The sequence below is a fragment of the Choloepus didactylus genome, chromosome 4 (genome assembly GCF_015220235.1).
Source record: "Choloepus didactylus isolate mChoDid1 chromosome 4, mChoDid1.pri, whole genome shotgun sequence".
Classification (NCBI taxonomy): Eukaryota; Metazoa; Chordata; class Mammalia; order Pilosa; family Megalonychidae; genus Choloepus; species Choloepus didactylus.
Window position 1 is genome coordinate 41,099,662 of NC_051310.1, and position 124,485 is coordinate 41,224,146.

Consider the following 124,485-nt stretch of genomic DNA (forward strand, 5'->3'; position numbering starts at 1 on the left):
ATTTTTCTGAAGAGGAAATACAAATGGCTCAAAAGCATATGAAAAAATGCTCAACTTCACTGGCTATTAAGGAAATGCAAATCAAAACCACAATGAGATATCATCTCACACCTACCAGAATGGCCATTATCCAAAAAACAGAAAATGACAAGTGCTGGAGAGGATGTGGAGAAAGAGGCACACTTATTCATTGTTGGTGGGAATGTAGAATGGTGCAACCACTCTGGAAGGCAGTATGGAGGTTCCTCAGGAAGCTAAATATAGATTTGCCATATGACCCAGCTATTCCATTGCTGGGTATATACTCAGAGGAGCTGAAACTTAAGACACAGACAGACATTTGTAAACCAATGTTTATTGCAGCATTATTCATAATTGCCAAGAGATGGAAACAGCCCAAATGTCCATAAAAGGACGAGTGGATAAACAAACTGTGGTATATACACATGATGGAATATTATGCAGCTGTAAGACAGAACAAAGACATGGATCATGTAATAATGTGGATGAACCTTGAGGACATTATGTTGAGTGAAGTTAGCCAGAAACAAAAGGACAGATTCTGTATGGTCGCACTAATATGAACAGACATTAATGAACAAACTTTCGGAGTTAAAAGCTGACAACACAGGCAACCATGAGATAGAAAGAGGGCAGAGATCAGCCATTTGATGCTGAAGGACTACAGAATGTTTAGGATTGATTGCATAGATCCAGAAATAGATAGCATAATACTGTGTGATGGTAGCACGGTATTGTAAGTACACTGAACAAAGATGTCTGTGAGTAAAGCTGAAAGAGGTGGGATAGGAGAATGTATGACACCAGAGGTAAAGATAAGATGATAAAGACTGGGACTGTATAATGTGGCAAAAACTGGAGTGGCCAATGACTGTTACTAAATATACAAATATAAAAATGTTTTTGCATGTGGGAAAGCAAATGAATGTTAACCATGTAGAAATTTGAAAAAGGGATGGTATTCAGGAAAAAACATAATCAGAGCAAACTGGAGTCTATGGTAAACAGTAACATTGTAATAAACCTCCATGAAATGTAACAAAGGCAATATGCCAATGCTAAATGTATATGAGAGGGGGATATAGGGGAGTAATACGGGATTCTTGGTAGTGGTGTTATTTGCTGTCCTTACTAGTATATTGTATTGTATGACATGTTATTTTTCTTTTTATCATTTTTTCTTATTGCTAAAAAAAAAAAAAAAAAACAATTTTTCTTGTAGTAATCAGTATGTTCAAGTGCTGATTGTGGTGATAAATGTACAACTTTATGATGATACCATGAACAACTGATTGTACACTGTGGATAAATGCATGGTATGTGAATATAACTCTATAAAATTGTAGGAAAATATATATATAGGAGTAAAAATGTTGGAGAAAGCATGGTGAGAGGGATGATGCCTCACCAATATGGACTAACTACAATGTGTAAACTCAGAATTGAATCTTAGAACATAGCCTAACGTGGACACAATAATTGTAATAGTCCCTAGATTGTAAGCTCTTACAGCAGTTAACTCTGTCCCTGAATTGTAAGGCCTATCTCTAAACTTTGAGATGCTGATCCCCTAGCGTTTAACCTGATTGGTCTCTGGAACAATGCATAGCTCTGAGACACCTGAAACTCAGAGCTAGAGCTCGGCAGATATGAATGTCAGTATTAGTGCATACAGCCACTTTCAAAAAAAAAAAAAAAAAGCTGAAAAAGAGCCCAGACTTCAATTAGTGATATGAATGAAGCAAGTCTGGTTAAGACCAGGGAAAGCCAGGCCAAGCCAGGCCAAGCCAGGCCAAAGGATAAAGGTTGAAACTGATTGTGTTTTAAAACTTCAACTTTCATATGAGACCAAGGGAATAGATATCTATTTGGTACAGGATCTAAATTTTCTAAACGGTACAACTCTACAGTCGATTTGTTCAGACACCACAATTGCATGGAACTTTGAATAGGAAGTGAGATACGGTAGGTTACTGTAGGCTGGAGTGAAATAGTGACACATCCTAGAGTAATTTGGGCAGATAATAAAAAATACATTTACAGCCTCCCCCTCCCCAGCCCTGAGGATCTGGGGGAAGGTGCGGATATGTTGGACATCCTCACCTGGACTGGTGTTGAGGTTGTCACAAACATTGGGACTGGCAGTTTGATGTGCTGAGCCCTCGAGCATGGGACTTGCCCTTATGAAGCTCATTACCACAAAGGAGAGTCTAAAGTTGTATGTAAGGGTGCCTAAGAGTCTCCCCCTGAGTACCTCTTTGTTGCTCAGATGTGGCCCTCTCTCTCTTTAACTGAGCCATCTCGACAGGTAAACTCGCTGCCCTGCCCCCTACGTGGGACCCAACTCCCAGGGGTGTAAATCTCCCTGGCAACGCAGAGTAGGACTCCCGGGGATGAACGTGGACCCGGCATCGTGGGACTGAGAGTATCTTCTTGACCAAAAAGGGGATGCAAAATGAGACGAAATAGTTTCAGTGGCTGAGAGATTCCAAATGGAGTCGAGAGGTCACTCTGGTGGACATTCTATGCACTATATAGATAACACCTCTTAGGCTTTAATGTATTGGAATAGCTAGAAGTAAATACCTGAAACTACCAAACTCCAACCCAGCAGTCTGGACTCCTGAAGACAATTATATAATAATGTAGATTACAAGGGGTGACAGTGTGATTGTGAAGACCTTGTGGATCACACCCCCTTTATCTAGTGTATGGATGAGTGGAGGAATGGGGATAAAAACTAAAGGACCAATGGGGTGGGATGGGGGGATGATTTGGGTGTTCTTTTCTCACTTTTATTTTTTATTCTTGTTGTGGTTCTTTCTGATGTAAGGAAAATGTTCAGAGATAGATTGTGGTGATGAACGCGTAACTGTTATCATACTGTGGACAGTGGATTGTATATCATGGATGATTGTATGGTGTGTGAATGTATTTCAATAAAACTGAATTTAATAAAAAAATGATGTAGAAGAATACTTTGAGATTTCAATAGATTGTAAAGTAAAAAAAAAAAGGCAGATAAAATACTATTATGAAGTGTTCATTTTTTAAAGGGGAAATATTTACAGGTATAGAAAAAGACTGGAAATATATATATAACATTATCAGTAGGTCGGGTGATTTTTTCTTTCTAAATCTTATGAAATGAACATGTATTACTTTTGTGTATTTAAAGATATGTTAAAGGAGTCCAAGAAAGGCCCTTCTGAGAGATTATTACTACATTCGTTGCCTTCTAGGACCTCAACTTTCCAGACTAGGAGTTTAATGGCAGGGCAGGAAATTCTTTTCTCTCCTCCCAACCCCATTTCACCACCTGAGGCAACCACTTCTAAGACCGCCCCTTTCCGGAGCAGCTTGGCAGGTTCTGTGGGCTTTGTTACCTCTGCCCTTCCTCAGCTGTCATCAGAGAATGGTGGACCCCCAGGGTGGCTTCTTGACAAGGGTCCCTTCCCCAGGCTCTCTCCACTCCCACCTCTACTGGGGCCCTGCATTCCTGACCTGATGGGACACGTTTCTGCACCTCTTTTCTAGGGATAGAAGATTTCTCTTTGACTGAAACAAGCAGTCTTTCCTTTTCATACGTTTCTCTTGTGGAGGGGCAATTCCTGCAGCTTTATAAATTTATTTCACACCATGTTCAGACAGCTTAATGCCTCCACCGGTACCCCATGTTAGATATGTCCCTTTCTTTAAGTTTCTTATTACCCCAGCAAAAATTGTGCAATTCCCCTGCCCAGAAATTAAGAGATTTTCCTCCACCTGAAGCTCACGGACTAAAACAGAGAATGTGAAAGGCAGAATGAGGGTGGAAATGTCTGCTGAGTGAGGGTCTTGTGGGGAGAGCCTGAAGAGGCAAGCAGCCAGGGCAGTGCTCTAGCCCAACTACCTGGATTTGAATTGAATCCTAGTGCCACCACACATTGGCTAGATGACCATAGGCAAGTAATTTTGCTTCTTTATGCCTTGGTTTCATTATTTGTGACATGGGCTTCTGGCAGTAATGGTACTTAGCTCACAGTTACTGTGTGGGTTCCCTGAGTTTGTACACACATAGTACTTAGAACCATACCAGGTACATTGTAAGCACTCAATAACTATTATTATTACCATTACATTTAGAAGTTGATAAGGTACTCAGTAAATGGTAGGCCTTTCCCCCTCACCCTCCTCACAACTAATCAGCAATGGTTGTGCAGGAACCCATTAAGGACTGAGATTAAGGTTGGGTGGTTGACATAAATGACCTTAACATACGTTCCCACCTGACACTGTATTAGAGAAGCACATCCTGATCATTACTTGCACAGCAAGGTTGAGAGCGGCCTGGTTTTTTTTATCCCAAAGTACCTTGTACATACCTCTACTCAAACCCTTAACAAACTGTTTTACCTGCTGGCTTACTGTGGGTCTCTGCTACTAGGCAATGACCTCTTCACCTCCAAGTACTCTTGTCTTTTCGTCTTTTTTATCTCCCCACTGAGCACAGTGCCTGTTTGTTATGAGAATTAAAGCACTAAGAACACGGCCCTGCACATAGTAAGCACTTTATAAGGTATTATTATCTCCATTTTAGATGAGGAAACTGAGGCCTAGAAGTCATGTAACTCACTCAACAGCTCACAGCTCATATACAGAGCTGGGCTTCAAACCTAGTAGTTTGGTTCAAGTCCTGTCTTTATAATCCTTGCATGGTATCTGGGACAGAATAGAATCCTACTGCCAACTTTCAACCTTCCCCTGCTCCAATCTTTAACCTCTCCTGTCTACATCGGCATTTAGGTAAAGTGCAAACTCCTCAACTTGGCTGGTGAGGGCTTCCATGATCTAGCTCCCTGATCTGGCTACTTGAACGGAATGTGCTTGCTGCTGCCTCTGCTCCTAACACTTGCGGTCTGTCCTGCCCCTTGGTCTAGCTGTATTGGTCCTTCATGTCTCAGCTTAAACACCATTTCATCCAAAAGGTATTTTCTGAGTGCTCCAGCAACCCTGACACTTCCCTGATCACAATAATCAGTGCATAGTATTGTAACTATCTGCCTTCCCAGAACATTAGAAATTCCATGAAGCCTAAACCACATTTGTCTTGAGTCTCAGCTCTAAGCAAAGTAGTTGAAGTACTGAGAGCACTTTAAAAATGTCTGTTTAATGAATGAATGAATGAAAAAACAGGGAACAGGCTAGGAGGAACAAAGAAAAGAGGTAATCTATTTCCACTTATGTGGTCTCCCTATCGAATCATAGACCACCTCCCCGTTCTGTCTCCTCCATCTCTTACCAGGCACCCCACCCCTCACAAAGAGTTAGTGCTTCATCCCTTCATGAGCTCCCTCTCACATGTGCTCTTTTCAATCTAGGATTTCTGAAAAACTTTCTGGAAGGATCACATCTCCAGTAACTCTGGTCATAAGACTTTTTTTATTATTATTATTTAGAAATGCAGTTATATACATAGAACAATTAAAATTAAATTAAACTTTGTACAAATATTAAAATACTATCTTCACACCCACTGCAATGTACAGGATACCAAAAAACATATACACATATATAAAATAAAATAAAGCAAACCCAAACTGAGTGACATCCTGCACAGTCCTTTATGCTTGCATGTTTTAAACCATTATGAGTACCATGCTACAGAGGATTCCATAGTGGTGCAATAACAGGAAGAAACCAGGGCAGGGGGTAGCGGGCTGCCACGTAGCCCCACCCTCATCTCTCTTCCCTGCTTGGCAATCTGAGTGCTTTACCCCTGTGTCCCCTCCAGCTCTCTCTTGCTTGGCAGAGGATTCAACCTTGGGGTTTTCTTTCAAAATTCTACTAGATTTTCAACTGGAAATTAAGAGGAGTTGCTTCCCAGTAAAACAGCCTGTTGCATTTCCCTCTCTGGGGAACCAGCTACAGGACCGCTCAGCCCAAACATCTGCCAATCAAAATATTCTCCAAGCCCTCCAGCGGGGCACAAATAATGAATGTCCTGATGCTGAGAGCCAGGAGAACTAGCAGGCCCATACAGAAGCAACCAGCCTCACTGTCCTCAGCAAGCACATCTGGAATCAAGCTGTAAAGCCTGTATGACAGTTCCCTTCTAGGCCCTTTTTCCTCTTTAAGAGAAAAAGGAAAAGACATTTAAAAAAAAAAAAAAGGGCAAGGACTTATGTTTGCAGCATATTCCATTTTCTATGCATGGATGTTCCCTGGAAATGGAGACGACATAGTTATGTAGGAAGCAAGTGGTTTTGAGAGCTCAGGTGGGAGCTGGGATTGGAAGAGGAAGAAAGGCTGAGTGCTATTTATCACTGTGCCACCAATAACGAAGCAGGAAAAGTATACCTTTGTCTGTCTTGCCATCTAGCTTCTCCACAGAACTTTAAGGCTGGGGGCAGGAGGAGAAGAGCAAGATGAATTGGGAAGACAATATTAGTTTGTTTGTTTACAAATGGAGTGTCTGTGGAATGTACATTGAAATGCCTCACAAAACCAAAGTGGCCAAGACTCAGCCCATTTCACAGTTCACATTCAGTGAAATGGGAACATGGTAAAGAAATACAGAAATGACAAAAGACAGAATCTACCTGTTAAACTAAGGCATTGAAAGGGACGGAAATTTTAAGTGATTTTCACCATATACTGGCCCTTCAAAGTCACTAGAATGTGACTGCAAGTCACCAAGATATAAAACCTGCACTGAGTGAGCTCAAGCGTGCACACATACACATACACACACACAGAATTAAAGTCCTTTGGTGCTGGCCATTTCCCCTGGGCAACGCCTTCTGCTGGACTCCCCTAAAGGCAAGCATAGGAAAGTAGGGTTGTGGCCATTTGTTTTTTTTCACACCTGCACAGGCTCTTTGGGTAGCCTCCTTCCTAACAGACCTGACACCTGTCACCTGCCCTTGTCTCTCAGCCAGACCCCACCTTGAAGCAGCTGTGGAGTCCCAATTCCCTCTACAAGGGGCAAAGTCCAGAAGCCCGAAAAACAGCAGCACACGGCTGATGGTTAAGAAATTGCTTTGGGCAGAGAACTACAGGAAGAAGCAGTCCTAGATGTCGGGAGCAATAAATTTCAGGTCCCGCACCTAGAAGTACAGGCACCTCCGTGAAGTAGGCCCCCTCAAAACAAGTGACCAAAGGGAGGAGGAAGGGAGCTAAAGCTTCAATTTGTTCTGACTTTTTTCTTTCCTACCAGGTAGGCAAGTCTGGACTTGTAATCTCCAGGGTGGTATTAACAGAAGATGAGAGAAGTGTAAGGAGGCTGACAAATTTTCTTTTTTTTTCCAAGGGTTAAGCTGGTGACTTATGTGGCTGAACTGAGGTGGAAGGAGACTTCATAAGGAAGGATTTTCTTTTTTTTCAAGGGCAAAGTTGGTCACTTATGTGGCTGAATAAACCCAAAAGAAAAAGTGCAATCTCTTGGGGAAAAAAACCCCAGAGTACCAAGATAAAAGGCAGTAAGATCTTCCATTTTTTAATATTCTAGAATAGAATTTAGGTTTTGGAAGGTTGCAAAACAAAAGCTAAAGGCTCAGCAGTGAAACTTACGATCCCCCCATTTGTCCCTGCTTTCATACTTTGGAGGAAGACAAGGGTACCTCTGTGGGTGAAAGAGAGCAGCTGGGCCCAATGGGCTGATGCAGCAGCTGACGGCAGGCACGTATCTGGAAATGGCCTCTCTGAGGCCAAGGACAGCCACCAGCTAAGCATGGTTCACCTCCCTCAGAAGGCTTCTGTGTTCCAGCCTTTTAGCCAACCTATTCGATCTTTAACCACTTTGGCCTGGGCTTTGCGCACAGCATGTGGGGGCTCCTGGGTGGGGAAGGAAAGAAACGTGTAGGGGTGGCTAATGAGGCTTAGCAGGCACTGCCCTTACCCTGAGAGGAAGGAAGACTGCATGTGGTTGCAAGAAGCCAGGGAATGTCCGGGCCGTAAAGTGCATTGTGTAAGAGCGGAGGCAGGAGCACAGCTGGCTGAGAGAAGGCATTCTCCCCTAATCTCAGAGGCCACCCATGCCTGGAGATAAACCTGGTAGGTCAGGTACTGAAAATATCCTGGGATTTTTATTATTTTTACCACCCCAAACGTAGAGGCTCAGGGAAGAAGTAGAGGTGAAACACGGTCAGCTTCGCTTTCCCAACCCCAGTGCTTTAAGGAAAAAAAAAAAAAAAAAAATCAAAGCCAAACCAAACATTCCTTAATGCCACATCTCTCGAAGATGATAGCAGCCTGGTTGAGCTCTTCCACTCCAGCCTGGTTAACCTTTATCACATGGGCAAGGGAAAGGTCTAAAGGGCTTGGCAGCAGCTTCACCACCAACGGGAGGGTCTGGAACATCAAGCCCACTCCCTCCAGCCCAGCAGCTCCTCCAAGGGCCCTGAGTCCCAGGCTTCAGTCTGACAGTGCCTCAGGAGCGAGCATGCCTTGCAAACCACTCGCCCACCTCAGACAGTAAGGTTCTAGGAATATATGCGAACTGTTTCTCAGCCCTTCCCCCAGGGAGCTAGGGAAAAAAGAAGGGAGTCATTTGTCAGCTGTGACTTGTGAAGGGGGTGGGCAGGGAAGGGCAGAAGTAGGAAAAGCAGCAGGGCAGCCAGCAGCAGGACACCTCCTGGGCACAGTTACTAAGGCACGTGACCATGGTGAGGCAGATCTTCGGGACCGGGGTTGGAGCTGCCTGCAGCCACCCAGGGTCTCAGCCTGTGCCTTCAGGCTCCCCTTCCTCACCACGAACCCAAAAAGGGGCAACTCGACCAAACTTCCAGTGACCAGATGGGCATTCCACAGCATCTCAGCAACTTTCCTGTCCCGGGGATGATTCACCTCAGGCCTCTGTGGGCAGCAAGGGAGCCAGAGCCGCTTAGAGGTGGCATGGAACTTTCCCTTATAATCCAGGGAAACTGAAAAAAGCCGAAGCCAGGAAGGCTAATGCTGGAAGTAGAAAGGGAGTACTTGCTTTCAGAAAGACAATCATCATCAACCGCCTTCCTTCCCTCCCTTGGGATCTTCTGGATGCTTCTTGGAAACTCTCAACTCAACAAGGCCAGGAGCCTGTACCTCTGAGTTGGACAGCCAGTGCTGGGATGGCTTTGGCATGGTTTTCCAAATCCTCCACCCTCAGCCAAGGAAATATGCCACCAGTGTCAACCCAGGACAAGCCCAAGGACCCACACTTCTTGCCCCAATAAACTAACCCAATAAGAGCCACTCTTTTGACATTAGAGCTCTCTCAGATCTGCTCAAAGAAACAGGCACGACCCAGCCTCCTGTATGGCAAGGGGCAGCAGTGCAGCTACTAAGGCTTGTAGGACAGCAACAAGCCCGTATGACAGGGTAATTGGACAGGGTGAGGGGAAGGCACAAGTAAACACAGCGGCACTCAGACCCACGTGAGCCAGTGGGGCTGCCACCAGACAGCTGGCTGGAGGGGACACGGAGGGCTCAAGGAAAAGAAGGGTTCAATCCAGCACATTCAAATATGTCCCCGACACAGATGAGAGGGCTGGGCCAGGCAAAAAGCCAGCTCTTCCAGCTGTCCAGCAGGCAGATGGCAAGACTCTTCCTTGGGTTTCCAGCTAGGAGGGCCTCCAGGCCCTCAGAGATATACAGATACACAGGTGGCAGCTCAGGTATCCGGACAGGATGGCTGGAGAGCCCAGGGTGTTCAAACCCACAGGGAGGAGGAGGAAGGGCAGAAAGGACCATCGCAGAGAGCAAAGCAGCAGCCCTCATGCTTCTTTCAACAGTGGAATATCTGTGGGAAGAAAAGGATGGCAAGCACAGTGGTTATCTCATTTGGGTCTCTGTGCAGCAAACCTGACCCCATTACAAAGGTCCCCATACAGCCCTTAGTTTAAAGAAATAAAATGTCTATCTCACATATACTTATAAATCTCCCACCTCTCTTCTACGCCTTACTTACCCACCTCTTCCATTGGCTGTGTGATAAAATCTGAATGTTCACCCTGATACAGAAATTTTTTTCAGCCCCACAAACTCACACCCTCTTCTCTGCTCTAGCTCTGCTGTTCTAGTCACTTCCCCTTCTCTCCTGATCCCACCCTATAAGGTTGCAAAGCCCTGCTCAAGTACCTACTCCTCCTTAAAGTCATCTGCCAGTGGAGTGACTCTGGATAAATCACTTTCCCTTTCTAGGTTTCACTCTCCCTATGTCAATGGGGGTTAGACTGATGCTTCAAGGTCCTCCATTCCTATGGTTCTGTTGGTCCTGGACAGCTCAAGCATGGCCTGCAACTAGCTTGCTATTCTCCAATACATGTCTTGTTTTCTGGCCTCCTCATTTTAACATAGTCCCTACAATTCCTGGTTTCATTATTTCTTGAGTGCAGGCCCCACTGTCTCAACTGAATGACACTCCATGCAGGCACAGAGCATGTTTCATATATCTCTGTTCACTCTTGAAACCTAACCCAGTACCAGGCACAAGATGGGCCTCAAAAATACTTGTTCAATACATGAAACAAAGCAAGGAGGGGAGGAAAAGGGAGAAGAGCAAGGAACCTTTTCAGCTCCTGAGGGAGGATAAGCTGAGATTTGTGATTAGGCATATCTCACAATATGTGTGGTTGACTGAGATGAGGGTCACTGACTTCCATAGTTAAACCTGGGTCAATTTTAAATGGCCCCTTCTTATCTCTATATCCAATCAGGAAAAAAGAAGGCATGCTGTTGATAATCATGAAACTCCATAAATATGATCCGCATTTGGAGAATTTCTAACTTCTTTACTTTCAGATATTCTAAATTTTAGACATTTACTGTGCCCAGGATTCCCAGGAAGCATAAAGTTTTCTCTGAGGCTCTTTTTGAATGGAGTGTGTCATGAAGGTAGGAGTCTTCCCTGGTGAAAAGGAAACATTTAGGTTTATTCTGCACCCTGAACTGCACTGGGATTACATTTAAAAAATATTTTAAAAGAGACAGAGCCAATCCCAAAGTTAAACTCTCCAGGCTCCAGCAAAGGCAGAGATGTTAGTAATTTCATTCTGTGGCTGATTTGCCACAAAGAAACTGAAGACACCTGGGAGGCAGCATGGCACCATGGATTAAAAATGCAGGCTTTGGAGCCATACCTATCTGCTTCAAACCCCAGCTTGGCTACTTACCAATGGACAAGTGACGTACCCTTTCTGAACCCCAGTTTCCTTATCTATAAAATGGAGATGATAATAATACCTACTTCGCAGGATCACTATGAGGTTTAACTGAAATAATGCAAGAAAACCAATTAGCATAGTACCTGGCACATATTCCTACTGAAAATAAAGTTAGCAGTCTCCTCTGGAAGAGAGAAGGGCTCCTATTGTCTCTGTATTATGACCCCAAACCTCATGGTCATTCCTGACCTTCTAGGAACATAAAAATAACAACTAGAGGACAGACTCTTCAGCCCCAAACAGTTGTCTACTCTTTGATTTAGCACAGCTCTGTGGCCATGAATAGTCTTGGAGACTCTGAACTATCAAAATTTACAGATAACTGTGAAAAGTCTCCCTATAAGGGACCCAAGATCCTACTTGGAGCTCTAAGGGTAAAATCTTATTTTGTAGGAATAAGAGAGAGACCATCTCTCCCAATCCAAGTGCTATCTTTCTTCACCCCCAAATACCCCAAACAATCCAACAGAAGGTCATTATTAGAGAGGCTAACAGTCCTTCCTCACTCCCACCAGGGACCCTGTGCAGCTAATACTGTGTAATTAGCACAGACCACCTACCATCTGTGTACTCCTCCGAAGTAAGTGATAAAAGGCTTTGTATGTCACTGTTTTCTGAATCTGCGGCTTCTTTGTGTGCTGGTCGGCTCCCTGAGCCGGCCACCCAGGAAGAGGTGGTTGCCTGATGTACCACCACAGTCTCTGAGCCCCGAGAGGCCCAGGCTTCAGATAGTCCAGAGTGGCCCGGGGCCTCATCCTCTCCACCTGCAGAGGAGCAAGCCCCCTGGTCCTGCAGCTGCTGCTCCATTAGCACACCTCTCCCACTTGGCCCAGACCCTTCGGACAGCACAATCTGCACTCTGGGGTCAGCAGGTGGCACACAGTGACCAGAACTGCCATACACAGCCTCTTCATATGAGGGTAGCGCAACCTGGACTCCATCCACCATGATGGACACCTGGTCCCCAGACACCCCCTGGTCACGCCTGGATCCAGAGGAGAAAAAGACAAACAAAGAATGAAAATAAACACAGATAAATAAGTAAATAACATAACACCAGCAATGACAACTAGTTCTGAGCACTTACTGTGTGCCAAATACAGCAATAAGGGTTTTACACACTTTTATTGCACTGATTCTGCACCTGAGCCCTGTGAGGTAGGGATTCACCAAGAACGCAGATGAGACTCAGAGAAGTTAAGTAACTTGGTCATAGTTTCACAGCTGGTAAGGGATGGAGCTGGCATTTGAATCTAGTTCCACCTGTCTCCAGAGACTATGTTCTTAATCTCTGGGTAATTACAGGCATCTAGCATTCTGGTTCTGTGCAAAAACTGGGTAACTAGAGACCTGGAAACAAAGCTACTCATTCTCAGCACAGCCAGGATAAGAAAATGAGGAAAGCACTATGATTTTGAAATGGGTCACTGGACTGGAAATTAGAAGAATTTTGTTCTTCTGACTCAGCCACTTTGTTTGCCTTTTAAAACTTAAAAAAAAAAAACTATATGAGAATTATAACACACATATAGAAAAGAACACATAAAAATGCCCAACTCACTGATTTATCCCAAAAGTAACACTGGTGTATAATCCCTACCTAGGTCAAGACAGGACACTACCAGTACCCCAGACACTCCTTGCACTTAACCTCATCACTTCCCATTTCCTCATCACCAAATAATCACTATCTTGTAGACGTTCAAGGACTGAAGTGTCCCACAATCTGCACTGTCTGATTGCACTGTATTTCCTCAGGATGAGATTCCAGTTAATTTTTGCCCAGGACATCACATGAGAGTGCATCATACTATTGCCCAACCATATTATTATTATTGCTAGATCATTGTTATTAGTTCTCAATTTCCTCATCTGAACTGGGCAGCAAAATCTGGGCTACCTAATTCAAATGGTGTACACACTACGAGGAAGAGAAAAGTGGCACCCATAACAGAGCTCAGAGATCTCAGGAAGGAAGGGAAACTGACGGCAAGGTGGCCTAGGAAGCAGTGTGTCTAATGGCATGAAGATAATTTTTTGTTATTCAAAACCATGAGTTTTTGTTTAAAAAGTAATATATATACTTTGCCCAAAGTGGATTGGTCAAAGACAAGAAAGGACATTGATCCCAAGAATCCACTGGCATTTGTACAAAATGTCAACAGGATATATAATGAAAACCAAATCTCCCACTCAAGTTAGTCAAAATCAGTCAGTAACTTTTACAGACTTACTAGAGTTAACCAAAAAAAGGGGGGGGGGGGCTCTCTGTTTTAGATGAAATGCAAAACAATCAGTTTGATGTTATGTGGAAATAGCTACTCCTTTCATGTACAGAGTCCCCTTCAAATCCTCTTTATTTTATTAATTTAACAATCTTTAAAAATAACTGCTACCCCCAAAACAAAAGTTAAATTAAAAAAAAAAAAAAAAAGATACAGCACACATAGCACACAAAGATTAATTTTAGCCTGGTCTTTGCCTGTAAATTCCAAGCCAGAAGAACCTTAATTAATGGGGTTTAGTTTGGTACTTCATGCCTGTGAGTTACAACAGTGACTGATAAGTGGGTCATGGCAGGGGTGTGAATGAATAGAAAACCTGTACTCAAGAGAGAATCTCCAAGTGCTAGGGTGGCCCAAGAAACTCCAGAAGCTGTGACAGGCTGGGAGGTAGGTCATCATAAGGGATCCTTTCAGGCCAGGTCCCATTATTTTTACCCTCTCCCTCCCAATCTTACCCACCCTAGTATCAGATGATGTGTAGCTTAATGCACTAAATCAGAAAAGAAAATGACAAAGGTGGGCAAGAAAACCCAATTTCTCTGTTTTTCCAGCATGGTGTAGTGCAATAGTTCTCAGTCCTGGCTGAACATAAAAACCACCTGGGAAACATTTTTAAAAAAATGCTAGTGCCAGGGATCCACTCCATATCAAATAAATCAGAATACCAGGGGTGGGACCCAAACTGTAGCTCCATAACAAAGCAGTCTATTTCCACTGAAGGAAAAATAAAATAAAAGAGACATTAGAGAAGGTGTTAGCATTGTACTCTTTGTGTTGGTATTTTTTTCCCCCACCCCACCCTGTGTCTCTATGTGCAGCCAAGATTACACAGGGCAGTGAAACTCAAACATAAGCATGCAACAGAATCACCCAGAGGGCTTGTTAAAACATAGTGCTGGGGTGATCGTAAAGTTTTAGTAACGGATAGTGGTGATGGTAGCACAACACTGTGAGCATAATTAACAGTGCCAGATTATGTATCTGAATGTGGTTAAAAGGGGAAATTTTAGGTTGTATACATGTTATTAGAATAAAAATTTTAAAAAAATACATAGGAATGTACAACACAGTGAAGCCTATTGTAAATGATGGACTATAAATTAATAGCACGATTATAAAATAGTTCTTTCATGAATTGTAACAAATATACCACATTAATGCAAGGCATTAAAAACAGTGAGATATGGGAACTCTGTATTTTACGCACGATTTTTCTGTAAACCTAAAACTTCTCTAATTAAAAAACATATTGCTGGGCCTCAGCCACAAAGTTTCTCATCCAATAGGTCAGGGATGAGGCCTGAGAATTGGCATTTCTAACAAGTTCCCAGGTGATCCCAGTTCTGCTGGTCTGGAAACCACGATACTTTGACAACTACTGAGAGGGGAGAAATGACATGACTTTGGAATTGGACAGATTTGGGTTCATATCTCAGTTCTGCCACTGCCTAGAGGTAAACTTCTGGTGAGTAACAACCTCTCTGAGCCTCAGTTACCTTATCTGCAATGTTCCTGTGAGGACTAATATAATTTATACAAATCAAAGAGCACAGTTACAGGCACATTCAGGAGTTCAAAACATGCCAGAGCCCTCCCCTTTCCCGGGGCACACACACAGCAGCAGAGGTCAGCAGGTCCCTGCCACCCACTGCCCGCTGGGCTCACCTGCTGTGATGGAATGACTTCAGTTTTGGCTGCAGCAACACAAACAGCACTACAAGGAGGAGAATGAGAGCAACAGAGCTGGCAGTGGAAGCCACTATGGACAGCGTGGGGACCCCAAGTGACGTGTGGGTATCTTTGTCTACGGAAACAAGGCATCAACAGAAACATTTTATATCCAGAAACATAAAACACGAGCCCCACAGCAGGTCTTGTCAAACACCGTCAATGGGCTGAGCTATCTCAGGGGTGATAGTGTAGAGTGGCCTACATATACATGGTACTCCTGGAAAGGGGCCACTTCCCAATCCCATTTTCTGAATATAAAATTCCCTTCACTTCTGGCCTTTGGGGTCCCTTGGACACTTAACTCAAACTCTAAAGATTTTACCTCAGTAAACCACTTTCAATCTTGTTAGTGGTTACCAACCATCTAAATGGGGACATCCTTCTACCATCTTCAGTACCACCTTCCCCACCCCCACTACCAATGTGACAGAAAAATCTATAAGAACTGGATGGTAACTAATTCCCTGTCCTAAGGTGCTGTAGCTTTAGTTGTATATCTAAGGCTGGTCTCCGCTCAGGACTTTCTCTAGGGTGCCACGGGTTAAACATGTTCTAGTCTCGAGTCCTAAGTGTGAAGCACAAAGATGGCTGCATGACACACACTTCCCTACAGGCAGCTGGATTTTTCTGTCATGTTAAGACGGGAGGAGGCAGGAGGGGGTTGAGGTCTTCTATCCAGCTGGACTGTGGCTCCATAACAAAACAGTTCATTTCCATGGAAGGAAAAATAAAATCAAAGAGACACTAGAGCCAGTGTTAGCACTGTGCTCACTGTGTTAGCAGAACACGGTCAAAGGTCACCAGCACTTGGCTAGGCAAACGAGAGATCCTGAGCATCAAAGGCACTTCACGTGGCTGGGTGGATGTCTGAGTAAGCTACTCAGCCCCTCAGTAGCTCAACTGAAATGCCAACGGGGCACACACCAGCAACCTCAAATGTCTTTCACAAAGACAGAGACTCCCAAAGGCAGGCATCAAAGCTATTCCACACCACAGCAAAGGGCGTTCTGGAGGAAGTGTGCACTACTTCCCATGGGTTAAAAGAAAGCAGAACCCCAGCAGCATCCCTTTCTCATCTGCAAGACTGACCCTCGTTGAGATGGCAGCTAATCTCCATGGCCGGCTTCCACTCGCCGTTCTTACACGTCAGGTATTTGTAATCACCCTTCAACACGTAGCCTTCAGCACACAGGTACTCGATGACACTGCCTGTTGTCAGGGGGTCTCTGCAGGGCCGGGGGTGGCAGATGTAGCCACCATTCTCTGGCTCCGGGGGCCGAGGGCACACTGCAAAGGCAAAGAGAGACCAGTGGTACATTGGTGAGATTTTACGATGGGATTCTCCTCTCAGTGATGAGAAGAGGAAGACAGCTCTGAAGGTCTCAAGGCCTCAACAGGAAACACATGATGAGCAAAGAGCCATTCCCATGGAAAGACTGTCGGCCAAACCCTGGAGATTCAGGTTGCCAAAGACGGAAGTGTGCTGGCAACAGGGGAAGTTCGGCTGCTTGCAACATTTCCTCTCTCCCTCCCCCCTGTGCCTTAAAGAATTGCATCCATAATGGAACAGAAGATACCAACAAAGTCTTCAACCCACAGAGATTCTGACATAACATGGTTTTAGTAAAACCACAATGAAAAACACAATGAACCAAAGTAAAAGGTAGTAAAATACTGTTAACTTGTAAAGGGGAATTGTCAGCATTGTTTCCAGCATCAATGCCAAAAAGGGACTCCATAATAGGATAATAAAAATGTGAAACCTCAGCCTCAGAGGGGATTTCTGATCTATCCTTGGGATGCTTCCTAAGCTCTCTGCACTTTCCACCTACTGACTAGAGTAGTCACTGGCATTGCTTGTCTCAATCCTCCATTTTTTCTCAGGTAGGACTGCACACTTTAAAAAGTACCTTCACCTTCTACCTCACTTATTTGTCCTGATAACTCTATGAGGTAGTTATCACTACTCCCCTTTGAAGATAAGGACACCAAGGTCCACAAAGGTTAAGTGACTTTTAGCCAAAATTAAAGCAAGGAAATTGGTTGACTTGCAATCACAGTCAAATTTCCTGATTCTAAAACCTGTGCTTTCACCACCAGACACTGCTGCTGTCCCACCAGCTGCATAGGCTTTCAAGGGAACAGAGTGGGGGTGGTGTGTGTGTGTGTGTGTGTGTGTGTGTGTGTACACGTACGTACGTACGTGTTTCAAGGTTATCTCCTCCTCAAACACGTCCATTATGGAGATGGGGGTGGGGAGTGTGACACATGAGAAGGGAGCCCTGGCCTAGATAACTGGCAGTAATGAGAAGTCAGAGGGACTGGAAAGACTGAGCAGCCCGGGGGAGGAGAAGTGTGGCCTCTCTTCCATGGCCTGTCCTTCTGACCTGGACAAACACTACGGAATGAAAGCCCCCAAGCAGTGGACTGAGGGCATGCCCAGCCAAAACTGGAGGGGCACAGTGGGGACACCAAGGGATCATTGTTTGGAAGGCTGGACAGGCACCATCTACTTCAACTTTCCAAAAGACTTGCTAATGCAACAAAGACCAAAAGTTTTCCAAAGGAAACTCAATTTTGCTGACAAATACCCTTAAGCCCTGCTCCAACTTCAATATCACAAGGACATCTGTATGAGAATAAGAACTGACATTTTCTTTTTTTTCCTTCCTCTAACAGTCCTGGAATGATGTGGGAGTCACACTACAGTGTCTGTGACTGTCCAAGATAAGGTGCATATGGTGTTCTCCCATTCACAAGGCCCAGGGTACTGTCATCTGAGTGTGCCCTTTAACATTTAGCCTCTCTCACCAATACCACTGTCCTTCAATCTGCAAAGAGCTCTTAAGCAAACTGACTGCCAGCCACACTGGGGCCTGGGGACAGGCAGAAGATATCAAGCCAGAAAAGAGATGATGGTCCCTAGCCCTCAAGCTGCTTATAATTGAGATGGGGAGAAAAGACTATTTTAAAATAATCTTCTCTGAGATCAGCAGAAGGACACAAATATGCCTCCCAGCCCCTTCGGGGACTTCTCCAGACCCTCCACACACACACTGCCCACCTGGCCTAATGTCTTGAGCAGGAGGGAGACGGATACAAATGCTCCTCCTGGTGCCTCTTTAAACTTTGGCCAAATAGTTCAAAGAGCTGGGTAGCTGGATTTTCAAAGAACCTCTGAAAACCGCTTTGCCTTTTGTACTTTCCTTCTTTTGTCCAGGGCAACAAGCCTACCTACCACAGATCCCCTTGATTTACTCCCAGATTCCTCTTGGACTGTGTCTAACTGGCTAATTTCCTCCACCCAATTAATGCTGAGCACTCCAGGGCAGCTCCTAAAAGCAGGGAGGACCTACACACAGTTCCCACAGGCTGGGAAAGATGGCCCCAGTAGACACTGCTATTTCTAAAGCCACTCTTTGCCTTGCTGAGAAGATTTTTTCTCAGGTTTTTCTGCCCATAAAACTCAAATCTCCACAGAATCTCTGAGCAGGACCTGGAGGTCATCTAGCATTCATTTTGTCGGTGAACAAAGAGAGGTCTAGGGAGAAGTGACTTGCAATGTAAATTAATTTCAATTCAACTAATATTTATGGGTTACTGTGTAGGGATCATTGTGCTAAGCTCTGAAAAAGGATAAAGAGATCCGCACTTCGGGTACTTGTAGCCAGAAAGGGAAATAATAAGTAAGTACATACATGTATTTTACAAATCATTTACCTTATGGCTTCTGGGTTTTGTTTCTTGTTTAAGGATACTTTCCCTACTGCAAGGTTATGAGTGAACTCCCCAATATTTTCTTCTAACATTTAGTAGATTGAGTTTTTGTTATTTAAATAATTTTCAATAGGAAATATATATACATGTATAAAATTCAAAAGGTAAGACAGTAAAAAGTAAGCCTCTCTCCTTACTTAGTTCCTCTCCCCAAAGGCACTGTGACAATTTCTTCTGTATTTTTCCAGAGATACGGTACACATAGATTTACTATAATACATGTCAAAGAGTGTGATTAGCACCACAAGAAAGGAAGGAGGAAAGATCACATCTTGTGTGGGGGAGATTAGAAAAGGCTCCATGGAGGAATCAGCATTTCATATGGGGATTTATTACATTTCATTAGGAAAGGAGGTGGTAGTTTGCAAAAGCACTGAAGCAGAAGCAAAAGCACTGAAGTGGGAAAGTGTAAGGAAAGCTCAGACAGCCTCAATTACCCAGTTTAGCTAGGTTTCAGATTATAATGAAGAAAATTTGCCCCTCCCCATACACAAAAAAAGGGGAAGAGCAATAAAACCATCTTGTAGAGAGCCGTGAATACAACAGGAGGTGTGAATACGATAGGAGGTGTGGATACTATACAAAGAAAAAGGGGAAAAAGGGGAGCCACTGAAGGTTCTTGAGAAGGGTAGCATTACAAGAGGAGCTGAATTTGTTTTAAGAGAGGTAAAGAGCTCCCTAAATTATGTTCATAGTATAGCAATCTTAGTACAGTTAAATAATCTCAACACAAAATATTCTTTTATGTTTATCTATGAAGCTCACACAAAGGAAAGAAGCTGGAGTATGTCAGATTCAGCATTCCAAAAAGGCTGCCCCAGGTTCAAGGATGGAAAGGAGGTCTTAAAAGACAAGATAATTTTATGTCCCTGAAACCACAAGAAAAAAATATGGCCCTCCTGCCCAAAGAGCAGGGTGGAAAGGTCCTGGCAGAGGGCAGGTATTTGAGAGAACCTTCTCAGTGCTATCTGGGGTTAACAGGAAAGAGAAAAACTCAAGAAAGTGCAAAATCCCATCTGGCAATAAACCACCCAGCAGCTTCTGGAAGCCACCATTCTGGGTAAGAGACTGACAATCTGTGTTATCAGGGTCTCTCTCTCTTTGACAACCCCAGGTCCACAGACTAAGTTTCCAGTTCTGTCCATTACCCCAGGAAGTCAATGAACTCATCTAGTCTGAAATGTTGCATGATTTCAGAAATGAAGAAAACCAGATGATAGACATTTTGTGGGGGAAAAAAAAAACAGTGAATTCTCCTCAGCTTCCTCTGCTTTCCATGATCTCCCACAGCCACTGAAGGTCTCCAGTGAGCACAGGAGGCAGTGACATCATTCTTCAGGGAACTCAGCAGAGTGCCTGGTACACAGTAGGCATTTAGGAAATGTCCATTTCCAACCAGCTGGCGAGGATGCAGAGAGAGGAGGAGTAGAGTGATCTGGCTGATGCTTCCACCTCAGAGTCACCTCAACAGAAACCAAACAAGAATGCCCAATCAGCCCTTCTAAATGTGTTTTGCTTTTGTTGTTTTGGGGACCAATCTTGCAGGAGGAAGGGGCAAATTAAGACAAAACAAACTTTAAAAGATTCTGTAAGAACAAATCAAACAAGCTCCAAGAAAGGCTCCAGGGTCAAAGCATTCATTTGTACAAACGGAAAAAGTGCCTGAGAACCTTTTAAAACAATGTGTGTGGGGAGTAGGGAGTACAAAGATCCGTAGACAAGCCCAGGAGCCTAATAAGGAATAGAATTGAATCAGGGAAGCAGACATTTAAATATCTTTTATCTTATATTAAATATCTTAACAATTTAGAAAGACTCAACCAAAGAGGTTTCTGGTCAATGGACAATTACCAAGAAAACACTACACTCCAGGAACACGGTGACTGAGGGCTTAAGAAACTAATATCAGTGTTCACACAGAGGTTTGAAAAAACATAGCTTTTTAAGAGTAAAATCAATGTGTTAACACCAATGACACAGCTGGACACAGATGAATAAGTACTTAATGAACACATAAGAAAGGATGGCTGGAGAACAGATTTCTGGACGAACCATGGGAAGTCAGAGGGAGAGAAAAGAAGTTCCTCCAAACCCAACACAGTGGTAGTAATCACCAGGAATGCAGCTAAGGCAATATTGTAAAGTTCCCTATTTGGTTTTAATTCCATCAAATAGAATGGGCCCTCTCCACGCAAGACTCTCTATGAGGGAGGGACAAAGAGTAAGTATGACAGGACCATGGCCTCAAAAAGATTATAATCTAGAGAGGGCACATACATGTGAACAGCCAATTCTGAAGTAAATCAAAGAAATAAGTGTTCACTATAACACAAGCTGTGTGCAAGATGTCATTCATCTGAGCATTGCTGCACCCAGAGGAGGGTGAGAGCTCTGAGAAAAGAGGACAAACAAGAGGAAAAATGAGGAGGCGATAAAGGAATGGATGGAAATCATGTGTCTAGCAGTGAACAGTGTCCAAGAGAAATCTAATGTGAGCCATATAAAGAATTTTAAATTCTTGTAGCCTCATTAAAAAAGTAACAGGAAACAGGTGAAATTAATTTTAATATATTTAACCCAACATACCCAAAAATATATTATTGACTGCATTTCAATATATAATTATAAAAATTTACTGGGATAGTTTATATCCTTTTTTTTTTTAATCATATAAATCCTCACATTTAAAGCACATCTCAAGTCAGATTAACCACATTTCAAGTTCTCCATAACCACATGAGAACAAGAGCTACTGTACTGGACAATGCAGATTCTCAGGTGAAAAGAAATCTCTAGCTAAGTGTCAGAGGATAAGTCTGGGGATCTGAAAACAATGGAAAGGGTTTAGAACCACAACATGGGACATGAAATAGAAGGTTAAACAGCAAATGTGGAAAGAAGATAGGCCTTTAGCACCAAGGTCCTACTTAAGGTTGTTTAGAAAAGTACTATATGTTTGCTCGCGAAACCTTTTCTTGAAATATGAAAGTTGTCCAATTTCTCCTGCTGGCCCCTCAATAGTTTGTTAGGAGCCAGAAGAAAACTCCAGGTGAATACGGTGTGTGTGTGTGTGTGTGTGTGTGTGTGTGTGTGTGTGTGTGTGTGTGTGTGTGTGTGTGTGTGTGTGTGTGTGTGTGTGTGTGTGTGTGTGTGTGTGTGTGTGTGTGTGTGTGTGTGTGTGTGTGTGTGTGTTTAAATATGCACACTACTCTTTTTTTTAATTTTTATTTTGAAATAATTTCAGACACATAGGACAGTTGCAAATACAATACAAACTCCATACAGAGAACTCCAACACCCCTCCCACCCCCAGATATCCGTATCTACCAATTTTACATTTTGCTACCTTTGCAGTACCTTTCTTTCTCTTTCCTTCCTCCCTCCCTTCCTCCCCCTTTCTTTCAACTATATCTATTATCTTTCTATCAATTATCTATCTACCCATTTATCATCTTCTGAACATTCGAGAGCAGGTTGCATATATCATACTCCTTGAACTCGTAACACTTCCATGTACATTTCCTATGAACAAGGATATTCACTTATGTCATTAACTTCACTGCAGTTAATTCAAGAAAATTAACATGGATATAAAGCTTAAACTTTATGTTCCAATTTTTCCTTATGCCCCCTTTGAGCTTTTCTCCTCCATTCTTAGATCCATTCCAGTATCATATATTGCCTTGACTGTCATTAACTCTTAATTAACTTTTTTTAAAATTAACTATATAAAAAAATTTTTTTAAAAAGATATATAATAAAAAAGCATTTCAAACAAACCATAAAAGGGAGTAAGAAAAAGACAACTAACCTAAAATAACTACTTTACTTCCAACATGTTCCTACTCTACCCCAAGAAAATAACCTAATATAGCAACATTTCTGTGAACTTGTTCCTACCATACCCATCAGCAATTAACAAACCATAGTCATTCCTGGGCATTCCCAGAACGTTAAATTTACCCATGATAGCTTATCTGTTCTTATTGGGTTATCATTTCCCCTTCATTAATTGCTCTCTATCGCTAGTTCCCCTACATTCTACATTATAAACCATTTATTTTAGGAGTGTGTTGTTTAACATCCAGGTGTTTGTGAATTTTCTAAGTCTCTGATGGTTATTGACTTCTAATTGTATTCCACTGTGGTCAGAGAATGTGCTTTGAATAACTTCAATTTTTTAAATTTACTGAGGCCTGTTTTATGTCCCAGCATATGGTCTATTCTGGAGAAAGTCCTGTGATTACTAGAGAAGAATGTGTATCCTGGTGATGTGGGATATGATGTTCTATAGACGTCTGTTAAATTAAATTCATTTATCAGGTTTTCAATTTCCTTACTGGTCTTCTGTCTGGTTGATCTATCTATAGGAGAGAGTGATATGTTGAAGTCTCCCACAATTATTGTGGAAACATCCATTGCATCCTTTAGTTTTGCCAGTGTTTGTCACATGTATTTTGTGGCACCATCAGTGGGTGCATAAACATTTATGATTGTTATTTCTTCTGGTTGAATTGCCCCTTTTATTAGTATGTAGTGGCCTTGTCTCTCCTAACATCCTTGCATTTAACGTCTATTTTATCTGAGATTAATACTGCTACTACTCCTGCTTTCTTTTGGCTGTAGCTTGCATGAAATATTTTTTCCATCCTTTCACTTTCAATTTCCTTGTGTCCCTGTGTCTAAGATGAGTCTCTTGCATGCAACATATTGATGGTTCATATTTTTTGATCCATTCTGCCAATCTATATCTTTTAATTGGGGAGTTTAATCCATTTACATTCAATGTTATTACTGTGAAGGCATTTCTTGAATCAGCCATCCTATTCTTTGGTTTATGTTTGTCAGATATATTTTTCCCCCTCTCTCTTAATGTCCTTTATTGAACCAATATTGATTCTCTTTAGTACCGAACCTCTCTCCATATCTCTCTCTCCTTTCTTTGTTTCTCGGTCTATAGGGCTCCCTTTAGTATCTGAAGTAGGGCAGGACCTTTATTAGAAAAATCTCTCAACATTTGTTTGTGAAAAATTTAAGCTCTCCCTCAAATTTGACGGAGAGCTTTGCTGGATAAAGTATTCTTGGTTGGAAATTTTTCTCTCTCAGAATTTTAAATACGTCATGCCACTGCCTTCTCGCCTCCATGGTGGCCGCTGAGTAGTCACTACTTAGTCTTATGCTGTTTCCTCTGTAAGTGGTGAACTGCTTTTCTCTTGCTGCTTTCAGAACTTGCTCCTTCTCTGCAGCATTTGAGAGTCTGATCAGAACATGTCTTGGAGTGGGTTTATCTGGATTTATTCTATTTGGAGTTTGCTGGGCATTTATGCTTTGTGTATTTATATTGTGTAGAAGGTTTGGGAAGTTTTCCCCAACAATTTCTTTGAATACACTTTATAGACCTTTACCTTTCTCTTCCCCTTCTGGGACACCTATGAGGCTTATCATATCCCTGAGGTCCATTTTGATTTTTTCAATTTTTTTCTCCATTCTTTCTTTTGTTCTTTCATTTTCCATTCTGTGGTCCTCGAGGTTGCTGATTCATTGTTCAGCTTCCACTGGTCTTGTATTATGAGTATCCAGAATCTTTTTAATTTGGTCAACAAATTCTTTTATTTCCATAAGATCATCTATTTTTTTATTTACTCTTGCAATTTCTTCTTTATGCTCTTCTAGGGTCTTCTTCATGTCCTTTATATCCTGTGCCATGCTCTTCTTCATGTCCTTTATATCCTGTGCCACGCTCTCGTTGTTTGTCTTTAGTTCTTTGATTAATTGCTCCAAGTACTGGGTCTCCTCTGATCTTCTGATTTGGGTGTTTGGGTTTAGGTTATCCATATCGTCTGATTTTATCATATACTTTAAAATTTTCTGTTGTTTTTGGCCTCTTGGCATTTGCGTTACTTGATAGGGTTCTTTCAGGATATGTAGGATTATTCAAAAACTAATCTCTAATTTGTCAGATCTACAGCTTGGTGGAGAATAGGTGATGGCATCCGCGAGTCACCTATTCCCCTCAAGTCAGTTTTCCCCAACTTTGTCTTTGTGGTGTGTGGGGGTCTGATTCCTGTGGGGTCCAACTGGTGCACCAAGTTTGGGTGTATTGTTGGTGCTGTCCGCCCTGAGTGTGGGGCGTGTGTCTGAGCGGTTAGGGAGACAGGGCAGTTTTAATAATCAAACCTCCCAGGTGTTCCTGGAGATTTAAGGCTCTTGCAAGAGTCTAAACTTTTATTTCAGTCTCTCCACAGATTGTCTCTGCCGCTGACCCACAAGTCCTTGCTAATTGGCATATGGTCCCTGGGATTTCCGAATGGGTCCCTCTTCCAAGCCACGCCACCTTCTAGGGCCTCTGCTGAGGGAAGGCTGTGCTACGTTACAAGTGCACGCCATCCCTCAGGGGAAGTTCTGGGCCACCAAGCCGTGTAGGTGCGTTTCCAGCCTGCTATAAGGATGGCTGAATGGGACGTGCCAATTTCCCTCTTTTCGCACAGCTCCACCTTCCCAGCTCTGGGACAATTAGCTGTGCGTGCGTGAAAGGCTATTGTCCACGCTCGACACTGTGGCGTGTGTGCGTGCCGCTGGAAACAACCCCCATCACACTGGGTTTCTTGGTGCAGCTCTGGGCTGTGGCCCCAGTGCCAGGCAGGAGGTTCCCAGCCCGCCGGGAAGACGGCTGCAAGAGGCATGGTTTTTTTCCCCTTTTGGCTCACCTCTGCCTTCCTCACTCTAAGACAATTAGCAGTGGGTGTGTGATCTTCCACAACAGCTACTGAGGCGTTTGCAGAGCCCATTCTGCCATGCTTCACTGTGCCGTTCTCGCTGCCATATCTGCAGCTGCTTTTGGGTTTTTTTAAAAAAAGAACTAGTCCGCCTCCAAATGTCAACCCTTGGTTTCCCCACACCGCAGCGCGGCTGCCAGATATTCAGTGGCTTACTCACTCATTTCAGAACGCAGACTCCCGGTTTCACCAAGTGCACAGTCCATGTGGATTTAGCAGAACTTGTCCAGCTGGTGCATTGCTGGAACTGGTGGTCTGGGTCACTTTCTGGCTTTTATCCAGTATTTTTCACAGAGGTGTTTTTTTGCCCTGTCTCTCCTAGCCGCCGTCTTAGGTTTTCCCACACTACCCTTTTTGAACAGAACACCAAGAAAATAATAATCACTGCAAACACATAGTTTATTACAGGTGCCAGGTTCCATTCTCATCGCCACTGAGCTAGGTTTGGAGCTTTTGGAACATCTAGCTATTTTGTGTGTAAAAGGAGAACCCACATACAACATGAACAGGCCAGCCTCAAAGAGAAGGGGATTCTCCTTAAGGGGCCTCCCAAGAAAGGTGAAATTAAGGCATTCCAGACAAATGCAAAGAGGGAAAATGTATCACATTTGACTCTGGTCAAAAGTTTCTTCTAAGGCCTCCTTTAGGAATCTCAATAGTAGCAGCGCATGTTTATTATCCATCTACTATAATGCCAGGCACTATTCTAAGAACTTTACATGTAACTCATTAAAAGTTTCACAAAAATTCTATAAGAAACATACTATTACAACTTTATTCAGATGAGCAAACTGAGTTAGAGAGGTTAAGAAATTTGCTGAAGATCACCCAGCAGGTAAATGGCAGTGTCAGAATCTGAACCCAGGCAAGTTGGCTTCCCAATCTACAGGCAGTAACAGATGGTCTCCAAGCCAGTCTTCTCCCACACCCATGTTCTGGAAAGGAAGAAAGAGTTCAGGACAAGGGCAATCTTGGTGTTGCCTGTGGACACCGGTTTCACTTTTGAAACACGAAAGCACTGAACCAAATGACCTCTGAGGTCTCTTCAAACATCTGCAAATTTGTCTAAAGTTGAGTTGGGTGGATGGCCTCACCACCTATTCAAGGTTCCTTTATAAAGTCCTTGCAGTTACTGTGGTTTGAATTAAGTACAAGGTGTGAGGACCTTGAGAAGCATCCTCTCTGTGCAGAAGCTCTCCTATCAGGTTGTGGCAGGAGCTGGGGAACAGCCAGGATTACTCAAGAACTACCCAGGGGCTACTTCTGCCTCAGGCTCTCCCAGGCATTCGACCTTCCTGACCCCCAACTCAAATAGTCAAAAGTCTGAATCAGGCTATAGCAAGAGAAAAGAGAGACCATTTCTCATGCCCTTTACGTTTCTCTCCTATGAGATAAACCTTCCCAGCAATGAGACAGGAAGCCCATTGTCCAGCCAGGATCCCTTTTCTCATGAGAACTTCCTCAATGCTGGGGGAGGGCCAGCATGTGGTAGTTCAAGCCTTTCCTAGGGTGTGGCAGTGGAGCTGAGTAGAAGAACAAAGGGAGAAACTACCCATGGCTTCAGCTGTTCCCTACAGTTCCTCTCAGCTTCCCACCACCATATTCCTAAGGGATACCCAGATCCAAGCCCTGCTCAGTGAGATCAACTACTCATAGGCAGGTCTCACCTCGGAACCTACTCCTCTTGTTTCAGGCCTGGCCCCTCACTCCCTACACCTCACAGGAGAGGGGAAATGCCAGGAGTAGTCTCAGAGGTAATGAAAGGGACAGCATTTTCTTTTAACCCACCCCACTCCAAACATGAAAACTCTTGTTACAAAGAGGCAGCCATTGAAGACCTTAGTCATTCGGAAAGAAGAAGTGCTGTTTCTCTCCTCCGGAAACCTTGACTTGAAAGCACATGCAGTCAGTCAGCTGAACGCCACCCCTCTTTCAAAGACTAGGTTCCAGGAAACCGTGGCATTGCTAGAGAAAAGTAAGCAGGACAGGGTAGTGCTAACTAGCATGGGTTTAGAATTAAGACTGCCCAGTTTGTGTACTGCTGGGTGGTCTTAGACAGATCCTACTATTCCTCTGTTTCCTCATTTGTAAAATGGGGATACTAAAGAGATCTACCCTCATGGGGTTGCTGAGCAGATAAATCACAGTTAGGCAGATAAAGTGCCTTGTACTAGGCCTGGCATGCACTAAGTGCTCTGTAAACAGTAGCCTTATTATTCCTCCTCTTTGCTCTTATAACATCTTCTTTACTCCTCTGTATCACTAGCACTGTATCACTGCATCACTGCAATTACTTTCTCACACATCAGGCCTTCCTCCTGCTAACCTTCCCCTTCTCCAACCCAACTTCAGGGCAGGACCTTGGTTCTGCTCATTTTTCTATCACCAGTGTCTGGCGTAGAATCTAGAAGACAGTAGATGCTTAGTTAAAACTGAGTTCATGTGCAAAAATTTGCCTACATTTCAAGGCACTGTCTTGTTTTTAACTGCAACAGGCCACAGTGGTTTCCAATTTGAGTTGATCCTTCTCTGTGGTATCTAACCATGAAAATATCCTCCCTACCTAACAGGACCAGGGCTGTGTAGCATCAGAGCATGGTATTGTGAGACAGATGAATGCTGCATTTGACTCAGTGGCCCACTCCGCAATGTTGTCAACTGCCTTAACACTCTTAAGACTTACTCCTTAACAGCCAATACCCAGCTTCATGGGGTCTTTGAGAGGACAAATAAAACTGTGTACCTGAAAAGTATCTTGCATAATACTTGCATGATAAATTTTTCCATTTATTTTCATGTAGCAAAACTAAACTCTTATCTCTAGTTTTTGGAGTGGGATGGGACAAAGGCTCTGGCAAAGAAAAGACAAAGCACTATTTCAGAACTTTCTGGATATTTGGATGAGGAGCAGACAGAGAACAGAACAGGATGAACACTTTGGGGGAAACTTTCTTTGCTCTCCCCTTCTCCAGCTCAGAAATAAGCCTGCCCCTTTCCCATTTCCCTTCTCAGCAGAACATCCCAGGCTGCTCTGGCTGACAAATGGCCTCCATATGGCATGTCACCCTTTCACCTCCTCACAGCACAGGGACCTGGGGGAACAAGCTGCCAGCTGGAACTGGGCCTCCCCACACCCACACCCTCTCCCACTGTTATGACTGCTAAGAGAAGTAGTGGGCAGGAGAACAAGACTTCCTCATCCTGTTGCTTCAGCCTGGGCAAATGAGTGCCCAAAGCCCCATCCCCACACCACCATACAATGACTCATAGAGCAGAGCTTACAGTCCCCCCTCTTCCCCCAACCCCTCAGGGTGGTAGGATAATAGCTAAAATAGGGAGCCAGGCTATCCCATGTGTATTAAAGGAGGTTACTATGCTCCCCTTAAAAGTGGTAGTTAAAAGGTTAAAGGGTTAAGGGAAGCAGATGATGTTTATTTTTTTTCCTCATCAGGAACTGCTCTTTTTGGCCTCATCTCCTTTATCCCATCACCTAACTAAGCTATATAGTGTATTCTCTCTCCTCCCTCTGAATTCACCACCTCTTGGAACATGCAGGCTGGTCCTTTCTAGGAAGGCCCCAGTAAGCTACTGTTCTAGTTTGCTAATGCTGCCGGAATGCAAAACACCAGAAACGGATTGGCTTTTATAAGGGGGTTTATTTGCTTAAACAGTTATAGTCTTAAGGCCATAAAGTGTCCAAGGTATCACATCAACAATCGGGAACCTTCACTGGAGGATGGCCAACAGTGTCTGGAAAACCTCTATTAGCTGGGAAGGCACGTTGCTGGAGTCTGCTCCAAAGTTCTGGTTTCAAAATGGCTTTCTCCCAGAATGTTCCTCTCTAGGCTGCAGTTCCTCAAAAATGTCACTCTTAGTTGCTCTTGGGGTGTTTGTCCTCTCTTAGCTTCTCCGGAGTAAGAGTCTGCTTTCAACAGCCATCTTCAAACTGTCTCTCACCTGCAGCTACTCTCTCAGCTTCTGTGCATTCTTCAAAGTGTCCCTCTTGGCTGTAGCAAGCCTGCTCCTTCTGTCTGAGCTTATATAGTGCTCCAGTAAACTAATCAAGGCCCGTGCCGAATGGGCGGGGCCACACATCCATGGAAATTATCCAACCAAAGTCATCACCCACAGTTGGGTGGGGTGCATCTCCATGGAAACAAAGAATTACAATCTAATCAACACTGATACGTCTGCCCACACAAGATTACATCAAAGATAATGGCATTTGGGGGGACATGATACATTCAAATCAGCCCAGCAACTTAAGGCACAGTCTAACCTCAGAATAGTAATTAATGAGTGGATGACAATTAACTTAGGATATTAGGATAATTAACTTAGGCTTAGAACAAGGTTGGACTCTTGGGTACAAAGGTCAGCACTGTGGTTCTATTTGCAATTCTACCACCTATGGTAACTCAATGCTAAGCCCAGTGTCAGGCACACACAGCAGACCATCAAGAAATACTTGGGAAATTTAAAGAACTGTGCTACCAACAGGGTAGAAGTGAGAGAGAAAGAATGAAACACTACAATGGGCACTTTAAAGCTGTTATACTATTTGATTCTCATCTCCTTTGAGGAAGATAGTATAATACCTAATTTGTTCAGATAACGAAACTGAGGCTCTGAAAAATTCAGTAACTGGCCTAAAGTCACACAGCAATTAAGTATTAAAGTCTGGATTCAAACTCCAGTTTGCCTTTCTCCCTAATATAGGAAAGTTCCTTGATTACAGAGGCACTGGAAAAATTAACCCCAAGACTTACAAAGAAGTATAGAATTGAGATGGGAAAAATACATCTGGACAAAAGTTGCTGTAATTTCTGTTTGGCAAAGAATGTGGACTGGTGAGTTTACTTATGCCCAGAGGACTCAGACTCAGCTCATATCTCAAGTGAGGCCACATTTTTCAGAGAAGTGAGAGCAAAAAGCAAGACAGTTTACTTTACTGATCTCTGAGCACAACAAACAACAGAGCTATTTAAGGACCACAGATACCAAAGCTGCAAGTGGGAAAAGGTATGGGGGGTGGGGGTGGGTGATTTCCAGCTGAGAACACACATCTTCTAAGAAGGATATGAGAAAGGAAGGTTGCTGCTTATAGAGGGCTGCCTTTCCGCCAGCTGCCCAGAATGCATAGGGCCACGGGGGCAGTTCTGCCAAAGCCCCAAATAAACAGCCTCTGCTATGAACCACCACACAGTGAGCCAGGCTGTGTTTTGCCTCGCCCAGGTGCTCAACAGGCCACTGCTACTCAGTCAGGCCTAGACAACTGCAACAAATGAAAGAAAACATTCAAACTGCAACTATGGACAGTGACAGAAATCAGCTGAGGCAATGGCCTAAAATCAGCAGAACACCAGAATTCTTCAGGAAACACCAGTAGTTGAGGAGTAAAGGTCTGAATGGTCTTTTCTGAAGAGAGACATGTGACTGGGTCCCCTTGCGACAGTCAAGGTCTAACTAGACCAGGCCATGAGTCTAAGGTATGTCATAAAGCAAGCTCTGTACCTTCTGTGGAGGCTTCTGTTGGGCCTGGCCCTACCATAAGACAGGAATAAGGGAATATAAAAGCGATAAGAAAAGAATTTGGGGGGGCAGGGGGAATAAAGCTGCTAGGGCCATAGGTGTTAACTTTATCACCTCTGAACCAACATATATAAGGCACTCCGTAATAAGTGTGCATAGGTAGATGGAGTCAGAAGTTACAATGCCCACTAATCTAGATAAGTCTTTCTCCGTGGTCTTATAAGGTATGAGGTTCACTTCTTTGAACACTGAACCACACAATCTTAAACCATCCTCTTTCAAATGGCCACCATGAAAAACAACTGGTTCCTTCACAACCCCTAGAAGGCAAACTTATCACCTTGTGCTATCACCAGCTAATCACGGACATTGAGGAGTCAAATCCTTCCAGGGGTTCAGAGTCCAGAGTACTAGCAATCACTTTTCTCTTCCCCAGCCAGTAGGGAAGACAGACGAGAACCCCTCACTTTCTATGAATTTCTCCCACATTTTTCTCTTTAGAACTCATACTAAAGCTTCTTTAAGAATTTTTAAAAATGACAGGAATCCATTCAAACTGGGTGCTTACCTGCTTACCCTTTGATTTTAGCCTGTGTATTTAGGATAAATATTATCAGGACTGTAGCATTTTATCAGGACTCCTTGATCATTAAATAGAACAACCTCAAAATACAGGTTAGTGAAGCTTGGGACTGAACCAGACATTTGTGGGGCAGTCAGAGTCAGGTTAGAGTCTCAACCATATGTAAGGCTGCCTCTTCTGGCCTCTCTTGGTCTTTGGACCCTTGATCCTAAGTCCACTTTAAACTGTCCAGCCCAAGATTCCTGGTGAAAAGCTGCCTGGTGAGGCCTTACCCACTCTGCAAGACGGTAAATAACTATGTTTAAATGTCATGCTGCTAAGGAGGAAATAGTTACTAATCTCTTGTCTTCCAAGTGGGTTTAAAAACTTTCACCCAGAAGAGAGTAAAGAAACATTTAAAAGTTTTGATACTTATTCTCTCTGGGTTTCAGTATTTTTAATAGGAATTCATTCATTAATTTAACAAATAAATATTGAGCACCTATTAAATGCCAGATTGGGGCTAGAAATTCAAAAGTCAATAACACATGGCTCTATCCTTGAGGAGACTTCAGTCTCTTTGGGGATATAGATAAGGAGTCTCAACCAGATTATAACAGTAAAATCTACTGTGTTTATCTCCCAAAATTCAATGTAAGCATTATATTTCTCCATCATTCTTTCAACAACTTTTTAGTAAGTATGAAAGCACTGTGGCAGGAGAGGGGGCTGGGAGATGAAAAAGAAATATGGGCCCTACTCTCTGGAAGCTTACTGTCTATTCAGTGACCACAATATGCATGTTAGAAATCAATATGGGTTACAGGAGGTTCTGAAAAAGGTTTAATCTAAAGGAGGAGAGATCAGCAAAGATGGAATAAACGGCCTTCGAGCTCAGACTTAAGGGAGAAGCAGGACTGGGATTGGGATTGGGATTGGGATAAGATTGTGATTGGGATAAAGGAGAGGGGGAAGAACATTATAGGGAAAGGGAAAGGCCCAAACAAAGGCAGGGAAGCAAGAAGAGCTGGCACCAGAATGCAAGATTAAGGAACGAGAAGTCTTAGGTTCTTTCATAAAATGAGATTTTAAGGGTCCTTTCAGTCCTAAAATGCAAAGCCATGTTATTCACAACAAAATGAAAGCCTGCTTGGGGTTCTATGCTACTAACCCAGCTGAAGAAGCCAGACATATAAATCTGCCTACCTACCCTGCAAACTATTTTTCCAATGCAGCTAGGTGTGCTGGTATGGTGGAGTAGGGGAATGGAAAGGATAGAGGGAAAAATCATGTGAGTTTTCCAGTGCAGATTCATTATGCTTCTCAAGTTTGCCTAGGTGAGAGGGGACAGGAAAGAAATGGAGGATTGCAGCAGAGAAAAGGAATATAAAGGTATCTTGTGGTCATTTCTTTCCCAGGATTCTCTTACTCCCAGGGTTCTCTCCCATGGCAGCAGATGGCCTATCCCTGGAGAGCAGGATCTCAGAAAGCAGCTGCAACGAAGTCCTGCTTCGAACAGCTGGGGTCACAGGGTCCCTTTGCATGAGCTGAATGCCAGGAATCAATGGGTTCCATTGTGCCTGCATACATGAGCTCTCATGTCCTGCTCGTGCCCACCCTGCCTGGAAGAGAGGCCTGGGAAAAACAGCACTACACATTTTGAAAGCCTGCCTTTACAAATTTATGGAAAGATATATTATAAAATCTGATTTTATTTAAATCACCTTGACTTTGCTAGGAAACTACTGAGATGCTAATTATGTGGGAGATAAAAGACTTGCCCATATGAGGGTTAAAGGGGATAGGAGGGGGTCTGGAGAGGAGGGGTGGGGTGGGGGAGAACAGAGGGGAGGATCAAAATCATTAAGCACCTCTGACCTTCATCTTTTTCCTGCCTAATGCATGGAGAACTCTGGCTCCACCACACCAACAAACAACAGGCTAGATGTTTCATGTACTAGAAAAGGGGATAAAAATCCATAAAATGATGTGTGTGTACACAGAGGAGCACAACTGTATGATTATTTAATTAGGCACATTAAAGTATTTCTACTGCTGAGCGTAAAAGCCCCTACTCAAAGGCATTCCACCAAAGTTGAAAGGGGAAAAAGAAAACAGAAAATAAAGCATCTAATTGCAATCTTCCACAAAGCCAGACATCCCCAGCTGGTGCCACAGCTGAAATCTCTTAATTAACATGTTGTAATGGCAAGTATGAAACACACTATATGCTTATCAACTCCATGCCATGGCCAGTCAGGCATGGGAGAAGCCTGTGATACTGCTATAATTGGAGGCATTTTTTCTCTCTTCTATTTATAATGGTACCTTGATACGGTATGCTTGTTAATTTTTCTTAAAAACTGTTGTTTAAAGCACATCATATAACTCATATCCACAAAGTTAGGGATTGAGAAGACTAGAGAATATGAAAAAGTTCACAGTCTAGGAGCTACTTTACTTTTTGGTGATTGTTTTCCCCTTAACTGCCCCCCAACTTGGGGTTTTACCAGCTAGAGGCAGCTAATTACACTTGAATAACTTAGCCTTTTAAATAGAAACCTTTCTGAGAGCTTAAAATCATAGGTTAAATGTATCTAAACAGAATAAAAAGGACATAAATTAGCATATAAATGAGAAGGAAGCAGGAGGGAAAAAATTAATACATCAGAGACTAGGTCAATATGTGATGTATTCCAGACTTTCACAGTTCTGGAAAACACTTTTATACTCACAAAGAAGGTTCTGTTTTTGCAAGACTCTTAGTCACACAAAAACTTGGTCTTAGGTAGTCCCTCCATTTCCCTGAAAAGCACTCCCAAATCAAACAACAGGTTTATATATTATAAGGAAGTCATGTTCTCAGAAAGCCAAAGAAGATCATAAAATGCCTAATTATACAGTGCCTTTGAGACATAATCTTGGACAATATAATTTGGACATTTTATACATTATTCTCTGAGTGTTTTTATCTCTTCACAACTGAGCAGGGCTATTGACTTACAGTCAATGAGTGTTCAACTGTCACTAAGGATTCCCTGCTTTTGGCATGCTCGTTGAATTTCAAAATCTTTTTCTCAATTACATGAACTTTAGAAGACCTACCCTTCTTGTAGGTACCAACGGCAATTTCATTTTTCCATTTTCAACAATTCCTCCTTAAAAAATAAAGGTCCACATTCAATAATTAAAGCCACTCAAGCCAGGCCAAAGGATAAAGGTTGAAACTGACTGTGTTTTAAAACTTCAACTTCCATGTGAGACCAAGGGAAGAGATGTTTATTTGGTACAGGATCTATATTTTCTAAACAATTTAACTTGTACAGTGTGTTCAAATACCATAATTACATAGAACTTTGACTAGGAAGTGGGACCTGGTAGGTTTGTATAGGTTAATGTGAAATAGTGACACATCCCAGAGTAATTTGGGCAGATATAAAAAATATATTTACAGCCTCCCCCTCCCCAGCCCCGAGGATCTGGGGGAAGGTGCGGATGTGTTGGACATCCTCACCTGCACTGGTCTTGATGTTGCCACAAACATTGGGACTGGCGGTTTGATGTGCTGAGCCCTCGAGCATGGGACTTGCCCTTATGAAGCTCACTACCACAAAGGAGAGTCTAAAGTTGTATGTAAGGGTGCCTAAGAGTCTCCCCCTGAGTACCTCTTTGTTGCTCAGATGTGGCCCTCTCTCTCTCTAACTGAGCCATCTCGACAGGTGAACTCGCTGCCCTCCCCCCTACGTGGGACCCAACTCCCAGGGGTGTAAATCTCCCTGGCAACGCAGAGTAGGACTCCCGGGGATGAATGTGGACCCGGCATCGTGGGACTGAGAGTATCTTTTTGACCAAAAGGGGGATGCAAAATGAGACGAAATGGTTTCAGTGGCTGAGAGATTCCAAATGGAGTCGAGAGGTCACTCTGGTGGACATTCTTATGCACTATATAGACAACACTTCTTAGGCTTTAATGTATTGGAATAGCTAGAAGTAAATACCTGAAACTACCAAACTCCAACCCAGCAGTCTGGACTCCTGAAGACGATTATATAATAATGTAGATTACAAGGGGTGACAGTGTGATTGTGAAGACCTTGTGGATCACACCCCCTTTATCTAGTGTATGGATGAGTGGAGGAATGGGGATAAAAACTAAAGGACAAATGGGGTGGGATGGGGGAATGATTTGGGTGTTTTTTTTCACTTTTATTTTTTATTCTTGTTCTGGTTCTTTCTGATGTAAGGAAAATGTTCAGAGATAGATTGTGATGATGAACGCATAACTATGTTATCATACTGTGGACAGTGGATTGTATATCATGGATGATTGTATGGTGTGTGAATGTATTTCAATAAAACTGAATTCAACAAAAAAAAAAAGAAAAAAAAAAAAATAATTAAAGCCACTGTTCCAGCATGCATGGCTGTTTGGATGGAGCCAGAGATACTACTCAAAGTGTGCTGCTGACTGGCAGGCAGCCATACCTCAGGACCACTCAAGAGGTTCTTTCTCAGCTGCAGCACAAAAGTCTAATAAATTCCTTATACAAACACAACTGGGGTATTGACTTACAGTGTACCAGAGTACAGGTTGTTCCTATGACAAATACTTAAAAGTTGACTACTCAGCATTTCTTCAGAACTATCTCATGAGATAACAAATTTGGATTCTTTACTCACTTTGTCCCATAGCCCCAAAAGCTCAGAATCATTTTGGTGAATCCAGAGAAAACATACTCTTAGGTAGGCCCAGAAACGAATGAGGAATGTGTTCAGGACTAAGGATTCTTTGGCACACAGCAACACATACACACCTGCATTTTACAAAGAAACCAGGACTGCATCCAGAGCTCAGAGGTTTGCACTGCACTGAGGGAAGCCAAGCTAGTCAGCACCTGCCACAAGCCTGTTACTCAGGATGACAGCTCATCCCAGGTTTCCCCAGCCTCTATTCTTTGTTGATGGAAAAGGCTTGTCAAAAGTGCAGTAAGGGCCCTTACCAGTTTTCCCAGATGCTTCCAGCCAGATTTTGCAATGGAATAACATCAGTAGCACAATAGTTCTTTCCCTGAGTGGGAGCAACTAAGGCTACTGGAAAAAGAATCAATGTGCCTCCATGCTCCATGCAAGTGGGCCATGTCCTCTAGGGCTAGTCCCTTGACACTTGCAGCACAGCTGATTCTGAACTCTGGGCCTGTTGCTTTCTCTCCCAACCCATCCCTGAATACCCTCAACTGTCCCATCTACCTTCACCTCTCTGAGGGATACAGAAAAACAAAGACAAAGACCACTCACTGGGCCTTCTGCAAACAAAGGCAGAAACACTGAAAGTCAAGCAGTTTTAGGGGCCACCTCATTATGCCTTAACTTCAACCATGACAAACTGATAATTCAGAATGGTTTTAGCAGTTTTTCAACCACCAATCCAAAGCAGTATCCAGGGTCTCGTAGCTTTCAAGAGAAGGGAAGAAGGAACTGGTCTTTAAAAACAGTTACTTGAGGAAAAAGCTATTGACTGAAGGCTCCAAGCTAAGTTTTCCTTCCTAGCACATCTCCTGCCACAAGCCCCCAAACCTCTCGACAAAGAGAGCCAAGGCTGGCAGCAAAGCCCCTGCCTGGCCTGTACCTATGGCTGGGCAACAGCCTGTGCTAATCCCCAAAAGAGAACTGATTGCTTCCCAGGGCTGCAAACATGAAGCTTCCAATGGCCACACTGTGGATTTATGCCAGGGCACTTGGGGCAGGTCAGCTGGGATCAGCAGGTATGGCTCAGGCACGACAGCTAGAATTGAAATTCTCATTCATTTTCTGACTGTGAGGCTAGGTAATCATTTACTTTAACCCTCTTCTACTAGAAATTAATAGATCTTGCAATAAACATAACATGATTTTGCGTGTTTGTCCCTGCTGACACAATCTCTCTCAACAAAACTTTATTTTCCCAATTTCTATTTTCCACTAAACAGTGCTTGATAGATACTCTATAATAAAGAAGGGTACCTTCTGACAGCTCCTCTGTTTTTACTTATAATTCAAAGTTGTTCAAATTTAAAAAAAATAAGAATAATAAGGGGAAAGTAATAATACCCAGCATTGGCAAGGGTTTGGGGAAACAGCATTCTTCACTGTTGGTTAAGCATAAGGTGACTACTGTCTCCCCAGCCAATCTCATTCCAAAATGACCAGTGGGAAGCTTGAAACCTGCTATGCATTATGCCTGTTCCCACTGGGCCTACCAGTGGACATCTCCTCACAAAACAGGGCCTGCTTAAGGGTTTACTCAGGATGGCACACAACAGCTGGTCCCATGCAATAACCTTCTTAAGGCCTCAGGCACATAGTGGAACCACACTCACACAAGACAAAATAAAAAGCCTTCTGTTAAGTCATCCTCTCCACCTCCCACCTCCCCTGACCTCATCCCCATACCTAACAGCAAAACTTCCTTCCAAGAACTATGGGTAGTTAAGGCTCCTTCCTTCTGCCCTCCTAGAGGCATACTCTAATTTACCCTGTGTGCCGGTTTGGATGTATTATGTCCCCCAAAACTCCGTGTTCTTTGATGCAATTTTGTGGGGGCAGATGTATTAGTGTTGATTAGATTGGAATTCTTTGACTGAGTGTTTCCATGGAGATATGACTCAACTGTGAGTGAAATGTTTGGATAATTTCCACGGAGGTGTTACTCCACCCATTCAGGGTGGGTGTTATTTGCATCACTGGAGTTGTATAAAGGAGTTCACAGACAAAAGGACCTCAAAGCAACTGAGAGTGACATTTTGAAGAAGAGCTGCAGCTGAGAGACACATTTTGAAGATGGCCATTGGAAGCTGATGCAGACATTCTGGAGAACGCCATTTCGAAACGCAACCTGGAGACAAGAGGACGCCAGCCACATGCCTTCCCGGCTAACAGAGGTTTTCGGACACCATCAGCCATCCTTCCATGAAGGTACCCTTTGCTGTTGTTGCCTCACCTTGGACACTTTATGGCCTTAAGACTGTAACTTTGCAACCAAATAAACCCCCTTTATAAAAGCCAATCCATTTCTGGTATTTTGCATAATGGGAGCATTAGCAAACCAGAACACTCTGCTAGGCTCATTTCCCCCCAAATACATTTTTCCTCATGATACTCTCCTTTCAGACTCTCCCAAAGGCTGCCAATTTCTTTCTATAAGTCTAAATGTCTCTGCTGAATACACAAAGCTCTCCATAATACAGCTTGTCTCATTTCTCCAATGTAAAGTCCATTTGACCTTACTCATCACGTGGGTGTCCTCATGATCCCTCTCTCCCCCAACAGCCTTCACTTTTCCCTCCATCCACTCAAACCGAACCCATCATGCAAGGCTTAATCTTAATGCTCTGTTTTCCAGGAATTTCCTTCCTATCTGAACTAACACACAATCTAGCACACAGTTGCATACCATTTTGCTTATCATTGCTAAATGTGAGTTGCTACTGCCTCTTCAGGGTACTGAGCTCCTCAAAAGAGTAGAGTTGCCCATATTCATCATCCTGAGCACAATTAAGGTACTGGACAAATACGTGATGGAGGCTGTGTTCAGAAGGGCTGACACCTCTTACAACAGGACAAAAGAAATACTTCAAGAGGAGAGGAAGACCTCAACTCTTGCTTCCCAGGGAGTCTCTTCTCCCTCCCACACCCCAACCCCAACCAAGTCCTGGCAAGCTCCAAGACTTACGCTTGCAGACAGCGAGCATTCCCATTAGCATCAAAGCTGCAAACAAAGGATTTCGTAATGCCTCTGCCCCTTGGGCTCCAAAGCTCACCAAGGGCACCCTGTTTAAACAAGAGGTGCGGTTTATTTTTGGGAAATGACGAAGCAACTTCCCATAAGAGGAAACACAAAAATTCAAGTGCTAAAAGGCTTCTTGGAAAAAAAAAAAAAAACCAGAACAGATTCCCTGCCAGGGCAGAGGGAAAGGATTTGACATCCAGGCTCTTCATCCTTTGGCAAAGGAGTCTCTTATTCAGGGAACAGGAGAGACGGGAGCTTCAGGGGAAAAAAGGAAAGCAACTCTTCATGGCCAGATGTGGAACTCAGGACAGTCTGCAGAGTTTGAGGCCCAATCTAACACTTTATTTGGTACTGCCCAAGACACCAATGGGAGCCCCTCTTGCTTTCTCTTTCTCTCCCTCAACCCCTCCCCTCCCAACACCCACACATGCCTTACACAACAGAGGTGACACTAAAAAGCTGAGGGCACATACAACAATCATTTAAGATATGTCAGGAACAACGCTGCTATTGGAAAAAAAAATTACGCAGTTACTCCTTTGGTGGGTGGTAAAAAACTTTTGTAATAAACACACTCTTGTTTATTTTTTTAAAAACTTTTGGCAGAGTTTGGTAATTTTATATTTCATACATTTGGTTTGATTATACAAGGAGTGTCTTCTCACAAAATCAGAGTGCCTGGCTGTGGGGGGCGGTGGGGAGAGACACAGGCAAAGTAATCTAGAGGGAGAAAATTCATTATCATTCTGCTTGATCTGTAAGGCTTGTCTAACTACTCATATTGCACTTTAAAAATGATTACTAAGCAAAGATTGCAGCAACATTAGCAGTATTCTCTCTAAATGAGAGAAAAAAGCACCACCCACAAAGGAAACCTCTCTCTGAACCCACGGGTTTCTGGGTCCACAGATGTGTGAACACTTGTTTCCATAGCTGGTAACAGCATCTGCAGACACAAGCCCTTTTCCTAAACTTGAGAGTTCACATCCACATAGCCTATTTGCATGAAGTTGGATGCAGTGTACAACAGACTAATTCCTAGCTTTGCCCTGATCATCAACATGACCCAGGGAAGTAACTTTACCCCATTATGCCATCTAACTTCCCCACCTTTGTAGTAACCATTCTCAACAATTAATGAAAGGGCCATAAAACAAACTGCCAAAGAAAGTTAACTCTCTCAGCTACAAGGAGGATATGAAGAAGGTTCCTGCAATCTTACAGTCTCCCACTTCAGTCCTCCCTGGAGGGCTTCCCCCTCTTTGCCTTCTACACCATCCTTCCTATTGTAGGCCTCTCAGGCCCGCAGTCTTTTAGGGAGACAGAGTCCCCTTTCTCCTAACCCATCTGGATTCCTGCTAAAAAGCACCTTTAGAAATTAAAAATTAATCTGCCTAATTTGCATCTCTAACAGATTTCCATGAAATTTTACTTTTTAGGTTGCTGAAGGGGAGGCAGGAGATTGGATATGGCTAAATGAGCAAAACAGAGAGCCATCCAAAGGACATTTCTGCAGGAAGCATTAAAGAAAACATGCAACTCATGCACCACTTTTTAAATATGGTGGATGCCAATTTATTATTTTTTAAAAATGAGGCAAGGGAAGGGACTAGGTATTTCCATCCATCTGTTAATCCATTCACCCCAGCAGGCAAGATATGGTAGAAGACAACTTCAGGATTTCTTCATCAGCTCCTGAATCACATACACACACACATAAAAGAAATCCCCTTCTACTGTAGCTACTAAAGAACTGGGCTGCAAAATCATAGGGGCCAATCCTGTAAATAGAATTTATGGAGGAGGAACTTGTGGGGAAGGGGTAGAGATATATCAGCCTTCCCCTAAAGCCTAAAGCCACAAGTGAAGCAAAGACTAATGAAAATTAACTCTGAGTCTTCATTTTAATTGGCAAGGCTGAATCAGTGGGGAGACTAAGATGAAAAAAGAATCATCCTCTCAGAATTTATACTTGTTGAGTTTTGCAGGGTTGAGAACCAAATAAGATCTCTCCCAGCAGACACATGGGGAACAGAATTTGAGGCAGAGAGAAGAGCTAGGGCACATTACATGGAGTATTATGGGAACAATGAGATGCCTGGTGAAGGTCCAGGATGGCACATAGTATAGGAAGTGGCTGAAGAGAAAGTTGAAAACACAGATGGGGGTTACGGTGCTAAGGAGTGTAGACCTTAGCATAAACCTTATAGGGAGCCCAGAAGTTTGTTTTCTTTAATGCAGAGGAGGTACAGGCTGAGCCTGAGATTTTGAGAATTCTCTGGCAGTATGGTAGAGGACAGTTTTGGGTGTTGTGGGGTGGGAAGATATACCAGAGGCAGGGAAACCAGCAAAAATCTGGTGTGAAATGATGAGGACTTCAATGCCATCAGCGTCTTCTTTTGGAGGGGGCCATCATTTATACATCTAACTGCAGTTATCCCACTGGTCTCCTGCCTACCTCCTGCTCCCATCCATCCACCCCAGCAAAGACACAACCAGGAAAAAGAGTGCTGATGCCTCTGTATTAACAGAAACTCAAGTTTCCAGTTTTCAGTGAAAACTGAAGGCTAGGGAGAAGGGGATGTGCTTCCGGAATACCTGTCACAGGTGGATTCTGGGCCTCTGGACAACAAGTTGCAAAACCAAAGAACCCAAAGATCCAAAATGAGAGTATACAGTATCTCAAGGAAAATTGTTATACTCTGCAAAATGCTAGGAGACTCTCTTGAACAAAAGGGGTCTGGAGAAGGTGACTGAATCCTTGCCTACTTCCTTCCCTACCCTCCCCCAAAAAAAACTCAAAAAGAAAGAAGTTCTACTACAAGGATAGATGTGGAAAATGTTCCACTCAGACTGCAGAAGTGTTTTTGAGAAGGTGCAAAATTTAAAAATGATTCCTAGAAGCTGAAGAGCCTGCGAAATGGCAAATACCACCCACATAACTACATCCCAAAACTTCTAGAAGAAAATCTAGCACACCATTCTTTATGAAGTTAGGATAGGGAAGAATTTCTTAAATAAGATAAAGGACACACACTCCATAAAGGGAAAAATATCCATAAAGTTGACACTATAAAACAGCAATGGTTCTCAAAGCCTTGTTCTCAAGTCCCTTTGCATTCTTAAAAATTATTGCGAACCCCCAGAGAGTTTTTGTCAGTGTGTTTATCTATCAATATTTATCATGTTTGAAATTAAAACTGAAGAAATTTTAAAATTTATAATTCATTTATAAATAACAATAAACCCATTACACGTTAAGATCAGAGCGATCATGTCAACACATGTCACATAGCCTACAGATCCTTTACTACACACCTGTGAGAGAAGTAGAAAAAGACAAATGAAATCTTGACATCAATATGAAAATAGTTTCAAACTTTCAACCAACTGAAAGGGCCTCAGGGACCCCAGAGAATCATTACCACAGAGAAAGTTAAAATAATCTACAAATTGGGAGAAGATAATCAAGGAAACACAAACCGTAAAGCCACACAGAGATTACACTTCATGTCCAAGAGACCGGCAAAAATTAATGTCTAACAATACCAGCTGTTGGAAAGGGATGTGGAAAAACAAGAACTTTCTTATATGCCATTAGTGGTGTAAACTGATACAATAACTTTGGAGAGCTGTTTGGCAATATGTAGAAAGTTGAAATCTAATTTCCAATAGTCCAGCAATGTCACTGCTAGGTGTATTCACCAGAGAAATCCTGTACACATCTTAGGACACATGTACAAGGATGTTCCTTGCAGCATTATTTGCAACAGTGAAAAACTGAGGTCACATATATCCATCATGAGAGAATGGCTAAAATATTTTGATATGTTAATACAATAGAATGCTATACTATAATTAAAACAAACATTATCAACATGGCTAGATCAAAAACAGGGCTGAGTAAAAAATTAGGCTTAAAAATATATAAAACAAGATTCTACATTGCTTAGGAATACTAAGTAAGTAATAAAAACATAAAAACATGGTTATGAAGGATGCACATCAACTCAGGATACTGGTTACCTTTGGAGGAAAATATCTGAAACAAATATGGCAAAATATTAAATCTGGGTTGCAAATGCCCAGGTATGAATATATTGTTCTTGTATTTTTTTAATGCTTGAAATTTTTCATTGAAAAAAATAAAAACAAGGTAATAGATTCAAAATGGCCATTACTTGGAATATATTACAAATCAAAGTGCTAATTACTTTCATCTAAGTATTTTACAACACCCCAAAACCAAGGCCTACTATTTCTTAGCAGGGTATTTGGTGACTGTTTTCTAATCTTCACCATTACCCTAGATCCCATTTGGTCCCAGAAATCCTACAGAAGACATGGGATTACCTTTCCCAGCATTTTCAATGTCTGTTGCTAGCTGATATTTCTATGACCTCAAGAGTTGGTTCAAATTATTTATTTCTCTTTAGAGCCGAGAAAGAGAAAGCACAGAAAAAGGAGTTGCAACCATAAAAACACACAGAGAAAGAAAGCTCAAGGACTACAATTCCCAGTATCTGCCTATAGTCAGTGCCCTGCTGGAACCCACCGACTTTGTATTCTACACTCCCACCAGGACAGGGACAAGGTGCCTCCAGGCACACCCCAGGAGGTCAATAAATGTTGAATGATAAAAATGAGTAATGAAAAGCTTGCATATACTACCTGGGACAAGAGAGCATTTTCATTTCCTCACCTGCACACCAAGAACTAATAAGAGTTTTATAGGAACAAGGTAAGCAAGATTGAGGCCCCCAAGTGGGTGTGAACTTAAGCACAACAGCCTCAGCCTCTGGAGATACTGTCAAATCAAGTCATTAAAATCATTTTCAAACCGCTCTTCCAGTAAATGAAAAAGCAGAGTGCAGCATTCAACTGCCTCAGATTAAAGCAGGCTGGTGCAAGAAAATGAGGAAAAGAGAATTCCAATTACTGTTAACAGGAGGGTGTTCAGAAGGGACGTAATTAACGGAATCATCAAAAGGTTGGGGATTTTACTTAAAAGTTAAATTTAGCCTCAATCTTCCCCTTTTTCAATAGAGACCTCAAGCTAGTCAGTGACAGAGCTCTCTAGAAACCACCCAGGCTGGATCAGAGAGGCTAAGTGACAGTTAACTAAGGCCGGAAAACCCTCCTTTTGCCCCTTCAGATAGAGGCTGGAGAGAGGGCCAGACAATGGTCTGAGGCAGGACATAACTGGTTTTCTCCAAGCCAGAAGTCCTTTAGCTGCCACCACAAACACTGTCAGGCTCCAGAGGGAAATAAAAGCTGAAAAAAGGGTGTCAGACTCAGTCTGAAGAAAAGCAAACTACCCTAGGACAGTGAAAACATTCTATAACTCTTGGTTACAAAGTAAGCAGAAGAGGGAAGGGGAGAGGAAGAAGATTGGGGAATGCCGGACGTGCCTTCGTACAGATGGCTTAGGAAGGGTCTTTTGCGATCTCTTCATGTGTACCTCCACCCTCAAATACACTCAACACACAAACATTGATAGCCAGCTCTGCTAGAGTGCAGAGGAATTAAAATGAGTAGAGAGGAAGGGAGGACAGAAGAGAAGGAAGATTGAAGGGAGGAGGGCACAGGGGGACAATCATACAAAGCTAAGAAGAAGGAAGGGAGAGACTGGAGGAAAGAAAAAGAGCTACTTGGATACAAGCCCTTATTCCATCCACCCATCAAATATTTACATAGGCCTATCATGTGCCAAGCACTGTGCCATGCAGTGGAGAATGCTGAATAACAATCCTGAGTACCTGGAAATTAGAACTAATCAGACAGTCTATGAAACCCTGCAGTAGAATGTGATGATCTGGAGGTAAGGGATCAGGAACCTGCCAAGGATGCTAAGCCATTCTCCCTAGAGGCAGATGATGCTATGGAAGCAGCATAACCATAGAGACTCTTAAGGAAAAAAAAACGTGACTGTCTCCAATTCCCCAAATTTTGCTCTAGTTACACTTTGGGTAAGGAAGCCTCTTAAACCCTTTTAAACTCATTTAAACTCTTCCCAGTTTTTAAAAATTAGGTTGCTCCACTTGCAGTGTCCTATTTCTGAACCACCTCTCTCCCCACTGGGTTCAAGACTTCTCACCCTTTGTCCTCATTTTATCAAAATTTGATCTGAAAAGAGTGAGATGGACTTGTTCACCTCAAGTGTAAATCTGTGGTTCTCAAAGTATGGTCTTCAAACTGGCAGCAGCAATAGGATCATGTAGGAACTTTTTAAAATACAAATTCTTAGGCCCCACCTCAGACCTCCTAAATCAGAAATTTTGGGGATGGGACCCAGAAATCTGTGTTTAACAAACCCTCCAGGGAATTCTGATAATGCACTCAAGTTTGAGACCCAGCAGTGCAAATAACCCATTAAGGTCCAGCCTGTTGGTTCTCTCACAGTATGTGCCCCTTCACTGACACACCTGAATGACCTCTAGAATTTCAAGCCTGGAGCCCAAATGGCTGCCAGTGGAGGAGGTAGGAGCTTCCTAGCTCAGCATATTCTTCTCCTGCTTCCAGAGTTCAAGACCCTGTGCAAGAGAGTACACAAGGCGAGTATGGACCTGCCCTTCAACCCGGGGACCAGAGGCGGGAAAGCATGGCTCAAGGAGAAAAGTCCTGATGACTCAGAAGAGCCTCACCAAGCAGTATAACAGAACCTCTCTTCATCAGCTCTAGGATGGTGACATTGGTCTTTGGAAGGGATAAAGGTGGGCCAGACAACATTGCACCAAATGTGGGCTGGAGTACTTGTTCTGCAGTAAAACTGGCCTGCGCTGGACAGTCAGGGAGGTTCCTGGCCCCAACCCCATGGGGTTTCATCACATGACCACTGCCTTGTTTTGCCTTGGCAAAAAACAAGCACCTACCATGGGTACTCCTGACACTTCCTGGGACACATTGGAGAGGAGAGAGGGTTTACACTAGTGTGGCGGAAGTTAGTACTGTAGTGCAGAATGTGGCATCTTGGCCACTGCCAACCACAGCTTCATAGAACAGAATTGAGAAATTTGCCAGCTCCCTCACTGATTCCCTGTTCTTCTGCAGCTTTCATCAAGGATCTTGGATCAGGCCCATTCCCAGCAGGGGCACTATAGCTTCTCAGATGAAAATGAGTGTCACACTTCCAACTCACTCAAAATTCAGATACCCTGCTTGATTTCTGACATAACTAGTGGTGTGTTAAAAAAACAAACAAAAAAAAAAGCTTTTTTTTTTCCCCCAATGATCTTTCCCTTTCTCTTCTTGCCTCCTTTATTACCAGGAATGAGGCATTATCATGGTCGGAAGTTCAAGCCCTAGATTAAGACTTCATAAATTTGGGTTTCAAACTCAAGATTTGGGACTCTGATACAAGGGAAGACTATTAAATGCCAGCCTCCTACCAAGGGATGGACAGAGGATTAACCAGTTAGTGTTAACTAAGTGCTTTGGGCAATTTAGAAAAGAGCTGACTGGGAAAAAAAAAAACAGCATTATAACAATCACCCCAACTTCTTCAATTACCCCGACCTGATCCAAGATAAGGAATCTTGGAATACATCCCTACACCCCAGATGCCAGTTGTTTCTCCACTCTTCTCCCTTCCTCAATCAACCTCCCACACCCTCCAGTCTCTATGCTTGGAATTTGTGACTGAGCTAAGACCTACATTGGACCCAGGTGTGTTAGACATGCTGAAATAAGGAGGCCTTGTTGATAGGGTTGGCTAGGCTGAGGCAGGGGATGATGGGCAAGAAGTATGAACTCTCATCACCTGTCCTGAGGCTAGAAGGCAGCCTCACTTAGCCAGTCACTTTCTGTTCCTATGGGCAAACAGGATCCCCAACTGACAGTCTTCTCATTCTCAATCACCTCTCACAATACCCAAAATTAACACCCTCCTCCAACCCTTTATTTCCCCCATTTATCCTCATTCCACCCTAATCTATTAAACGGCTTTTTTTTTTCTTAACCCTTTGATCCTTATCCTTAGGAAACGCCAACATAGAGCTTGTTCCTGTTCCTAATCTTCCCTCCTCAACAACTCTGAAATCTCAGCTAGTAAAGGTACCTGCCTCCACCAGAAGCATCTCACTTTGTGGGTTCTTACCCCAAACTGTGCTTTTGGAGATGTCCAGCCCAAATCCCTAAACTCTCAGGCTAAGGCTAGAGTTTTTTATTTTTCCAAACACACTGAACCAAAGCGGATGAGTCCACTCACTCATTCATCTACAAGAGCAAGGTACAAACTATTTTGGGGGATACAGTATATTGGCCTTCCAAAGTTTCAACAGAAGTCACATGGCAAGTTCTAACACAAGGTGCCAAGGTGAACAGAGTAGACACCATACTAACTCATTCCCTCTTCTCCCTTCAGACTCCCCCCAACACTCTGACTGTTTGTGCTATTTATTGGTGAGGTGCCACGATGGTAACAGCAACAACATTTAATCTTCACCACAATGCTATGTGGTAAGTACAATATCCCAATTTGGGAATATGAAAACTGAGGGACACAGAACTTGAGAAACTTGTCCAAATTTATACATTAGTGACAGAACTAGAATTCACACCAGCTTGCCTGGCCCAAGAGATGAGACTCTTAACCTTATTATGCCATTTGGTCTCCTTACTCACTAATTCCTACTTCCCCTTCAGGTCTCAACTTAGATTTCTTTCCTTTAGAGACGCCTTCCCTAACCATTCCAGTCTGAGTCACGAGCCATTCCTGCATGTAATCCAGTGTAGTGCGATAACCTCCGAATTGCAGCATGCCTCACACTGAATTGCTGTATTTTCAGAAGCTGGCACATTCCTGGTACTCAGCAGGAGCTCAGCACATACTTGTGGAATAAATCAGAGTACTACACCATAAGCTCTGCATTCCTCCCAGTGCAGAGCACTGTTCCGGGCTGCAGCTGCTATCCTCTCACAGGCTTACCTTGAAGACTGTACTCAGTGTGATAACTTTAGTCATGATTCAGTCCAGTGTATGGTCCCCAGAAGGTTCTCCATGGCATTACTTATCTCTTTTGTCCTCCCTGCCCACCCTATGTCAACACGCACTTGCTGAACAAGTTAATGACGCTCACAAAAATACCAAACCCAGTCTTTCCCACATACATTCCCCAGAGACCCTGTTTAAGACTGCTAAGGTTTGAAACAAGTTTACAGGGTTTGTGTACTATGGCCTGCAGAGCAAAGGGTCCAGGTTCCCCATAGCTGCAATTCCAAGATGTCTAAATGAGCTGTCCAATTCCTTCAAATCACAGATAGTCAAGATTCTAGGCCTGAACTCCTACTAGCAGGAAAACCTCTCTGACATCCTCCCAAGAGAAACGACTGAGACTGGAAGCTCCTGCTAATTCAATTCAAGAAATACACATAAAGCCTGCTGTCCTTCCCTCAGATCCTATTAATTTTAGTGGTAAAGGAATGGGTGATATCTCACAGAAGAGGTGGCTTTGAACTCAATCTTGAAGGATGAAGGAAACTGGAAGGGAGAGGTGAGGGAGGATTCCAGCCACAGGGAAGAACAGGATGAGAACAGGCCTGAAGGTGCTAATGTCCAGGGAAAGAGGAGTAACGGGTCCCCTTTGTACTGTGGATGAGGAACAGAGGCCAAACCCAGCCAAGCTGCACTTACTTCCCCAGTCACTCTCTGATGTCAGGATATGTTTTAAAGCTGGCATGGTTTTCACATACATTCTTCCACCTGAACTTCACTCCCCATGGGTAATGAAAACCTGCCCTTTTCTCCCTTCTCTTCACCTAAGGGGACCCACTGGGTTCAAAGATCCTCACCCAGGCTGAAAGCTCGCACACTCTGTGATTAACTATCTGGGCAACTTGCCCAGTCCCACTCCCTTCCCCTCAGAAGAGCCCCACCACCTGCATCCCCTGAGGCATGAAGAAACTTTCCCGTTTTCCAACTAGGGAAAGAACACCATGGGGAACCACCATGGGAGGCACCACAGGCTATTACTGCTCACAGGGCCCTGGACTTAGTCCTGTTTGCCTTCACATACAGCACAGGCATGATCCTTCCACATGAACTTTTTGTGGGCTGACCCTACCTTTGGAGCATCTTCCCCAGGATGTGCTCTAGAGATCCACCTGGATGATCACTGGCCTACTTGTAGCAAAAGAGCAAAGAATAAAGGACTGGGTCCCTGCCTTCAAGAAGCTTATGTGCAAACTCATCCTATACCAAGATCAAAGAACAAAAAACGGCTAAGATCAAAAGATACATGTATAAGAGAAGACCTGAGAGCTCAGAGACTGAAGGAGTCTACTGGCTGGTGGTATGGGAGGCGGGAATAGAGCACAAGCCACACACTCCAGTGAAGTCACTAACAATTTAATGGGCCACTAATCAGCAATTTTGAGAAAGCTTGCCTAGTTACCAAGGAGCTTTAGTAGAAGTACATTGACTCAAGACATCACTAGGCCCTTTGATATCTGCCTTCTAAAGTATAAAATCAACAACTATGCTAGGGTGGCATTCAGCAAAGGGCACTCAGATCTTCCCTCAACACTAGCCTTCAGGTATTTGCTTTTAAAAACTGTGGTAGCTAAGGTGTAAATCTCCCTGGCAATGCAGAGTATGACTCCTGGGGATGAATGTGGACCCGGCATCGTGGGACTGAGAGTATCTTCTTGACCAAAAGGGGGATGAGACGAAATAGTTTCAGTGGCTGAGAGATTTCAAATGGAGTCGAGAGGTCACTCTGGTGGACATTCTTATGCACTATATAGATAACACCTCTTAGGCTTTAATGTATTGGAATAGCTAGAAGTAAATACCTGAAACTACCAAATTTCAACCCAGCAGTCTGGACTCCTGAAGACAATTATATAATAATGTAGATTACAAGGGTGACAGTGTGATTGTGAAGACCTTGTGGATCACACCCCCTTTATCTAGTGCATGGATGAGTGGAGGAATGGGGATAAAAACTAAAGGACAAATGGGGTGGGATAGGGGAATGATTTGGGTGTTCTTTTTTCACTTTTATTTTTTATTCTTGTTCTGGTTCTTTCTGATGTAAGGAAAATGTTCACAGATAGATTGTGGTGAAGAATGCATAACTATGTTATCATACTGTGGAGAGTGGATTGTATACCATGGATGATTGTATGGTGGGTGAATGTATTCCAATAAAACTGAATTTAATAAAAAACAAAAAAAACAAAAAAAAACAAAAAACTGTGGTAGCTAGTCTCCAAAGGTGACCCCCAATGAACTGCACCCCCAGTATTCATGTTCTTGTGTGGTCCCTTGCCATATTGGCCCTGTAACTTGCTGTAACTAATAGAATGTGGCATGAGTGACACTCTGCCAGTTCTGCGTTTAAGCCTCAAGAAGGCCTAGTAGCTTCTACTTGGGGGATCTCAGGGGCCATGATTACCACATAAGAAGACCAGCTACCTTGCTGGTAAGGCCTGTGGAGAGGCCACAAGGAGGAGAGGCCCTGAAACTAGAATCAAGGCCCCAGATATCTGACACTCCCCACCCCCCACCCACCCCCAGTCAAGTCATTCCAGTCAATCTCCAACCATTTGAGCCACCCTGGCTGAGGTGGCAAACGTGAGTAGAGAAGCCACTCTAGATGTTCCAGTTTCAGCAGACATCAGGAGAAGCAGACAACAGTCACTCCCACTGTACCCAGTGTGAATTCTTGATTCTGTTACCATAAGAAATAATAAAATGGATGCTGTTTTAAACTACTTAGCTTGGGGTAGTTTGTTACACAGCCACAGATAATAAAAGCTTCATACATCTGTAATTAAAGACAACTATTTGTAAAGAAGCTGTAAAGGTTAGAAGCTGGGGGGGGGGGCAGAATGGAACACAAGGGAGTAGAAACAGTGCTAGATTAGAAATTGACAGCTCCAGTCCTACACCTGGTTCTGCTGCTAGGCTGGGTAACTTTAAGAAAGACACTTTAACCTATTTTAGGCTCCCTCAGTCATCCACCTGTGCCAAATACAGAGTAGATGCCCAACAGTTTCCCTATGTATCTTTGGCAACTGTGACTCCATAAACCCTTATTCTGCCATCATCCTTGGGTTTGACTTTATCAAAAGCCACTCACATTTTGAATGATTTTTCTGTAAAGTGAGAATAATGATCTCTGACCACCATCTCGGGAAAACCTTGTAAGAATGTCCTTCTAAAAATTACTTTCTCATCCTTTTGAAGTCAATTGTTGGCAAAAACATTTCAGTCATGGCAGATTTTTTAAAAGTTCCCATCCTTGATACGAACCATAAATTTGTGAACTCAAAGAACTACTGGCCCTTTTTAAGAGGCAAAGAGGCAAGAGGAAGAGCTGAAGAAGAGAGAGAAATAAATATATTAATGAGCCTGAACAGCATTTGGAAGAGCCCCTACAACTTCTCTACCTGTCTTTAGGTGAGAACAGCCCAATACCTCCCAACAGGGCACTCTGACAAGTGGAGAGATCCAAGCTTTTCTCTCTCATCTGCCTCTGTACCTCGGTGAACTTAAGTACTCAATAAACACTGACAGGCGGATCCTCATTCCCGCTCAGTCCTCACCTGGCTTGGAACAATCCCAATGACATTCTTTTCTGCTTCCCACTATCCCCAGAGTCAACAAAGCCAAACTCTGTCAGGACTGAAGACAGTGACAATAAACACACAGATCTTGCCCTCTCCCTAAGAGACATGTGTCTTCTACACGTGAAGAACTGATAGGTCCTTTGTATTTCAACAAGTGTCACTTGTTACTCAGAATAACAGAGGTTACAGAATTATTTTATAACCCTGCTTGTACTTGACCATCACTTCCTGAAATACATTTTCCCCTAGGTTGAAATGCCTAAAATCTTTTCATGAATTAAAAAAAAAAAAAAAAATAGGCAAGCTTTGCAAAGAAGAAATCTTGAAGAGAACCTATTTATCTTCCTTGCACCACTTCCCAGAATTCTGAATGATTAAACGACTGTACTTTAAAAGACCTGGCTACTGGCAAAGCTAACAGTCAGAGAAATTAAACAAGGGAAAAACCTCTAACTCTGGGAAAGAAAATGAATCTAGGCAGAAAGATGCTCTAGAAGAAACACTGTCAAATATGGCTAAGGAAGCTAGGAGGAGGCAAGAAGACTACCAAATGGAGAGAGTATAAGATATTTTTTAATTCTAGTGTTGTATTCTCACAGGTATGTTTTGGAATCTTTTAAAATATAAGCCTTCAATCACATTAATGTGCTGACAAAATGAGACTTGTCTTAAAAAGAGCAGATCCTTGGCATTCTCAAATTTAACATGTAAAGTTTCAAAAACGACTCAAAAGTGACTCCAAAAATTCCTAACCAAGCAGCTTTGAGGAAGCCCAGCTCTAAAATGCCAACAAAACAGCCCCACTGAAGAGAATGGTTTACTGTGAGATTTACCTAGCTGACCCCCAGTACCAACATTTCAGAGGGGCACTATTGTCTTTTCTACTTGTCTTCACTTACAAAATGCCAGCAGGTGGTATTTGAGAATTTAGGGATTTAACGATACCTCAAGAACTGCTACTACTCATGAACATCAGGGATCCAACCCTACCCAGCATGTATTGAATTGGATCAAACAGAATCCAAGAAGATATTGAAAAAATGAGTGCCTTCCAACCCTGCGTCTGTCTGCACTAATTAGCTGTGGCTTCATAAAAATCAGCAGCATAGACTATTATTAGTTGTTGCTACAATCTGATCTCCCAATCTGAGAGTTACTTCTTTGTATGACAGGCCATGTCCTAAGTACTTCAAGTATATTATCTTATTTAATCCTCACAACAATTTTATGAAGTAGGCACTACTATCATCTTCATTCTAGGGAAACACCAGAAGCAAGGTCAGGAAAGTTGTCAACGTGATACAGGTAGCAAGCAGTGGAAGTAGCATTCAAACCCAGACAATCTGACTCCAAAGTCAAAACTTTTAATCATGACTACACTTGTCTTAAAAAAAATAAAGGTGGGAGAGTTGGGGCATAATAATAGCTAGATATAATATTGAGCTGTTCTGGTGATATAAGTGGTTCCATGAAGCCACAGGTTGCTATTTTAAGGTGTGTATAAATTGAACCCTTTTCCACCTGTCAAGAGACAGTTATCTGAAGATATCCTAGGGACAATCCTTTTTTTAAAAAAAAAGTTGTATCACCCTAATCTTCAGTGAATTCAGATTTCTGTGCATTAGGTTGGCTTAACGTATGGTAGGTGAACAGGAGTGGGGTGAAGTCATCAGCCAGAGTACCTCTGATTCATATTGAACCACAGAAGGGAGCTGTCAAACATTGCTGTCCCTCTGAGCCTCAAAGCTAAATACCAGGGAGGCCAAGGTCACTCCTGATCTGGCCACAGTCCCAGCAGGCAGCCTTAGCAGCACAAGCCACATGGAATGGGAGGCTGCTCATACCTTCTGTAGGCTAATGCTCATGAGTGATGCAGAGCAAAGGAAGTTCCCAGCAGGGAAGAGGTGGTGAAAAAGAGTCTATCTTCTGGAAACATACCTAGAATAATTAAAGATTCTTAGAGTACTAATCCTAATTTTTTATTAGCTCCCTGTGTACCCCTGCAGCAGAAAGCACCGGGCAGGAAAGGAGGATAATCTCCTAGCTGGCAAGTTAGGTCAGGCAGGTGGATTTTGTATATAATGAGGGCTATAACCCAATCAAGACCAAGTTAGGGTATTCAGTTTGGTGGACTTCTGGTTTCTCTTGTTAGAAAGTTACTGTGCAAGGGTGGTACCATGTGTTTGCAATGTTTTAAACAAGGCACAACGATTAGTCTGCAGAGGGTAATTTCTCAATGTCTTTTCATGACACTAAGGTTCAACAAGCCCTATAATGACCCATCCAGCCTCCCACCACACACTGAGTCTTTTTATAGTTACAGGTAATTACACCATGGAGAGATTCCATCATTGTCGTCAGCAGGGTTTGCAGCTGACAGGAAGATACTCTGGGATGTTTTGGGAACTACATCCTCATTTAGCAAACAATTTGCTATGGTCTCTATTGTCCCTTTCCAAGAATAGAACCACCTTGGCAAACCTTGTGCCTAAACTGGGAACCAAACAACCAAAGGTTTTTGTAGATGAGACAGAAACCACCACAGAGGGAAACATGGTAACCCACGTGGAAAGAACACAGACAGGTGTCTTTCTTCCTCTGTCAGGCTAATCCTCTGAAGGCTGGTCTGAGTGCTCCAATAGGGAAGCACAAGAAGTGAGTCTCAGAGAAGCCTGCCATTCACCACAGTTAGTGTGGTTCCCAGCAAAGACCACAGGCAACAGAATCAAACTGACTGGGTATAAATCCCAGCTTCACTACCTACAACTGTCTGTTGTAGGCAAGTTACCTTGCCTCTCTGTCTCACTTTCAATGGTTACAAGACCACCTATCTCACAGGAGTTCTGAGGGCTTCAAATAGGATGACAACACAAGATCTGACATACTGATGATGTTCTGTATGTGTCAGTTTCCTGCCTGTTCTTTCCTCTCAGCTCAGGGTATATTACCTCTGACTCCAGGTGCCTTCAGAGATGGTGAGGTGAGCCAGGCGCACCTGCCCACTTCTCTGTGCCATAGCAATGTTGAAGAGCAAAGTCATGTCATCTCCCAAAGAGCCTGCTTTTCAATATTCTCCATCTTCAATGAAAACCAACTGCTTGACTTTTCCACTCTGTCACACAGAAATGCAAATGGCTGTTTTCTCTGCTATTCTAAAATTACTGTAGGTGCTTATATGATGTTTAACATGGCCTACAATTTAAGGGGGAAAAAATCAGAAACAAAATTCTGAGTTTGTTCAGCAACTAGGGTCAGGAAAGGGGGAGTATGAAAACTAAAAGCTTTTTACATTGCTCAGTAAGCCAGGTGGACTGAGATCATCAAACTATGCAAACATAAGCTTTCTGGAAGGTAAAGGGGATTCCGGAAGTAACTATTTCCTCAACTGGTCAAGTTTGACAACTCCTCTTAACTCCTTATCCCCAACCCAAACAATCACTGCATCTTCAATTTTGTTTTTTAAAGACAGCGAGGATATCACCTGCATAAAGTCTCTTACCCAGTATGACTCAACAGTAGAGCACATTCCAACTCTGTTATTATTTGGGAATTACATTGCACATTTTTATGCCAAGTGCCTTGCAATCATTTTTATTAGGCTACACAACACTGACCTCAACATTCTTAAGGATGTTGTTTCTGTTTTATAGGAGACACAAAGAGGTCAAATGATTTGCCTAAAGTCATACAGGCAAGATCACAGGTAAAGAGAAGGAGCTGTGAAACTTGGGAGATGCTGCTGTACATTTGGATCCTAATTCCTCACTGTAGCCCAAGAAGAAGAGCAAATTGAGTAGCACACGCATAGATTTTATTTTAAATTCTGCTGACACAACTAGTCTCCCACTTCCTGGTGTGACTATGTGTGAAGAATAAGAGGTGCTTCTTTTTGCCACTCCTAAAAAGGGAACTTTTCAATAATTCTCCCCAACTGTTTTGAAGGAATGACTGAGGGAAAGCTAGATCCAGTGCCTCACTAACATCTTCTCTGCTATAACTCCAATTCCCAAGCTGTACATAAGAGAAACCAGTGTGTAAAACTGAATCACAAGCATGACATACCTTCTTTAGTCCAGAACGCTCTAGTGTTTCTTCATACTTGATTTTTTACTTCTAAACCTGAGCGATCATATCCAAGACTTAGGGGGTGGCTGTGGTATTTATGACGAGAGAATATGCAGACAAATATCCCTCTTCCCCATCCCCAAATGCCCACTTAACTATGCTCAGCGGAATTCTCACAGTCATGAAAGTGCATATACACACAAGCAAATTCAGGGTAGACTACAGCCCATTAGGTAACAAGACTGAGTACTTTACAAGGCACCCCATTTTAAAACTAGGGAAAGCCTCTGCAATGTGTGTTTAGGAATAGGCACAGGAGTGCATATGAAACACAAGTCTTTCCTGAACTGAACTGCTTTTGCTCAACTTCAGCATATCTGAGTCTTGGTATCTAGGAAAACTTCCTTGGCACCCTGCTCATGGCAAGCATGGCCATACAGGTATGCTCTGGGTTTTAGGCCAAGGAGTGGATACCTTCCTCTCTCAGGAGCCACTCCAGAAAGGGGGAAAACATTGGCAGAACTTGGTGCACTGGATCTAAGTTATGGTGAAACCCCTTCCCCTGCCTGCACCCTGCTGTGACCAATTTTATGTTTTATGGGTAGCAGAAAAAACTTGGCAGGTGTGGGGGACAGGTAAGGAAGGATTTTTTGCAGATGGGGGAGAAGAAAAAAAACAACAGGGCCAATTTTCCCATCCTGGTCTAAGCCCACACTACAAACAGACATACATTTTTCCACATTGAGAATAAAAATCCCTTTATCCCGACAGCCTGAAACCACTGATCCTGTTAATTGATTTCAGACCTTGGTGGAAAGTTGGGAAGGTGTGGGTAGTTGGAAAAATGGGGTGGGGAATGGGAGGAAGCAGGGGTGGAGCCAAAATAAAGGAGGGTGGGGGTGGGTAGGATGGCTTAATGGAGCTAGAGAGTCTAAAGACATTTTAGACACTGCAGGCAGATGCTCTGCCACTAATACCATGGAGGAACAGCTGGGCCAGTTCCCCAGCGGAGTCCTGGAAGAGGCAGGAGGCAGCAGTGTGCCCGTCTGTGACAAGTCCTGGTCTTGCTCCCACCATTAGCTGGCCACAGACTCTGGGCAAGAATACAATCTCTAAAGTCCATTGTGGCTCTGACCAATCTGTTTTCCCTCTCTCTCCCTCCCTCCTTCTATGCTCTGACAGTCATTCCTTTCATGGACATACTTATTGAGTACTTTTTGTTTTGAGCTCTGCAGTGAGACAGGAGAGTAGGGGTGTCAAACCTTTCATGTAAAGGACCAAGTATTTAAAACCCTGAGTATTTTAGATTTTGCAGGCCACATGGTCTCTGTTACAACTACTCAATTCTTGCCACTGTAGCACATAAGCAGCCATATGCAATAGAATGAGTGTTGCTAAGTTCCAACAGAACTTTATTTAAGGACCCCAAAATTTGAATTTGATGTAATTTCATGTGGTCACAAAATATTATTATTTTAATTTTTTTCAGCTATTTAAAAATAAAAAAACTATTCTTATCTTGCAGGCCATACAAAAGCACACAGCAGGTAGGATTTGGGCTGGGGTCATAGCTTCCCAACCTCTACTCCTGAGATACAGTGGTGAACAAGACAGACAGCATCTGACACTGATTCTGGGACACTTCTGAAGACCTCCTCCACTTTGGAATGGCCTACACATGTAGGCACTACTTCATTTTGTTGCATATGGGTATAGTCAGACCTTCCTTCCTTTTGGAACCCCATATACTATGATGTCCACATTGTGGGGTCCCAACCATTAATGATCCCCCGAGTTGTGTCAGGGCTTCTTACAGCCAGGGACACCTTGGGCTTACAGGAAACATTTGGGTTAAGTGTCAGTATGGGGTGAAGGAGAGGCAGCTGGAAAGAAAATCTATGTGGGTATAGAGAAGGCTATGCTGGGAAAACAAACAAACAAACAAACAAACAAATAAAACTGTTTCTCCTAACAATTTAAGATGAAAAAAAGAAAAAAAAGACTAGATGAGATTGCACCATTTTCTGTTGTGTAGGTTAAGTGGGTGGTGGAAGTTGATAGAAAGGGAATGAAATAGACAGCACTGAGCTAAGGGGATGCTACAAGACCAATATACACCCCCACCCCTATTCCCCTTAAGACCCTGACTCTGAGATCCCCATCCATGGAACACTGTCCACAGAAACTGCCATATGCATGTTTCTAATGAAGTTTGGTAGGGGCACCACTACCGGTGCACTCATAGGTGATACTGGGGATTGCAGATACAGGGCATCTCCTGGCATATTACCCACATATGTCCTTTCTAAAAGGACACCAGGTCTAGAGGACCACATGAAGAGAAACTAGAAGTGCCTTTAGAGCACTGTTAAAGGCAGTAAGGACCACACAATCTCAAAAAGGCTCACTGCTGTACTTCTATCTCCTGCTAGGGCCCCTCTAGCTTACCATATTCACCAGAAAGTTCTTAGAATTATCAAAGTATAGACTGAGGGAACTGGATGTGACCTTAAGAATTATTCAGGTCAACTCTTCATTTGACAGATGGAGAAGAAGCCACAGAATGGTTAAATAGCTTGTCTGACATCATAAAGTTTGTAGTGTCAGTGACCAGGCCCTGCTTTCACTAAATTACAATACTTCACCCACGCACTCATTCTGAGAAAAAGCAAAGAAAGACAAGAAATTTTTTTTAAAAGCTAACAATTATTAAGTGCTTATTGTGTCATCTCATTCAATCTTCACAATTACCCTATGAGGTTGGTACTATTATTATCCCATTTTGTAGCTGAGGAAACCAAGGTTTAGAAAAGTAAAGAGACTTGTTTGAGGCCACAGAGTCAGCAAATAGTAAGACTGGGCTCTGAACATAGACAGTATGATTCTGTAGCCTGCAAACTTACTTTCACATCATGCTCTGAATCCTATACCTCCACACTGCCTAATGATGATTGCAGCTGGAGGGAGAGGGGTGATAATGTTATCACCAGCAGGCTCCCATACATCCCTCCACTGGCTGGCTTACTAGCCCTTTGGTGCCATGCCGTAGAGGACTGGCTCCCTGCTATACCACAGCACAAAAGCCCCCCACCTTTTGCTCTCCCTGCAGGAATGATTAGCAACTGCCTGCCAAAGAGAGAATCCATTATGCCAGCCTTAGGTAGAAACCTGGTATAAGTCTTTTCCCTGCCCACACAGAAGGCAGGTCAGGACTCACCTGAGGCAAGTCCGTCTCCAAGCAGGGTGCTAAGGATCACCAGCAGAAAGAACACTCCATGTCCCACGGAGGCCACGGCAAATGCTGAGGTGCTGCTCTTTGGTGCTATCCTGCCATGGCACATCTTTTATCCGTCCAAGTTTTTTTGAAAAGAAAAATGTAAAAGCCAGAAATAAAAATCCTAAAGTCAGCCAGGGAGTAGATTCACCTATAAAAAAACAAACAAAACAAAAAAAAAAGAACAAGGATATAAGTCAAGTGAAAAATTCAGCCAGAAGATAGGCAGAGGGAGGCACTTCGGTAAGGAAGCCATAATCATACACAAAGTTGAAAAAATTCTACCAATTGAATTTGTGCTGCTAGAAGAAGGGACAAGCTCATAAGCAGCTTTTCAGCTCCTCCCTGGGGAAATGCCAAGGCCTACAGCAAGCTGCCCTCCACGTCAGGAAGCCATACCCTTGCCATACAATAAGGAAGACAACCTCATCCCACCTGGTGATCTCAGGAGCAGCAGAGCTTTCAGAAACTGCCCCAGCTCTGCCTCATGGCCTTAGAGGCTCCAACAGTGAGCAAGAGGCAGCTGTTGACACAGAACTGCTACACCCAAGTCAGGCTTTGCCTTTGCCACTTAGACGCAGAATAAGCTCAACTAACCAAAAAGACAAAAAGAAAAAAAATAAAATAGAACACGTGTCTTCAAGGGAGAACTACACCACCTAGAGAAGGAATGCAGAAGAGGGAGCCAATCCCTGCCCCCCACCCCACACATCCCGCTAAACTGAAAGAGGCCAGACGAGCCCGAGGATCTGACTCCACAGCTGTGAATCTCAAAAATGGAATAATTAAGCAGGGCTCACCCTCATCCAACACACCTGGGCCCTGAGAGGTCACTCTATTGATTGTCCCAGACACTGATGGAGGGTGGAGGACAGGCTGTAATTGTTAATTAGCCCACATCCTTTCTAGTTCAGACAAACACAAGTATCTTTTAAAAATTCAGAGGTCAAAAATTTAAGGGTTTTTTTCCCAAATGCCTTCAGAGAAGCTGCTGGGTTATTGATACATTATGATGTGGGCCTATTCTATTTTAGTTAATTTATTTGATTTTATTTGCCAGTTACTCATTTATCCTAGTTTAAAGCAGATTTTCCAAATAAGATTACAATTCCTTTTTCTTTTTCAATTCCACACACAACCCTTCCCCATTAATAAAGTCTTATGTTCTCAGATAAGGAAGCCTGCCATCTACAACCGTAATAAAGGATGCCCCTGAGACTCTCCCAAAAATATTAACCAGGCCTGATTTTAATCCGTGCCTGAAGCCTTGTTTCCCTCCTAAAGAGAGTTATGGCAAACAGCAACATGAGCTGCCCCCACTGAAAGGAAGAGCAACTTTGAAGGTCTTCAATAAGCCTTAGCCAGGGCTGAAGACAGAGCTAGCCATTAGTGTCTTCCCTTATTATTCTAATAGTTATGACTGCAGCAGTCTTCTGTCCCCAGCTTCTACCCAGCCTCCCACTTGAACCTTTAAAGCTACAGAACAGGGATGGTTCATGGAAAGGTCTGGTGGTGGGGTCTGTGAGCAGTGATCAGAAACAGTACACAAAGATGTGTGTATGTAAACGTGTGTATATTTACGTGGCTAGGAACGGTAGAGCCAGAATGCCTGGATTCACATCTGTTTCCTCCATTATGATCTTGTTGCCACGTTACATAACCTTGCTAAGCCTCAGTTCCTCTTCCATAAAATGGGACCTGACAAAGCACTTGGCACAGTGCCTGGCACTAAGTCCTTGGTAAACACTGGCTGTTGCTGCTGCTGTAATTATTAATAAGACCTGAGCTGGCAGAACCCTTAGCGATCCTCAATCCCCACATCTCATGTGATAGATGCCAGAACCGAGGTCCAAAGAGGTTAAAGAACATATCCAGGACCACCAGCTGGTTAGTAACAGGATTGACAAGGGGTTCTCTGGTGCTGACATTTTAGACGCAGCCACACCACGTAATCCTATCAGGCAGTCATCACCCCTTCAAGACAACAATGAGTGGATCTTCAGAATGACAACTACTTGTACCACAGCATGGCACGTGCATAACAAATATTTAGGTAGTGACTGGATGAGGCCAGAACAGGGTGGTGCTTAGGTGCTGTGTGCACCAGATGAGAAGATTCCTAGAAGAGTGATGCTAAGCTGAGTCCTAAAGGATATGTCTAGAGAAAACAAGGAAAAGGAGGTAACAAATGTGTGTGGCTCAGAGCAATGGGAGCTGAGGACTCTGCAGATGTGGCTGCAGATGAAGCTAGAGGCAAAGGGCTAGGCTGAGTTGTTTAAATTTTAACCTGAAAACTGCATGAAGTCTTCAAGAATTACGAACAGGGATGTTACATGACCAAATTCATTTGGAAGATCACCTTGCAGGGATTTGAGAGGATATGGGGGAGAAAGGAAGGAGAGTTTATGATGGCCAAGTAGTACTAAAGAATCTTAAATTCATTATTTTATAATCAATGTAGAGCTCTTTGGAGGGCAAATGGAAGTACGTATTAAAAATGTATATATACACATACTCTCTGGTCCACCATTTCTACTTCTGGAATCTATCCTTGGAAATGACATGTATTCAATAATATATATGCAAGGATATTCACTACATTATCTATAAATGGCAAAAGACTGGCATAACCTAAAAGTTCATCAAAAGGGGACTGGTTAAATAAGTTTAAAAAAAATTCACCCATACAACAGAATCCTATGCAATAGGTTTAAAAGAATAAGACAGCTCAATTTGTACTAATATAGAATGACTTTCACAACTATTAAGTATATACCTAAATTTTTGTGTTTTTCTTTGTTTTTAAAGGCTATATACACACACACACAGACACAATATGTACCAAACATCTCTGGAATGATGCGTAACAAATTGGTAGCAAGATTGCCTTCAGGAAGGAATAGAGTCAGGGAAAGAGGACAACTCATCCATCATTATATGTATTTTCTTGTAATTTCCTTGAGTTCTGTACCTTGTGCATGCATTATCTATTCAAACATATAGAAAAAAATTAATGTATCAAGGCCTTCCCTGTAGACTGCCTGACTATCCTCCCTCAACAAACTAACATTGAAATAAATTTCAAGAATCTGATTGCTCCTCTGCCAGTAATTACAGTCACTTTCAGGGCTCAGGACAAGGGTCATCTTGAGGAATTCTTTTCTAACACTTCGCAGTAACACCACCCCAAGCAGAACTAACCCCCGTCTGATCCCCAAAGTGTGTAGGGCACCTTGCTATTACTGCGCCTATCACAAGTTATTACATCAATTTGTTTATCTGTCTCGCCCTACTAGGCTGACAGTTTCTTGAAGGCAGGAACTGTGAATCTTCAACAGCAAGCACAGGGAATAAATGTTTGCCAAACTCAGGAATACTTTGGGAGGAGAAGACATACACATATAAGCTCCTGATTTCCTTTTTGTTTGCTGGTTTTTTTTTTGTTTTTTGTTTTTTGTTTTTAAGAAATAGCTGGCTCTGCCCTTACTGCTTAAGCAACTATCTAGGATAAGGGGCCAAGAAGACCTAACCAAGTGCAGAACAGACAGGATGATAAAAATGCAGACTCTGTGAAGAAAATGAAAAGATGAATGGAGGTTAGTCAACATAGTATTTACATGCAAGGCTGGGCCAAGAGTTACTGCTTCAGAAATAATACAGAGGAAAATAACTGCCCCAACCCCAATGCATCACCCAGAATGGGAGAACCCAGATATTTTAGAGACAGGGTCATACTTTCAATCTAATAATTTTAACAAAAGACTTGCTTTGAACACAGATTTAAAAGACACACACACACAAACTGTCCTTGAATTGTGGTTTTAGCATACCAAGTGAAAAGAAAAAAGCTTCAGAACAAATCAAACTAGGTATTCATTATCCCTAGAAAAAACACAGAGGCTAAAACCAAAGGAAAAAAAAAAAAAAAAAAAGCTGTTTCACTTCAGTATTCCTTTGGTATATGTTAGCGACCACTTCCCCTAATTAATATATATATATGCACGATTAAAGAGGAACCTGGAACCAAGCCTCATTCACTCATCCTCACAAGGAATAGAACATCTAAAATTAGAAGTGAGAAGAGACAAGAGGGCCTGGGGTTATGCATTAGTCCCACCTATACCACCAACCAGCTGGCCTGTCATGAAGGCTCTCTGGGTTTCCCTTTCCACAACTGAAAAAAGGCTCTACAGTTTCTCTCAGCCACAGAATTCTCAACAGCTTCCAAGCTTCTTTTTGTATAACCCATTTCTTCCTCTAGCAGCCAGCTCCCCCTCCAAAACATGGGGGAGAAGTCATGGATAATCTGCATTCACCTTTCTAATTTTCTTTCTTGGCACTGGTGTTGCTGACCACCAACAGTATATGGTAACATGAGGCTCCAGGAGCTAGATTGTCAGCCCCTCAAGGACAGGGTTTGATCCTTCGAGCCTCTATGAATCCAGAATTTCAAATGCTGGGTGACTCTGCTCTGCTGAATGCAATGTCATGGACACTCATTTCCTGCCCAGCATGATCTTCCAAGGAGGAAGAACACTGCACTCAAGCCATCGCTCTGATCTTGAGGAAGCCAGTTACCTCAACTCTGTCCTTGTTTCCTCATCAGTAAAATGGGGGTGTTGTTTGTTTTGTCTACCTCAGTAGGCTCTGGTAAGGCTCAAAGAGACAAACTTAGAAGGAAATGCTCTGCAAACTAGAAAGACCCAGGGCTTTCTATTTACAGTCTTCTTACAGAAGCCAAGCAGAGGGCGATCTCAGAAATTGTTCATAAAAATGACAATGACAAGCAAGGCAGGTTTCTGATATAAGGACAGCCTGCAACACAAGCCCAAAATGCACATGGTTTGCTTGCTTGTTGATAGCAAAGTTGCTTCCCAAGAGCATCTAACCCAAGAGCCTACTAAGATTAAAGGTACCCCAGGAATCACCTTCAAAAATGGCTCATGGTCTGGAAAGGCAGCAGCAACAGGTGGAGCCAGCCATGAAACAGCCAGGGTAGTCAGCTCACACCGTGCTTTGGAGCCTACCTGCAGAGAATATCACAGTCCTGTTGGAGGTTCAGGGTGTGTGACACTCTTCTGAGCTCTCTTCTGTGGAGGCAAAAGGGTCCTGGCTCAGCCGAGTTTGGCTCCCAGGTGCTGGGTAGTTTCTCTACAGCTCTGTGAAATCAGCTTCAGTTTATATGTAATTTTCAGGACGAATTATTTCCTAAACCATGGCTCATCTGTTCATTAGTGTAGAGAGGGAAGTAGATAAATAAAACCAACAGAAAGAGGTGGTAGGATAGAGTCTAGAACAAGAGACTTTACTCCTCTGATCAACCATCTTCACCAATGCTGATGCTAACACGTGATTAAGGAGGAGAGAGAAACTGGAGGACAAAGGACAGTTCAAGAAGTGTGAAAAGAACTCAACTAGCTAATTATATTTCAGAGTATAACAATAAGAAGTCCCCACACTTTGAAGTCCAAAGATCCCAAAAAGGACATGATAAAAGAAGTGACTAACAGACCAAAACTAACAAGGTCCTCCCTTACCTCTCCCTTTCTTCCCTTCAATTTCTCCCCTTTACTCCACTTACCCTGAAATAGCCATGCTGCAGAATCAAGAGATATCTAACCATTTTTTGCATCTTAATGCCTCCCACTCCCCAAGAAAAGACTTGTAGATGCCTTCAGTTTTTTTCTCTGTGAATTAATAACTCCTTCCAAGCCTGCTAACCTCTGTATTCTCCTTTCCTTTGTGCCATTAACATCTGAGTGCTTCAACAGCATAAACAATTTTTTTTAATTGGACTTTGAGATCCTTGAAGGCCAGGATGTTACCTTATCTACTTCCTTTTAATCTCCAGCTCCTAACCCACAAGAACAAATGTCAAAATCTAGTTAAAATTTCACCTCCTCTAAGTCATCAAAATAACTCTCAGCTTTTCTCTTAAGCTGCTCCTAAGTCACTTAGAGGCCTTTTTTTTTTTTAATTGCTTTGATATTCTTGGAGAAATACATCCTTGTCTTGCTCCCCAAGAACTGTGAGAATCACACTTTCTCTCTACATTATTCCTCAGGCTTCAAGCAACAAGAACACCAGCAGACACATTACCATGCCATTTCTAAGCCTTCTCTTTAACAGTTTCCAACATCGATTTCCTAGGACCTAATAGCATGATGACCTGCAGCATGGACTGGAATGCAAGAAACAGTGCTAACCCCTAGCTCCACTACTAAACAGTGGTTTGGGTTCCAGCAAGTTAATTCTTCCTGATTTTCAGGGGTGGGTCTGGATGATTCCCAAAGGTCCTTTCAGTTCTAAAGAATCTGGAATGTCTTCTAGGGAATAGGAGCGGCACAGAAGTATTTCCTCTGAAAATACAAGGCAACAAAAGTTCTGACTGGGAGGAAGAAATGTTAAATCTAGCCTCTTTGTTCTGCATGAGCAATCCTTTCCCCTACATCTTCCACGACCTATCCTAGCATCTCTCTCACACACTCTCTCTCTGCATTGCAGCAAACTCAGGAGACTTCACTTTCCTATTTAGTGCTTAATCAATCAATCAACACATTTGTAGAGCCATCCATACACAGTGTTCCCAAAGGGCTTTCCAAAAATAACAAATGTCTAACAAAAAACCCAGCATCCACACACACAAGATACTGCAGAAGAACTATGGGGGCCCAGAGAAAAAGGGAGAAAATGTGAGGAAGAGAAGGGCAGAAGAGGAGAACAAAACAAAAGAGATTCAAAACAAAAGAGAAGAAAAGAGAAAGGAGGCAGAATGTCTATGAACAGGACCTGCCTCAGGCTATAAATTTCAGATCCTGAAGGTAGGAAACCACCACTCACTCATCCCAGCTTCACCAATGACTGATGGGCTGACCCAGAACAAGTCATTTTACCTCCTTATGCCCATTTCCTCATCAGTAAAATGAAACAGTTTGTGCTGGTTTTGAACGTATTATGTCCCCCAGAAAAAGCCATATTCTTTGATGCAATCTTGTGGGGCAGACGTTTTAGTGCTGATTAGACTGGAATCCTTTGAGTGTTTCCATGGAAATGTGACCCACCCAACTGTAGGTGATAACTCTGATGAGATAACTTCCATGGAGGCATGGCCCCGCCCATTCAGCATGGGCCTTGATTACTGAAGCAGTATATAAGCTCAGACAGAGGGAGCGAGCTTGCCACAGCCAAGAGGGACACTTTGAAGAATGTACAGAAGCTGAGAGAGTAGATGCAGATGAGAGACAGTTTGAAGATGGCCGTTGAAAGCAGACTTTTGCTCCGGAGAAGCTAAGAGAGGACAAACACCCCACGAGCAACCGAGAGTGACATTTTTGAGGAACTGCAGCCTAGAGAGGAACGTCCTGGGAGAAAGCCATTTTGAAACCAGAACTTTGGAGCAGACGCCACCCACGTGCCTTCCCAGCTAACAGAGGTTTTCCGAACAACATTGGCCATCCTCCAGTGAAGGTACCCTATTGCTGATGTGTTACCTTGGACACTTTACGGCCTTAAGACTGTAACTGTGTAACCAAATAAACCCCCTTTTATAAAAGCCAATCTATTTCCAGTGTTTTGCATTCCTGCAGCATTAGCAACCTAGAACACAGTTCAACTAAATATCACTCAGGGAGGCTAAGACTGTGGATTGATTCTGGCAGATTGGACCAGAATCCTTGGTCTGCTTGGATATTAGTTGGGTGATGCAGGGCAAGTTATTTATCCACACTGAACCTCAGTTTCCATCTGTAAACTCAATAAACAATACCTACCTCAGTGGGTTGTTACGGGGTGAAAATGAGGCAAACATGAAGGGCCTAGAACAGTGTCTGAAACAGAGTAGACACTCAAATTAGTGTTGGCAAAGGCCCCTTCCTGCTCTAACAGGAAGTGCCAAAGGACACCTAATTTGGAAACATACTCCCTGAGACTAGGCTCAAAACACAAAGCTATCTATTCAAACACACACAAATATACAAACAAAAAACAAAACACTCTACAAAGTTAATTTAGACATAAAAACAGCCAACAGGTTAAACAAGTGAATCTCCAAGGTTCTGTCCCATTAAGTTCTAAAAATATATTTCTTGAGGTACTTAGCACTTCCCTCCCTTAAAAATTCAAATAACTATGTTTGTTATTATACAGAAGTAGTATTATTACCTGGGGCAATCCTGAGAGTTTTATAGCCTGAATATATTGTAGGGAAAGATGAGGGTAGGGAGCTTACATGTGTTCATTCCCCATATTCATCACCTCGTTAAATAGTTGGTATTACCCCCATTTTATAGATAAATGAGATTCAAAGAGCCTAGAAAAAGAACTTTGCTCACACTGATTTCCTTTTGAAAAGGGTTCCTTGCTCTTTTGTTTTCCAAATACAAAGTCAACCTTAGTTCTGCCTCTCCTGGGAAGACCCCTCATCAATTCAGCTCATAGGCATGTAAACTTCCAAAACCACAGCACCACTGCCTGACCACGAATGGGAATCATATCTCTTGCCAAGACCCCACTCACAGTTATGTAACTTTTGTATGCTGCATTTCTTTCATTTCATTAGGTAGTCAATTCCTACAGTGCATGGACCACCAGCTCTGCTTTACTCTGTCTCCCAAAGCGCTTGACAAAAACTTTGTTGACTGAAGGAGAAAAAAAGATAAACCCAGAAGACATAATTTATGTAGAAAATACAAGACATCAAAGTAGCTGCAGATATGAAATCATGAAGAGAGAGAAAGGGTACAAATTCTGAAGTTTTGGCCAGGTAGCAAAACAGATGCTTGGCAGAAGCAGCTGTAATTGCTTCCTAGACCCCAGAGATACATCCTATGTGTCATCACACTCCTCTACTCTAGTTCTCACCAGAGCTGAGTAAAGCAGGCTTCAATACCCACTTGGGAAATAAAGCTCAGGAAGCCAATTTGTTAAATCTGACATCTTAGGACTCTGTTTCCAGTTTCTATATTGCAATTCAGCAAATATTTGCTGTCTTCACAGAGATGAAGTGGGGCATAGTTCTTACTCTCAAGGATTCAGTTTATGTGAGAGGAATAATATGTGTTTATTACAATATCAAATTGAGACTAGAACCCAATAAAAAGGTAAGAAAAGTGGTATGGGAACACAGATGAGATAGGAACAAAGACTTCTGGCTGGGAGTAGGAGAAAGAAAAAGCTTTAAACTGGACTTTGAAGATCATGCAAACATTTAGGGAGGTCTCAGGACAGTGTTGCAAGCACAGTGTTACTTACAAAGAAAGATAAAGAAATAGAAGAACAATTCACCAAACAGATGGCACACAGAAGAGAGGAGTGGTAATTTTGTCTGCCAAGACCCACTGAATGCTGTTTTCTGGTTAAAAAAAAAATAGTAAAAAGAAGAAAGAAAGAAAGAAAAAAAAGAAACCTAACAATAAGTAAATCTAACAAGAAAGAAATCTGTCTATATATCTTCATTCAAGGGATGTTTAGGAGCTAAATTTTGATTTTCAAAGTACTCATAACTGTGCAAGAAACACCTCCTCCACGTCAAAAATAGCAAACCCAAGAGAACTGGCTGATGCAGTTATGTTTACTTTTTACCATCTCTGTGGATTGCTTTACAAAGATCCCCAAGTGGGATGGTATAAACAGGTCTGTGTCACTTCCTGATTCTCAGTTCTCAGGACTTCTGCTGCATCCCCAGTCAGTCTGGGAAGGCTGCCTATTTAAAAATAAACTTTAGAAATTCACCAAAAACCCCAAACCCTAAACCACCCTTCCCTCTACCTCATTCAGTTTCACTGAAATTAAAAGGAGTAGAGAAAAAATAAGATGAAAATGTCCTCAGATATGGGTCCTCAGATTAAAACAAAACAAATATACTCACTGAGTTCAAGGTCAGGAGATTTGGATTCTACTGCCCCTAACTAGAAAACCTGACCTTGAGCAAGCAAGATACTTCATCTTTATGTAATAGCTGCCTCAGCATACACTTAACCCGATGCACTACTGCACTGTGGTTAAGTGCAAAGGGCTTTGGAGAAAGCTTCGGTTCAAATTCCAAATGCAACCGTTACGAGCTTCTTTATTCTTGGGCAATTTTATCCAATCTTTTTGGACCTCAGTTTCCTTATCTATAAAATGTTACTACTAATACCTGCCTCATTGGGCTAATACAAGTATGAAATGAGAAAATGCATATAAAGCATATAAGTGCCTGACAGTGAGTCGCCAAAAATGGTAGTTATAATCATCACTGTATCATTATTAATATCATCATCATCATCTGGAAATGTAAAGGTTGGGCTAGATGATCTCCATTTAAAGCATTTCTCTGGCTCCAAGATCCAATGATTCTTTTATTGTCTTTCTTTCTTTTTCAGGTGGCTAGACAGTGAGAGAGGAATATAAACTTGGCAAAGCATGGCAGTTACAAACACTTTCTTAGCCTTTAGGTTACAAAAACTGGGATACAATTAGGAAATCTACCAGTGAGTAAAATGGGGCATATCATTCTTCCCAGTGGAAAAGTCTTGCCTATTTCTTGCATTAAACCCATAACATGTGGCAAGATCACTCAGAACACATTGCCTAAGAGCACCAAAGACAGGCACCTGCCCGTGCCAGCACAATCTGACCTTACCTTTAACTGTATAAACAACTTTCCCAGGTCCTTAGAGCCACCCAAAAGATAGTACAGTGGCCAATCCACTCATTTTTAGCAACTAATTCTAATAACAATTAATCCTTCCACAAAGCATCCTTATTTAAGTAGGAGTCTCTTCCTTGATATAAATTGAATGTGGCCTAATATCAAATACCCTTCTCAAAAGTTAGAGCATACCAAGGATGTTCAGCTTTAGGCCAACATGCTGAACTATAATTAAATTCAGATGAAATAAACATTTTCTTTCACTCACTCATTCTTTCTTCCTTTCTTCCTTTCAGTATCTGTGATGTCCCAAATGCTGCAGAAGATGCCTAAAACTAACAAGATGGGTAAGTGAGAGCAATAAAGGATGACAACTAAGTTTCTGGCCTAAGTATCTGAGTGGATGGTAGAAGCTACCACAGAAAGAGAAAAAGAACACAGGTGAACAAGCACATTTTGGTGAGGAATGTAATAAATTTAGTTGAGATTATTTCTGGATGTGTTAGGTTGGAAGTACCTGAAAGACATCCAGATATAAAGGTCTAGCAAAGAAATGAGAAATGAGTCAAACACTGCTGAGTTAGGGATATTGCCCTGGAGTTATCAGCTGTGAGTGACAGTTGAAACCATGCAAAATAGGTAAGACCACCTAAAGAGGACTGAGTAAGAAAACAGACAGAATCCCAAGGAGAACACCAACTTTTAAAGTGCACATCGAGGAAGGAAAGCTCATGAAAGACACTCCAAAAAGTACAAGCAAAACCAAGAGTCTATATATCACAGACATCAAGGGAGGGGCAGACAGACTCAAGGAGGATGTAAGGGAGAGAGGGAGATTCAGCAAAGATATAGTAAAACGACTTAAAAATGCCTATTGGATCTGGCCAGTAGATCACTGGTGACCTCAACAAGAACAGTTTCATTAGAGCGGTAAGGGCAGGAGTCAGATCATAATGACTTTAAACATGAATTTATAGTGAGAAAGTGGACACTATATATAAATATATAAATATATATATATATATATAAAGGCAAAACTATAACAGAGGGAAGGATTTGGAAAAGATGGGAAAAGAAAGACTGGATGGTGAGTAGAGGGATTTTTATCTATAAATCGTACTTTATCAGTGAACCCAATGATTTCAGTTAAGGCTTCCTGAATTGTCCAAAATAGCTTGGAGACCCCCTTGGAATCTCTCTCTGAATTGATGCTAGCACACTATGGTTAGCAAAAGCTGGGGAGAAGCAGGAGAAGGGCATTAAAGAGTTATGTGCTTCCTTAGTAGTCAACAACAAAAAAGCCTCTCCACACCATCATCTCCTTCCCCAAGACCGCTACCTCTGTTGTAGGATTCACGAGTGGGAAGAAAACAGTCACACTACAGGCAGGGGCAGAGAAGTGGCCTTCCCCAGTGATGTTTTAGGTCTCTCAAACCTTAAGGTCTAAGTTTCCAGTTTCTGCCATATCCCTCCTTCCTACTCAAATGTCAGCTGAGCATTTTGCTCTTAGGTTCAGGTTCAGGATTTTAGGATGTTTTTCACCTCCATCTAATATAGCTTAACAGCCCCCAATGAGGTGTGCACTTAAGCCAAACAAGACACCATCTTCTAGCTTCAAATGTCTCTCCATCCTGTGCAAGGTCCAAGAAGGCTCCTAAATTTATAGCCAAAACTTGCCTTTTCCTGTCCTCTTCCTCACAAATTACCCAAATTTCCTGTAAACTGTCAAGGTTGGACTACAAGGCCTTACACAAAAATAAAAAGCAGGAATTTGCCCACTGTTCTTTCCCCTTTGATCAGTCCTATGCACCTCTCCCTACCTATGTCCTTACATTATCTTCTAACTGTACGAAGTCCCTCCACCAAGGCCTGCACTCTCCAGTCTAGCCCCAATCTAGTTCCCTAAAGCAGGAAACTAGAAGAAAAGAACTTGATTGAATACACTCACATCAAGGGATAGTTCCTTAAATCTCTAAAAAGAGACTCCAAAAGTAAGCTCAAATTAGTGAAAATTCAGCCAGAGAACCAAATGAAGAAATTCATAAAGCCCAGGTAACACACTGGAATATGTTAACAGGGATTATGATAAACACAGAGCAGACAAGATGGAAACATCAAAATTAACAAGGAAATCTGATATTTCCTTCCAGACAGGGCTACTAGACTAATTCCTATTATGTATCTTTCCTAAGGAATTCAATGACTTCATTCAATACATTTACTGGGCACCTACGTCTACCAGGCTCCATGAGAAGTACAAAGAGGAACAAACTATGAGCCCTTAAAGAGTTTACAGCCTACCAGAGGAGATGAGACACATACACAAATAATTACAATGTGAGGTAGAAAGTGAAATGACACGGGAGATATACAGCTAAAGTAACAAGATAAAACAGGGAGATAAACTGGACCCCAGAAGAGGGAAGTAAAACAGATAGGGTAAATGTGATCCAGTAGACAGCATGAGTTTCAGAGTCATACAAAAGGAGGTTCATATCCTGACCCCTCCTCTTGCTTCTCACAGGGTTGGGTGTGCTGTTTTACTGCCGTGAGTCTGTTTTGTCCCATATAAAATTGAGGTAACAATACCTACTTCATAAGATTGTGAAGAATAGATGATTCATTCATTTTGAAGAGTTTAATAAAGTATCTGGCACAGAGTAAGCCCTTGATAAATAATAGTAATTATTAAGAGTGAATAGCTATCGATCCTCAGTCTTTGAGAACTGTAAAGTTCAGGTGAGATGGAGGGGCCCACTGCACATAGAGACTAAATGTCCCTCCCTTCACAGGGCTGTCTGGGCCTAACTCATGCATAGGCTGACAGCTGAGCACCTGCTGTTTGCTGGTTGATTGTGACTAGCTGATGAAACTGGATGCCCAGGCTTAATGGGATGATGCTCAGGACATCCTGGAAGAAGGCTCAAAATGTGTACATATACACATTCATGCCAGCAAAACACCTGGAAGCACACATGTAGTCTTCTGTTAGAAAGCGCAGCAGTAAAATACAGGTGAAGTTACAGATTATACCATGTACAGCTTGATACTGGGCCATGCTATTCTTTTGGACATCGTAGGTATTCAATAAATGATTGGAAAATTGACATGATCTGAACTTGGTTGAATTCTCAATAACATTTGTCTAAATGGATTCATTTTTCAACAAGTGAATGAACACAGGTGAAAAGCAACATCTAAGGTTAAAAACTAGCCTGAGGTGATGGTCTGCTCTAGCCATGATGGAATAACAGAGAGTAGATTTGTCCTCCTTCCTTAAACAACTAGAAAACCAGATAGAATATACAAAACAAATGGTCTTCAGACACTGGACAACAGACAGCACAGGATAATGATCCCTGAGAGTAGGGAAAGAAATCCTATGTGAACCCTGCTAGTGCCCCAGCTCACTGTCTAGAGTTTCCAAGCTGCAGGGTAGGGAGGCGGGACCTGACCAGAGTTTGGCACTCTTACTGTGTTGAAGAGACAGAGTTGGGAATTTAGAGAGGCCAATGTAACTAGAATTTGCAGGGAAAAGTAACTGAAGGGAGGGAGCTGCAAAGAGAAGAAGCTCCAGAGATCTGCAGAGGCATCCTCTTGAGTTTCTGGCTGAGCACTGATCTGTAATCTATGTAAGGAAATTCCCAAGGCTGGAGAAAGGACCACAGGAAAGAAGTAGGCACACAACCCCCAGAGCTCAAACAGAGCCAGATATAGTTCATGTTCCCACTAGCCAGATTAGAAAAATCTCCTAATCCACAAGGCATCGGATAGAATCTTCAGAAGTGTTTTGCCTCAGTGGCAGAACCAACCATCTTAGTCCTTGACTAAAGCCTCCTCTAGATCCACCCTAACAAAGGTGAAAAGCAAATCTTGAAAATTCAGAGTCAAAAATTAGAATAAAAGTCACAAGGGACAGGGGTGGGAGTGGGAAATGAGGCATTAGTCCTTAATTGGTAAAGTTTCTGTTTAGAGTGATGGAAAAGTTGTGGTGATGGGTGTTGGTGATGGTAGCACAACATTGTGAATATAATTAATACCACTGAATCATATACTTGAAAGTGGTTAAAATGAGACATGTTATGTTGTATATATGCTACCACAATAAATGTTTTTAACCTAAAAAAAAAAAAAAAAAGAAAGAAAGAAAAAACCAAACCAACTCCAACTAATTAACTTGCTTGAGAACAAAGTTCAAAACCATTTAAAGGAACATTAAAAAAAAAAAACAAAAAACAATTCTAGCACCCAGCAATGTAAAACTCACTATGTCTGCCTTCCAATAAAAATTAACAGGAATGCAAAAAGGAGAAAAATATGACCCATAACTAGGAGAATAATCAAACAACAGAAACAGACCCAGTAGACAAGGATGCTAAAATCACTATTATAATTATACTCCATGCATTCAAGAGAGTAGAGGAATGCATAAGTACAATGAGGAGAGAAACAAAAGATATAAAGAAGACCCATCAGAACTTCTACAGGAAAAAATACAAATACCTGAAATGAAAAAATTCAGATGGGAATTAACAGATTAGACATTACAGAAGAAAAAAATATAGTGAACTTCCAAACACAACAATAGAAACTATCCAAAATGAAATACACAGAGAAAAAAAGACTAAAAAATAATGAACAGAGTATCAGTGAGCTATGGGCCAATACCAGACAATCTAAAATACGTATAATTGAAGACCGAGGGTTTGAAAAAAAGGGAGGGGGAGGCACAGAAAGAATATTTTAAGAAGTAATGGCCAAAAAGTTCCCAAACTTCATGAAAACTATAAACCTACAGTTTCAAGAAGCTCATCGATCCCAAGCAGAAGAAACATGAAACACACACACACACACACACACACACACACACACAACCAAGGCACATCATAATCAAAACACCAAAAACAAGTGATAAAGAGGAAATCTCAAAAGTAGCTATTAGAAGGGAAGAGTACATTGTATACAGAACAAAAATAAGAATTACAGTAGACTTATTGTCAGAAACAATGCAAGCCAGGAGATATTAAAGTGTCTTCTATAAAGTATTGAAAAAAAATGGTATAACGCTGGGTAAGGAAAAGTTGTCAAACGCTATTAAGTTCCCAGCATTAATGCTATTTGTACTGTGGGGTAATACTCGTTACGGACGCCTAGTGCTGAGCTCAGTGGTTTTAAGAACATTTCCAAGTACAATATTCTGGGCAGAGCAAAAACAATAAAGACGCTTTCTTAGTCGCACACAAAGAGGCACTTCCCCGACTTACCTATGTTTTATACCTATGTACTCAGAACATTACAGACTGGCAGCCTGGCTTCTACTCTTAGGTTAATATTGTTTAATACACTGGAAAAGAGACAGGAAAGGTCTATTGGAGGACTCATCCCACAGCAGGAAAAAATCAAGTAAAAAAATAAAAAAGAAATCTCATTAAGGAAAAGAGCTAACCTACCAGTGTCAGGCCAGAGTAGGCCTCCCTCCCTTCAAGTGTACATGTCTGTCTGCTGGTTAATGTGTCTGACTGGCCTCTGTAGCTTCAGATAAAATGTTTTTTAGAATGGAAGAATGCTCCTTGGGCAGAAGTAGGTAAGAGTAATTCAAGATGTGAATGAGAGTTACTCAACTTAGTTATGAGATCTAGCCCAGGGCATCAAAAACTCCTCCTCATTAAGCGCCGTGACCTGGCACCTTTCTTCTCTCTCCAGCCTGGGGCTCTACATCCTGCAGGAGCCATTAAGATGGCAATTCATGTGCTCCATGCATGTTACTCTGGTTTCCTTATAAAATTGCAGGCTTCCTGTAAGCTCCCAGGAAGGCTGGAGTCCTATTGGTTTTATGCTTCCTTTATAATCCCGAGACCAAAACACACTCAACAACCCCAGCGCATGTGCCCAAAAAGAACCCTCCCCCCAAATACTTGTTGCCTGAAACAGCAGTTCTCTAGCAGGGGCAATTCTGCCACCCAGAAGATATTTGGCAATATATGGAGGAATTTTTTGGTTGTCAAAACTTGTGGGGGCAATACTGGCATTAAGTGGGTTGACTCCAAGGATGCCACTAAACAGCCTACAATGCACAAGACAGCCCCCCACAATAAAGAGTTATCTGGCCCAAAATGTCAATAGTATTGAAATTGAGAACCCCTGGCCTAAATGAATAAATACTGAGCTGGGAGCAGATGCCAGTAGTTGTACATGTAGTGCAAAATTCCCTCACGCCACTGGAAAAGTCTTGTGTTCCACCATCAAGACCACAAACGAACATTTTGATCCTACTGTTATGCGTGTCACAGACTTACAGTCCTTCAGAGAGAGGACCTGAGGGGTTAAATTTTCTGGTTTTTCACCCCAGCTCTTACATTAGCTGTGTGACTTTAGACATGTCACAAAATTTTCTGGACCCATTTCCAAACACAAAATGGAGGGGCTGAGAAAGATGATCAGAGTTCCTCCAGCTCTAAAATTCTATTTTTTTAAAAAATGTTCAGGTTTGGCTCTATCTCTTTACAATGAGCCGAAGAGAAAGGAGAAGGATCTGGTCTTGTGAGTATACACAATTCCCAGAGTGCATGGGGGCATGTTGGCCCAGGAGGCATCATTCAGTCATTCAACATTTACTGTGTGTGGTGGTTTGAAGCTGTATGTACCCCAGAAAAAAAAAAAAAAAACATGTTTTAATCCTTTCTTGTGGGTTTAATGAGGCTACTTCAGTGAAGGTATGGACCAGCATGATCAGGATAGGTCTTAATCCTATTACTGGAGTCCTTTATAAGCAGAATTAAATTCAGACAGAGGGAAAAAAAAAAAGGCCATGGAACCCAGAAGAGAAGGAAGAGGCCAGAAGAGGGTGCCTTATGCACTGTCATCAGACAAAGGAGTCAAGGTCCAAGGATCCCCGGAAGCCAGCCCAGAATGCCACAGTCTTCAAGGAGAAAGTATCACTTTGAGGCTTTTAGCCTCAAAACAGTAAGCAAATGAATTCTAATTGTTTAAGTTGAACCACTGCACTGATATTTGGTTGAGTAGCCCAGGAAACTAAAACACTGTGTATATTGCATACTGTGAAAACAAAGCTGGACCAAGGAGAACTTTGGAGAAGCCAGGGGCTCAGGTGCAAGAGACCCAGGAAAAAGGTCTCTAGACATTGGCTGTGATGCCAGCCCAGGCACTCAGGTTTAAATTTTGAAAGTCCATACAAGCTCCCCTCCTGCCTTCCCCAGATGCATCTTTCTCATCAAATGTTAAGAGGTGGAAGAGAGAGGCTAGGGCCTAGCTCTTCACAGTAAGGCCCATCGAACAGTAGCACTGGTGTCACATGGGAGTTTGTTAGAAATGCTGAATCTCAGCTTTCATCCTAGATACACTGAATCAGAATCTGCATTTTAACAAGATTCCCTAGGTGATTCAGATGCATGTTAAAGTTTGAGAAATCCTGGTTTGGGGTGTATTGCCCTTCCATTCCTCTTTTGCCACCTCTTCATTTGACAAAAGTGACTTCTAAGACTGTCCACATACCCTCTCCTATTCCCATCTTCTTGCACAAGCTCATACACATGTGCATACACACTTACACACATACACACACCAGTTCAGAATCTCCAATCCCAGAGTCACCAGTCACCAAGAGTGATGGGGTAGGTTACTCTCTCCTTGCATCTGTCTTAGGTTCACACAAGGCCAGGAAGAGACAAGGCTTGAAGCACAAGCAAAATAAGAGCCCTTCTGAGTGCGTGACTCAGCCCACCCCTGCCATTCAAAGATGCCCCAGTAGAAGGAATGGAAAAAGGGGTGGTGAACCCAAAGGTACAAACCCTGCTAGGAAGAGAGTCATCATTTGCATCTGAACAGAGATCAACAGGTGGTCCAAAGTCTCATTTCTAAAGATCTTTTTTTCTGCTGTCTTACATTACATAAAGATTCTTGGGGGCATAGAAAAAAGGGCAAAGCACGCACACAGAGTAAACAAAAAACACAGCAAGGGTTCCCCTAGCAGAACAGTGGGGGCAGCAACTGGAACAAAAACAGGACCTCAATGAAGTGTAGCGTAACAGAGGACTGGAACAGAAGATAGAATATGGGGTGGGGGTGGGGGGATGGACTCTGCCATGTAGTCAGTGCAGTGAAGGAGATTAAGTTGATGCTCATCCCATCCCCCCCTTCCCTTGCACGGGTTGATCACCCCTCACCCCACCTGCTGTCACAAGGAGCAGATGGTTCAGACCCAGGCAGCTGGCACAGGACAGCAATCTGCACGTGCCTGCCTGCCTTTCCCCTAGGGCTAGAGATGAGGAGCAAGGAGGGGGAAGGGTAAAGTCAAAGCTCAGCCCTGGTGGAAGCAATACACTCTACATGAGTGCCCTGAGTGGAGGCAAAATGACCCAATGCTTTGCCAGACACTCAGCCCAAAAACAATTCTTAGCATTATCCAAGGTTCTTCAACATCCACAGCTCCCCAGAAAGGGTATGCGTGGAGGGGGTGGGGCAAGACCCAGAACAGCTCCCAGAATGCTCTGAGGCATTTTGGCCCAGGAGGTGTCATTCAATCATTCAACATTTACTGTGTATTGTGTATATACTACATTCCAGGCACTGTGCCAGCAACTGGGGATACAATGGTGATAGCAGATAGTCTCTGCCCTCAGGTACCTCACTGTAGGGACAGGAAGAACAAGGAAACAGATGATAATACAGTGGGGGTAAATGTTGAGCACAGGGCAATATGGCAGCACAGAGGAGGGGCACCACACTACTCTGAGAACAAGCAGGACTCTAAGCTGGAACCTCACTTCAGGAAAGTATTAGCCAGGCAAAGCAGAAAGAGGTGGATAACAGGGGGGAGGGGCATTCCAAGGAGAAGGAACAATATGTGCAAATGCCTGAAAGCAAAAAGAGAACCAGGAACTGCAAGTTGTCCTGTCAGGGCAGTGCTGCCTCTGGTCACCTTCACCAGGAGCAGACTGTTTTAGTTTCCCAGCTGCTAAATAAATACCACACAATGGGTTGGCTTAACAACAGGAATTTTGGCACTTGGTTTCAGAGGCTAGAAAGTTTGCTTCCTCGTGGGGTCGGTATCTTCTAACTGGCAGGCAATCTCTGGGGCTCCTTGGCTTTTCTGTCACATGGCAATGCACATGATGGCATCGTCTCTTTTCTCTTTCAGGTTCCACTGACTTCCAGCTTCTGACTACTACTACCCATAGCTTTCTTTTTCTGTGTCCAGTTTCCTTTGCTTACAAGGACTTCAGCCACACTGGATTAAGGCCCACCCTCATTCAGTTTGGATACATCTTAACTAATCAACATTTTCAAAGGTCCCATTTACAAATGGGTTCCCAAAGGAACAAGGGTTGAGACGTGAACATACCTTTTGTGAGGGATATGATTCAATCCCCAACACAGACTCATAGCTTTGTCATGGAATCCTAACATGAAGTGCCTAAGGGAACTTTGAGATCATCTTGTAAAATCCAATCTACCCATTTTCGGGGAAAGAAACTGAGGACTAGAAAGAGAAATATGGCATGCCCAGGAATACAGGGCTTGTTAATGGTTAAACCAGAACCCAGTTCTCCTAAGTCTTCACTAAGCAAAGTTCCCTCAGATATCTCTCATTCAGAATCTGACCCTTGAGTCTTCCTGGTCAATGAAGGCCAGCCCCAGCACTATTCTCGCTGAGCTCTGTGGCTCTGAGCACCCAGGGAACAGCTCACGTCCAGACCTCTGCCAGATTAGGAAGTCCAGCAGCGTTAGTCTCCAGGGAGATTGTGGCTCTGATGTGGCAGGAGCAGCTCATGAGAAAACAAAGAGCGCTCACCTGTCTACCTGCCTCTTCTGGAAAGGAGGCAAAAGGAATACACAGAGATCCTTGAGGTAGGTTGTATATGTGTTTGCGCCTGTGTGTTAGCAAAAATGGATCATACTCCTTGGAAACGAAGAAGGGCTGTTCTGAGGGCTGAAGGAAATTATTAGCCAGTTCAGAAACAAGAGGCTAGTGTGAGGTAATGCCAAACAAGGCAGGCTTCATTAAGACTCTCCTTCACTCTTTCCCAGGAAGCCCACCCCCTCCTCTGGCTGGTCACACTAACCTAACCGGAACAAGCAGTCATTTCAGAGAAGCTGAAGGTTACCCTCTTGGCCTAGCCTTGAGGGATGGATCATCAGGGGACTGAACCACTGGAGCAGCCTCAGAGCTCAGCTGCCCTTACTGTCACCTTCATCTCCCCTTTTAATAGCACGTGCTCTATTGTAGTCCCCACCCACCCCCACCCCCCACCCCCCACCCCCCACCACCGTGGTACTGCCTTTATGAGTGTGGGCAGAGTTGAAGGAAGTGCTCATTAGCTTTTTGAGTGTAACCCTCTACAGAAGCTAAATAAAAGGATGAGTTATACAAATGCCAAAGCAGAATTCCTCCTCCTCTCATAACAACAAAAAAAAGATGCATGTGAACATCCGGCTAGCTGTTTATAACTGTGCAAAAGGAAGCAAGGGGCACCAGAGTTAATTAAACCCCTTCACTAAACTCACCTCAATGCCTGGGGACCCCCAGCTCCAAGGACTTGAAGAATTAGTGTGATGAAAACATTCTAATGTTCAGAAATACTCCCTTACCCAAATGCCCTCAGACAATGCCTCTCTGACCCCACTCTGAAGTGCAGTCAGTACAGGCTGGCCCTGGCCTTCAGGGCTGACACTGGCCCAGGACCCTGGACATGGGTACTGAGGGCACGAAGGTGGTGTGCCAGAAAAAATCAACTTACATAGGGTCTGAAAAGCAATGATTGGTCTAGCACAACAAAGGGGCCATATGTGCACCTTGTATCCTAAACTCCTTCACATCTGTACAAAGGAAGCTTTATTTCTGAATAGAGGTGTGTGTTTTGTGTGTGCATTTGTGTGTGGGGAGTATGTGGTATGTGTGCGTTTTATTTATTTAATTTTTTTTGGGGGGGGGGCACAGTAGCCAGACTTCTTCTCTTCCACCCAAACCACACAGCCTTTAGAACTTGCCCTCCTGGAAAACAAACGAAGTTCTGATTTCCAAAGTTTGGGAGAACTTGTTTTCTCGCTCTTGAGTTTTAAAACAGATGAATGCTCCCCTAGGGGGAAAGCAGCTGTAAACACAAGAGAGGGTGGAAAAAGAATTCTGCTATGAGTTCCAGAGGAATCATTATACTATTGTAAAAGGCCTTCTCAAAAGAAGCATTGCAACCCACTCCAAATAGAGAACATGCAACTTCATTCAAAGTACTCCTCTGAAGTGTAACCTTTGGGCAGAGATTTTTCTACATTCAATAGCTGCCTCCTCCTCAACACCACACTAAGACCTTTACATATAAAATGAGTTAGCAATCTTCTTCCTGGGAGCTTTAGAAACAACTATCTCACAACTCAACCAGTGTAGCTGCTTCTGAGTGTTACTGCTGGGCTAAATTTCATTAGCAAGCTGCCACAGATACTTAGACAAATTTAAGCCATTATCTTTTTATACAGATGGGTGCCACAGCTTTCACTAGTTGAGAACAGAATGGGAAGAAGATATAAATCTGGGACAGGCTACCTGGCTTCTGCACTTAGTACTTTCCAAAAGGAATAGCATTTTCAAAGGCTTGGGATTCTAGGATGTCACCCACTGGCTTATTGTACTCCTCCATCCCAACAGTAGTGGGGTTGCCACCTGAAATCCATTTGCCAAAAATAAAAGATCTAAATAGGTATTTTAAAGAAAGGTTTTGAGAAGAAAATTCAAGTTTGTTTTATTTTCATACAAGCCACAATTAAATGGCCTTTGCCTCTGCAACCACACTTTCTACCTAGAATTCCAGTAAATTTAGATGACCTCCAGGCTTAAAACTATATTACAAGGAAGTTAGCTGGCTGAAATTGGTTCCAGCCCACAGAGGTTACCAACCTATTTCCAAATCCAAGGAGGATCTGAGAAATGAAAAGGTATGAAAGAGAAAGCATGATGCTTAAAATTGCCCAACTTAGAAGAGGAATTTTATGCAAGATTCAATTATTAGAAAGAAAAATGCAACATAAGCCTATAAGCCCATGGATGACAAAGCAAAGAAAGAAAATTTTTGTATTTGCAGAATGCATTCAAATCTCCAAACTTCCCAGAAGCATCAATACAAATGCCATTAATACAAATAAAGAAACCCTCAGTCTGACAGGTCTGCTCACTGTTATCCCTAATTGTCGGCCCCTTAAGCTATATGGTTCCCTGTGGCCAGCAACCTTTCACACCCTCATTTTGGGGGGATTCACCACACAGAGAACCTGGATCAAACAGAAGTTCCTGGACTCACCACAATACCACAAGAATCCAGATCAACTAGTAGGATGAAAACATTTTCCACATGAAATTTTCAAAAGAATCTCAGCATGGGACTAACTCTTAGAGGACAAGTCTGACCCTTCCTGTCCTATTTTCTCTCAGGTCTTGATTCCCAGGGTACTAAAACTCCTAGATGGTCTTCTGGCCTCAAGCCCCATTCTGCTTCAGGCCACCCACAATCCCAATAAGAACCACACTCCCAAAGCACTGTCAGGTCTCCTTTCACCTTCAGTGGTTCACCTTTGTCATCCCCATTATCACTGAGTATTTCCTGACAGTCCTCTACATTCGGCTTTCATTGGAGTTGGGAAAGCTGCACACCCAGAGCAAACAATCAAGGTATACAATAAGGCAGGAGTTATCTATTTCAGTATTCCATGTGGGTACAATAAAATGCTCAATCATGAGAAATGAATAATTAGAAATAAGGAAGAGTGAGCAGCATCTAGTTGTGAGTTATGGACAAAATAATGGAAACAAATTCATCTGAACTAAGTTGGTCAGAAAAAAAGGTCTTAAAATGGAAGGGAGGCTTTGACATGAAAACCTTGAAGCCTAAAAAGGTATAAAGAAGAAAAGAGGAAATTTCTGAAGCAGGAATGCTGGAGTGGCTGTCATAGATGGGGGATGGGAAATGAAGGGGAAGACAGGCCAAAAATCAGGGAAGAGCAGAAAATAAATTCTATTTTGAGATCCTTCAGGGCAAGGGACAATTCTTACTCATTTCCCTAGTATCTATCACATAGAAGACTCTGGTTACTCTACAAATGTTTATTCAACTGAATACTTAAAGTAGAGCCAGTTTGCACAGCAATGAAAAACACAGAAATTTAGCCTTGGATCAGCAGGTAGAGGGGAGCCAATCCTCAACATGGAATGGGATAGTAATACTCCCTCCCATTCACATAGGGCTTTATTCTTACCTAGTCTCACTTGAGACAAAAACAGTGCTCACGGGAGATGAGCCTGGCAAGAGAGACTAAAGCAGCCAAGGAGGCAAGACAGGGGATGATGAGATCTGGCCAGGGTGGTGGTGACAGGAACCTGGAGAAGGAAGAACTGGCAGGGGATGGTTACTGACCAGATGGGAGAGGCCCAGAAGAGGGGAATCTTCAAGTCAGAAGTGGAGAGGAGGAAGACTCAGGTTTCAATTCCCAGATGGTGCCATTATCTGGAGGCAATGTTTTGGCTCTGAGAACACCAAATGCTAAGGTCAGTCAGATCAGCCATTCTGCCTTTTCTGGGAATTAGGGTTATACATTCCTTCCCATCTGCCCACGGTTTTTTATGCTACTTGTGATTTCCTGTAATTCCCATTTGCAAGGGGATGGGGGGGAGGCGAATGAGAAGATAGGAAAAGAGGAGTTGACAATTCCTTTGCCCACCACAATGTGTTAAATACATCTGAACAGTCTTGCACTAAAGTTTTACCGGCAGCTTTTATTCTGGGAAGAGAAGAAAAGGAGAAGGAGGCATTATGTTTAAAAGCCATGAGTCAGTGTTCTCCTTGTCCAATGAATCTTCCTCTTTTGGGCAAAGCCTCCCCAACTGCATTTGGTGAGGGGGGAGGGATGAGACTGAGAAGTTTATACCCGAGATCGTACAGTTACTCTTCGTCAAAAATGAGCACAAAACCAGGAAAGCAAAATCAACATGAACCAAGCCAAAAAATGTTCCTGAGTATTCAGCATTATTTGAAACAAGTAGTTGGCCTTCTACAGCGTCCGCTGTAAAGGAAAAGGGCACACAGGGGCAGGGGTGTCACCAAGTGCTAGCTCCAAAGGAGGGCTGCCTGGTATATGTTTAAGAGCTACAAGAGGGCCAGCCTGGCTTCCGGAGGTATAGCCCCTCCCTCTGAACCCCAACACCCTGCCGGCCACTCTGTCATCCCTAACCATCCTAGACGCGGTATAAGCAGCAAAACAGGGTGAAAAATGGTATCTCTGGAAGGAATATTACAGGTGATTTTCCTTTTTTTTTTTTTTGCTATTAATGTTTCTTAAGAAACAAGTATAAATTGTGATATCTTAATGTGTTGTTAAACAAGTGAATGGGGAAAATGAATTTAAGGTGTGTATTTTTACAAAGGAAAAGTGCAATTTAGCACTCTTTCCTAACCAAGAAAAAAGAAGAAAAAGAACGAGTCCAGATTGAGGAGCAAACAGTTGTTGGTTCTAACAACTTGGTGGATTCTCTGACATTTTCTAAACAAGTACTTCCCTCCCACTTGTGTGAAAGCGTCTGGCTACCCCAGAACAGTCATCCTGTACCTTTCCACACAAGGGCCTCAGAGAACTAAAACAACTAGGAGATGGGACCTGAGAATATCCGTTCCATCAGGCATGCTCCCCGGTGCTTTGTGGTTAGGCTTCCTATGGATGGCAAACAGTCTTTCTACAAGTCTGTGGTCTGTCAGTGTCAATGGAGAGCAAGATGTTTTGTCATCCTGCAGGACACCATTCTGTAACTGAGGTAAACATACTCTCAGTAACATGAAACCTTGGCATTATGGTATCATTATTGTTAACTGGCATTTGAGTGCTTATCCCCTGTGCACGGGTCTAAGCATTTTACATCTGATATTTAATACAACCTTTAAAAGGTAGGTACTATTACAATCTCCATTTTTAGAGGAGGAAACTGAAGCATAGAGAGGTTAAATAACCTGTCCAAGGTCACACAGGTAGTAAGTGATAAAGTCAATATTTCAAACTAAGTAATCTGATCCCAAAGCCTGCACTCTTGGTAGAGGTTCAAATTTATTATGTTACATAATTGATTTTAATATAATTCATTTTAAATATCAAAATTATCCAGGATATATTACGGAATAGGAAGTAAAATTCCCATCCATTACAAAAGGAAAATTGGAAGCTTTGAAGATTGTTCACATTGCTATTTGCAGCTATACCCCCTCTTGGGGATGGGGTGGGGCTTGGCTTCCCAACTCCCCTTCAGAACCAGAGCAGAGGTAAGCAAGCTTGCTTAAAATACAGATGCCAAGGCCCCACCACAACAGAATAGATTTTGTAGGTCTGGGGGGATTTTAAGCACATTTTGGGAAACACTGTTTTAGATCATTCTAGGAGACTTCTGAAGCCACTGCAAGGTTTGGGAACATAGATCAGTAGATGGCAATGGCTAAATTCTCCTGAACTGCTAATAAGACAATCACATTCATTCTAGGCACCACATGTCAAGAAATCTTGTGACAGAAAAGAGTGAAGTACAACAGGAATTCAGAGACATTAACTCCAAGGGCTCTCATTACAGACAGCCATCTGACTAAAGGACTACCTTTTCCATGATCTGCATTTATGTTTATCCCCAATCTTCCACATCTGAAATAATAACCTGACTAGAATTTGCCTTAAAAAGCGAGCTTGATTTCTTTGGAAAACAGTTGCCAAAGATAGATGCACTGCACATTAAGGATCAAATTTAGATATCCTATTAATAAAAACTTCTTCAATGGAAAAAAAGCTGAAAGGGAATATTTTTAAATAATGTGTGTACTTTTAAAGTCTCCAAACAAAGCATGTTCCCTGGGCCTTTGCCCTCAGCTGTATACTGAATTCCCTTTAAGTTTCTCTGTATTTTGCTCAGAGTCACTAGGTATCTGTCCACATATGTGACCTCACCAATTTGTCCTTCCTTGGCTTAAATTATCTATTTCTATTATATTACTATCTAAGAAAGATGGCTCCAAGCTCGGAAATGGTTTCAGTAATTTAATTAAGTTGTGCAGAAATGCTGATGCTTTCTTGGGCATCAGTCTGACCTATCCCCACTCCTTTCTCATTTCAGAGGGTAAGTCTAAGCTTTTGCTTCCCCTTAAGATAAGGCCATCTCTATTCCCTGACTACACAGGGCCTTTATCCTACAGAGGCTGTAAAGTGTGTGGTTGAGTTCAAACTGCCTGGTTCTGCTACTTATCAGCTGTACCACCTTAGGCAACACTTTATCCTCTTTTGGCATCAATTTCCACAATTGTAAAATGGGTATAAGCAACCTACTTCAGAGATGCTGCAAGGAATAAATAAATTAACACATATAAAGCACTTAGAACAGTGCCTGGTACAAAGATAGCACTCAATACATGGCTATTATCATCATATCAGCCTACCTTGTAATGTTAAGAAAGTTTTACATGAACTAGAGCCTTATATTTTTCTAAGCAGTTGTAATTCATTACTATATTCAATCCTCACAAGAATGATGTAAACTAGACAAGACAATGATTTATTACTTTATTTAGAAGTCCCTGAAAGCTCATGGACACTTCCTGCTATAAGGAAAAGGAACCAACCTGACCACCGGGATTATTTACAGATCAGTCTCCCTCACTACAGGAAAGTCAGAGACCTGGCTCAGCCAATCTTTATATTCCACCCACCCCACCGCCACAAACTAGCAGGTGCTCAAGTAAATCAGTGCTGAATTGGACTAACAGTAGGGTTGGCCTTGCTGAAAACACAGCAAACCCAGCCTCGTGGTGAGTGGCTGGAGAACAAATCAGAATCATCAGAAGGCATTTCTGGCTACCTTGAATGCAGAGATAAAAAGGCTAACTTCCTAGTCCTGATTCCAACTCATCCTTGGAAGGAAAAGGAATATCTATGGGAGAGAGAGCAGCCAGAGGTCACTTAGAGGGAAATGGCAGAACTGTCCCTTTTCAATCTCTGAGGCAGCGGGGAATCAGGATAACATAATGGAGCATTACCCAGCCCCTCCTGTTCGGCCAAATGGAGATCCATAAATGTGGTGTTTCAAAGGCAGATAATGCTACTTTCACTAACTGAAACTGAGTTGCCTTTCAGTACAGTGCAGGCCAGTCTATAAATATCAAGTATTAAAAGGCTTCCTGCAGGGTCCAACTGCCACCTGCCTAAATACAGAGTCCATCTGGTCTTACAAACCCCAAACAAACCCCAGGGAGCTTCCCAGCTGTCATCCAACAGTATTCCCCACCAGGGTGGTACCCCAATATCTTTTTTTCTGATCCACTTCGGTTTATCTTTGCTAACCAACCTGTCCTTTCCACATCCTTCACCTAGAACCATCCCACTGCCAAGCACCCCATCACTGCGAGCAGAATGCCACCTGGCTCTGCCTTCTTCTCTCCTGCCATTTGGTCTCTGTCTCTCTCACCACTCTGTTCCCCAACTTCCTAATCTATATAAATCTTATCTGCCATGAAAAAAACACAGGCCTTGGAATCACCACAACTTTGGTTCTAGCTCTAACACAGTTGATTACAGTATACAACTTAAAAAATTTTTTTCTTTATTAGAGAAGCTGTGGGTTTACAGAAAAATCATGCATAAAAATACAGGATTCCCATACACCACCCCACTACCAACACCTTGGTGTGGAAGGGTTGTTACAATTGATGATAGCACATTTTAATAATTGTACTATTAACTAAAGTCCTTGGTTTAAGTTAGGGTTCACTGTGTAGTGTAGTTCCATAGTTTTTTTTTTTAATTCTAACATTTCCCCTCTTATTGATATTCAGATATATATTTCAGTGCTGTTAACTGCATTCACAATGTTGTGCTTCCATCACCACTATCCGTTAACAAATATGTCCATCGTTCCAAATAGGAAACTTCTATATTTTACACCTTAATTTCCATTCCCCATCCCCACCCCACCCCATCCATGGTGATCAACATTCTCGATTATGACTCTATGAATCTGCTTATTCTAACTGTTTCAAATCACATTAACAGAATGAAGGATACACTATTTGTCCTTTTGTGTCTGGCTTATTACACTCAATATGATGTCATGGCTGAATAATATTCCATTGAATACATATGCCACATTTTATTTATCCATTCATTAGTTGATGGCACTTGGGTTGCTTCCATCTTTTGGCAATTGTGAATAATGCTGCTATGAATATCAGAGTGCAAATATGTTAGAGTCCCTGCTTTCAATTCTTTGGGGTATTTAACCTAATAGTGGCATTGTCGGGCCATATGGTAGTACTCTACTTAGCTTTCTGAAGAACTGACAAACTGTTTTCCACATAGGCTGCACCATTTTATATTGCCACCAGCAGTGAATGAGTGTTCCTATTACTAAACATCCTCTCCAACACTCACTATTTTCCATTTTTTTAACAGCAGCCATTCTAATGGATGTGAAATGGTACCTTATTGTGGTTCTGATTTGCATCTCCCTGATGGCTAATGATGTTGAACACCTTTTCATGTGCTTTCTGACCATTTATATGTATATTTTTGGAAAGATGTCTATTCAAGCCTTTTGCCCATTTTTAATTGGGTTATTTGTCTTTATGTTGCTAAGTTGAAGGATTTCTTTATAAATTCTGGATATTAAACTTTTATTAGTTATGTGGTCTCCCAATATTTTCTCCTACTGTGTAGGCTGTCATTTTACTTTCATGATAAAGTCCTTTGAGGTGCAAAGTTTTTTATTTCAATGAAGTCCCATTTATCTATTTTTTTTTCTTCTGTTGCTTATGCTTTGGGTGTAAAGTCTAAGAAACCACTGTCTAAAATAAGGTCTAAAGATGCTTCCATATGTTTTCTTCCAGGAGTTTGGTATAGCTCTAGCCCTTACATTAAGGTCTTTGATCCATTTTGTGTTGATTTTTGTATATGGTGTGAGACAGGAGTCCTCATTCTTTTTTACAAATGGAGATCCAGTTTTCCCAGCACCATTTGTTGAAGAGACTATTCTTTCCCAATTCAGTGGTCTTTGCCCCCTTGTCAAAAATCAGGTAGCCATAAATGTGAGGGCTGATTTCTGAGTTCTGAATTCGGTTCCATTGGTCTATATGTCAGTCCTTGTGCCAATACATGCCGTTTCGATTACTGTGGCTTTGAAATATGTTTTAAAATCGGGAGGTGTGAATCCTCCAACTTCATTCCTCTTTTTTAAGATGGCTTTAGCTAGTCAGGGCCCCTCACCCTTCCACATAAATCTGATGACTGGCTTTTCCATTTCTGCAAAGAAGGTTGTTAGAATTTTGATTGGGATTGCATTAAATCTATAAATTGTCTTGGGTAGTATTGACATCTTAACAGTATTTAGTATTCCAATCCATGAACATGGAATGTTCTTCCATTTATTTAGGTCTTCTTTAATTCCTTTTAGTAATGTTTTGTAGTATTCTGTGTACAAGTTCTTTATGTTCTTCATTAGATTTATTGCTAGATATTTGATTCTTTCAATTGCTATGGTGAATGGACTTTTTTCTCTTGGTTTCTTCTTCTGATTGTTCACTGCTTGTATATACTGATTTGGGGGGGGGGTGTTGATCTTATACCCCTTTACTTTGCCAAATTCATTTATTAGCTCTAGGGGCTCTGTTGTACATTTTTAAAGGATTTTCCATATATAGGATCATATCATCTGAAAAACGGGGAACGTTTTACTTCTTCCTTTCCAATTTGGATGACTTTTATTTATTTTCTTATCTAATTGCTCATCCAGTATGATGTTGAATAAAAGTGGTGACCATGGGGCATCCTTGCCATGTTCCTGATCTTAAAGGGAAAACTTTCAGTTTTTCACCATTAAGTAGCATGTAGCTGTGGGCTTTTCATATATGTCCTTTATCAAGTTGAGGAAGTTTCCTTCTTTTTTTAGTGTTCTAAGTCTTTTTATCAAGAAATGTGCTATATTTTGTCAAATGCCTTTTCTGCATCAGTTGAGATGAACACGTGGGTTTTTTCCCCTTCATTCTGTTAATGTGGTGTATTACATTAATTGATTTTCTTATGTTGAACAACCCTTGTATACTAGGGATGAATCGCACTTGATTATGGTATATAATTCTTCTAATATACTGGTAGATTTGGATTCCCAGTATTTTGTTGAGGATTTTTGCATCTTTATTCTTAAGAGATACTGGTCTATAGTTTTCTGTATTTGTGGTATCTTTATCTGGCTTTAGCATAAGGGTAATATTGACCTTGTAGAATGAGTTAGAGAGTGCTCCCTCCTCTTTAATTTTCTGTAAAATTTTGAGCAGAATTGGAGTTAAGTCTTCTTGAAACGTTTGCTAGAATTCCCCTGTGAAGCCATCTAGTCCTGGACTTTTCTTTGTGGGGAGGTTTTTGATTATTGATTCAATCTCTTTACTAGTAATTGGCTTGTTGAGTTCTTCTATTTCTCCTTGAGTCAATGGAGGCAGTTTGTGTGTTTCTAAGAATTTGTCCATTTCATCTAGGTTATCTAATATATTGGCACACAGTTGATAACAGTATACTATTTTTTTTTATTTTTTTATTTTTTTATTTTTCAGAAACTTTATCAAAAAAGTAAAAAAAAAAAAAAAAAAAAAATTCAAATCAAACAGAGGAATAAGAAAAATAACCTAAAGTAACTACACTGATGCCAGCATGTTCCTACCATACTCCAAGAAAATTAACAAACCATAGTCAATCCTGAGCATTCCCATATCATTAAGATTACTCTCAATATCTTATCTGTTCTTGTTAGATTACTGATCCCCTTTCGCTAGTTGCGGTCTATCTCTAGATCCCCTACATTCTACAATATAAGACACTTATTTTACATTTTTCACAGAGTTCACATTTAGTGGTAACATACAATACCTCTCTTTTTGTGCCTGGCTTATTTCATTCAGCATTATGTCTTCAAGGTTCATCCCATGTTGTCATGTTTCACGACCTCGTTCCTTCTTACTGCCACATAGTATTCCATTGTGTGTATATACCACATTTTGTTTATCCACTCATCTGTTAAGGACATTTGGATTGTTTCCATCTCTTGACAACTGTGAATAATATTGCTATGAACATTGGTGTGCAAATATCTGTTCATGTCGCTGCTTTCAGATCTTTCGGGATATACTGAGGAATGAAATTGCTGGATTGAAGGGTAACTCAATATCTAGTTTCTAAGGAACCACCAGACTGTTTTCCAGAGTGGCTATACCATAATACAGTCCTACCAACAATGAATTTAGAGTTTCAATTTCTCCTCATCCTCTCCAGCATTTATAGCTTCCTGTTTGTTTAGTGGCAGCCATTCTAATTACTGTGAGATATCTCATTGTGGTCTTAATTTGCATCTCCCTAATAGCTAGGATCACAGTATACTCTCATATTCCTTTTTATTTCAGCAGGTCACTAGTAACATCCCCCCTTTCATTTCTGATTTTTGTGATTTGTATACTCTCTATTTTTTGGTTTGTAGGCCTAGCTGAAGTTTTGTCAATTTTATTGATATTTTCAAATTACCAACTTTTGGTTTTGTTGATTCTATTTATTTTGTTTGTTTTGTTTGCTTTTTTGCAATTTTATTGATATAGTTATACAGTATACAAACCATCCAAAGTATACATACAATCAGTACCTCACAGTATCATCACATAGCTGTGCATACATTCCCATGATCAATTTTAGAACATTTTCATTACTCCAGAAAAGAAACAAGAATAAAAAACAAATCCCCAATTCTCCCACACCCTTATCCACCTCCATCCCCACTGTGGACCTACAGTGTTGGTGTGATACATTTGTTACTGTTGATGAAAGAATATTAAAATATTACTGCTGGAAGTCTTGTGTATGATTTGGTGTTGCGCTTGAAGCTGAACGAGCTCTGGGGGCGTCCCGAGGAATTTCAGCATCTGCTATGGTAACCTCATCAGCCCACCAAGATGGTGATACAAGCGGCCAAGAGGGGGAACATTGGCAGGCTGTGAGCACCTGCTTAAGTGAGGAAGACAAGAAGCCAGGAAACCACCACCTTGGTCAAGATGGCGGAGTGAAATGCTTCAGGGCTCTGCCCCCCGCCCTCCACCACAGCTTTGAACAACCAGCAAGAACTGGTAAAAACACCTTTCAAGATGCTCTAGAAAACAGTTAAAGGATTGCAGTAACAGAGCAAATCAAGTAACAGAGTGCTGAATCAAGAAAAGGTGACTTAAAAGCTGTAGAATCTCCTGGCACCCTGGCTGGCCCCTCCCCTACTCCCTCACTGGCTTGGCATGGAGTTGGCCCATGCTCCCAGTGTGGATCCCTGGATCTGGTTCCAGAGGAAGCAGAGTAACCCTCATGCACATACTGGGAGCATGTATGTCTGGCCAATCTGTCTGGTGGTGGCCTGATGGACTTGCCATCCCAGATCTTGCCCTGTGTGTAAAAGGTGGCTCATGGAGCTCTCTTACAGAACTCTGTGAGACTGCATTCAAGTCATGCTGCCTGAGACAAGAGATTGGCAGACATATGGTACAGTGCCTGGGGCTGTGAGGAAACTGTTTCCTAGGGAAGAAGCAACACTCTTATCCTTGTAAGTGGAATTTCTAGGGCCACATGTGTATACCCATCGTGTGTGTGGTGCATACCAATCATACACGCATACCCATCATGCGTGTATACCCATCATATGCAGTAAGGAGCCAGGCTTTGGCCTGGAGCTATTCTCCTAACTCATTGTATGGATAAGCCCTGAAGGAGAACACTTGCACAGGTCAATCTGCAAAGACTGGGAAAGGTATTTTTTCCTTTTTTTTTGATCTCCTGGCATTCAAAGAAAGTTCTGGATTCAAGCTTAATGAACAGATGCTTCAGAGTCTAATTGCCAGTGATAACACATGAAAACATCAAAATGTCCAGGTTTCAACAAAGACTACTAAACATACAAAGAAGCAGGAAGTGATAGCCCAGGTAAAGGAGAAGATTAAAGCATTAGAAACCGTCAATGAGGAGGATCAGAACTGGGGCATTTCAGAAAAAGTCTTCTAAAAAATGACCCTAAAAATGCTCAAAGAGCTAAAGGAAAACATGGACAAAGAACTAAAGGAAATCAAGAAAGTCACAGATGAATACAAAGAGAGTATCAATAGAGAAACAGAATTATGTAGAAGAACCAAACAGGGCTGAAGACCACAGTAACAGAAATAAAAATTCCCTAGAGGGGATCAACAGTTGATTGGAGATGGCCAAAGAAAGAATCAATGAACTTGAAGACAAGATGATTGACATTACCTAGTCTCAGGAGAAGAAAGAGGAAATAATGAAGAAAAGTGAACAAAGCCTGAGGAATCAGTGGGATACCATCAAGCATACCAATACACATAATTACGGGAGTCCCAGAAAGAGAAGAGAGAAAGGGGCAGAGAGAACATTCAAAGAAATACTGCTGAAAGCTTCCCAAATTTTAACAAAAGGCATGAACATATACATGGAACATAACATCCCAAATGCTCAATGAACTCCAAACAGGATAAACCCAAATAGATCCACATCATACTGTTGAATCCCAAAGATAAAAGAGAGAATCCTGAAAGCTGTAAGAGAGAAGCAACATTTCACATACAAGTGAGCCTCAATGAGATTAAATGCCAATTTCTCATCAGAAATCACGGTGGCAAGAAGGCAGTGGGATGACACGTAAAGTGCTGAAAGCAAAAACCATCAACCAAGAATTCTGTATCTGACAAAACTGCCTTTCAAAAATGAGGAATTAAGACATTCCCAGGTAAACAAAAACTGGTACTTTGTCACCACTAGACCAGAGATGCTAGAGAATTCTGCAGGTTAAAAGAAAAGGACACTAGAGAAGCCATTTGTGGAAATAAAGAGCTCCAATGAGGGTAACGACACAGATAAATATTAATGTCAGAATTGTTGTTATTTTTTATTTGTATTCCTTTTTTTTTCTTCCTACAGGATCTAAAAGGCAAATGCATAAGATGTAATGATAAATCAATGGTTTTGGACTAGTAATGCATAAATATGTAGCTTGTGACAAGAACTACATAAAGGTGGGAGGACAGAGCGGCATAGAAACACAGTTTATGTATACTATTGAAATTATTAAGTTGGTATCAAAGAAAACACGATTGTTACAGATTTAGGGTGTTAATTTACACCCACAAAGAAAATATCAGAGAATATGCAAACTCATAGGAACAGAAAGTAGACTGCAAGTTACCAAGGGTGGAGTCAGGGGAAATGGGGAGATAATGCACAGTTGAGTGTTGGCTTTCTGTTTGGGGTGAAGGGAAAGTTTTAGTAATGGAAGGTGGTGAGGGTTCTGCAGCATTGTGAATATGATTAATCCCACTGAACAGTGTGCTTGGGAAGGGTTGGGATGGGAAGTTTTATGTTTTATGTCTGTTGCCACAATTTAAAAAAAAGAGAGAGGAACTAAAGAGATAATGACAGTTAAATGCAATTCCTAATACTCAATGGAATCTTAGAGGAGAAAAAGCTCAAAAGTATATTACTGGGGCATAAGAAAAAAATGGAATATAGAATGCAAGCTTTATAGCAATGTTAAATTTCTTGAACTTGAAAACTGTACTTAAAGTGATTACATAAGTGAATATCCTGGTTCATAGGAAATGTCCATGGAAGTATTATGTGTTTAAGAAGCATGATGTGTGCTCCTTAAATGTTCAGAAAATAGATGGATGGATAGACAGATAGGTGATAGAATGCAAAGGTGGCTAAATGTCAATACTGGTAGATCTGGGTGGGGGGTGGGGTTATGTTAGAGTTCTCCATATGGGGTTTGTATTACTTTGGAACTGTCCTGTAATTTTGAAATTATTTCAAAATAAAAAGATTTTAAAAAATAAAAAAATGTAACTGTTAAATCTAGTCCACAGTTTGTAATAAAGTACATTTTCCCAATATACCTCTCTATAATTAACTGCTGTAATAGTGTTACACATTTGTTATAGGTCATGAAAGAACTTACTAATTTTTTTTATAATTGTAATTTAATCACAGTCATAGTCCACCACAAGATTTACTGTGATATACATTCCCATGTTTTAACCTCCACCTTTCCTTCTGGTAACATACATGACTCTAAACTTCCCCTTTCCATCACATTCACATACCATTCAGTACTATTAATTATTCCCCCAATAACGTGCTATCATCACCTCCATCCCTTTTCAAACCATTTAGTTCAACCTAGTTAAAGATTCTGCACATATTAAGCGATCGCTCCCATTCTCCAGCCTCATTTTATATCCTGGTAACAGCTGTTCTATATTTTATGTCTATGAGTTTATATATTATAATTAGTTCGTATCAGTAAGATCATGTAGTATCTGTCCTTTTGTGTCTGACTTACTTCACTTAACACAATGTCCTCAAGGTTCATCCATGTCACATGCTTCAGGACTTCATTCCATCTTACTGCTGAATAATATTCCTTCATATGTATATACCACATTTTGTTTATCCATTTATCTGTTGATGGACAATTCAGTTGTTTGCATCTTTTGGCAATTGTGAAAAACACTGCCATGAACATTGGTATGCAAATGTCTGTTCACATGCCTGCTTTCAAATCTATGGGTATATCCTGAGTAGCAGGATTGCTAGGTTTTAAGGCAACTCTATACGTAGCTTTCTGAGGTACTGCCAGACTGTCTTCCACAGTGGCTATACCATTTTACACTCCCAGCAACAGTGAATAAGAGTTCTTATTTCACCACATCCTCTCCAACACTTGTAGTTTCCTGTTTGTTTAATAGTGGCTATCCTAATAGGTATGAGATGATATCTCATTGTGGTTTTGATTCACATTTCCCTAATAGCTAGCGAAGCTGAGAATCTTCTCATGTGCTTTTTAGCCATCTGTATTTCCTCTTTGGAAAAATATCTGTTCATGACTTTTGCCCATTTTTTAATTAGGCTGTTTGTCTTTTTATTGTTGAGTTCTTTATATGTTCTGAATATCAAACCCTTATCAGATAGGTGGTTTCCAAATATTTTCTCCCATTGAGTGGGCTGTCTTTTTGCCCTTTTGACAAAGTCCTTTGAAGCACAGAAGTATTCAATTTTGAGGCAGTCCCATTTATCTATTCTTCTTTTGTCGCTTGTGCTTTGGGCATAAGGTCTTAGGAAACTACCTCCTATCACAAGATCTTAAAGATGTTTCCCTATATTTTTGTCTAGGAGTTTTATGGTACTGGCTGTTATGTTCAGGTTTTTTATCTACTTTGAACTAATTTTTGTATAGGATGTAAGATAGGGGTCCTCTTTTATTTTTTTGGATATGGCTATCCACTTCTCCCAACACCATTTACTGAAGAAACTGTTCTGTCCCAGTTCAGTAGATTTGGGAGCCCTGTGAAATATCAATTAACCATAGATCTGAAGGTCTATTTCTGAACTCCCAATCAGATTCCACTGATCAATATGTCTATCTTTAGAGCCAGTACCATGCTATTCTGACCACTGTGGCATTACAATATGCTTTAAAGCAAGGAAGTGTGAGTCCTCCCACTTCAACTTCTTTTTCCAGAAGTTTTTGGTTATTTAGGGCCCCTTACCCTTCTAAATAAATTTGATAATTACCTTTTCCATTTCTGTGAAGTAGGCTGTTGGAATTTGGATTGGTATTGCATTGAATCTGTAGACCAATTTGGGCTGTATCAATAAAATCGAAGAACCAGAAATTCACAAATATATGGAGGTTAAACCACAAGCTCTTAAACAATCAATGGGTTGAAGAAGAAACTGCAAGAAAAATCAGAAAATAATAATACAACATATCAAAACCTATAGGATGCAGTGAAGGCAAATGAGAGGGAAAGTTACAGTCCTAAATGCCTAAATTAAAAAGAAAGAAAGGGATAAAACCAAAGACCTAACTGAACAACTGGAGAAACTAGAGAAAGAACAGCAAACTAATCCCAAATCACACAGAAGGAAAGAAATAACAAAGATTAGATAAGGAATAAATGAAATGGAGAACAAAAGAACAATAGAACTGATAAAACCAAAAGTTGTTTCTTCAAGAAGATTAATAAAATGGACAAGCCCTTAGCTAGACTGACAAAGACAACAAGAGAGAAGATGCAAATAAACCAAACCAGAAATCAGAGGGCTGTCATTGCCACAGATCCGGAAGAAATAAAAAAGATCATAAGGGGTTACTATGAACAACTGCATGTCAACAAATCAGACAACTTAGATGAAACAAACAGTTTCTTAGAAGCACACAAACAACCTACACTGACTTGAGAAGAAATAGAAGACTTCAACAAACCAATCACAAGTAAAGAGATTAAATCAGTCATCAAAAATCCCCCCACAAAGAAAAGCCCAGGACCAGACGGCTTCACAGGCAAATTTTACCAATCATTTTAATAAGACTTAATATTGGTCCTGCTCAAATTCTTCCAAAAAACTGAAGGGGAACACTACCTAAGTCATTCTGTGAAGCCAACATCACCCTAATACCAAAGCCTGCTAAAGATACTACAAGAAAAGAAAACTACAGGGCGGGGCAAGATGGCGGACTGGTGAGCTGTATGTTTTAGTTACTCCTCCAGGAAAGTAGGTAGAAAGTCAGGAACTGCGTGGACTGGACTTTGGGCATACTTCATACAACACTTATGAAAACGTGGAACTGCTGAGATCAGCGAAATCTGTAAGTTTTTGCGGCCAGGGGACCCACGCCCCTCCCTGCCAGGCTCAGTCCCGTGGGAGGAGGGGCTGTCAGCTCCGGGAAGGAGAAGGGAGAACTGCAGTGGCAGCCCTTATCGGAAACTCATTCTACTGATCCAAACTCCAACCATAGATAGACTGAGACCAGACACCAGAGAATCTGAGAGCAGCCAGCCCAGCAGAGAGGAGACAGGCATAGGAAAAAAACAACACGAAAAACTCCAAAATAAAAGCGGAGGATTTTTGGAGTTCTGGTGAACATAGAAAGGGGAAGGGCAGAGCTCAGGCCCTGAGGCGCATATGCAAATCCCGAAGAAAAGCTGATCTCTCTGCCCTGTGGACCTTTCCTTAATGGCCCTGGTTCCTTTGTCTCTTAGCATTTCAATAACCTATTAGATCTCTGAGGAGGGCCCTTTTTTTTTTTTTTTTTTAAATCCTTTTTTCTTTTTCTGAAACAATTACTGTAAGAAGCCCAATACAGAAAGCTTCAAAGACTTGCAATTTGGGCAGGTCAAGTCAAGAGCAGAACTAAGAGAGCTCTGAGACAAAAGGCAATAATCCAGTGGCTGAGAAAATTCACTAAACACCACAACTTCCCAAGAAAAGGGGGGTGTCCGCTCACAGCCATCATCCTGGTGGACAGGAAACACTCCTGCCCATCGCCAGCCCCATAGCCCAGAGCTGCCCCAGACAACCCAGTGTGACCGAAGTGCTTCAAATAACAGGCACACACCACAAAACTGGGCGTGGACATTAGCCTTCCCTGCAACCTCAGCTGATTGTCCCAGAGTTGGGAAGGTGGAGCAGTGTGAATTAACAAAGCCCCATTCAGCCATCATTTCAGCAGACTGGGAGCCTCCCCACACAGCCCAGCAGCCCAGAACCGCCCTGGGGGGACGGCACTCACCTGTGACATAGCACAGTCATCCCTCAACAGAGGACCCGGGGTGCACAGCCTGGAAGAGGGGCCCACTTGCAAGTCTCAGGAGCCATACTCCAATACCAAGGACTTGTGGGTCAGTGGCAGAGACAAACTGTGGCAGGACTGAACTGAAGGATTAGACTATTGCAGCAGCTTTAAAACTCTAGGATCACCAGGGAGATTTGATTGTTAGGGCCACTGCCCCTCCCTGACTGCCCAGAAACACGCCCCATATACAGGGCAGGCAAGACCAACTACACACACAAACTTGGTACACCAATTGGACCCCACAAGACTCACTCCCCCACTCACCAAAAAGGCTAAGCAGGGGAGAACTGGCTTGTGGAGAACAGGTGGCTCGTGGACACCACCTGCTGGTTAGTTAGAGAAAGTGCATTCCACGAAGCTGTAGATCTGATAAATTAGAGATAAGGACTTCAATTGGTCTACAAATCCTAAAAGAACCCTATCAAGTTCAGCAAATGCCACGAGGCCAAAAACAACAGAAAATTATAAAGCATATGAAAAAAACAGACGATATGGATAACCCAAGCCCAAGCACCCAAATCAAAAGACCAGAAGAGACACAGCACCTAGAGCAGCTACTCAAAGAACTAAAGATGAATAATGAGACCATAGTACGGGATACAAAGGAAATCAAGAAGACCCTAAAAGAGCATAAAGAAGACATTGCAAGACTAAATAAAAAAATGGATGATCTTATGGAAATTAAAGAAACTGTTGACCAAATTAAAAAGATTCTGGACACTCATAGTACAAGACTAGAGGAAGTTGAACAACGAATCAGTGACCTGGAAGATGACAGAATGGAAAATGAAAGCATAAAAGAAAGAATGGGGAAAAAAATTGAAAAAATCAAAATGGACCTCAGGGATATGATAGATAATATGAAACGTCCAAATATAAGACTCATTGGTGTCCCAGAAGGGGAAGAAAAGGGTAAAGGTCTAGGAAGAGTATTCAAAGAAATTGTTGGGGAAAACTTCCCAAATCTTCTAAACAACATAAATACACAAATCATAAATGCTCAGCGAACTCCAAATAGAATAAATCCAAATAAACCCACTCCGAGACATATACTGATCACACTGTCAAACACAGAAGAGAAGGAGCAAGTTCTGAAAGCAGCAAGAGAAAAGCAATTCACCACATACAAAGGAAACAGCATAAGACTAAGTAGTGACTACTCAGCAGCCACCATGGAGGCGAGAAGGCAGTGGCATGATATACTTAAAATTTTGAGTGAGAAAAATTTCCAGCCAAGAATACTTTATCCAGCAAAGCTCTCCTTCAAATTTGAGGGAGAGCTTAAATTTTTCACAGACAAACAAATGCTGAGAGAATTTGCTAACAAGAGACCTGCCCTACTGGAGATACTCCAGGCAGCCCTACAGACAGAGAAACAAAGAAAGGACAGAGAGACTTGGAGAAAGGTTCAGTACTAAAGAGATTCGGTATGGGTACAATAAAGGATATTAATAGACAGAGGGGAAAAATATGACAAACATAAACCAAAGGATAAGATGGCTGATTCAAGAAATGCCTTCACGGTTATAACGTTGAATGTAAATGGATTAAACTCCCAATTAAAAGATATAGATTCGCAGAATGGATCAAAAAAAATGAACCATGAATATGTTGCATACAAGAGACTCATCTTAGACACAGGGACACAAAGAAACTGAAAGTGAAAGGATGGAAAAAAATATTTCATGCCAGCTACAGCCAAAAGAAAGCAGGTGTAGCAATATTAATCTCAGATAAAATAGACTTCAAATGCAGGGATGTTTTGAGAGACAAAGAAGGCCACTACATACTAATAAAAGGGGCAATTCAACAAGAAGAAATAACAATCGTAAATGTCTATGCACCCAATCAAGGTGCCACAAAATACATGAGAGAAACACTGGCAAAACTAAAGGAAGCAATTGATGTTTCCACAATAATTGTGGGAGACTTCAACACATCACTCTCTCCTATAGACAGATCAACCAGACAGAAGACCAATAAGGAAACTGAAAACCTAAACAATCTGATAAATGAATTAGATTTAACAGACATATACAGGACATTACATCCCAAATCACCAGGATACACATACTTTTCTAGTGCTCACGGAACTTTCTCCAGAATAGATCATATGCTGGGACATAAAACAAGCCTCAATAAATTTAAAAAGATTGACATTATTCAAAGCACATTCTCTGACCACAATGGAATACAATTAGAAGTCAATAACCATCAGAGACTTAGAAAATTCACAAATACCTGGAGGTTAAACAACACTCTCCTAAACAATCACTGGGTTAAAGAAGAAATAGCAAGAGAAATTGCTAAATATATAGAGACGAATGAAAATGAGAACACAACATACCAAAACCTATGGGATGCAGCAAAAGCAGTGCTAAGGGGGAAATTTATAGCACTAAACGCATATATTAAAAAGGAAGAAAGAGCCAAAATCAAAGAACTAATGGATCAACTGAAGAAGCTAGAAAATGAACAGCAAACCAATCCTAAACCAAGTAGAAGAAAAGAAATAACAAGGATTAAAGCAGAAATAAATGACATAGAGAACAAAAAAACAATAGAGAGGATAAATATCACCAAAAGTTGGTTCTTTGAGAAGATCAACAAGATTGACAAGCCCCTAGCTAGACTGACAAAATCAAAAAGAGAGAAGACCCATATAAACAAAATAATGAATGAAAAAGGTGACATAACTGCAGATCCTGAAGAAATTAAAAAAATTATAAGAGGATATTATGAACAACTGTATGGCAACAAACTGGATAATGTAGAAGAAATGGACAATTTCCTGGAAACATATGAACAACCTAGACTGACCAGAGAAGAAATAGAAGACCTCAACCAACCCATCACAAGCAAAGAGATCCAATCAGTCATCAAAAATCTTCCCACAAATAAATGCCCAGGGCCAGATGGCTTCACAGGGGAATTCTACCAAACTTTCCAGAAAGAACTGACACCAATCTTACTCAAACTCTTTCAAAACATTGAAGAAAATGGAACACTACCTAACTCATTTTATGAAGCTAACATCAATCTAATACCAAAACCAGGCAAAGATGCTACAAAAAAGGAAAACTACCGGCCAATCTCACTAATGAATATAGATGCAAAAATCCTCAACAAAATACTTGCAAATCGAATCCAAAGACACATTAAAAATATCATACACCATGACCAAGTGGGGTTCATTCCAGGCATGCAAGGATGGTTCAACATAAGAAAATCAATCAATGTATTACAACACATTAACAAGTCAAAAGGGAAAAATCAATTGATCATCTCAATAGATGCTGAAAAAGCATTTGACAAAATCCAACATCCATTTTGATAAAAACACTTCAAAAGGTAGGAATTGAAGGAAGCTTCCTCAACATGATAAAGAGCATGTATGAAAAACCCACAGCCAGCATAGTACTCAATGGTGAGAGACTGAAAGCCTTCCCTCTAAGATCAGGAACAAGACAAGGATGCCCGCTGTCACCACTGTTATTCAACATTGTGCTGGAAGTGCTAGCCAGGGCAATCCGGCAAGACAAAGAAATAAAAGGCATCCAAATTGGAAAAGAAGAAGTAAAACTGTCATTGTTTGCAGATGATATGATCTTATATCTAGAAAACCCTGAGAAATCGACGATACAGCTACTAGAGCTAGTAAACAAATTTAGCAAAGTAGCGGGATACAAGGTTAATGCACATAAGTCAGTAATGTTTCTATATGCTAGAAATGAACAAACTGAAGAGACACTCAAGAAAAAGATACCATTTTCAATAGCAACTAAAAAAATCAAGTACCTAGGAATAAACTTAACCAAAGATGTAAAAGACCTATACAAAGAAAACTACATAACTCTACTAAAAGAAATAGAAGGGGACCTTAAAAGATGGAAAAATATTCCATGTTCATGCATAGGAAGACTGAATGTCATTAAGATGTCAATTCTACCCAAACTCATCTACAGATTCAATGCAATCCCAATCAAAATTCCAACAACCTACTTTGCAGACTTGGAAAAGCTAGTTATCAAATTTATTTGGAAAGGGAAGATGCCTCGAATTGCTAAAGACACTCTAAAAAAGAAAAACGAAGTGGGAGGACTTACACTCCCTGACTTTGAAGCTTATTATAAAGCCACAGTTGCCAAGACAGCATGGTACTGGCACAAAGATAGACATATAGATCAATGGAATTGAATTGAGAATTTGGAGATAGACCCTCAGATCTATGGCCGACTGATCTTTGATAAGGCCCCCAAAGTCACTGAACTGAGTCATAATGGTCTTTTCAACAAATGGGGCTGGGAGAGTTGGATATCCATATCCAAAAGAATGAAAGAGGACCCCTACCTCATCCCCTACACAAAAATTAACTCAAAATGGATGAAAGATCTCAATATAAAAGAAAGTACCATAAAACTCCTAGAAGATAATGTAGGAAAACATCTTCAAGACCTTGTATTAGGCGGCCACTTCCTAGACTTTACACCCAAAGCACAAGCAAGAAAAGAGAAAATAGATAAATGGGAACTCCTCAAGCTTAGAAGTTTCTGCATCTCAAAGGAATTTCTCAAAAAGGTAAAGAGGCAGCCAACTCAATGGGAAAAAATTTTTGGAAACCATGTATCTGACAAAAGACTGAGATCTTGCATATATAAAGAAATCCAACAACTCAACGACAATAGTTCAGACAGCCCAATTATAAAATGGGCAAAAGATATGAAAAGACAGTTCTCTGAAGAGGAAATACAAATGGCCAAGAAACACATGAAAAAACATTCAGCTTCACTAGCTATTAGAGAGATGCAAATTAAGACCACAATGAGATACCATCTAACACCGGTTAGAATGGCTGCCATTAAACAAACAGGAAACTACAAATGCTGGAGGGGATGTGGAGAAATTGGAACTCTTATTCATTGTTGGTGGGACTGTATAATGGTTCAGCCACTCTGGAAGTCAGTCTGGCAGTTCCTTAGAAAACTAGATATAGAGTTACCATTCGATCCAGCGATTGCACTTCTCGGTATATACCCGGAAGGTCGGAAAGCAGTGACACGAACAGATATCTGCACGCCAATGTTCATAGCAGCATTATTCACAATTGCCAAGAGATGGAAACAACCCAAATGTCCTTCAACAGATGAGTGGATAAATAAAATGTGGTATATACACACGATGGAATACTACGCGGCAGTAAGAAGGAACGATCTCGTGAAACATATGACAACATGGATGAACCTTGAAGACATAATGCTGAGCGAAATAAGCCAGGCACAAAAAGAGAAATATTATATGCTACCACTAATGTGAACTTTGAAAAATGTAAAACAAATGGTTTATAATGTAGAATGTAGGGGAACTAGCAATAGAGAGCAATTAAGGAAGGGGGAACAATAATCCAAGAAGAACAGATAAGCTATTTAACGTTCTGGGGATGCCCAGGAATGACTATGGTCTGTTAATTTCTGATGGATATAGTAGGAACAAGTTCACAGAAATGTTGCTATATTATGTAACTTTCTTGGGGTAAAGTAGGAACATGTTGGAAGTTAAGCAGTTATCTTAGGTTAGTTGTCTTTTTCTTACTCCCTTGTTATGGTCTCTTTGAAATGTTCTTTTATTGTATGTTTGTTTTCTTTTTAACTTTTTTTTCATACAGTTGATTTAAAAAAGAAGGGAAAGTTAAAAAAAAAAAAAAAGAAAAGAAAAACAAGGGAAAAAAAAAGATGTAGTGCCCCCTTGAGGAGCCTGTGGAGAATGCAGGGGTATTGGCCTACCCCACCTCCATGGTTGCTAACATGACCACAGACATAGGGGACTGGTGGTTTGATGGGATGAGCCCTCTACCATAAGTTTTACCCTTGGGAAGACGGTTGCTGCAAAGGAGAGGCTAGGCCTCCCTATAATTGTGCCTAAGAGCCTCCTCCCAAATGCCTCTTTGTTGCTCAGATGTGGCCCTGTCTCTCTACCTAAGCCAACTTGAAAGGTGAAATCGCTGCCCTCCCCACTACGTGGGATCAGACACCCAGGGGAGTGAATCTCCCTGGCAACGTGGAATATGACTCCCGGGGAGGAATGTAGACCCGGCATCGTGGGACAGAGAACATCTTCTTGACCAAAAGGGGGATGTGAAAGGAAATGAAATAAGCTTCAGTGGCAGAGAGATTCCAAAAGGAGCTGAGAGGCCACTCTGGTGGGCACTCTTACGCACACTTTAGACAACCCTTTTTAGGTTCCAAAGAATTGGGGTAGCTGGTGGTGGATACCTGAAACTATCAAACTACAACCCAGAACCCATGAATCTCAAAGACAGTTGTATAAAAATGTAGCTTATGAGGGGTGACAAGGGGATTGGGAAAGCCATAAGGACCACACTCCACTTTGTCTAGTTTATGGATGGATGAGTAGAAAAATAGGGGAAGGAAACAAACAGACAAAGGTACCCAGTGTTCTTTTTTACTTCAATTGCTCTTTTTCACTCTAATTATTATTCTTGTTATTTTTGTGTGTGTGCTAATGAAGGTGTCAGGGATTGATTTAGGTGATGAATGTACAACTATGTAATGGTACTGTAAACAATCGAAAGTACGATTTGTTTTGTATGACTGTGTGGTATGTGAATATATCTCAATAAAATGAAGATAAAAAAAAAAAGAAAACTACAGATCAATCTCTTTAATTAACACAGATGCAAAACTCCTTAACAAAATGCTGGCAAACTGAATCCAACAGCATATTAAAAGAATTATACCCCAGGACCAAGTGGGTTTTATTCCAGGTCTGTAGGGGTGGTTCAACACAAGAAAATCAATTAACAAAAGATATCACATCAACAAATTGAAAGGGAAAAATCTTGATTGATGCAGAAAAGGCATTTGAGAAAATCCAGCATCCTTTCTGGATAAAAACATTTCAAAAGACAGGAACTGAAGGAAACTTCTTCAACATGATAAAGCACATATATGAAGTACTAACATCCTACTCAACAAAGAGAGACTGAAAGCTTTCCCTCTTCAATCAGGAACAAGACAAGGATGCCCACTGTCACTACTGTTGTTCAACACTGTGCTATACGTTCTAACCAAAGCAATTACCATGATAAAGGGCATATATGAAAAACCCACACCCAGCATCAAACTCAACAGTGAAAGACTGAAAGCCCCCCCCCCACTAAGATCATTAACGAGGCAAGTATGCCCATTTTCACTACTGCTATTCAACACTGTACAAGAAGTTCTTGTCAAGGCAATTAGGCAAGAAAAAGAAATAAAAGGCATACGTATTTGAAAGGAAGAAGTAAAACTTTCCCTAATCACAGATGACATGACCTTATATGTAGAAAATCCTGAAGAATTTATAAGAAAGCTACTAGAGCTGATAAACAAATTCAGCAAAGTAGCAGTTAATACAAATATTAACTCCAAATGGATCAGACCGAAATATAAGAACTAAAACTATAAAACTCCTATAAGAAAACATATAGTAATATCTTCAGGACCTTGTATTAGGTAATGGATTCTTAGACTTTATATTAAAAGTTTGAGCAACAAGAGGAAAAAAAACTGACAAACTGGACCTCATCAAAATTAAAAACTTTTGAGTACCAAATGACATTACTAAAGAGTGAACAAGACAACCTACAGAATGGGAGAAAATATTTAGAAACCATGTATCTGATAAGGGTTTATAACCAGAATATATAAAGGTATTCTAGAATTCAAAAACAAAAAGACAACCCAATTTAACAATGGGCAAAGGAGTTGAATAGACATTTCTCCAGAGAAAATATACAAACAGCCAATAAGCACATGAAAAAACGCTCAACAGCATTAGCCATTAGGGAAATGCACAACCAAACCACAATGAAATACCACATCACACCCATTAAAATGGCTATTATTTTTTTAAAAAAGGAAAATAGCAAGTATTAGTGAGGATGTAAAGAAACAGGAACCCTCAATACATTGTGGTAATGTAAAATGGTACAACTGCTGTGGAAAAACAGTTTGGCAGTTCCTCAAAAAGTTAAACATAAAACTACCATATGACCTGGCAATCTCCAGTCTGTGCTTCATGTCTGCCTGCCTGCCAAGACTCCACTGTTTGCTATCTGGTAGGTTTTGAAGCAGGGATTCAAACAGATATCTGCACACCAATGTTCATAGCAATATTATTCACAATTGCCAAAAGGTGGAAGCAACCCAAGCATCCATCAACAGAGGAATGGCTAAACAAAATATGGTATGTATATACATACACACACACACACACACACATATATATAATGGAATACTATTCAGCCATAAAAAGGAATGAAGTTCTGATATATGCTACAACGTCAATGAACCTTGAAAATGTCATGTTAAGTGAAATAAGCCAGACACAAAAGGACAAATATTGTATGATCTCACTTATATGAAATAATTAGAATATGCAAATTAACAAGGCAGAAAATAGATTACAGGGTATCAGTGGCAGAGGGTAGAGGGTAGGTACAGTGTTTCTTTTTGGGGTGACAGAAAAATGTTGGCAATGGATGTGGTGATGGTAGCACAACATTGTGAATGTAATTAACTCCACTGAATTGTATACTTGAAAGTGGTTAAAACGGGAAACGTTATGCTGTGTGTATGTTACCACAGCAACAAAAAAATGTTTAAGTCTATTAAAATGTACACTCTTTCTTGTATTCCACAATGCAAGCTTAGATTGGTAAAACTTTTGACATTCCATTACTTGTATTCTCCATCAATTAGTATTTCATGATACCTGTGAATAAGTGAGTAGGGCAAATGTGGTAAAGTCTAATAAAAAGAGAACCATAAAAAAAAAATGTACCATAAAAGCCCAAGGTGGAAGCTGGACTATTATCAGCTCTGGCCCCACAACTGAATGTGGACACATGAGTCTCTTATTCCCTGGAAATAATACTTGGCTGAAATCACTCAGCTTCCTGTGGTTTTTCTGTCCCAAAATGTGCATATACATAACAGGAATCCACAGTGAAGCTCAACCTATTTCCCACTAAGACTGGCTTTAACTCAACCACCAGTCCCACAAACAGGGTAGAAACTTATTGGGGCAGGTGGGAAACCATGGACAGTACCAAAGTCGTGTGGGGAGAGACACCATCCCCTGGTATGGGCCTCCCATGATGAAAGAGGAAGAGAACAAGTACACTCAGGCTGTGTGGTTGTCAGTGTAATAGACTCCAGAAGCAGGGACAGAATATCAGAGAAGGCCAGGCCTGAATTTTCTTGGCCTGATAAGAGTTCAGTGAACTGAACCCACAACAAGGTCAGTGACAAGAAGTCTATGCAACTTGCCAAGACCAGGACAATGTGGAAGCAAAAGGAGAGAGGAAAGAAGCCCCTCCCTTTTGTCATTCTAGATGGGTCCATCTGCTTTGGGAAGTGGGAAAAGGATGTGGTCCTAAGCTGGCCTCCCCCCACCTCACCACCTCCTCCCAAAGCAAACTTACCCTGGCTAACCCCTCTGTCCAGACTGTTGGTGCTCTGCTGTGTTTCGCATTCCCAGTCCCAGCCAGTGTTTCGTGACTGTCTGCCTGCCAAGACCTCCATGGTTTGCTACCCAGGCTGACACAGCAAGCACTGAAATATGAGGGAGATCACACAAGCATCATCTCCATTTCCTCAACTAACCCAATGTGTGGCCTGAAGACAAGTCACCTAACTTGTGTGCCTCACTTTCTGTAATTTTAAAACGGGCATAACTCCCACCTCATTTCAAGCATAACTGCGAGGATAATAGCTGAAAAGAACCAATACTTTCTGAGCATTTAGTATGTGCCAGATAGCAGGCTAACTACTTTATAAGTCTCATTTAATCCTCACATACACAAAACACCACATGTAGTAGACACTACTATTAACTCCCATTTGCAGTTGATGAAGCCTAGGGTTAACAAAGTTGAGAGACTTACCCAAAGCCACACAACCAGTTGGAAAATCTAGTGCTAGACAAGCAAGAGTCAGCTATTAATACCAATTCTTTCCCAAACTGCCACTGAGTATCTTTTAGTTGTTAAGCTACTATCTACTGTTTTAAATACTTCATTTCATTTAATGTTTGTAACAATCCTATGAGGGGGGTACTTTTAAATGTAATTTAGTCAATTATTCGAGATATACATGCCAATAGTGAAAAATTTAAATGACACAGAAAGCTTGTTTTGTTTCCCTTTACTCCTTATCACCCCAGAATCATCTACCCCATGTAATCATTAATATTTTAATGGCAACCCTTCTGGAGACAGGTACTATTAATATTATTGTCTCCATCTCACAAAGCTGAGGATCACTGAAGTTAAATTTTCTCGAGGTTGGATAGCTGAAGAGTGGCAGAGCTGACATTCAAAACAGGGTCAGTCTGATTCCAAAGCCCACTACATTCCCCTGCCTCCCACGCAGTACACACTTTTTAAACATTGCCCATTTCCATTCACCATAGTAAAGAAGGAAAACTGTGCCCAACCCACAGCCTGTCCTACTCCTACACTCTCCCAACTAGATGGGGGAAAAAAGACAGGGCTGTCTAAAAACATCCCTGCCCCAAGAACACTAGCATTGCTTTAAATTCCTTTAAATTGAAGCTGCCATGGATAAGGCAAGATGTTCATCTTTAACTTCTTCATTACCCAAACAGGCTCATCTACCACCTTTGAAAACAAGGACCAGATGATAGGAGGAGGTTGAGCCTTGCCAACAGGAGATGCTGGGCTCCTTGTGTCAGCAGCAAAAGGAAGGAAGTGCCTTCAGGAGCCCTCATAAGTTCTGAGGCAAAGACAGCTCCCCTTAGAAAACAGTGCAGTGGAGGGCACCTCAGGAAGGCCCTGGTCCCAGAGCTGCAGGCTGGAGTCAGAATGTACCTTCAGAAGGCAGTTAAAACGAAGATTCCAACAAAGCCCTGATACAGGGTGGGTTTGCAGAGCTGCTCAAAAACTCCATCACAGTCTTTAGATCCCAAGGAACTCAGAATGTCTGCTCTGGCTTAGTCCCATCTGGACCCTCTAATAACCCATCTACTACCTGGATACCTAGATACCAGGGTTTTATCCCTATGGCCTCCCTACTCCTCCAAAATATAAAAATAAAAGTCCCTAGGACTGTATGGGAATACTTTTTCCTTAGTTAGGAGATGAAGGCTGCCCTTTCAAATTAGGTAAACTTTCACATTTTTGTACCATCAGTACACAAAAACATACTGACATACTGACCCTAAGGTGGTATGTGCCAGGATGGGGGTGGAGGCAGAGGAAAGGAACTGTAATATTGCTTTCTTTTGCAAGTCAAAGTCTGTTGAGTTCACAAATCTGGGTGGTTTTCTATTTCTCAGCATGAGCTACCAATGCTTGATTTAGCTTTTGAGCCCCAGCAGCCTCCATCACTATTACACAAGTACAGTCCCTGCAAAATGACTACTGGTTACCACTTTTAAAATGGTACTAAAACCTTCCTCACAGTATTACATGAGATGTCTTATAGGAAAGCACTTTGTAAAATAAAGAATTATTTACTGCTATTAATATGGATACCCAGCCTACATAGCAAACATAGAGGAAGTTTAATCCAGCCTACCCCACAATCCTAACCCATCCTCAAAGGGCTTGAAATCTATTGGGAGAAAAGAGTAACCAAAAACTGGGGAACAATTTTTTAAAACGCATAATTTAGCATTAAACTGTGCTGCAAACGATCTACATTGGGGAGATAATTGCACAGGATGGGCCTGGTACCTTATCTTCCTTCAATAAATAGTTGTTCAATTAATGAATGAGTTCAGGTGTGTTCCTTGAAAAACATCCCACCTTATTGCCCTAGATACCCTACTAATACCTTCAACATTCACAGAAAGTAATACCAACACCAAAGGCTCTGAAATCTATTCATTCATTCTACTGTTGCCCACATGTACCCCAAGAAAAGCACTTAAGCATTTGTAAAGAGCAGCCTCTAAGATGTGCTTTTTTAAAAAGCATGCACAGATCTTTGAATGAAGTGACCCAAAAAATAATATTTTATAATTCTAGAGGTTAAAAAAACAGCTCCCAAAAGAGCTCAATTATGGAGAACAAACAGAAACAAGCCACCCTGTGTTAACTACTTCCTTGCCTGCAACCCAAGGCACAATGGATGCTAAAAACAAATAATTTAGGCCAGACCACAGAGGCACAGATGTCAGTTGGTTTGGGGACATGACTGATGCATCCTGAGGCCTTAAAAAGAACAAGAGTTCTTAGAAACAAAGATCTGCACCTAAAAATCAGTAGGGTTGACTCTCTGGTCTTCAACCATAATTTTTAAAAGGCCCAGGAGTTTGTTAACTGACCTTGCTAAAACATTTTGGACAAAACTCCCATGCCTCCTCTTTCCTTCAACCCCCACCTCCACTGTTCCTGAGCTGTCTCCTTTTCCTGCCACCAGTCAGGGTGAACTTCATGAATTCAACAGCTTTTACCACCTTTATATTTGTTTTTCACTCAACCAGTCCTCCCTTCAAATGTCTCTGTTGTAAGAATTTCATCAATAACAACACTCTTTCATTCCCTGTCATGGAGATTCACGTCCTCAGTCACCTTGTCCCTCCATCTTTTTTATTTTAATCCTCTACATCTAGTCAATCACTTACTGTGCTGGTTTGAATGTATTATGTCCCCCAGAAAATGCCATATTCTTTGATGCAATCTTGTGGGGCAGACATATTAGTGGGGATTAAGTTGGAATGTTTGGATTAGGTTGTCATGGAAATGCGCCCCACCAAACTGTGGGTGATGACTCTGATTGGATAATTTCCATGGAAGTGTTACCCCACCCATTCAGGGTGGGTCTAAATTAAATCACTGGAGTTACATAAATGAGCTGACAAACAGAAGGAACTCAGTGCAGCTGAGAGTGACATTTTGAAGAGGAGCTATAGCCAAGAGGGACACTTTGAAGAACACACAGGAACTGAGAGAGGAGCTTCAGCTTACAGAGACATTCTGGAGGTGCCATTAAAAGCAGACTCGTGCTCCGGAGAAGCTAAGAGAGGACAAACACCCCAAGAGCAACTAAGAGTGACGTTTTTGAGGAACTGCAGCCTCAAGAGGTACATCCTGGGAGAAAGCCATTTTGAAACCAGAACTTTGGAGCAGACAACAGCCATGAGCCTTCCCAGCTAACAGAGGTCTTCCGTACGCCACTGGCCATCCTCCAGTGAAGGTACCCGATTGTTGATGTGTTACCTTGGGCACTTTATGGCCTTAAGACTTTAACTGTGTAATCAAATAAACTCCCTTTTATAAAAGTCAATCCATCTCTGGTGTTTTGCATTCCGGCAGCATTAGCAAATTAGAACACTTACCAACCAACCAATTTACCCAGGAGCTGGGTACAAAGAAGTGGAAGACATGATCACTGACCTTAGAGAACTCCCAATCTCAGCCATGGTTCTCTACAGGGAGATTAAACATTTATCAGAAAATGAGGCATCATAAATCAACATTTATTTCTAAAATTGAGGCTTGGGGGAGATGGGGAGAAAAAAGTTTCCCCAAGGAATTCAGTGATTGTGTCTATTTCCTTTCTCTCAAATTCCCACTATTGATCCCATTCCTGCATTCTCTCCTAATTTAAAAATGGACATTTCAGGGTCAGAAAACATTCCCACATTAAAGAGTGGCAGATCAAGAAAACCTGGAAAACAAGAGTCCTCACACCAGACCAAACTCCTACATCTAGCTTACACTACAAAGAAAGGCAATGTGCTCTCCTGCCAGGAGGCCAGGGGAATCCTCCAAAGGTATTTTTAAAGCCCTCCTCCCTTCAGGTTTTGATTGCTGGTTTGAAGAACAGATGACACTGAAAAGGCCAGAATGATTTCTTTAAATTAGTCAAGGTGAAAGTTTACATTACACAATAGATTCTCAAATACTACTCTTAAATTAAATATCTTAAATTAAATTCTCCTGAACTGTTAACTCCATGACGGCAAGTACTCTATTTTGTTCTTCGTTCACAACTGTATACCCAGAGCCTAGCACAGGCATTCAATAAATATTTGCCAAATAAATGACTAGATTTATTTCCTTTAGTTTTTCTGCAGCAACCATCCACCTACCTCCCATCAGCCTGACATCACAGCCAAACAAGATAATCAGCTCACAAATTATTATGACATGACAGTGGGTGTAAAGGGAGAAAAAGATGGACCAATGAGCTCTTATGAAACCCAGAGCCTATTTTTCTTGCCACCCTGCTGTGTAACAAACAAATCCCCATGGAACTGAAACAAGGAGGTAGATGGCCTCATGACAGTTTCTACCCAGAGGCAGACAGGAAATTAAAGATTGATAGAGGTGTGAACCAACTAGCATACCATTCGTTAACTCTCTAGAAATGTTGTGAGCATGCCAACTGAACAGTAGCACCCAGTGAACACAAAACTCTGCTCAAAATAGAGCTTGTTTCCTTCCTAGCTGACTGGAAATATCCAATTAGAGATGCATACCTTTGCTGCATTTGGAAGGGTGGACTGATCTCACATAAAATAAGCCTGAGGAAGTCAGAGCCATAGTAGTGAAGGGTTTGGTTCTGCTAATGGGGTGGGGGTGGGGGGGAGTGGAATTAGCCCTCCCAGACAACATGCTCCCAATCATCAGACAGTTCTTCTACATCTAGGATCCTACTGGCACCTGTCACTGGTCCCACCTGAAGCAAGGGGAGGCCCAAAGGGAAAAATGACTCAGAAAACATCTCACTGGCCTAGGGTCAGGTGGCATTTTTGAACTGCAAAAAAAGACAGCAAAGAGCTGAAACAGTTAAGTAGGGTCAGCCTAAGCATAACCAAACCTACAGTTCTTCCTCAGAAGAACTGGACTTAAAGACTCATTCCCATCTGTAATTTCACTATTTGAGTCAAAACGACAATCACAGAAGGAACATGAGTTTGCTCCTAACAGTAAGAAACACACAACCTGCTGTGCTCCATTTAGAACCCCCATCCCCTTTCCTGGGACAGGTCAGGATGAGAAGAGAAACTGACCACACCAGGGTACATCAGAGCCCTTTCATTCCCCAGGGCAAGTCAGCCCTGAACATTCATTTCCAATTTTTCCTTTCTAGAAATTGAAGGGATAGAATGAGATGATCTCCGAAGTCCCATCCTTTCAACTCTACAATTTTATGACCTACAGTCTCTTTCTCCTCATACTTAGTTTGTCATACAAGGAGTTTTAGTAGCACCTGGATACTTACAGTCCAAGTCTTGCCTCACCTCAGCTGTTGAGACTCCCAGGACATAGAAACAGATTTTGCATTAACAGGCAGGGCCTGCTCCAAATCCCAAAGTCTGGGCAACGAATTTTGGCAGGGAAGTTATGGCTGCATTCATACATATTTACACAGACCTACACAGGAGGGAACTTTCTGGAAGTGATGGCTGGATTTGGCCTCAGGTATAGGAATCTAGAGAAAACAATTTAAGTCCTCATTTTTTGTCCAGCTCATCAGGCAAAGGACATGTGCTCTATCTGTGTTTCTCTGGGATAGAACCATCTTGACCAGCTGATAAAACAACTAGGTGGCTTGCATATGCACACTCTGCAGAGCTTTAGGTTAGGGATCTAGGAGCAGAGAAAGCAACATCAGCTAGGGCAAGTGCCAAAGGAGACATGCTGTTGTATTATTTCAGTTACATGACTGGCATGATGTAAAATCACCCAGGGGTAGTTCCTGTAAGGAAATGACACTCCCTGCAGCACCATCTGTTCCTTTTTGTGTCTGGCATGATCTGTATTTTTAACCTCAGGTGTAACCTAGTCCACCTGTAAGAGCCCTCTGAGAGCTGTTCAAAAGAGCTTGCTTTCTCAAACTTACATTTTTACAGCACTCAACCCCTGTCCCTCCTACCTATCTTGCTGGTTGACTCTGTTCAGTAAGCAGAGTAGCAGAAGCCTCTTAACAGGTGCACAGAACCCTGGCATGGAATTTTTCACAAGGAACAGGAAAGCTTCTGAAAACTATAAATTACATTGATAAGGAAGCCTCTGTGGGGTTCATAGTAAAGTTCTCTCCATAAAACACAATGACTCAATTTAGAACAGAGGCTTCATGCTGAAACCCTCCCACCCTCCTTTTTTTAAGCAGCAGTACATGGGCACTGAATTCAGGCACTACTGTATCTGTGAACTCCAACCACTGTTTAAAGGTCTGGACCAAATATTTGGAAACAATGCTATTGGAGGGTTCAAACTTAATAAATACAGGATTTTTTTTTGTTTTTTTATGGTGGCAGCTCCTCTTGATTCCAGGCAACATCCTCAACACCACAGGACCAAGAGATTTTCCTACAATCTTATGTTTTCCCAAACTGCATAACCAAGTAGAATGGTAATTCCAAAGCAGAAATATGGATCCAGATTTTTAAAATATCTCAAGACATGAAAATATAATTCCACAAAAAAACTTGTGCAGGGTCCTTCATAGAAGCATTAGTCATAAAACCCAAAAAGTGGAAACAACCCAAATGTGGTATACCCATACAATGAGATATTATTTGAAAATAAAATGGAATGAAGTACTGATAACATGCTACAACATAGATAGATCTCAAAAACATTATGCTAAATGAGAGAAGTCAGTCACTGAAGTCCACGTATTATATGACTCCATTTATATGAAATGCCCAAATAGGCAAATCTATTGAGTCAGAAAGTAGATTGGGAATTGTCTAGGGTTGGGAATTGCACCAGAATGGGGAATTTCTTTCTGGGGTGACGAAAATGTTCTAAAGTTAGACCATAGTGATAGTTGCACAACTCCATAAATACACTAAAAACCACTAAATTTTACATTTTAAATGAGTGAATTTCCTGATACGTAAATTGTCTCAATAAACCTGTTTTTTTTTTTTTAAAAAAAAAAAGATACATAGACTACACTATATAAATGTCCCCCAAAATCTCCTTGAACAAAACTGGAAATCTAGGTGCATAAAGGAAGTAGCTGAATCACAGCACTTCTATTCCATGGAATATTATCAAGTTATTAAAAATAATCATAAAGACAATGTGTCATCAAGGGAAAATGCTTATGGTATAATGTAAAGTGAAAAAGAGCAGGATACAAAATAGAATGTACAGGGATTGCCAACTTAAAGATCAAAAAAAAATGAAATACATGGAAATGATTTTGTTATGGTAGTAAAATCATGTTGATTCTTCCCCCTTTATTTCCTAAATTTTTTGTATTGTTGTCCCAATGTATTGGCAAAAAATTCCCCTCAGCCTTTCCTCAGCCAGTTTGCCTAGATTATTACAATTTAAAATGCAAAATAAGCAGAACTACTATGTTCCCTTTTTCAAGTGAGGGGAAACATCCACCAGCTTAGTTTATAAAAGGCTCCCCTATCCCATTCCCAGAAGCCATTTCATTTTACTGGCTTTGACAGAAGCTGAAACCTAGTGTGGCCAAAGGAAACTTTGGTAAGGACAGTACATAAAGGACAATTCCACGCTCTAATCTTAAACTTCTGTGGGTGAAGGCAAGTTGGATTTGGAAAGATTAGACATTCCCCTGCCTTAAGAAAGGGTGATAAAAAAGGGGAGGCTGGGAAAGAGTCCTATTTGCATCTCTTCTCTGAAGTTTTATATCCAATCTCCAGCAACAGAAGAGATCCCAAATAATTTAATTTTTCAACCATAGTCGATCCTCTTTTGAGTAATAAAGAACTGTCAGTTACCACCTCTGCCATCTGCGCACCCACTGAGAACCCATTCCTGTCATCAAGAATCCCAAGCTAACTTCCCTCAAATCAGGTAAAGGGTCCCTGTCAATCAACCAGTAAATCATGTATGTGTATGGGGGGGTACATTCAAGGGCACATTTCTACCAGGTAATTTTAAGGACCTACTAACACTGGCTACAGTAACAGGAACTACATCTGTTTCTGCTTGAGAAAAACGCTTCAGTAATATCCTGTTTCTGGAGTACTGCATGAATTCTTGGCATGTAGCCTTCAGATGTTTCAAGAGTGGCTATTTTCCTTTTGGAGATGTAAGAGCCAGAGAAGGAGAATACATCACAGGCAACACCAAAGTCTGTGAAACCCATTTCCGTTCTCACTGCAGTTGCTGCTTTTCCTGCTGCTGCTATACCCAATACCTGCACAGAGACTCAACTGTCCCCAGCCCTGACAGTAGCACAGATGGCCCTTCATGGCTGAAGTGACCCAGCTCAGAATCACTGTGAGGTCTACCAGCAGAGTGGAGACTTCCTCACTCAGGTTAAGATCCAGAGGATGAGAGAGCTAATGGAGGAACCTGCTGGTTTCTAGGCCAAAGAACTAAGAGGGAAAGAAAAAGGACACGGTCACAGACACATGTGAGCACACCTACAGGTGCCAGACAGACTGCTGCTAAAACCTAAGTATTATAAGAGATACCTCTCTTTCTCCAGCACCTTGCTCTTTTCAGATAAAAGGTGTTCACAAGGAGATATAAATTTACAATCATCCAAGGGAACAACAGTCATTGCCTTGAATCCCAGGAAGGTGGGAGTGAACAGATCCTGATGATCAAGGATGATCACCCCAATGCTCACCTGACATTGCTTCAAGGGTCTCAGGTCTATGGCTGTTTTAGAACTGTTAGTAGCTTCAAATCTCCATCACAAAGTCCTCAGTCCCAACCTCCTTTACTCCCACAAGCATGGAAACAGCCCTCCCACATTACAGGTGATACTTCTCACTGCTCTAGTTTTCAAATTTCCTGTGATGTGGCCACATAATTTGAGAAAAAAAAATTTTTTAAATCAATCCACTAACTGAAATCTCACTATGATGGAATATGTAGGCGACTCCTAGATTGAAGTCATCTTGAGGAGAAATCAAGAGTAAGAGTCTCTATTATCACATATGCATTTTTACAATGCTCACCCTTAACCCAAGTGCCCTAATCCTCAGCACTCAATTCTGTGACAGAGGAATACTTTTCTAGCAAGGTCTTCCAAATTAAAAAATAAAATAAGTAAAAGACACAGGGCTCCTTCCTCTATTTTTCTTCTCCTCTTTCTCCCACTGCTTGAACATTAAACCACTGCCACAAGAAAATGTTCCCCAAAACAAGATTCCCTTTCCAGAGAGATAGAAAAATGAATCCTGCTTGTCAGCTTCAACTAGATCACATGTTGATTCAGGTCAGTAACACACTCCATGCATGGCAATTGCACGACCTGGCCCAGTGGATCTACAGACATTCAGGCATCTAAGTGGTCATTTCGGGCCTGAAAGTGGGCCCTACAGCCCTACAGCTGCCTCTCAGTGAATTCTCCCTCAGTAATTGAGAAACTAGAGGGGAAAGACAAGTGTCTGTGCTTTCTGGCGTTCCCTCATTGACGGCAAACAGTTCTGCTTTGGACATTCTCCCCAGTTAACCTCTATTCTGGTACTGAAATGAGGAAGATTATGTGACTAATTCTTTTTAAAGATACAGTAATTCTCCCAGCCCACAGATGATACTTCTAGCAACCTCTTGTCAGAAGAGCAAAGGATACAAAAAAAGAACAAAAGAAAAGGTTTGAAACAAAAGGCAAGTTTTAATTTGGGGAACAGAAAGGCAAAGAGGGAGGGAAACCATGCTTAATAGCTATAAACTTGAAAGATTTTACATTTAAGAAGCCAGGTGAATTATTATCTTTGGAAGGCACATATGTACGTGTGTGGAGGGGGAGGGTAGCTGTAGGAATTGCAGCCCCAGCAGTAGCAAAGAAAGAAATCCCCTGCCAGACGATACACCATTACATAAGAGCGCAAGGTCTATCACCACACAGTGAAGAAGGGCCAGGAAATAAGACAAAGTGCTGAGGTCTCTTCATCCGCCAGCCTGAATCCGTAACACCTCATTCTACCTTCCTTCCTCTTCTTTCTATCCGGTCAAATTCTGGGCTTTTAGAAGGTAGGCCATAGCAAATAGTCAAACTTTGTCGTTTGACAGTGGGTTTGCTCTAGGGTTTTAACACTGCAAGGCAGAAGCTGGGCAGGCCCGCTCTGAGCACCCAGGAACCTGCCCCCATCTAATTGTGGGTGAGGACTTGTTTTTCATAACCCATTTCAACAACAGTATCTAAAAAGTCACTTTGTGGACAGGAAGTTCTATCAGAGCTCATACCAGTACTATAACCTATTTAACTCACTGGGCGTAAGTTCCTTAAACAGCAAGTGGCCACCAATAAAAGCTAACAACATACACCAAAATAAACTGACTTAAGACTGTGAACTCCCTGAGGACACAGCTGGCTTCTGTTTATTCACTGTTGTATCCCCAATGCCTAGCACCGTGTCTGACACGCTTTCTATGTCATATAAACGTCTTTGAGTATTGAATGAAAGAATGAATAAATGAATGTTGTGCAAACATTCCATAAATGTGAACCTTGCAGAAAGAGATGAGGATGCTCACAATCTGAGGAACTGCCTGAAGTGTATGTTTTGAGAAGGTTCTACAGAGAATTCGGTTTCAATTTTACCAAAGGGTAAAAAAACTAGAAAAAGTATTATCTAGTGGTTAAGAGTGTGGGCTCTACCAAGAGCTACCTGTGTGACCTTGAGCATTTTACTTAACTTGTCTGGCCTTGGTCTCAACTGGAAAAAAATGGAGATGATAACAATATCTATCTCAAAAGTTTATTAAATGAGATCAAGAAAGTAAAGTTCGTAGCAAAAAGCCTGATAAACAGTAAGCCTTCAAGAATGTGTTCTTCTTATAGCTATTACTATTACTCCATTAACATATCCTTTACTGAGAAGTAGCCCCTCCCCATAACCCCGTGAAAATGTTCATTTCGGGTTAATATACACCTAGCTAAAAATGCAATGCCCAGCAAATTCAGAACTCAATGCCAAGCCCATGTCTCTATTAACCTCTAGTAGATGATAATTTTGGTGTAGAATTCCAAAAACAGAAAATGTGTGTGCGTGCATGCATCATTCAATCATGTTTGTGTGTATATATGTAATTTATGTACAGATGGATAAATGTACATGTACATGTTTGAGTGTGTGTGTATACACACACATATATATTTTTTAACCAGAGGAATGAAAACAGCAAGAAATGAACTCACCACTGTGAAGGGTAAAAAGACATTATCCACCTTTGTAGACCTGGAATGGGATTAAATACTTCAGGTTTAACTGAACTGGGTAATTTACTCACTGCACCTCTATACAGGATACACTCAACCCCAGTTAGCAAGAACAAAGCCAGGCATGCCGCCTGTCACCGACAGAAAATTCTGTGGCAACAAACAGGATTAGGCCTCTTTGCTGGGATGTGAACTTCCTCTACCCAGTCAATGACTTTATTTGGACACCTCTTTTCTCCTGATTCCCAGAACTACCTCTCCCTCCTTATCACTTTATAGGTAACTTTTTCCACTTCAGCAGCCTCACCCTCACAACCTTGCCGAAGGGTAAGACCTACACTAATATATGAAGTCTCTAAAAACCAGGAATAAAAAACGAAGTGTGTATGTGACTATGTATATATACATATATATATGTATACATATATATACACACATACACACATACACACACACACACACACACACAAAACACATAAACAGGAAGTGGTTTCGGTGAGTCTCAGACTATATAAGAAAAGTTTTGGAGATTAAAAGACCAGTGGAGGCGCGGAGGCTCCAAACAACACCTACACACGCACACGGGCTCCAAGATTTCCTGAGGAAATCCACCATCGCTAAACCAACCTTGCCCGAGAGTTAAAAATAATGATTTTTTTTTAATTAAAAAAAGAAGCCTGTGTCTACCTCCTCTCCTTCCTCCTCTCCACCTCCACTCAAAGTGTAGTTCCCACCCTTAACTTCCAGGGGGGCACCGCGACCCTGCACGCCCAGCGAGGCCGGTCTTGTCTCTCCTGGCTTTGCCCGGGCAGCGACGCGGGACGCTCACCACGTTTCCGGGCCTTCCGTTCCTCCTCCGGCCTCAACACAGCCCACGCCACCTCCCCGCAGTCCTGACCCGGCCGCCCCCCGGGCCCCGCGCCCGACCCGGCCACACCGCCACAGCTCCAGGCGGCGCCGCTCGCGGCCGGGCAGCCGGTGACAGCAAGGCCGGCGTGGGGAGCCGCTGGGAGCAGCTGACGCCGGCCCCGCGCCCCTGTCAGCGGGCCGGGCGCGCAAGTGACACAATGCTCGGCCCCCGCCGGCCCCGGCCGCGGTGACAACTCACCCGGAGAACCACGGAGCGACCTCCGGGAGGGGGGCGCTCACAGCTTCCGCGGCGCAGGGATCCGCTCGGCCGCTTGCGCGCGCCCGCAGCCCTCTCGGCTCTAGGCGAGGCCCCGCGTGTCCTTGTCTGGCTCGCGCTGACCGGCGCTGCGGGAGGAGAGGGAGGTGGGGGGCGAGGCTGTCGCCGGCTTCGGAGAATAGAACGCGGCGGCGGCGACAGCGGCCGTGGCGTACGCGTCACTGCCCCAGCTGTACCGCGCGGGCGGGGGGAAGGCCCCTCACAGACGGGGGGAGGGGAAGGGGCGGGGAAGAGGCGGGGCCGGGCGCGCACGCAACAAGCGCCGGCGTTGCGCTGCCGCGACCGCTCGGCTGCGACGCCTCGCGGGTAGACCAGCAGACAGCACGCACGCGCCCGCGTGGGAGGCGGGACTGTGGGCGTCTTAAAGAGACAGTACAACTGATAGGGGAAGCGGCGGTGGTATCGACTGGGATTGCACTGAGTTTGCACCGTGCTCCCCATTTCTTTTCCTGTTATTATTTGGTCTAAAATGCAAAGAATTGGATTGCTCTCAGGTTGCCTTATTACCTCTTGAATTAGCGTCTGAACTATCTCTGAGGCAGGCCATTATCTCCTTTTTAAGTAGAACTTCTCAAACTTTGGTGCATAGTCTACCAACTTCAAAATATCCCAGGAGCGGGTGTAAAAATGCAGATCCGGGGCCCCATGTCCAACCATTGTGATTCAATAAGGATGAGATCCGACTCCGGAATCTATTTTAACAAGCATGCCGAAGTGATTCTTCAGCACACCAAAAGCACACCACGGATCTCAAGTTGAGAAAACTGAAGTTCAGAAAAGCACCCGCACAGACGGGGCTACCTCGTTACTCTCCAAACTTTATTTCTCATCCTGGGGCTGTTTTCCAGAATGTACTATGAGCAGTTTGGGCACTGAAGAGCTACATCATTTATAGTTGCTTTCTCTGCTGCCCTAAAAAATAAGTCCTTGATTTATGTGCTTATAGGGCCTGTGGCTCCTTTAAGGTGATGACTTTGTGCCCAGGGTCTTGCATACTGCCTGTCACAGATATGCTTAATAAATTTTTAGGGGCTCCTAATTGAAAACAAGTGGACCTACAGCTTAAGTCAGGCAGGCCCCTGCGCCCAGCTTCCCTTAGGACAAAAATACAACCTCAGGGTCTCTCGCAAGGCCTAGTTCTGGTAGTTTCTCAGGAAAAGTGCAGTGAATTAACAGGGCCTGTCCTTGAGCTAGCTCAAAGGGCGAGCAGAGTGCCCCTCCCCTTCCCCTAGGCACACACACCCTCCCCTTCTGGGCCTCCCAGGACCCGCAGCCCGTGTGTTGCTACCTTTTCCTTTCTCTGCGTTCCCTCTTACTTGCCTTGCTGGGTCCAGGTTCACTGGAGAAGACGAACCCCCTTTCTTCCCCTTCCCTCTCCCCAGCTCTTACTTCTCATTTCCCCCCTTTACTGGGGCTACGGGGTTGAAAAGTAAACATCAGCCCTGCCTGGGTCTGCAGGGGAGCGCAGCAAAGGCCTGTGTGGGCGGCAGAACACCCCGGGCAGGCCCGAGGCTCAGGAAAGAAACAAGCGGGAAGGAAGCAAGGGAGAGGGTGGGGAAGGAATTTGAGAGGAGAAAAGAAGGGAAGAAAGCAGGCATTGAAGCTCAGGTCAGGTCATCAGTGGAGGCAGCTTGGTGTAATGGAAGATGGGGTGGGAGCCCTTGGCTTTGCATCCATGCAGCCTTGCTATTAACCCGCTAGGTGACTTTATGCAATATCCGCCTCCTCTCACATCTGGAAAATGGCTTCTTAGACCCTCTGCAGGTCTGTTACTCACTGATGTGTTATTGATGTGCTAGTTAGTACCTAAAAATCCTCTCCCCCAAACCTCAGTGTCCACAGAATGAAATTCAAACTCCTGAGTGCTCTCCACAGACGGGCCCAAATCCTCACCACCCTTCCACAAACCCCACACTTCAGCCACTCCACACCTCCTGCCAGTCTCTATCAAACCGCCACCTTTTACCTCTCCGAGCCTGTGCCCATGCTAGTCCCTCAACTTGAAATGTCCTCCCCACTTAGCAGTCACAAACTTTCTAGGGTCCTTATTAATAGCTTATTAATAGCTTATTAATACCTTATTATTAATAGCTCCTCCTTCTGCCTTTCCGAGGTCACTTTGGTTGCTCCTCAGTTTAACATTCATTTCCTTCATTATACTGCCATTATCAGGAGTGAGTCTTTTTTTCTACCTTTGTAAATGCTGGCTGTCCAGCCCCTCCTCTCCTGACCTGAGGTTCCACTGGCTTCCCCCTTAGAGCTGAGCCCCTGTTGGGTTCTGCTTGTGGGCCTTGTTCTTCTCACTTCAAAAATAGGGGTGGTACTCTCTGGCCTGGATTAAATATTATTTTTTATGCCACTAAAGAGATAATTCCCAAGATGAGGGTCAAAAATTTAGATGTAGAGACTCTCAAGTAGAGGAACCATTGATTTTTTATTATTATTATTAATTTTAGCAGCTTTATTGAGACATAATTCACATACCATATGAATCACTCATTTAAGATGTACAAATTTAGTGTATTTACAGAGTTGTGCAACCACCACCAGAATCAATTTTAGAACATTTTCGTCACTCCAAAAAAGAAACCCTGTGTCCATCGGAAGTCATTCCCACTTCCTCCAACACCCCCTTCCTTCTCTAGGCAACTACTAATCTATATTCTGTCTTTAGAGTTTGCCTATTCTGGACATTTCATATAAATGGGATCATACAATATGCAGTCTTCATCATTAATTTTTTTGTGTCATACACTAGTATAATGAATTTTAAAACCACAGCTAGTTTTTAAATTTTTACTTGTTTATTTAGACTCGGCCAGGTTGTAAAAGTACTTGAGAGGGCTCTTGAAGCTAATATTCCTTGGTCCTTCCAGATTTCCAGTACATATCTTAATACCCTAAATCTTGGCACTGGAAAATTCCATGGGGGTTAAATGGTGAGTAGAGTAATCAACAACTCCAGTTCATCTGGGACTAAGGGGGTTCCTGGGTCATGGAACTTCCAGTGCTAAAACCAAGATAGTCCCTGGCAGATTGGGATGGCTGGTCACCCCAATGGAGAGAGTCAGGGGGCATGGTGTTCCTTCTTGCTCTCCCAGGAATCTGACAAGGGGCTTGTGCCTTTATCACTCTCAGGGCAGGACAGAGGAACTTGGCTCCTAGAACGCGCAAGAGGTGAGCTTCAAAGAATGTGGTATCTCTGTTGCTATCATTATTACTTCTAATAGCACTAATGATGGCTACTATT

At 42.1% G+C, this 124,485-nt stretch overlaps 1 protein-coding gene across 3 annotated transcripts; it reads right to left on the reverse strand.

Annotated features, from left to right (window-relative positions):
• Positions 1-5,423: 5,423 nt before the first annotated feature.
• SUSD6 (sushi domain containing 6) lies at positions 5,424-121,420 on the reverse strand. Of its 3 annotated transcripts, none has more exons than XM_037832434.1 (6): positions 121,158-121,420; positions 59,485-59,692; positions 16,307-16,504; positions 15,152-15,290; positions 11,762-12,186; positions 5,424-9,778 (listed from the first exon to the last, which is right to left on the reverse strand). In XM_037832434.1, the coding sequence occupies exons 2-6, from the start codon at positions 59,606-59,608 to the stop codon at positions 9,753-9,755; spliced, it is 912 nt and encodes a 303-aa protein (XP_037688362.1). In that variant the 5' UTR covers positions 59,609-59,692; positions 121,158-121,420; the 3' UTR covers positions 5,424-9,752. The 3 variants fall into 3 exon arrangements, with proteins under 3 accessions (XP_037688362.1, XP_037688363.1, XP_037688364.1); XM_037832435.1 differs by having other exon boundaries at positions 120,879-121,420; XM_037832436.1 differs by lacking the exon at positions 121,158-121,420 and adding an exon at positions 64,569-65,114.
• Positions 121,421-124,485: the final 3,065 nt, after the last annotated feature.

Excerpts from the sequence above, each read along its gene's own strand:
- SUSD6 (XM_037832434.1), bottom strand. The coding sequence starts at position 59,608 with ATGTGCCATGGCAGGATAGCACCAAAGAGCAGCACCTCAGCATTTGCC. Across the intron at positions 16,505-59,484 it reads TGGAGACGGACTTGCCTCAG|TGTGCCCTCGGCCCCCGGAG; the intron begins GTGAGTCCTGAC and ends TTGCCTTTGCAG. Across the intron at positions 12,187-15,151 it reads AAGTCATTCCATCACAGCAG|GCGTGACCAGGGGGTGTCTG; the intron begins GTGAGCCCAGCG and ends CTCTGGATCCAG.